Raw genomic sequence first — 117,206 nt, 5'->3', positions numbered from 1 at the left:
AGTATACCATCACATTCGTTGTCTATATGCATGTATATTAACTAATTATGAAACCTATACTCTAGTATATTATCATATCACATTATATCATATCAATATGAAAGTTATTAATAACGTATTAGTAGAGAATGCCGACGAATTTGTTTTACTTTCTAAATTGTTTTTATTTAATCTAGGTTGTTATTATTGATAATGATAAAGAAATGTAATTATTTAAAAAAAACAAAAAAAATGTTGTTGTGATAGCTAAATAAAAAGAGTAAGTTAATATTTTTTATAATACGTGAAGATATATTGCTATGCATTTCCTTTTTTCTACAAATACATGAAAAAAAAAAAAAAGAAAGATCAATTTACTAGGAATTTATATTATTTTTAAAAGTAGAATTTGAGAATGATTACAAATTTGGTGGTTATTTGATGAGTCATCTTTCATTCTTTTGTTTCTCTCGTGAGTAACCCATGTGAAGAATTTGCTTACTTGCCGGCATGAATTTGGCTATATGGACCACATTTTAATTATCCAAACTATGGTAAAAGAATTAATATACTTGTGTGGATATCTTAAACTCTTATGGATAATAGAAGATAAAGTGAAGTGTCTCTAAATATCACAAGTGTTCATATTCTTATATTTTTCTTATTTAGGAACGGCACAAATTTTAGTTGATAACAATACCTAGTAACATGTTAGAAATGCAAATGTAGACGAAACCCAATGTAACACATTTGGTGGTGCACTTGGGGTGTGTGGCATGAGCAACACAAAATATGGCATTGGAGCATTTGGAAAACCCCCCATCACGTTAAAATTGAACTTGTATAGAAGAGGGGGGGGGGGGGGGGGGAGGGGGTAGAAGATTCGTAAGAGAACAACAATAGAAAGCTAGAGACACATTTTTTAAATAATGTAATTCATCCTAAGTTTAATCGTTTGCAAAGATGAACCATAAATGAACATGTGAACTCCACTATATAGCTTAACTGAAAAAAAGAGTTAATTGCAATTATGGTTCCTGTCGTGGAACCCTAAACGCAGGTTGCAACCCCGTGAACCCAACGTTTGATTTTTTGAAAAAAGACTGTTCTACCCTTGCAATTTGCAACCCTGTTGTTTTAAATACATACAATTTGGACCCTTTATCTGTTAACATATTTTCATTTTCCCTCCAATTATTTTAACTAACCAAAAGTTGACTTTTTAGGGTTGACTATATTGACCCGTTTACCTTTAATATAAGCTACTTATTACAGTCTACTAAACATAAGTAACCATAATCTTGACTATCTGAATTGATTCTTTGTATAAAAATAACCAAACTGACATGAAATCAAAGATTTACATAGTTTGACTTTCCTAAGTCAAAGTTTGACTTTACACAAACTATACCAATTGAAACACAAGGTGCGCACATACATAATACATGTATATACATTTAAATCCATACAATACACACTGCACACATTTTGACTTTCCAAGGTCAACTGTTACTTTTCATACATTCAAATCTGTACAGATAGGGGTGAGCATAAAACCGAATTAACCGAACCGAATAAAACTGAACCGAAGCGTTAACCGACGGTTAATTTTTTAGTTTTTCGAAAAACCGATTTTTGGGTTTAGGTTAGGTTATCCATTTTAAGAAAACCGAAAAAAACCGAACTGGACCGATTAATCGAACATATGTTTTCTACGTGTTTTTTTAAGATGTTATGACCAGAAACAAAACATCAAAAAAATCTACCATTAATAGTGATGAAAATCATGAAGATGATCAAGATTGGGTCTAAACTTTGAAGATGAATAAAACAATGAATGAAGATACGAAAAACCTTTAGTTTTTTTATTAAGAACGTTGTTGAATTTTAAACTCTACTACGCAAACAACTTTGTATTTGTTTGGTTTCACATAACACGTGCCTATTTTTGTATTTTGAATTCAATATGTATGAGGTAATTTATTTTTTTGAATTCTATTTTTTTTAATATCTACTCACAATATAAAAGCCGAAAATAACCTAAACGAAACCGAAAATAACCGAAAACCGAATAACCGAATAATCGAATAACCAAAAACCGATTGGTTGGTATTCTAAAATAACCGATAGCTTAGGTTTAGGTTTGGGTTTCACCCAATAACCGAACCGAACCGAACCGTGCTTACCCCTATGTACAGATACACACACACATATATATATATACATATATATATGCACTGATAAGCCAATTCCTCCTATATATATGCATACACATATGCATATATGTATATATCTATGCATATATAGATATATGTATATATACATACATGCATACATACATTGATACATACATACATACATATATACATACATAAAAAGACCGTTATGCCCCTGCATAAATAAACATACACACATTGTAAGCACTTGATTCCTTAACTAATTACACAAGCACAAATGAATACACAGACACACATACTAATGTGAAATGACACTTATGCCCCTGCACAAACTAACTAATTATTCATACAATTTAAATCTAAATATAAACAGTATCTTATACATGCTGTGTGTATGTATAACTAAGTGTTTCATAATACAAAAGGCAAACATATCATTTAGATTGATAACCATTGACCTATACACACACATACATACCACATTGCCATTCAAACCATTGCAGTTATATATACATCATAAAGTAACTTAATATTTATACCAAAAACATATATTTACACAGTTACTAGTTCATAGGTTTTCAAAATACTAGTTAACATAATACAAAACACCTAACTAGTAGTTATTAAGTTTTTATAATACATATATACAAATACCTAGTATTTCATAATACTTTATGCAACTTGAAACTAACTAAAATAAGCTATTCTAACATGTCAAGGCATCATGCAGCAAAGTGGATGGTGTATATCCGGTTTGGGTATGGCTTGATCAACACAACCAAATTCACACTGAATCCGGTTCAGGAGGCGCTAACCCACATCGCCGCTACAAAATGATAAAGGGAACTGATTTAGCTACGATTAATAGTCGGATTATTCAATTAACAACTTCTAATTCAAGAATCGACCAACAATTATCAACTTCTAATTCAAGAATCGACCAACAATTATGAAAATGATAGTCACTTGAGACGTTATACACAAATAACTCGAGTATCCATGCCATTGCGTTACTGATGATGATCGACGGGGGAAGACGAAGAAGGTGGTTACAGCGGATGACAGCGAAGATGGTGGCTAGGGTTGTAAATTGTTAAGTCGGGGGGGGTGTTAAATATCGACGGGGAAGGGACATGGAGCAAATAGACGGATTTGCCCCTCTGCTTAACAGTACAAACTAACGGGGATTTGACGGAAAACCTAAACTGCAACAAAAGTGCCACCACAGGCCCATAACTTCGAAAATGTCACCATGGGGTTGCAACCTGCATTTAGGGTTTCACCACAAGGACTATAGCTGCAATTAACTCTTAGTATAAGTTTTCTAGAAAAATTTAGGTTGCGGCTTGCAACAAATATGGATTAGAGCATTCAACGTATATTTCTCATCTTCATACCTATAACTATACTAAACTGCAACAAAAGTGCCACCACAGGCCCATAACTTCGAAAATGTCACCATGGGGTTGCAACCTGCATTTAGGGTTTCACCACAAGGACTATAACTGCAATTAACTCTTAGTATAAGTTTTCTAGAAAAATTTAGGTTGCAGCTTGCAACATATATGGATTAGAGCATTCAACGTATATTTCTCATCTTCATACCTATAACTATACTAAAAATTGCAACAAATATGGATTAGAGCATTCAACGTATATTGCAACATATATGGATTAGAGCATTCAACGTATATTTTTCATCTTCATACCTATAACTATACTAAAAATTGCTACATTTTTCTCTCATTTTTAATTAAATAATAATGTTTATACTTTTATCATTACATTTTCCTTATTTCTTCACCACTCACAACCACTTTCAAAAATATTAAAAAATTAATAGGAATAAACAGTGTCTTCCTAAATATACATATAAACAATAACATTTTTTCTCTTTTTCTCTCACAACCAAATTTATAAAATATGCATCACCCACTCACAAATATATGGCGAACCTGTTTTAAATGTTCTTAATTTAGTTTTGTAGCCTTATTTTTATCCCTACATTTGGCACTATACTTGCAATGGTTTGTCATGTGGCACCAACTTAATCATGGAGTCACATGTGCTATGAATATGATGTCAACTTACCTTTTTTATATTAGAACCAATTTTTAATATTTTCTCCTATTCTTATACCTATACATCATAAATGTTGTTAGACAATATAATATAGTTTTAAAATTTAAGCGTTATTAAAAAGTAATAATAATCATATGTGTGTAAATTACCGATAAAATATAGTAAATTTGTTTTTAACTTTTAATTATACAAGATATAATATTACACACTAAGTAGAAGAAACAGTATATTTAGGGGCGGACCTGGTATATAACTAGGAGTAGCCTCCGCTACCCCTTAACTTTTCGCCGGTAGTACAAATTTTTATATGTTTTGGTTGGTTTTCGTATTTCGCTACCCATAAAAAAAATCTAACGGTACCTATGTTTGTTTAAAACCCAACCAAATTAAAAGTCAACCAATTAAAGCCCAACCAAATTTAAGCACACACTAAGTAAAACCGTTTGTTTGTTTTACCCTTATGCTTAAACACTTGGTTTAGGCCGAACATCATCATTCAACAAAACAAAGTTACATTCAACCGTGGCTTACACCCCACACTGCCCCGACCCCCTGCTTGCTGCAGCCGGGTAGCCAACGATCAATGCTCCTTCAGTCTCTCACTTCCTCGTCCACAGTTTGAATTCTACTTGTTCAATTTAGGTATATACTTTTACTTAAAATTGTAATTGTTTATTTGTTTATATAAATTGATAATTTGGAATTGTTTATGAGCAACTTAATGATTTTTTTAATAGTTAACTTCTTTTAGTTTTTGTTGTCTATAGGGATTTGAATCCAAGACCTACCCTCTAAACCTAGATGTTTTAAAGGTTTTGTCATTGACAACTGAGCATCACCTCATTGATAGCAATTGAATAATTGATTATGGTTTGTTGGATATTGGGATAATATAAATTGGAAATTATAATTTATTAAGAATTTAAGGTTTATGTGTAAATTGAAATTGATTTAAGTAGTACATAAAGCAAAATCACATTACATAATCAATCAGACCGAAAGCTATACTACTTTTAATCATATAATATAAACAATAATAATAATAATAAAATCCTTTAATGGACGTCCCGCAAGACGCATACGCAATTATTAGCCCCACAATTGGTTCGCACTCCACACAAAAGTTCACGAGAATAAGACTATTCGGGGTTGGTAAGATCCATACCCGTGAATTCAGGTCAAATGCATGAGAAGTCTCAATTTAAAAATCAAGCAATCTGGTGGCTCTAGAGAATGGGGGGAACAACCTGAGAGCGGCACCTAGGATTTCATGGTAAGCAATTATATAGATAGTTAGATATTATATGCATCTGGACTTATGTAAATGTCTTGATAACCGAACACTCCAGTCGAGTTAGTTAGACAGCGGTTTGGCATTTAAACCGGATGTTCTAGGACTGAACCGCGGTCGACTGTCTTTTACTTCTTATTTGGTTTCGACTTTATTAGCTTTTCCCAAGTTCAATAGGGTGTGTTTGACTCGAATCAAATCATAAGGTAGGGATCTTTTTTTAGAGGATTGCGAAGTTTTGAATTGACTGCTTGATTAAAATTGATATGTGACGATGCTAAGAAGCTAAAATATATTACCAACTAACTACAAATGTAAAAATGTAGAACAAAAATGTAACATGTGTAGTGATACATAGTACAAAGGACAATTATTAACCATTGAAAAAGATGAGAACGCAAAAGAAAAGAAAGTTCCGAATACATGTTTGTTTATGTTTCATCTGAATGTTTTGTTGATTACAAAAATTCTTTAATTTTCAGAAATAAAGTTTCATTCATCATAATTCATAAATACCTCAACCAAACCTTTTTTTAATACAAATTAGGGGTGATGCTAAATGTACCATTCTTCCATTCATTTTTACTAAACATACCATACCCCTCAAGTTTTACATTAATACGATTTATACCTTTTTGTTGTTTTTTGTCATTTTGTTATCTTTTATTGTCATTTTTATTTTTATAAAAGCATTTTTTTCTCTATTTTTATTTAAATTTTTTTTCTATTTATATCTTTATGTATATTTAAAAGCCTTTAATAAAAACATTTTTTTTCTTACTTAGAAAAACATTTTTTTCTTATCTAAAAAACGTTGTTTTTCTTATTAAAAAAATTGTTTTTTTCAATACCTGTTTTAATATTTTTGGAGAGCGTTTTTTAAACTAAGATAGATTTTACATTCTTTTATAAAAACTCATATTATTTTTTATAAATAAAAAGGTTAAAAATAACATACAACTTGATAAATAAATTTGGCTCTTTTTTCAGGTAACATTAATCTCATGTATTCAAATATAACAAAAAAAATCAAATTGTTTTGAATACATTTTATAGAAAAATAAAAAAACTAGCTAAGGAAAACATATAAACCTTTTTAATACATGTAAAAAAATAAACAAACTTTTAATAAGATCATAAAGAAATAAAATAATAAAATCAATAACAAAAATATAAAAAAAATGTAAAACAAAAATAAAAACTTAATAATTTTTTTATTTGATATTTTGGGAGACTTATAAAATAAAATAGGAAGACTAACATATCAATTACAAATGTTAAGTAAAAATGAAATTTAAGTGAGATGTATGGTTAGCAAGGGAGGGAATGTATGTTTTGCCTAACCCATAAGTTAGTCTCTGAAATAGTGACCCATACATATCACAGAGACTGAATCATTAAAACGATCTTCTTAATTTTGCTGGTATCTTATAATATGCGGCTAGAGCTTATTGGACTAAAGTTGTTGATGCTGTGTATCTAACCAAACGGGTTTAAAGGCTAACAATTGGAATTAGGGATGAGTTTGGTACAATACTCGTACCCATACCGAAAATTAGTAAAAATGTGTAGCAATACTCGTACCGAATTTTTTGGTATGGTACGGGTACGGGTATTTCGGTACGGTATCCGTTTTTGTACCGCTTTACTTTTTTATTTCCAAATCTCCAACGATCTTGAAACCGGTATTGATATGAGTAACAAACAACTTGAATTAGTTCGGGTACCTTTGCGCGATAGGTACCAAATTAGTACAAGTACCAAGTTGGTCGCGATTTGACAATCAGATAGTATTGAAGAACCATAATCCGGCTGCCAAGTTTAAGTGATATGTTTGTTTGTTCGACTCTTGGATGTTATATCTTATCTTAATCTTAAATATATATAAACAAAACATTTAAAGGCCATCTGGTAGCTCTCTACATTCTCTTAAGCCACCAGATCGCTTTATTTGTAAATTGAGATTTCTCATGCATTTGACCCGAATTCACGGGTATGTACCAGCCAATATTACAAATAAATAATGATAATTTAAATTACAGAAAAGCAGCTACCTTCGACCCTCCATTAATATAGTGATGGTCATATTGTTTATCGAGCAATGTTTCGGTTCGCTTCCTTCTGTAGTCAAACTTGACTCGACTCTGCCATTAAAGAATGCTGGTCTTTTTGGAGCGGGTAACGATACCATGTCATTGAGAAGCATGGAGATCATATTCGAAGTTGTCGGTCTATCTATTGCACTTTCTTGTACACAAAGAAGTGCCACATGAAGAGTCCTCAAGAATTGTTGCACTACACAAGTACTTCGAAGTGTTGGATCCCGCAACTCTAGTTCGTTCCCTTGTTGCCATAGTTCCCATGCCTGAATCATTAGAGTTAATTGAACTAGTATATGGTTATTTCTTTGCTTAACTAGTCAAGGTAATGCCAATAATAGGTATAAACCAATAAATCTTCCAAATCAATGGAGTAAGGCTCTACTGTCCTTTATTTAAGATGCTATAGGATGCAAAGTTGATACAAGAATTATCATATTCATATTTAGACCAACTGGATAAAAGCAAGTGCGCTAGAAAATTGTCAAGCTTAAAACATATATAACTTTCGCTCTACGTGGAGTTAATAAACCATAATTTATGGACAAAAACGTCTCCACGAGCAAAACTCTTGGGCAAATGCCATACGCTATTTGGCCTGGTCCTGGCGCCAAATTTCTTCATCATTTTGGTTTTCAGTAATTTCTAGATTTTCATGGTTTTCAAGCATTTCTAGATTTCCATGGTTGATTGTAAAAATGCTTGAATCGAAATGGCTTTACTTCAAGGTGTCAAAAAATGATTTTAAATAACACTTACATATGAGATAAGATTGTATGTACGACCAAGATGATCGAAACTGCTGTTTCTTCTTCCACTAATAATTTCCATGATTAGGACCCCAAAGCTAAAGATATCCGACTTCACAGAGAATGTCCCTTCCATTGCATACTCCGGAGACATATAGCCACTAATTATGTTTCAAGAAATAAATAAAGTGAAATCTGACAAACAAATAGCCATCTAAATTAAAGGTATTGAAGTGAAATTTTTATGATCCAATTTTTGTTTTATTCTGAATTAACTTACTATGTTCCTACTACCCTGTTAGTGATTGCTTCAGTTTCGTTTTCTTTGAATATTCTTGCCATGCCAAAATCCGAAATCTTTGGGTTCATATTCTCATCTAAGAGAATGTTACTAGCTTTTAGGTCTCTGTGAATAACTCGCATTCTTGAGTACTTATGCAGGTATAACAACCCCTGAGCAATTCCTTCAATTATGTTAAGCCGTCTAGGCCAGTCCAGCTCAGCCCTTTTGCTTTCATCTAAAATAGAAAAGGGACTATTGTTATGAACATCAAGAAATGAAACCTTCATATGCGCTTATGATATGAACATGCATACCAAATAGGAAGAAATCCAGGCTTTTATTAGGCATATACTCGTATATTAACATCTTTTCTTCCTCGTGAATGCAACAACCAAGAACCCGAACAAGATTTGCATGCTGGAGCTTGGCTATGAGTATTAGTTCATTCTTGAATTCCACAAGCCCTTGCCCTGATGTTCTTGAAAGCCTTTTGATTGCAACTTCTCGTCCATCGCTTAGTTTTCCCTGTTATTGAAATTTCATATTAATTTTTTTTCCAGTAAGATTAGAGTGTTTGAATGGAAAAAATTACTTTGTGTGAAAGTAACAACACCTTGTAAACAGGTCCAAAACCACCTTGTCCAAGCTTATTTTCAATAGAGAAATCACCTGTGGCAGCCATTATGGATTCAAAGCTAAATAATAAAACATCCTTTCCATTCCTCGTATCACTTTCAAGTTGATGCACATCATTGAAACTTTCAGAAGCTGTTAGTTCAAGGAAATATGCATCTCTCTTTCGTCTCTGCTTTCCTACAATCGGTACCAAAGACTCGATGACAGAAGCAACTATGATGACCAAACAAAAAGTTAGATTTATTATAGCTCCATACCTTCCCGTGTTCGTTTCGTCTTCTTCCTATACCAAAAAACCCAGATACAGAAAAAAATCAAAGGAATAGAAACACCAATGGTTGTCCATATCGATATCCGTTTTGTATTTCTTCTGGCTTTCTTTCCTGCAAAATGACTAGTTTAGATGCTTATTCCTAAAATAACAATAGCATTGACCTTTGGAATCCAACATTAATTCTTACCTATACTTGAACTAACCAGATTAAGGGAATTAATCACATACTTTGATCTAGAACTTGACCCTGAAGATCTATGCACCAAAAAATTAATGCTTCCACTCCAAAAATCACAGCCAGTACCATTGATGGTATGGCTTTTAAACCCCACACAACTGCAATCATTCCAACATTTAGCAAAACAATCACTAATGCTTAGGCGTAAGTCACTATCTGTAGTACTTTTCGTGCTAGTATCAAACTCTCCATTTTTCTCGTTAAAGCTATCAATCACTTTCCTGCATTTCGGCAAACTGGACACTACACAACCATTACTTGACTCGTATCCATAACAAAATTCGGGACTCCAAAAAACAGAACTTTCATCATCCGTAATTCGCCCTTCTGGTGTCAAAATCCACATGGGAAACTCAAGATAACTACTCTCATAGCTCAAATACCGTCCTTGTGTATTTGCGTTGTAAACTAAAATTAGAGTATAGTAAGGTTGCCTACCTGGATGATATAATGCAAACACATCTTCAAATGTTCTTGAATAAAATAGATATTTACTTCTCCAGTAGGGTTGGCCTCGTCGTCGGATCACTAACCCCTGAACTCCTTCATAAATAGGTTCCACGCTTAAAGTAAACGGTCCAGAACGAGGGAGTTCATTACTCAACCAAGAAGTCAGGGTCCAGTTCTGCCCTGTTGTCTTATCAAATCCAAGCTTCATACCCGGTAAAAGCACATTTGTTGGGTGATCAAAACTCTGCCACAAAACCCTCTTGTCTCTTTCATTAATCAGTCGGAAATTGCCCGTGTCTTCAAGAGTTGCGGTCACATTTGGGTTTGGACCAGCTTGAACATCAATAATATTCATCAAAGTTGTCCCTCCAGAAGTTATGATCAAGTTTCCAGTGTTAGGGTCGATTGAGACGGTGATGAGGCCTGCTGAGGTAGATATGATCGGCTTGTTAGGATTCGCTACCCATACCTTTCGAGCTTTAGCATCCCCGGTGTACCAAATTCCCAAGTAAATACCATCACTGTCGAAGAAGCCCAACGTGAAATTTCCCCGAACAGAGACAAGCTGGTCATAGTAGTTTAGTTGACCGCCAACTTTGATAGTTGAAAATGTGTCAGCAGGGGGACAAAATCTAACAGTGTAATTGGCACTATCACACCAATAAGAAGTATAGAAGAACCCATCACTGTAGGATCTTGGGCAGGCCGAGTTAAACAACCGACTGTATAGCGTCGGCTTACAAGGAAACACTTTACAACAATACTCTGGCTTGTCAAATACGTGGCATGCACTTTGACACCCTTCCCCTACCTCCAACATCAACTCCATCGGGCACCGTTTATTTAAATCGTCAACACAACCTGTCTTCATGCAACCAAGTAAACTGTTAACAGATCCACCAGTAGCCTCCATAGTCATTGGTAAATTATAGCCTTTAATAAGACCAACATCATAATAATAATCTTTTAATTTTGTGGCTTTGAATTCCACTAGCGTAACAGGGGGAGTTGCTGATCTTCCGTTGCACTCCATTTCACCGGTGCCACAATCACCCGTTTTACATGTCAGTTGACCCGACCCATTGAATGTGCAACCAGTCCTACCCCAGATTTGACCCTGCCATACATCTGGAGTGTCTAAGGTGCGCTTATTCCCCTCTGCGAGCTCGAATCCAGTGATATTGATAGCAGGGCTGCCAGAGATCCCAGGCCAAACAGTGAAGCCACAATCGTTGATAACCGAAATAGTAGCCCCTGATGATCCTGCAAATTTGAACAAAAATGCATTTAGAACAAAACAAGTAAAATTTCACGTAGTGTTACAGATTACGAAAGACAATTCTTTACCATCAGAAAAGATGAGAATGAAGTAGAAAAGAAACCACATAAGTATAGGATATATCTTTGATCTGAAATATTACAACCAAACCTTTTATAATGTATCCAAGTCTTTGAAAGAATAAATCATATCACAGTGTTGAATACATGACTTTTATGCTAACTTTTTCCAAGTCAACAGCTAACACTTGTTTACCAAGATATTTCCTCCAAGGACAGTACGACTATTTTACCCTCTTGCATTATTTATTTCTTTTGAACATAATTATCTGAAATTGGTCCCATACAGAACATGAAAGTCAAAGTCAAAACACATGTTTGTTTATGTTTCATTTGAATGGTGGAGGTTACATAAATTATTCTATTTCAGAAATAAAGTTTCATTGATCATAAATACTACTACACCCAAACCTTTTGTTAAACATTCAAGTCTTTGAAATAATGAATCGATCATACATATCACAGTGTCGAATGTATGAGTGTATGACTCTATATGCTCATTTTTTCCAAGTCAACGACTAGCCAACATATTTTCTTCAAAGAGTTAAGGTCGTGCAATGATACTTTTTTAAAGAAATATTTCCATCCATACTTCAAAAAACTGTTACAGTTCTTTCTCCATTATTTACAATCTTGTGCTCGAATTTTCCATGTTTTGAGGATTGCACTTTGGCAACAAAACCATCCCAAATTGGGAAAGAAAACGGTAAATCTTCATAAATTGCACTCATCGATAACATTGCTCACTGGGAATTATCAAGCATGTAAAAATAGACAAGATACACAGCCAAAGTCCAAGCATCTTTTGATAGCCAGAGCAACTTACGTTGAGAAGAACAATGCATCATACCACTTAAAAATACATTGTTTTAAAACATAAGTAATGCCTCATGCCAATAACAACATACTGTCATATTGTAACCTCAAAAAATTTAATATCATGATGCAAAGTTTCTAGGAGCTTCACTAAATGTCTTAATAACACAAAATTGCCAATTTAAACCCATGACTTCCTTGTTAGGTTAAAAAGAAAATCAAACACATTATCAAATCATTTTCCTTAACGCCACCTCAAGTATTCATTGTTCTAATATCTTTTGCAAAGTGTCCGAGCGTCCGACCCAATGTAAGCCATAGGAAATATTGATGTTAAGATACAACTCCATCATTCTATATATAGGTAGCAATTACGCATTGAGACTACAAACAAAACGCAATGGGAATATCCGAATATATGACCAGTTTTGACCCTAAATTTATGTTTCCAAAGATGTATCAACGTGTTGAGGTGGCAATTGTTTCTTTTCTGGCCACAAAATGTTAGAAATCACCGACAATACTTAGAAATCCATAACACATCCCAGAATATATAGTGAACTATTTGTATCAAGGAAGATATTTCCGGTCCTAAACATACCAGGATGGGTTGAATTTACAAATTTATTGTCAATGGTGACTAAAAAGCCTAAACTCAGAACTATGCGGCTGATGGTGTAATAGCATAACTGTTGTGCATACGGTAAGATAACGGAATTGCCAAAATTAAGTTGATTCGACCAACATTGAGTTTAAATTCATGAGAGTACGTCCACTGTCAACCAATGTACACAAATGATGATAAACATAATTATATAAAAGCAGCTACCCCCGACCCTCCAATACAGTGATGGTCATATTGTTTACAGAGCAATGTTTCGGTTCGCTTTGATCCTCTGGGGTTGAATTTGACTCGACTCGTCCATTAAAGAATGCTGGTCTTTTTGGAGCAGGTAACGATATGGTGTCGTTGAGAAGCATGGAGATCATATCTGAAGTTGTTGGTCTATCGATTGCACTTTCTTGTACACACAGAAGTGCCACATGAACTGTCCTAAGGAATTGTTGTACAACATTAGTACTTCCAAGTGTTGGATCCTGCAACTCCAATGCATTCCCTTGTTGCCATAGCTCCCATGCCTGAATTATTAAAGTTAATTGAACTAGTTTATCAAAAGCTAAGTGGTCAAGTTAATGGCATTAATAAGTTTAAACCAACAAATCACATATTCACTAGCAACGTACAGGTAAGTAGGGATGGCAATGAGATGAGTATTGGTTTTTCAATCTCATACCGATTGCAATATTGTGTCCATACCCGACCCAATACCCATCGGTATATGTTGGATTGTTGGGTAATTAGTACTTTACTCGTCTAGTATCGATTATACCCGTTAGTTTGTTAAAAAATAGTACCCGTTGAGATTTCCAAATACATATATTACCATTTTAACCTTTATACACTTTTATGTTTTTAACAATTATATAAAATAAAAAAAAATGATAAATTACATACATATCAATGTCATCATAAAAACTTTGAAATATTTAAAATATATAAATTTCAAAATGATATAAAGCTTGAAAAAAGTTCCTACTTCTACTTCATAGCATAAAAAAATAATATTCTAAAAGTTACAGCTGTAAAAAAGTTCCTTTCTATATGATGAAGCTACTATAATGAAGCATTACTAAACATGAGTCGAGGCAATTGAAAAAAACTTCGGGTATACGGTTTTGAGTAATCAGGCCAAATATCAGCAAATATCATACGTGTACGTGAACCCAAATATTTTTATCAACCCCATACCGCTGAACGTTTCGAGTATTCTCGTCGAGTACCGGTATTTTTATCATCCCTATGGGCTATGGGTATGGAGGGAAATCATTTATTATCAACTACAACAATATCTTTCTTTCCAGATGGAGTAAGGCTCTCTATCGACTTACATCTAAGAAGCTATATGATACAGAGTTAAGACTAGAATTTGCAAGACCTTATTAAAAAGGACCAACTTAAAACAAGTATAACTTTCACTATGAACTTAAAACAAGCACAACTAATCTAAAAGATGCTACAGTATGTGAAACTTGCCTAAAGGTGATTTTATAACACTTACATATCCGATAAGATTTTGTACGTGCGACCAAGATGATCGAAACTGCTATTTCTTCTTCCATTGATAATTTCCAGGATTAGGACTCCAAAGCTAAAGATATCAGATTTCACAGAGAACGTCCCTTCCATTGCATACTCTAGAGACATATAACCACTACGTATAACAAATCGATCTGATGTTGTTATAGGAAACTGAAGGGGTATGCACCCGCCTTAACATCGAGCGGGGCGGGTCAACCCACAAGATATAGACAAGAGGCTTGAAATCAGGATGTCATGAAGACACAAAGCCAAAACCTATGCGCAAGCGCATGAAACATCTGCGCGTGGCGCATATCACATACGCGCAAGCGCATGAAACATCTGTGAGAATAAAGAGAAGACCTTGCGCATCCCCGGGATAGGCGCATAAAGGCCGCGCGTAAGCGACACATAACAAATGAGACAATAGTCTAATCCAAATCAGGATAAGGACAACCATGACTGTACTCATCAGGCAACCTTCCAGAAGGTATCTTTTAAGGAATAAAGAATGTGCTGATGGTGACAGCTGCCAATGAAGGGTGGACAACTCAGCAAAGCCCATGTGCCACCACGTGATGGCACATGGGTCAGGTGAAATACCTTGGTCAGAGAATAATCAATGAAAAAGCACCAGGTGTCCTAAGTACACGTGGCGCGAAGCAATAGGAGGAGGCCAAAAAGGCCCTAATTGGGTCTGAGCCCAATCATTGGAAACCCTAATACTATAAATACCACACCACCTCCATAGTTGGAGGCGGGCAAGAAAATATACTCTAAGTCATTTACTCATTTTCACATCTTGATTATCTTCTCCTACAATACCTGATTCTCACACCGGAGGGTTACCCCAAAGAGGACCCCTCTGTCCCTTTCTGAGGGGTAAGCTCACGATGCTGTTCGTTTTGTAGGTGGAAGAACTCGTATCTCGGAAAACCATCGGTGATATAGCACACTCGTACCCGAGGAACGTTGATCGTATACAAGTAAGTCGATACACGCTTCTTCATTGGCGCCATCACCTGTTACAACGGCAACAAAACTACTATTTCATCAATTTTCTCTTCACCATGGTTTCCGGTGTTCGAAACAATGATCAAGTTCTGGAGGATAATGAGCTTGAGGATGTTAATGAGGGACATCAGGTTCTGAGGGCGCCGCGTGACACTGCGCGCACCACCAGTAACCATCCCTTCAACACAACACCTCATAGTCAAACTGAAACTCCCCCAGACGATCTCACGTTCCAAAATCTGACTGGTGCAAAACAAAAAGGACCAATGGGTCCGGAAGTTGAAACCAATGACCCTAAAGAATGGCTCATAAACGAACAACGGCATTTCATGGACAAATACAATGAGTTGGTAAAACACAAAAAGTTAGCCGATTTAACACAAAGGCTCGCATTTGATAAACACACCATTCAGGGAACAACAAAAAAGACGCGCGCGCTGGAAGACGGTCATTCTGTTCACACCGAACAAGCTGATATTAGTGATGAGGAAGAGGTGCACAGCATGAAGAAGACGCGAGATACTCATGCAGGAGGTTCACAGCTTCGCGCACACATGCACATAGCACCTGGAGCCAAAGCTGATATGGATTTATACACACCATACAACCCACAAGCGAAAGAGCAAGTGGACGTAACCACACCATATAGGCCAGCCATCTTGGTAAAACATTCAAAATTCGCTGAGCGCATTGCGAAGGCTCCCATTCAACACAAAACCAAGATGCCAAGTGGTTTAGGCAAGTACGATGGTACAACAGATCCAGATGATTTCTTACAAGGTTTTTATAACACTGGAAACTTAGAAAGTTGGACGATGCCAACATGGTGTCACATGTTTGCTCGCTGCCTCACGGGCGCAGCGCGTGTCTGGTTCGAAAGCTTGCCGACAGGACAAATCAATGGGTTCGAAGAGCTATTGGAAAAGTTCCAGGCTCACTTTGTACAGCAGCGCAGACACACGCGCGACCCCGATGACATCATGCACTGCGTACGCAGGAATGATGAAACCATTGAAGACTACATAACTCGTTTCAATCAGGAATCTCTTGCAATTGGAGGCATCACTGAACAACTCTTGCGCGTGGCCTTTATACAAGGTGCGCGCAGTGATCAACTCCGCAGAGCTCTCGTGAGCAGAGAAGGCATGCCAACCACTTGGGCTAAGCTTATGGAAGCATCGCGAGTCTTCGCGCGAAATGAAAAACAAATTGCCCAAGACAGAGCAAGAGATAAAGGACATCAAACAGAAGCGCCACGCAACAATGAAAAGAGGCGCAAACAAAACTCCGTATGGTCCAGGTTGCAACAAACCAATTATTCTCCTACAGAAAAGCAAGCGCAACAAAGTTCACCCCAACCCCAAAAAAACATTCTTAATCGCGGAGAAGGTGACAAGAAGGAAGGCGGTAGAGAGCCTAACAGACCTCTACCAAGAATATGGACTCCCATCACCAAAACGCCTTCGCAAGTGTTAAGCACAGAGAATGTCCAGTTTAAAAACCCCAGGCCATTACTCCATAGGGGACCACCGAACAGTGGCAAATATTGTGAGTTTCACAAATCCACAGGGCACAACACTGATGCATGCCATCATTTGAAGGATGCGATCGAAAAAGAAGTGAAATCAGGCAAGTTGGCTCACCTGGTAAAAATCCAAGACCAGAGAACGAACAACCAGACGGAGCCTCAGCCAGTAAAAAATTCAAAAGAATCTGTGTAGCTGAAGGAAGAAGGCAAGGGCAAAGATCGAGGAAGAGAAGCGCGCAAATCCAAGGGGATTGGCGCGAGCAACAAGTAATCTTTCCAAGAATCAGAGGAGGCCCGTCTATCAGCAGCCCTCTAGTCATCACTGCACACATCGCTCATTATGAGGTGTCAAGAGTCATGGTGGACACCGGTAGTGAGTCAGACATCATGTATGAGCAATGTTTCAGGAAGTTGGATCCAGCAGACCAAGCAAGGCTTGAAGTTGTGAGTGCACCAATCTCGGGTGTCTCAAACGAAATTATTCACCCCCTAGGTCAGATACAATTCGAACTAACTATGGGGGATGAGAAGCACAAGCGAGCTGAAATTGTCAACTTCCTGGTCTTGCCCACCACTTCATGCCATAGTATGATCTTGGGCAGAGGAACGATTGCCCAATTCAACGCCATATCGTCACCAGCGCATGGCGCGTTGGGGTTCCCAACACCAACAGGAGTAACATTTATGTACCGAGATCACTTATGCGCAGTAATAAGTATACCTCGAGAGGGGAGAATGAAGCTTCCAGTGGCAAACAACGCGCCAGAGGAATGGATTCTCAACCCAAAATTCCCAGAACAAACAATCACAATCGGAGCTACGATATCAGATGACACAAGAGTGAGAATGAAAAGATTGCTCACAACGTATATGTCAGTCTTCGCGTGGCAACATTCTGACATGACTGGGGTTCCGCGAGACCTGGCGCAGCACTCTCTCAACACATTCAAGTCCGTGGAGCCAATTGCTCAAAAGAAAAGAGTCATGGGAGACGAGAAGACAAAGGCCATGAATAAGCAAGTAGAAGATCTACTGCGCGCGAATATCATTCGCCCAATACGATATCAAACATGGGTAGCCAATCCTGTGATGGTAAAGAAGAGCAATGGGTCATGGAGAATGTGCATTGATTTCAAGGACCTCAACAAGGCGTGTCCAAAAGATTGTTACCCCCTCCCAAACATTGACATGAAGGTGGACTCTGTGGTGCCATTTAAGCTCAAATGTTTCCTGGATGCCTATAAGGGCTATCACCAAATTCAAATGGCACCACAGGATGAAGACAAGACTGCTTTTAGAACTGACAAGGGTGTTTTCTGTTACACAAAAATGCCCTTTGGTTTGAAGAATGCAGGAGCCACTTACCAAAGACTCATGGATGCAATTTTCAACGAGCAGATTGGAAAAAACTTAGAAGTCTACGTGGATGATTTAGTGATTAAAAGCAGGGAGGAAAAACAAATGCTCAAAGACATCGAAGAAACCCTTCGGCGCCTAAAGGAAGTAAACATGAAGCTCAACCCGAGCAAATGCACATTCGGTGTTGAAGAAGGGAAATTTCTCGGCGTAATGGTCACCAAGGATGGTTTCAAGGTGAACCCAGAGAAGGTGGAGGCTATCCTCGGCATGCCCTCACCATCCACCATGAAGGAAGTTCAAAAGTTGAATGGTAGATTGGTATCAATTAACAGGTTCCTAGCAAACCATGCAAGCAAATCTACCCCATTCATTAACACACTGAGAAATTGCTTAAAGAAAAGCCAATTCAAGTGGATGCCTGAGGCCGAGCAAGCTTTCAGTGAGATAAAAGAATGTCTGATAAATCTTCCTGCGCTCACAGCTCCACTACCGGGTGAAACTTTAATGTTGTACCTGTCAGCAGGAGATCGCGCCATTGGCGCAGTATTATTGGTGGATCGCAAGGGAATCCAAACACCAATTTATTATGTAAGTCGGGTGCTGACAGATCCTGAGACGCGCTACACCATCATAGAAAAGTTAGTTTTATCACTAACGCATGCGTCGCGCAAGCTTCACAGATATTTCAATGGTCATCCTCTTGAAGTCCTGACTGATTACAACATCCAGCAAGTCTTGCGACGTCCCGCGCTCTCAGGAAGGCTGACAAAACAGACGCTGGAATTAGGGGAGCACACGATCACCTATAAGCCTCGTCCAGCAATCAAGGGACAAGTCTTAGCTGATTTCATCGCAGAAATCCCTGAAGGAAAAGTCGAAGAGGCTCAGCGCGAAGTAGACCCTCCGCAAGCCAATAATGAAGAAAACGTTTGGAGATTATTCACTTATGGAGCTTCAAAAAACGAAGGGTCCGGCGCAAGCCTCAAATTGGTGGATCCAGAAAATCATGAGTATACTTACGCAATCAGGTTGGATTTCAGGAGCACCAACAATGAAGCTGAGTATGAGGCCCTGCTGGCTGGTTTGCGCATCGCGCACAAGTTCGGAGTTAAAAAGCTAGAGGCTCATGTAGATTCATACCTGGTAGCAGCACAAGTCAATGGCCTTTATGATGCCAAGGAGAACACCATGTCTCTGTATCTAGAGCATGCGAAGAAACTCACCGAACAATTTGACTTTTTCAGAATCATACACATTCCGCGCAGTGAAAATAAGTCTGCCGACGCGCTAAGCAAGATGGCATCAACCAGCTTCGATCATTTTGGCAAAGATGTCAGGGTGGAAGTAATGAGCAACCCGTCGGTGGGAGCGAAGTCTGTTCTTGTAATTCATACAACACCTTCATCATGGATAACTCCAATAATGGAATTCTTGAATGAGGGAAAGTTACCAGACGATCGCGCACAGGCGAGGAAGATAAGACACAAGTCGCAGAACTACGAAATGCTCGATGGTACGTTATATCGACGCTCTTATCTTGGACCACTCATGAAATGCCTAGACGCTGAGGAAGCAAGCTATGTGATCAGAGAGATACACGAAGGAATCTGTGGAATACATGTTGGCCCGCGCATGGTGATCGCCAAGGCAATGAACGCAGGTTATTATTGGCCAGGCATGTACTTGGACGCGTTAAAAGAGATCCAAAAATGCAAAGCGTGTCAGAGCTATTCCCCAAATACCATGCGGCCAAAGAACAACTTGATTCCGGTGACCTCTGCATGGCCTTTCCACAAGTGGGCAATCGATATTGTGGGTCCCTTACCACAAGCGTCAGGGCGAGTAAAGTTTTTGGTAGTGGCAGTAGACTATTTCACAAAATGGGTTGAAGCCAAGCCACTGGCAAAAATTACAGCCGAGGCAATGAAGCAATTTATTTGGAGCCACATCGTATGCCGTTTTGGCCTGCCCATGGAAATCGTGAGCGACAATGGCAAACAATTCACTGACAGGAAGATATCCAGTTGGTTCAAGGAATTGCACATCAATCAGGTCTTCACTTCAGTGTACCACCCTCAAGGGAATGGTCAAGTGGAACGCGCGAACCAAAGATTGCTGAATGGGCTGAAGAAAAGGTTAGAGGGAGAGTCCCATGCATGGGTCGAGGAGTTACCTAATGTCCTGTGGGCGCACAGGACATTAAGCAAACCAGTAATGGCGAGTCCCCGTTCAGCCTAACCTATGGAACGGAGGCTATGATTCCAGCAGAGATTGGATGCCCATCCTATAGAGTGCTCATGATGAGTAAGACGGATAACGAGCAAGAAAGGAGGTTGGATCTCAATTTGCTTGAGGGACGCAGAGAGGCGGCTATCATCAGTGAAGCCAAATACAAGAAAAAGCTAGAAAAATACTACAATCAGCGCGTGAAAGAATGCCACTTCAAGAAGAATGATTTTGTCCTTCGGAACAATGAAGCTAGTCGCGCAATACCCCCGGGAAAGATGTCTCCCAACTGGGAAGGACCTTATCAAGTCTCGGAAGAATTGGGAAAAGGCGCATACGCTTTAAAAGATTTAAATGGAAAGAAGATCCCGCGCACATGGAACGCAGCACAACTTAGAAAATGTTTCATGTAAAAGTTGTCAAGTTTGTAATCAAGGCTTTTTAAGCCATTATGAATAATGATGCGCTCTATATGCGTTCTATTACCTTTTGCATACATGTTTCACACTTCCCTTTATTAATTTTGAGCAATATGACAACATTGTATTGACATCAAACTAAAAATAAAACGAAGTAAAGCATACATGCGCGAGCTTCAAGCTCAGACGCGTTAACGAGTTTTAACTCTAAAACGTCAGGGCCTTAGCCCAATAATATGAGCCTTAGCTCAAATTACTCATAGCATCCATCCTACGTATTGCGCAGCTGGACCATAAAAATACCTAAGCACAACTAAGGCAAAGCACATGCCAAAGCATAGTTGTTAAGGTCTCAGGTCGGGGCCGCGCATAGGATCATAATGGATATAGGCAGAGTAACACATACTGACACGTAAAGGCTAAAAAACTCATTCATAATTCCCTATAATAAATGCACGATAACGTCGCGCGAAAGAGGAATAATGAAATGCCAAGGCACGTGTCAGCATATTCAGAATATCGCAAAATAACTTGAAATATGACAACTGTTAAGGATTAAGTAAAAATAATTTCCTTACAACCTTGTTCAAGTTTCAATGTGTAAGCAAACCTTATATTCAACAAGCACACACATGCAATATAAAGAGATGAATTGGGAATGCGCAAGATGCGAATAAGGGAAAAACAAAATTTCATTCCGAAACATAGAAGTTTACAACTTTACAAATGATGAGGTAGAAACTACAAAAAAAAAAAAGAAGGGCTTTTCAAGTCTCTATGTTAATATCAGCCTCTTCATCCTCCTCATCATTATTTCCTCCCTCAGCATCTGGCGCAACCCGCTTCTCGTCATCTCCAAACTTACCATAATCAAGCTATTCGTCTTGAATATAGTCGTCTTCTGTCATGATAGCGTCAGGAGTAGGTCCTTTGGCCACGCCAGAGCCGCTGGCAGAGGTAGCGTTGCCCGCGCCATCATCATTGCCACCAGTCCCTTCACATTCATCAAGTAATTTCTTTAAAACGCCAAGATCGGGCTGGTCAGCAAACGCGGCTATCTGCAAGTCACAAGGAACAGTATAAGTACCAAAGATTATGAAAATAAGTCAAGTAAACTCATTAAGGTTAAAATACCTGCTCAAGGATGAGAATTGGAGTATTCAAGTACTTCTCCCCCACCTCAGCCATGTCAGCGCAGACATCGTCGAGCTGATAAGGGTAGTCGGATGGATTCTTCTTTAGCAGGCCATATTCATAACCATCCTTAAACCCCTCAGCCCGACCCACCAAGCGCGACGCCGCATTACAGTCCATCACAAGGGTCTGAAACTCGTCTGAGTATTTCATGGCATAAGCGCAACGAGTCACACCCTGTGAAATCAGCCATTGACGGTCCTGCGCGAGGGAAGAAACAGACGTCTCAAGAGCAGGGATTTGAGAGTTTAATAACTTAACAGTTTCCTTGACTTGTTTTAGCTCTTCTTTGTCAGACGTTGCTGCCGCCAAGGCTTCATTCTTTTCCGCTCGCGCAGCATCGAGCTCTTTCTTCAGGCGCGCAACCTCAGTCTCCAATAAAGATTTTTCAGTATTAACCTGCGCAATAGTTTGGTCACGCGCCTCCATTGCTAACTCCAGGTCACGCGCTTGACGCGCGTACTTGGCCGCATCTGCCTCTGCCACTTGCAGTTTCTCCCGCGCAGCTTGCAGCTCAAGCCCGCGCTTCACAAAAGCAGCGTTGGAACTTGCCCGGTTCTCGCTAAGTTCTGCTTGGAGTTTCTCAGCTTTCTCTTGGGCATCAGAAAGATTCCAAGCAGAAATCTTAGCCTCTTGCTTGGCCTCCACAAGGGCATCACGTACCTTTATATAATCATTGTGAAGCTCTTGGGAGGCAGCAAAAAACGCAGACCCAGCAAAAAGGTGGTCATTAAGCAAATCCACGCGAGCGCGGTCCTCTTGAAACCTTCTTTCAGCTGGAGGAACAGAGTGAGCCCAAAAGTCTTCACATACGCCCAAGGATTGGAATGAGCTCTCTTCAGTGATACTCCAGCTCGGGCGGTATATGTGATCGGCTCCCTACAAACACAAAGCAACGCAAAGAAACGTTTTAGTTATTTAAACACTAACTTGGAAGTCTGCACAGCGGAGCAAAATAAACTTATACCTGAGGAGAACTGGCAGAAAGATTAGCGCCAGCTGATGAGCTCCTGCCTGCCCCATGAGAAAAAGGCTGCGCCATGAAATCTCGTGGCGCTATAGGGCTTACGCGGCCACCATCAGAATTTTCAAAATTAACCTCCTCATCATCCTCTATAACAGGTCTCTTCTCCTGCGACTTGGAAGAATCAAAAATAGTCTCACGAGGAGGGCTGCGCGCAGGAGGAGGTGAGGGAGGTCTTGACGCTGTTAGAGCAGCGCGAAAAATAGTCTCCTGCTCCTTAGTGATCCCAATGAGGGGAGATTCAGTACTTGTTGGAGCAGGAGCAGAACTAACGGCGCCAGCGCTAGCAGTGTCACCAGCAGCTTGTGTGCCAGCTATAATTCCTATGAAAAAACCAACAAGGAGAAATGATTCATGACTTGAACTAAAGGAAAAAATCAGACAATCAAAGCGCAATAAATACCTTGGCGCACCGCAGTCCGCGAATTAAGCATCGCCATGAAGTCCATTTTCCCCCTTTTTGAGGGCAAAACAGAGGACTTCAAAACAACCTTCGGCATAGCCTTGGCACCTTGATGCGCCTGAGATTGAGCCACCAACGTTGCCGGCTCTACAAACATTTGAGTGAACAAAGCTTCATTAATAACTCTATCGGAATCACGCTCATAAAACCACAAAATATAAACAAAGTATACCTGTTGGAGAAGATGAAACAGCAGGCACAGCACCGCTTCCCTTGTCCGCCGCGCGCAGAGATGAGGTGGCAGCACCATACCTCGTGTGGACTGGAGGAGTGCCCACACCTTGAGGCAAAGAAGACGAGGAAAACTTGGAAGTAAAACCCTTGGTTTTCTCAAGTCCCTTCACTTGTGTAGGAGGAAGATTTTGGGCAACAGAGGCATCATCTTTTTTCTGTTTTTTACTGGCCCCTGCACCAGTTTTGCCTTTAGCCTTGCGCTTGAGTTTTTGCGCTTCAGCTTCTTCCTCCTCCCTTTCCTCTTCCACAGGCTCCAACCCATAATTAGCGAGCGCATCTACAATACGCGCAACAAAAATGTTAAAACCAAATTTGGTATTCTAAGGGCCTAAACACAAATACAAGGGCTTACCAGGCGCATCGCTGTCAAAGCAAAATTCTAAGTCGACAGGGATGAACATATCATCGAAGCGATCAAGGAAAGCAACTTCCCCAGCGTTCAGGGCGACAGAGCCACCTTCTGTATGCTCGTCATAGGCGGCGTGGATGTATTCCTTGCTTTCTGCGTAAAACAAGACAAGTGATATCAGCAAAACGAATTATACTCGCGCAAAATTAATGCAATGAACAAATAACCCACCTGAGCCATCAACATGGATGACAGGCTCAGTCTCGCTGTCAGTCCACCTCTTGCTCATACCAACCCCCACCAACGCTTCCTCGCAAATATTCTTGGCGGGGGATGGTTCAGCAGTTAATTTTTTAACCCACGCGCCAGATAGATTCTTAAGAACGTCATCATCCGCGGGCGCGGAAGTAATCGCGCGCATGGTCATACGAATGGGAATAACACCAACCTTGATATAAAAGAATTTTTCAGCCCAGTCATGAAGGCTTTTGAAGGTAACAGTGCAGCACTTAACCTTCTGACTGCGCGGTGTGAATGAGAACCAAGAATCTTGGATTTTCGGCTTATAAAAAAATTGAAAGCGCCGAGGGGTGGGCTCCTCGCGCTGAGCTTTGCACATGAACTCAAAATGAGTCATGCACACTAATCCACATGGATGGACTTGAGATATATGAATCCCGTAAAATTGGAGGAGCGCACCTATAAACCTCGTCATCGGAAGACGAAGATTACAGCGGGTGAAAAAGTGAGAATATAAAGAGATATAGCTGGCGGGAGGATCCGCCGCCGTCTGCCCGGCTGCCGGGAGCAGACAACCATACTCAGGAAGAAAACCCTGTGAAGCAATGAGACTATCAAGCTCAGGCTATTTCAACTTGCAGGGGATCTCGTCCCATCTTTTCGCCGTTTTATTCTTTCCCCCCTCCTCCGACGAAGCCTCGGCAACCCGAATACCCTTGCCGGTTTTCTTCAAAGTAGACATAACCACTGATTTTACACGGCCTTTACTAGGGGAAATTGTGGTGTCTGGGTTATCAGACATACAATTGCGAATCGAACAATATGGTTACTTTAAGCACGGAATTCAGGGACGAAGACGAAAGCTCTTAATCGGAATGTAAATGATAAGCAAAAGCTCTGAAAATGACAGTGAAGATGAAGAAAAAACCGTTCAAAAGGTTTGGTTTTATAGGCCCAGGGGAGAGAAAGAGAAACAAGTAATAATCAGATCTACGCTCACGCGCCCCCACTCGCAGGCGTAGGCCAACATAAGCGCGACACGTGTTCCTGACACTGCATGAGGAGACGTGAAAGGCCACTGTAGCACCTCGAGCACACGAAAGGTCTGACACATAACATCTCTATCTCTGATGCATGTCAACACCAACCAACCACGTGCATTGACGATTCGTTTTAACCAAAGGGATGGAATTCCGCGCAACGCGCGTACAAGAAAAGAAAATGAAAAAACAAGCCCTATTGAAAAAGCAAACTATTAAGTCTAATATCTATCTTACCTCGCTCGCGCGAGACAAGACACACATTAGACTGGGGGGGCTTGAAGGGGTATGCACCCGCCTTAACATCGAGCGGGGCGGGTCAACCCACAAGATATAGACAAGAGGCTTGAAATCAGGATGTCATGAAGACAAAAGCCAAAACCTATGCGCAAGCGCATGAAACATCTGCGCGTGGCGCATATCACATACGCGCAAGCGCATGAAACATCTGTGAGAATAAAGAGAAGACCTTACGCATCCCCGGGATAGGCGCATAAAGGCCGCGCGTAAGCGACACACAACAAATGAGACAATAGTCTAATCCAAATCAGGATAAGGACAACCATGACTGTACTCATCAGGCAACCTTACAGAAGGTATCCTTTAAGGAATAAAGAATGTGCTGATGTTGACAGCTGCCAATGAATGGTGGACAACTTAGCAAAGCCCATGTGCCACCACGTGATGGCACATGGGTCAGGTGAAATACCTTGGTCAGAGAATAATCAATGAAAAAGCACCAGGTGTCCTAAGTACACGTGGCGCGAAGCAATAGGAGGAGGCTAAAAAGGCCCTAATTGGGTCTGAGCCCAATCATTGGAAACCCTAATACTATAAATACCACACCACCTCCACAGTTGGAGGTAGGCAAGAAAATATACTCTAAGTCCTTTACTCATTTTCACATCTTGATTATCTTCTCCTACAATACCTGATTCTCACACCGGAGGGTTACCCCAAAGGGGACCCCTCTGTCCCTTTCTGAGGGGTAAGCTCACGGTGCTGTTCGTTTTGTAGGTGGAAGAACTCGTATCTCGGAAAACCATCGGTGATATAGCACACTCGTACCCGAGGAACGTTGATCGTATACAAGTAAGTCGATACACGCTTCTTCAGAAACAAATACAATGAAATCGGATAAACAAAAAAGCATCTAAAATGTATTGAACTGATATTTAGAAGATCCCATTTTTTTGGTCCAAATTTATCATGTTGTAAAAGAAAAGAGCTAACTTACTATGTTCCTACGACCCTGTTAGTCATTGCCTCAGTCTCGTTTTCTTTGAATATTCTTGCCATGCCAAAATCTGAAATCTTCGGGTTCATATTCTCATCTAGCAGAATATTATTAGCTTTTAGGTCTCGATGAATAACTCGCATTCTTGAGTACTTATGCAGGTATAACAACCCTTGAGCAATTCCTTCAATAATGTTAAACCGTCTAGGCCAATCCAGCTCAGCCTTTCTGGTTTCATCTATATAAAAAATAGACTAAAACTTGTGAAAATCAAGAAATGAAACTGTCATATGACCTATGTTAAGAACATGCATGCTTACTAAAGAGGAAGAAGTCTAAGCTTTTATTAGGCATATACTCGTAAATTAACATCTTTTCTTCCTCATGAATGCAACAACCAAGAACTCGAACAAGATTTGTGTGTTGTAGCTTGGCTATGAGAATTAGTTCATTCTTGAATTCCACAAGCCCTTGCCCTGATGTTCTTGAAAGCCTTTTGATTGCAATTTCTCGCCCATCGCTTAGTTTTCCCTGTTATTTTAATTTCACGTTATCCTTTTTTTCGTTAGATTAGAAGGACTAAACAAAAGAAAATATTTTGAGAAAGTAACAACACCTTGTAAATAGGTCCAAAACCACCTTGTCCAAGCTTATTTTCAACAGAGAAATCACTCGTGGCAGCCATGATGGAGGCAAAGCTAAATAATAAAACATCCTTTCCATTCCTCGTATCACTTTCAAGTTGATGCACATCATTGAAACTTTCGGAAGCTGTTAGTTCAAGGAAATATGCATCTCTCTTTCGTCTCTGCTTTTCTACAATCGGTACCAAAGACTTGATGACAGAAGCAACTATGACAACCTAACAAAATGTAGATATATTGTCATGTATAGTTTCATACCTTGTCGTGTTCGCTTTCTCTTCTTTATATACCATAAAAGCGTAAAACACAGTAAAACCGAAGGAGTAGAAATACCAATGGATGTCCATATCCATATGCGTTTCGTATCTCTTTTGGTATGCTTTCCTGTACAATGACTTGTTAAGATGCAAACCAACTAAAATAATCATTGACCATTGAATTCGAATGTTCTTACCTGTACCACCTATTCTAATTAGATTTAATGAACTGATCACATACTTGGATCTGGAGTCTGACCAAGAAGGAACAGATGTATAATCCAAAAAGCTGCTCCTTCCACTCCAAAACAAACAACCGGTTCCATTTATCGTACTAAACCCCACACAGGTGCAATCAATCCAGCATTTGGCAAAACAATCGCTAATGCTTAGGCTTGTGTTGCTATCACTAGCAACCGTGTCAGGATCAAACTTCCCTTTTTTCTCATCAAAGGTATCATCAACGAAAGTCAAATTCATGCACTGGGGCAAACTGAACTCTACACAACCATCACCTGAATAGTACCCGTAACAAAATTCAGGACTCCAAACATAATTATCATCATCCGTAATTCGCCCTTCTGGTGTCAAAATCCACATGGGAAACTCAATATAACTACTCTCATATTTAAAGTACCATCCTTCTGAGTTATTAACCAAAGTTATGGTATAGTAAGGCTGGCTACGTGGGTGATTTGATGATGCAAACAGATCTTCAAATGATATTTGATCATATAGACTTTTCCTCCAGTAGGGTTGGCCTCGTCGACGAATCATTAATGTCCGAACTCCTTCGTAATTAGATTCCACGCTCAAAGTAAAAGCTCCCAAACTAAGGAGTTCATTACTCGACCAAGAAGTCAGGGTCCAGTTTTGCCCTGTTGTCTTATTAAACCCAAGCTTCATACCCGGTAAAAGCACATTCGTTGGGTGATCAAAACTCTGCCACAAAACCCTCTTGTCGATTTCATTGATCAGTCGGAAATTGCCTGTGTCTTCAAGTGCTGCTGTCACGTTTGGGTTTGGGCCAGCTTGAACATCGGTTATATTCATCAGAGTCGTCCCTCCAGAAGTGATGATCAAGTTTCCAGTGTTGGCGTCGATGGAGAGGGCAATGGTAGCTGCTGTTGTGGATATAATAGGCTTGTTAGGATTGGCTACCCATACTTTTCGGACTTCATTATCACTGGTGTACCAAATTCCCAAGTAATTACCATCATCGTTGAAGACCCCTTCACGACCATCAATACTATCATAGAACCCTAACGTGAAGTTTCCCCGGATGGAAAGAAGCTGGTCATAGTAGTTGAGCTGGCTGCCAACTTTGATTGTTGAAAACGTGTCAGCAGGGGGGACAAAATCGGACAGTGTAATTAGCACCACCACAAATATAAGGACTATCTAAAAACCTGGTATGATAGACCCCATGACCGTAGGATCTTGGGCACGCTGATCTAAACAACGGAGTGTATGTTGTCGATTTGCACAGATCTGATGTTGGGAAAGTGCTGTTGCAACAATAATCCTGAGTGCCAAAGGCCTGGCATGTACTCATACATCCTCCTCCACTCTCCAACCGCAGCTCCGTTGGGTAGCGTTGACTCAAATCATCAAAGCAGCCTGTTTTTGAGCAATCATGTAGGTATAAACTTAACCCGTCGCTTGCCTCCACTGTCATTTGTAAGTTATAGCCACTGATGAGACTAACATCATAATAATCTTTGAATTTCCCGAAGTCGAACTGCGAAAGCGTTACAGGTGGGGTTGCTGATCTTCCGTTGCACTCTATCTTACCGGTATCACAATCACCTGTTTTACAATACCCGTGGCCTGACCCATTGAAAGTGCAACCAGTTCTACCCCAAATTTTACCCTGCCATTCTTCTGGAGTGTGTAAGGTGTGCTTACTCCCTTCTGTGAGCTCGAATCCGGTGATATTAAGAGCAGGGTTGCCAGAGATTTCAGGCCAAACTGTGAAACCACAGTCGTTGATAACAGAAACACTAGTCCCTGCGGTTCCTGCAAATGTGAACGAAAAATGTAATCAGAACAAAAGTGATATAGATAACAAAAGACAGTTATTTACCATTGAAAAAGATGAGAAACAGAGGAAAAGAAAACTCAGAATACATGTTTGTTTATGTTTCATTTGAATGTTGTTGGTTACAGAAACTCTTCTATTTCAGAAGTACATTTATATGAAATACTACAACCAAACCTTTTGTAATTGAAATATAGATATAATCTTTGAAATAATATATCATATCACAGTGTGAATGATGACTCTATGCTCCCATTTATGAGTGTGGCAATATAGATATGACTTTGAAATAATGTATCATATCACATCCAAGTCAAGTGCTAGCTGTGCTTTGCCATTTGCCAAGATATTTTATCCAAGGGCTGGACTGTTTTATCCTCGTGCATTAATTATTTACTTTGTCAATGTCTTGCAAATTGCAATGACATTTATTTCAAAAATATCCCCATCCATACTTTACAAAGCTGTTACTATTCTTTCACGCCATTAATAATTATACACTCAAAATTTTCAAGTTTTAAAATGCAAACTGTAAAAGGAACAGAGTCAGAATCAGAATCAGAATCAGAATCAGAATCAGACTCAGACTCAGACATCTCTTTTCACTACAAGTTTTGATGATTTTTTGGCAACAATGATATTTCTCGCCTTCGAGTGTGTAAAAGTAGACAAGATGCACGATCAAAGTCCGAGTATCTTTACGTTGAGAAGCACAATGCAAATCACATAGTTTAAAAAAAAATAATGTCTCATGCCAAAAACATGTTGCCATGTAACCTCCAAATTAATTTAATACCATGACGAGAAGTTAACTAAGACCATCCTTTATAGTGAGGGGCTTTGAAGCCCCTCTCCAGTGCCACGTCAGCGTCACGTGGGCACTGGGGGCTTCAATGACCCACCCCAAAGATGCCCCTCTATGGTGAGGGAGCTTCGAAACCCCTTAATTTTTTTATTTTTTTTATAAATTTATATAAATAACTCTTAACTCCCACCCTTCACTTCACCTCAACCACACACCAACCCACCCGTTGACGAACCACCACTTCCGATCCGACTTACTATGCACAGCATCCACCTCCGATCCGACTTTCATCTCTCACTAACCCCAACCAACACTTCTCGTCCTTAGGTGTCCACCCTATTGTGATTGACTTAGAAGAAGATTGAGATCGGTGCACTCACGGAATCACAGCTAGACGGCGGAGACACGGTGGCTCCGGCGGTGTTTATTGGTGGCGCACGTGTCGAAGGGGAAGGTCTTGTTGGACTCCACCTAATTTAAAGGGAGGGGGCCCACCAATTTTGTTCAACCGCGCCGGCCGTTCAAACGATCGGACCTTCACCGCTTGACCTTCAACGGCACCCCACCGCGGTGTTTCGCGCACTCGTCGCCCAAAAATTCCCCTCCTCGACGCCCGATAGCATATGGTCTAAGAGCTTTACTAAATCGACATATATACCTTCAAATTGGCATAAATATCTTAAAATTGGCAAATTAAATTCATGACTTTCATGTTAGGTTATATGGAAACCCAAACAAAAACAAAATAATCTCCAACAACTAAGTAGTCATTAAAGTTACTAACAATCATAGTTGTAAAAATCACACCTAGGCGCCGATTAATCGCTAGTCGGTACCCCATTGACTAGTCAAAAATAAATGTTATTTCGTCAAAATCAATCAAAATTGATAATTATATATAGACAGAATTACAGAAATTGTCCTTTATGTTTGTACCAAATTTCAGTAGTTGTCCTTTATCTTTAAAAGTAACATAATTTGTACTTTACGTTTCAAAATGTCACACCATTTGTCTTTTTGGCCTAACTCAGTTAGTTTTTCTCGTTAAGTCTAAACATGTGACTTGCACATGAGGGTAAATTGGTCATTTTACCTATTAAATTAAAATCATTTTAATAAATAAAAAAACTTAATATATATATATACACCCACTCTCTCTCTCTCTACTCCCTCTCTATCCCCCTCTCTCCCTCTCACTTACCATCAGCACCTCCGCCCCCATCTACCATCATCACCGCAACCACCACCTGCCACCACCGCGAGCCTCACTGGTTCACCACCACCCACCAACATCATCCCCAAATCTAAACCCTATAGCCACAATCACCACCGTCCAAGCCTAAATCGTCGATGCCGCAACGACCCTCGACAACGACAGCACTCAGATCCAGTTTCCCTCATCGACGCTAACCACAATTTGTTTTCCGGCAAAGCTAATATCAGTGGTCGTTGGTCGCGAATCTAAGGTTACAACACTTGATTTGGTTAGATCGGTGGGCTTATGGTGTGTTCCACCGTGTTTGTGGTTGCAGACGAGTAAAACAGGTGATGCCGAAGAAGAATATCAACATGTGCCAACCTGGGTTAAAAAAACTTATTTTTCCGACGACAGGGCACCAAACTCATTGTTCCAGCGGGTTCAACGTTTAGTGATTGTGGTGGTTGTTTCACGGTGATTATGGGTTTATGGCAGGGGTGGTGTGGGTGGGTGTTTATTATCTTGGCAGATCCGAATGGGAGATAAGCTGGTTTTTTTGGCGGCAGAGAAGCGGCGGCGACGGTGGCTTGCCGGAGAACACGCGGGCAGGGAGGAAGAAGGGGGAGACAGAGTGGGGTGGGTTGGGTTAGGTTAAGTTATTTAATTTGTTTTTTTTATTAAAATGATTTTAATTTAATAAGTAAAATGACCAATTTACCCTCATATGCAAGTCACATGATCAGACTTAACTAGAAAAACTAACTGAGTTAGGCCAAAAGGACAAACGGTGTAACATTTCGAAACGTAAAGTACAAATTATGTTACTTTTAAAGATAAATGACAACTACTGAAATTTGGTACAAACATAAAGGATAATTTCTATATTCTGTCTTATATATATAAATTTTGTTATTTATATTTGAAAAATTACATACAAATTATAATCCTAATTAATCAAGATTAATCGGTAGTTCCTACCCCCACCACCCGTCTAGGTCTGGAGAAATCTACAACACTAATAAAAGTAACATGTAACTCGAGTATTCTATGGTAACACATGAATTAGCCAATTAGGCATGGATAGCTATCAAGAAAACACAACGTGCATACCAACAATACTTAGAAATCGAACATTATGTATCCGTAAATAAGAGTGAGTAAGAAAGACAAATACTCTGATCAATAGAGAAATGGATTCACAACTGTCAATCAACAAATGAGATGAATCCACCGTTATTACTTTCACAATGAGTTAGTCAAGTAGTTCATAAACGTTTTTTTAAAGCTTGATTTAATCGCTATTAAACGAGCCCATCTCGAGTCTGAACTCAAGCTTATATTAAATCTCTTTAAATATTAAATGAGCTCGACTTCCATATATCATGTTTGACTAGACTCATGAGCTTAAACAAATTTACTATTTATAAAAGTTTATATGAGCCTGAACCAATGTGACATCCCACATCGGTTGGGAAGGAGAACTAAGCCTTCTTTATAAAGAGGTGGATACCTTCCCCATCAAAACGCGTTTTGGGCGCTTAATGGTAGTGGATGAGAGGAGAATTCCACAGTTAAGCGTGCTCAGGTGGGAGAAGTATGAGGATGGGTGACCACCTGGGCAACCAAAAGCAAATCCGTGAGGCGATGGTGGTACGTCCCAGCCAAAGCGGACAATATTATGGTGCGATGGTAGCTGGGCTGTTACAAATGGTATCAAAGCCAGGGCCGGACCGGTGGTGCCAGCTAGGACGCTGGATCCCTAAGGGGGGTGGATTGTGACATCCCACATCGGTTGGGAAGGAGAACTAAGCCTTCTTTATAACGAGGTGGATACCTTCCCCATCATAATGCGTTTTGGGCGCTTAATGGTAGTGGATGAGAGGAGAATTCCATAGTTAAGCGTGCTCAGGTGGGAGAAGTATGAGGATGGGTGACCACCTGGGCAACCAAAAGTAAATCCGTGAGGCGATGGTGGTACGTCCCGACCAAAGCGGACAATATTATGGTGCGGTGGTAGCTGGGTTGTTACAACCAAACTCAAGCTATTTTTGAATTAAATGACTCAAGCTTCAGCTTAGTCTATCTCAAATTTGACTGGACTTGTTTACACCCTCACCCACAATTGATATATTTAGTCACAAGAAAAAAAATCTACTTTGATCACCATTCATAGTTGTCAAATGGATAACCTTTGATGCATGGAAACGGCAGTTAGCCGCTATACCCCGTCCCGGAAACTCCCCGGGGACGGAAACGCCTACGTGGACGGCCGAGGACGTTTCTTGACTGTTTCCTAATATCTGGGGACGTTCGTTGACCGTTTCGAAAAGTCAAAGGGTGTTTCCTGAACGAGCCCGTTAAATGGGGACGGTCAACAAACAATTTCGGGACGTATCCGATGAATTCCAGCGTCACATATGGTATTCCGGCGAAGAATTTCGGCGCTGGAAAACCGATGAAGAAGATGGAAGAAGAAGAAGAAGAAGTGGCGGCTGGATATTTTTTAAAGTGTTTAGGTTAAGTTATAAGTTTAAGTTTAAACATTAAACCCCTTGATCTTTCAATTGTTTGCATCTAGTATCTAAACTTTGTTAACATTTACATAAATAGTATTAAATTAGGCTATACATTTTAACATTTAGCCCTCACTATCTAGACTAATTTACATTTGGTCCTCAACTTGTAATTGTATGCATAAAATGTTTAAATGACATTATATATAAATAAAAACTATATAGTTATTTATTTGTTATTAATAATTAATTGCCTATGTAATATATATTTTTATTTTGTTTATAATTTTTTTGTCGTACTCGTTTCTAAATTTTTTTGAGTTTTGTCGTTTCCCGTTCCTGTACCCGTTCCCGTACCAGTTCCCATGCAGCATAGTGGTTAACTCTGATGGGTAAGCTTGTCAATTGTGGGCATGCTTAAGCTTAACAAGTCAACACTATGTATTGGACTAATTTAAGGGGAGTGTTTTTTTTATTTGGCGAAGAATGTTAATTTACCCATACTAATTCCTAAATTATACCATAATCCAGGAACGTGTCAAAAAAAAATAAATTAATCGATCCATAATAAAATTAACTGATGAAACCAAACTGATATAAACGAATCACACCAAAAATCGGTGGGTCGGATTAATGATTTTTTTTGAAAACCAATAATAGTGGGTCGGTTATGGTTGGGTTTTCATACCCGCCCAAAATGAACTGAACCCATTTTCTGTATCTTTGTAATATTATGGATAAATCGTTACTTTTTTTAACTCAATGTATACAAATGTGTAATAACAATTTATTCCATGGTTAAAAATTTTTAAGACCAAACTTTTAAGCCTAAATAAATAAGGCTTCAATTGTATTGTTTTGAGCCATTTTTATCTAGGCAAAAATTCATGGTTAAATGACCAGCTATAACATTCAAAACCACTTAACTGAAACTGTCATATCTTATTGTTTATGATTACCCATTAACCGACATCTCGATTATTGTTATGGCGTTGGATCAAAATCGGCCAATACACACTCCCACCATAATCTAATCCTTGTTGGAATTGACAATAATCAAATCATCAATAAGGTTGTATAGTTGTCACACCCCGACTAGGTAGTTGCTGAAGTGTAATACGGGGATGTAACAGATAATACTGGTATCAACCACATTGCTTGTAAATAAATTCAACAAACTAATTTACATCATATTACATTGGTAGGTACTAAGTTTACAAACTAGATGAAAATCACATAACCGGTTCACGGGCTTCTTATTCATTACTATGTATTTGCGTCTATTCACGGCTATTCAACTTTACTTCTAACACCAAGCACGTAAGCAATTCATTTCAACTTCGGTTCACCTGAAAGGCATGTTAAAAAGGGTCAACTATGTCTAGTTGGTGAGTTTCAAGTTTCACAAGTACGAACAAAAATCAGTATACGAGTTCATAAAGTTCACAGCATGTATGTATGTATGTATGTATGTATGTGTATGATGTTTTTATACTAAGCCACAAGTGAAACCGAAACGAGCTAAAACACATGGCCACCCCTGCCCATGCACTCCCGTTGGCATTTAACAACCACTTTGCCCCAAGTATGTACTATGTCTAACACAACATAGCAGTATATAATAAGTTTAATGACAATGTGCAACTGAGTTAACATGTTCCGGCATACCCCTCTGGCCCTGTCAGTTGGGTTTGTCAAACCGATAGTACTATCCACACGTCACCGGCACGAAGTTAATCACTTGTGTTTGTGGGGACTTTCAAGTGTTAGTAATTAGATAATTCACATCAACACACGTTTTCAAGTATATAGACATGTATATATAAACATGCTTCCACCCCAAAAGTTCGTAAACAGTTTAGAAAGTGGGGTCGTGAAACTCACCTTAATGTTGTTCGAGCCGGTGGTACGTATCGGTAACTAGAATATCTCGATTATAGCTTGAATCCTATAACCGGTATAGTACCGTTAATACCAGTACAATGTTTAAACTAAATCGGGTTGTATAACTAGTCTGGGTATGGCGGTCAGGCCCAGAACATGACCATAGTCTTAGATTGTGACGCGTTGTATACTATGAAATGTTCAAAATCAGACTTGGCTCAGTTTCACCGTTTTCCGAGCCTAGCCAAGTTGATCGTTTATGTGTTTCGGGATTAGGTAAGTTCACACAAACTTAAGTAAATATATTGATTGAATAAATGATTTGATTTATGAAAGAATTTTGAAGTTTCGGTATCTGGATTGATCGCAGGGCTCGTTTCCGTTTTCACACGGGTTTGATTATACAAAATGCGTACAATCCACCCGAATTGTCCTGAATTCTCGTAAAAAGTTCGTTTTTATCAAATTTATCTAAAACTATAATATTTGACCACTTTTGACATTTTGACATACCAGTCAGTTCGTTAAACACAAAACTGCCGGTTTCGTTAAAACAATTATAGTTTAAATCTTTTAATAACCATAACTAATTATGTACTTATATATAAACAATGGAAATTTTTGTAAAAATAAATTAAAATATGGAGAACTTAATAAAAATAATTTCAGAAATTTTATGATTATTTATCTATTTATAAAAATTCATTTAATGTGTTATAATTAAGTAATAGATAGTCCGTTTATAACAAACGACATACTAAAAATCAGATAATTTTTTCAAGTGGTCTCAATATCATCACATAGCCCCTGCCAATTCTCAAGAATCTAACTTATTGGCCAAAATGCCTTTTTGCGCGTTTTTCGGCTGTTAAAACTCGATTAACACACAATTGCACAAAAAAAACTTAGACATCTCCAAATATTCCCAAGTTTTTCCATTGATCTTAAAATAACATCTCTGGGTTACAAACCAAATTTCATAATTTTTCATGAAGTTTATCTATTTTTCCCGAATAAACGCCAATAAACGATAATAAATTCGCCAAATATTCTCCGTTTATCGAAAAATTACCAAATTTGAACAGGGACTCATTTACATTATCCATAATGTCCCTGAAAAGTTTCACAAGATAACAACAAGCACGTCATAACCTAATACTAACAGCCCCTAAACGAGTAATATGGTATTACCTTGTCGGTTTTCGGCGATTTTCGATAGCTTAAACGACTCTTCGGGTCTTGGGTTGCAAACTCAGTGTATCTACATATCATATAACATCAAACCAAGCATAAATCATCCATGGAACATCCTTGTTAACTAGGGTTTTGGTTTTGGTTTCAAACCGAACTTTCGAACCGTAAAAACGTCGTATTCATGTTCTAATCCGTGTTTTTGACCAAAAATCTATATGATTCTGCTTTGTAGACATGTTTAACATCAAAACATGATTTTAATTGATTTTTATGGTTTTTGAATGGTTAAACATGTTTAAAACTAATCAATAACTAATTTTCTATGTTTAAACTTTGTTAAATCAAGTATGAAAATCAAGAAATTAGGAGTTTACCTCTAAGGTTTTGGTCAAGAGATGAAGAAGATCAGCTGAATATTGAGTTTAGATGGTTTTGGTGCAAAATATCTTTACTTATTTAATATATACAACTTGCTAGAAAAGGTGGGGGGGATTTCCCTATTTGCGGCCGGAAGAAGGAAGGGGCCCAATGGGCCTCTTTTTGGCCCATTGGTGCCTTGGTTTTGTGCCACGCGTAATTGTTGGTCCAAAATTTAATTCGGGTCCAGTTTTTCGTAAGAAAATTAATTCGGGTGCGAGAAGCGCGAAAACGATCGTTTTTCGACTCATTTTTATAAAATAAGAAAAACGTACTGACTCGTTGTAAAAATCCAAACTATTTTCATGGATTGCTTAGAACATGTCATATAAGTGTTTTATAAATCTTTTTCGGCTTAACGGATGCTACAATGCTCGTTTTGATGTTAACGATTGCGTTTAAACTCATAACGTATCAATAAACGAAACCTTTTTCGTTTAAATGGTTTTAAACGTACTGGGGCCTAAATATGAATATGTTAGCCTCTATAATATACGTATAACTCATGTATGACCCCTCAGTATATATACGGGCCATAATCAGTATAAGTCGGTTACTCGTTTAAGCACTACGAATTAACCGATTTATCGTTTACTCGCTACGTAGTGAATAAAGTATACCTCGTTTTGTCACGAATGTCACAATAGTACAATACTTACAACGAACTAAATTAAAAAAAAACATTAAAATTGAAACCCTTGACACGTATGTGCTTAAAAATAGGTTATTTTCTTTGTGTGTAACATCTAGAACGGAACACAACTGCAGAGGGAGCGTCAAATCACTTTTTGTTTAAACTTTTTAACTATTAATTTAAAAAAAAAAACTAATCACTTAGAGCCACCTCACCCCACCACCACATTTCTCACTTCTGCGATAAACGTTCATAAGTGTAAAATGTGAAACTCTCACTGCGCACGTGAAGTTTTACTTGGTGTCACTTTCTTTTATTTATTTATATATTTATTTTTCTTTCTCTCACATTTCACACTACCATAAAGATGACCTAACAAAGAAAGTTAACTCTCCATTCAGTTTACTGAATTTTGTACAAAACATGTTACAAAATGTTTAGTTTAGATCAAGAGATGGAATTCTCAAATATGAGAGAAAAAAAAAAAGGAAATTTCTGCACATAACACAAACTTTAAAGTAAATACTTGAAAGAGAGTAGTTTGCCTATGATATAATAATTCGATTTTCACTTATTTATAATATAGGATTGAAAAGGTAGTTTGGCACACTATTTCATTGATTCACATTAGTTATCAATATATAAAATTGGGGAGATTTTTAAATGGTGTGTACGTTAGAATCTGATACCAGCACATCATTACACGGACAATGATTGTAGAAAGGTTGGTTGTTTTCAAAGATGTTTATCAGTTTGATTTTCAAGTTTTTCAATTAATTCAATTGCAATTGAAAAACCAAACCAAACCAAATCGAATTTAGTTTGGTTCACACCAAACCGAATAAAAATTATGTTCGGTTTTCAGGTGATTGAACTGAATTCAACCCACATATTGGTTTATCGAATAACTGAAAATATTAACCGATTAAAAAGGTTTATTCATAACCGAATTCAACATTTGATATCCGGACCGAATATCGATTTGGTCATTCGTTTACATCCTTGAACATGGTTTTAAAAAAGATTCATAATTTGGTTTTAGATAATGTCATTGGTGCCAGGAAGGTAATAGATTTGTAGTTTTTTTGTGTGAACAGAAAAATATGGATTTCATATAGAACAAATACTCGAATTTGTAATTAACTGATTTTAATGATTTAGTGAGTATGCTAGATAGGATTTTAGCATGCAATGGTACATTTTCTATCATGGCTCCCATGAATCCAAAGTGTTAAAAAAAGAAGAAAAAGAAGAAAGCATATGCTACTTTTCTAATCTACACAGTTATTCTATTGTTCTAATATATTTATGTACCTACACTTTATTCATGATTTTATGATAAATAATCGAACAATTGTTTACCCACACACGTGCAATTGCATATGTGACTTAATTTTTACCATGCATTGTGGATTACTTATTCTAATCTACCTACACATTAATTAATTACAACCCGATAACCATTTTACCAGTCTGAATAAATGTGTTACGTGAGTCATGTTTGAAGCCTCATGCCACATGATTTTAAATATGTTCGTATTACAATCATTGTATCAAACATGAAAAATACATGACTCATGTTAACATTCATGAATTTTAACTTGTTAACACTATACATCTATTGGGTTTATGGAGGGTTTGGGCTTCAGTTTGGCCCAATTACTTGAAGATATGCTATTGGGTAATTTAAGATTGAAGACATGAGATGTTAGTGTATGCGTTGTGGGGTGACAAGTTGGTGGTTTTTTGGGCTACAAGGGGCTATAACACCACCCCCGGCGATTTTCGGGCAATAAGTTGTGGTGGTAGTGGCGTGTGTGTGGGGGGGGATATAGATTTGTTGTCCGGATGTGTTATGAAAATAATAATAAAAAATTAGAAAGGGGGCGACAACGGGCGAAAACACCACTACGCCTCTAAATTGTAAATCGCTCATTAGCAGACATGGCGCCACGTGTTGAAAATTCTCCTATTTTGTAGCCCTCCACTACACATAGTCTTATAGACCGACTCTATAACTTTTATTAGGGTCCGTTTATGTTTTTTTTTGTTGACTAAGTTTGTAACTCTAGTTAGTCTCTAATCTCTATATATATACAGATTTTGTATTTGTAATTCTCTCGTCACAAAACAATAATAATATATCCTAATTGCAAGGGCGAAGCTTGAATTGTGACCCGGGATGTCTTCGACCACCCCCGTTTTTTGCTCAATGGTGTAAATTTATTCGTTTTCGTTCGAAACATTTATATGCAGTGTAAATTTATCATTTTTCATTTCGAAAATTTAGAACCACGCCACTTCGATTTATGAATATTTTTTGTACGTATTGAGTCCGGCCATCTCAGTGTCTACATCCAAGCTTCACTATTGTCTAGTTGCAGTCTATGTACATGTCTGTCAGTTTAAACCGAACCCCGTAAATTCTCGTATAATTACTTTTCCTATGTAACAACTAACATCCATATATATAACATACAATATTATATGAAAAATAACATAAAATCATTTCAAATAATAATAGTCTTGTAATCACCAAAACAAACAACACCACCTGCAGAACTATTACCGATTCTCACCGATTACGAGTTTAACAAACACAAAAAAGTCCAAAACAAAAGCAAAAAAAAATAAAAAGCCAACAAAGTGCCAAAAGATACCATGCTCTCTCTCTCCTTTATCCGCATGTCACCATTATTCCGTCACCACCAATCACAACCCTCCACGTACACTCCCCAATTAGTCACCACCCGTCACTTTACCAAACCCCACTCCATCAAGACACAAGCGGTGGCGGTAGAGGAGAGAGAATTACACGGAACTCATCACCTATATAAAAGGAAGAGAGAGAAAGAAACAGTTATTTATATATACATGTATGTGTGTATATATAGAGAGAGAGAGAGAGAGAAAAGGAAAAAGAGTGAGCAGAAAGCAAGACGTGTTACTGTTTCTGCAGTGCATAAGTTGCTGTTGAAATTTGAAACCCTAACTTTGACGCTCGTGACTCGTCTTGTAAGTTTTCGATGAATAATTTGTTCTGTTTTGATGCGGTGTTTTGAATCTGTATTTGTGTGTAGGTTCGATCTGTATGAAGTTGAGGTGATTTTGATTGTGTAGGTGCGTTGTTAGTGTGGTAGTTAGTGTTTGTAGTTATGATATTTGTGTACGGATGTTGTAATTAGAGGACATTAGGTCATTTTGTGCTTATTTTGGAAGTTTTTTGGTTATAATTATGTAGTTAGAGTCTGTTTGTGTGTAGGCTCGATCTGTATGAAGTTGAGATGATTTTGATTGTGAAGGTGCGTTGTTAATGCGATTGTTAGTGTTTGTAGTTATGATATTTGTGTAAGGATGTTATGATTAGAGGACGTAAGGTCATTTTGCGGTTAATGATGCTTATTTTGGAAGTTTTATGGTTATAATTATGTAGTTAGAGTCTGTTTTTGTGTAGGCTCGATCTGTATGAAGTGTGTCTATATATTGTGAGGTTTGTTGTGAATTTGAGGTGATTTTGGTTGTGAAAGTGCGTTGTTAATGCGGTTGTCAGTGTTCGTAGTTATGATATTGTTTTACGATACTATAATTAGAAGACGTTAGGTCATTTTGTGGTTAATCGTGCTTATTTTGGTAGTTGTGAGGTTATAATTATGTAGCCAGTCTGTTTGTGTGTAGGTTCGATCTGTATGAAGGGCGTCTATAAATTGTGAAGTTTGTTGTGAATTTGAGGTGATTTTGATCGTGTAGTTGTGTTGTTAATGCTGTTGTTATTGTTCGTAATTGTGAAATTAGTGTACGGTTGTTATGGTTAGAGGACGTTAGGTCATTTTGTGTTTAATGATGCTTATTTTGGAAGTTGTTAGGTTTTGATTTTTAATTAGAGTCTGCTTATGTGAAGTTTGGTTGTTGTGATTTTGTAGTTAAGTTTTTGAGAGAGGAAGTAATTAGTGTTATTCAGTGTAAGTTTGATCTATATGAAGCGCGTCTAAAGATCGTGAAATTTGTTGTGAATTCGAGGTGATTTTGATTGTGAAGGTGCGATGTTAATGCGGTTGTTTTATGAAATTTCTGTTGTGAAGTAGGTTATTAGATGATACGGATGTGTACGGTTGTTATAATTAGAGGACGTTAGGTCATTTTTGTGGTTAATGATGCTTTTTTTGGAAGTTGTTAGGCTTTAATTTTGTAACTAGAGTTTGTTTATTTGATATTGTAGATTAGTTTTTGCGAAATTGAGTAAACAGGGGAAGTAATTAGTGTTATTCAGTGTAGGTTAGATTTATATGAAGTTTATCTATACGTCGTGAAAGTTGTGAATTTGAGATGATTTTAATTGTTAAGGTGCGCTGTTAAAGCTTTTGTTATTGTTCGTAATTATGAAATTTGTGTTGTGAAGTAGGAGTCTCTGAAGTTGAATTAGGCTGTTAGATGATAAGGATGTGTATGATTATTATACGTGGAGGACATTAGGTCATTTTGTGCTCAATTGGCTTATTTTGGAAATTGTAAGGTTTTAATTTAGTAGCTAGAGTCTGTTTATGTGATGTTTTGTTGTAATAATATTGCAGCTAAGTTTTTGAGAAATTGAGTAAACAGGGGAAGTAACTAGTGTTATTCAGCTATTGTGAGGTTGTACATTCTGCTGATATGATTTGCAGATATTGATTGAATGCATTTGTTGCAGAAATGGTGTACTGAATTTTGAAGACACTGCTCTTATTGATTCTAGATTATAGGGTGTTGGATCTTTTGGAATTTATTCCTTATTTATAAATTTTTGTGTTCATAACTGAATTTTGCGCTGGAGTGGTTGGGGGTACCTGCTGGAGGAGCCATGTCATCCTTAAGCCGGGAACTAGTTTTCCTAATTTTGCAATTTCTTGATGAGGAGAAATTCAAAGAAACCGTTCACAAGTGAGTGTATTTTTTTAATAATATTTGGAGCATGCGTTTTTAATACCATGGATTTAGAAAAGTTTTCTGAGATAACACTTCTCAAATAGCATTGTAATCTGAAAGTATAACTGCCTGATTGATAGTATACGGTACTCATTTTCTCATGTGAACTACATATGTTCAGGTTGGAACAAGAATCTGCTTTTTTCTTCAATATGAAATATTTTGAGGATCAAGTTCAAGCTGGTGAGTGGGATGAAGTTGAACGATATCTATATGGTTTCACAAAAGTTGAAGACAATCGTTACTCAATGAAGATTTTCTTTGAAATAAGGAAACAAAAGTACTTGGAAGCCCTTGATAGGCAAGTCAAATAGTATAGTTATATAACTTAGCTTATACATCCTTGCCTACTTAATTTTCTACACAAGTCTGTTTATTGATATTTAAGTTGCTGATATCAGGAATGACCGAGCAAAAGCTGTTGAAATTCTAAGTAAGGATTTGAAGGTCTTTTCTACTTTCAATGAAGATCTCTTCAAGGAAATCACACAGCTACTAACACTTGACAATTTTAGGTACTTTTATGACTATCTGTACTTATCATAGTATGTTACAACTTAGAAGGTGACCTTATTATTTTCCTTATTTGTAATTAGGCAGAATGAGCAGCTTTCAAAGTATGGGGATACCAAATCAGCTCGAAGCATTATGTTAGTTGAGCTGAAAAAGCTTATAGAAGCAAACCCTTTGTTTAGAGAGAAGCTTGCTTTTCCGGCTTTTAAAGCTTCACGACTGAGAACATTGATAAATCAGAGGTCTTGAAACCAACCTTGCATTCTAACATTCTTAATTAATTAATTATTAGTAGAATTTACAAATTTTAATGGGATCTGATTATATTTTGCAGTCTTAATTGGCAGCATCAACTTTGCAAGAATCCCCGTCCCAATCCTGATATTAAAACTCTTTTTATTGATCATACTTGTAATTCTAACAATGGAGGTCGCGGTCCTCCCCCTACCAACAGTTCCCTTGCTGGACCTGTTCCTAAAGCTGGTGTATTTCCTCCTATTGGAGCACATGGCGTAAGTGTAATTGAATACTTTTGTCGTTATTTAAATATAATTATACACAGTATTACAGTATATTTGAAAATTTTATTCTGTACAGCCATTTCAACCTGTTGTTTCTCCTTCTGCTGGTGCCATTGCTGGGTGGATGGCGACTGCTAATCCTTCCATGCCTCATGGTCCTGTTGCAGCTGGACCTCCTGGCCTTGTGCAGCCTCCAGTAGCAGGTTGGTGTTTCACATTTTGTCATTTCATGTGCAAATTTTGTTAAAAACATTATTGGGCTTTAATTGATGTTTTGCTCTTATGTGTAGCTGCATTTCTAAAGCATCCACGAACACCTCCAGGTGGTCCTGGATTGGAATACCAAATGGCTGATTCAGAGCACTTAATGAAACGTATGCGTGTGGGCCCATCTGATGAGGTATGCAATGCTCTTATTGTTTGATTTTCATTGCTTTTAGGTTATTGTTGTTTCATACTAACATGCTCTGATACGTCAACACAGCTGTCGTTTTCTGGTTCAACTCACCTTCCCATTCTATATTCGCCGGACGATCTTCCGAAAACTGTGGTTCGGACCCTTAACCAGGGTTCCAATGTCGTGTCCATGGACTTCCATCCTCAACAACAAACTATTCTTTTAGGTTAATCTCCAATTCATTGGATTAAATTCTTTGCAATACCTTAATTTAATTTTAAACGCCCTGCTTGCGGTGCGCGCATATAATGTATATATGTGTGAACCCTCGGGTGGGCAAAAGTAAAATTGCACTAATTTTAATGTTATTTTACTAATCTCGTGAAAATAACGTTAAAAGTGGCGGAAGGTTAATCAGGCATCATGTGGTGGCGTTGATAGCCGAAAGACAAGGGCACATGCACCGATCAGCCGGTTTGAGTGCTATGTGCCTTATGTCCAAGGCTTGATGCAAAACTACTATCGAGCCGGGGGTCTCACCGGAAGCAGCCTCTCTATCCCATAGGGATAGAGGTAAGGCTGTCTACATCTTACCCTCCTCAGACCCTACCATAGCATTGCTATTGGTGGGATATACTGAGTACGATGATGATGATGATGATGACCTTAATTTAATTTTACATTTGTGAAAAATGTCCTGCACTCGGAACAAATGTTGGTGACGTAAGCATTTGGGAGGTTGGAAGTCGAGAAAGGATCGTACATAAACCCTTCAAGGTTTGGGATTTATCTGCTTGTTCTATGGCTTTTCAGGTAAAGTTTCTTTTCATATTGACACACTTTTAAGTTTTTAATTTGTGCTCATAATGCATGCCTCTTATGTATAGCGTCCTTACTATAATTATAATTAACTTCATGTCCAGACAACTTTGGTGAAAGATGCAGCGATAGCTGTTAATCGGTGCATATGGGGACCAGATGGAGCAATACTTGGTATAATGAAAAGTCTAAATTATGTCACAAAACTTAGTAGATACTTTGTGATCATCTTTTTTGGGTTCCACTTCCTCCGTTTTTATTTTTTATTTTTTATTTTTTGTCATAGGTGTTGCCTTCTCTAAGCACATTGTTCAGATATATACATACAACCCGTCAGGGGAGTTAAGGCAGCATTTGGAAGTAAACCCTTCTGTCTTTTTATTTTTCATTTCTTTCTTAAAAGCATTGATACTTGAGTTTATGATGGATCTTGCACATTACAGATAGATGCCCATGTTGGTCGTGTAAATGATATTGCTTTTGCTCATCCTAATAAGCAACTGTGCATTGTCACTTGTGGCGATGACAAGACAATTAAGGTACAGCTGTCATTAAAAAACAAAAATTCCTGAATCATTTGTATAACCATTGCTGCATCTTTTGTCATAGGTATGGGACACTGTAGCAGGACGCAGGCAGTACACATTTGAAGGTCATGAGGCTCCTGTATATTCTGTCTGCCCTCACTTTAAAGAAACAATACAGGCAGGCATCGTTTTGTGTCCTTATTCTAAAATATTAGGTGACCTGTGATATTTACATGGAATCATCTGCAGTTTATATTTTCAACATCAATTGATGGGAAAATCAAGGCATGGCTTTATGATTGTTTGGGACCTAGAGTAGATTATGATGCCCCTGGCCATTGGTGCACGACAATGGCATATAGTGCTGATGGAACCAGGTCATGCTCACATACTGATAATATAAATTATAAAATATACTTTTTTTTTGAAAAATAATATGTAAGAGGCAAGTGTTAGTTCTTAACTCTTAAATGTACTATTGTTTCAGACTGTTTTCCTGTGGAACAAGCAAAGAAGGAGACGCCCACTTGGTTGAGTGGAACGAGAGTGAAGAATCAAGAGGGAATATTCTGGTTTTGGAAAGCAGGCCATGGGGGTTGTTCAGTTTGACACAACTAGAAACCGTGTCTTAGCTGCTGGAGATGAGTTTCAAATAAAATTTTGGGACATGAATGATGTTAATGTTCTGACTGTTACTGATGCAGATGAGAGATTACATGTAAGCATGGCATACAAAAATATTTTAATTTCATTAATCAAAAGACTAATAATTATACTAATGTTCATTTGTATTAGGCAAGGCCTAGGTTGCGGTTTAACAAGGAAGGGTCATTACTGGCAGTCACCACAAGTGACAATGGAATTAGAGTATTGGCAAATAATGATGGGCAGCGAATGCTAGCACGAACGGTACAAAATCAAGCTTATGAAGGGTCTCGATTTTCTGATACAGTAAAAGTAATTTGTTTGACCTCATTTGACTGATTTTTATTCTCTTTAAATCATGGAATTATCTAATTACTCTCTTCAAACTTCCTCTGCAGCCTGCAATCCCTGGCTCATTAGGTCCCATCCCTAACGCCTCTTCATCTATGCCATCTGCTACAGAACGTGAAAGAATGCAAACGCCATTATCTATCACCAATCTTGTAAGTTAAAGTCCTTTCACCATTTACCATGTTTTTATCTATGGTCAACTTTTTTTCTTATGTATATTGTGTACAATTGCAGGCTAATGCTAATGCAGAAAGCAGTAAACTTGTGGATATTAAACCTAGAATCACAGATGATGCTGAGAACACTAAAAGCTGGAAGCTCCCTGAAATAGTTGATTCTGCTCACCTTAAAGCCCTAAGGTTGCCTGATCCAGTGGCTTCCAGCAAGGTGTGTTAGTTTGTTTGGCTTTTTACCTTGATAATTTGTTTTGCTTTTTATCAATATTATTAGTTAGTCTAAAATTTTTTTGAGCGGTATGAGTTAATCTATATTAATTATAATCTTCAGATTTTGCGCCTTATCTATACAAATTCTGGTCTTTCTTTACTTGCACTTGCTTCTAGTGCCATTCATAAACTATGGAAATGGCAGCGAAATGATTGGAATCCATCTGGGAAGGTTAGTGGGTCCGTTTTAACATTTTAGAATGACACATCTTTATTGTTGAATTCTGATTGGTCTTTGTACATGTTCAGTCATCTGCATTGATTGTTCCACAATTATGGCAACCTAAAAATGGGGCCCCCCATGTCTAATGATGTAAACGAGAGTAAACCTGCTGAAGAGTCAGCAGCATGCATTGCTTTGTCAAAGAATGATTCATATGTCATGTCTGCCTCTGGTGGGAAAATCTCCTTGTTCAACATGATGACTTTCAAGGTATCTAAAAACTGAAATATTTATTTCATTTTATTTCATCATGCAATTTTGAAATACCAACAATAGTTGAACTGATCTGGTCAAACTTCAGGTCATGACAACCTTCATGCCTCCACCGCCTGCTGCCACCTACTTGGCTTTCCATCCTCAGGACAATAATATTGTTGCCATTGGAATGGAAGATTCTACAATACAAATATACAATGTTAGGGTTGATGAGGTAACTGTTTTTTGCTTTTTAACATAACTTGTTATGTGTTCATCACTTAACTAAGCTTTCAAAATGCTGATTAATGGTCAAAATTGTTTTATTTTAGGTCAAAGCCAAGCTCAAAGGTCACCAGAAACAAATTACAGGGCTTGCCTTTTCAGACTTTAAACTCACTGGTTTCATCGGGAGCTGATGCTCAGGTAAGTGGTAGTAAAATCGTAAAAGTTATGCTGATAAAAAGAACATTAAATTCATGTTGTTTGTTCTTACCAAACCTGTATGTTTTGACTGAATTACAGCTATGTATCTGGAACATTAATGGATGGGAGAAGAAGAAATCAAGAAGCATACAATCGCCACCTGGCCATCCATCCTCATTGGTTGGAGAAACTAAAGTTCAATTCCATAATGATCAACGACATATCCTCGTTGTACATGAAAGTCAAATTGCTATTTATGACCACCAACTGGAATGCTTAAAACTGGTACATTTAGTCGTCATTTGATGCTTTTTTTTATAATAGTCCGACAATATATCACTTAGAATTTATCCTCTTTTAGTGGTCTCCAAGAGAATCTCTTTCTGCTCCTATTTCAAGTGCAATATACTCATGTGACGGCTTGCTATTATTTACTGGATTTTCTGATGGCGCGGTTGGAGTTTTGATGCTGATAATTTAAGGCTTTGATGTCGAATAGCACCTTCTGCCTACATTTCATCATCAATATCCAGGTATGGAAAATATTATTTTGCAATAGAAATCTTAATCAAACAGGTTGAAATGCCACATCTAAGCATGTGATTTGTTTTGTTTTGTTTTGACAGCAGCAACAGCACTGCATATCCCATGGTGATTGCAGCACATCCATCTGATGCTAATCAATTTGCTCTCGGAATGAGTGACGGGTCGGTTCATGTTATCGAGCCAGCTGATGCAGATCCAAAGTGGGGCGGGTCAGCACCACAAGAAAATGGTACCTTAACATCAAATCCATCAAACTCTGCGTTGAATAGCCAACCGTCAGAAACACCGTCCAGATAAAAGGTAGAGAGTATAACCCGTTAAGAGGATGATTATAAGGAAAGCATTAGTGTAGTAATGTAAATTCTAGACTATATTTTTGTTTAAAACTAATAGAGAAAGATGTATGAGGTGTCTAGCTACCTCAAAACTATTTCAACCAGATGCTTTCTATAGTATTTTGGTCTTAATATCATTCTCATCAAGTTACAAAAGCTGATATTTGATACAAACTTACAAGGAAATGTTAGTCGGGCAGGTTCATGTCACAAGTCAGAATGGGTCGATTCAAAACAGGGTTTTTGCTCTGCAACGCACATACGACCACCAGTTAAAATTGCTTTATCTAATATAGGAAAATACGTATACACTGCCAGCCATTTGAGAGCCACCTTTATGTAAAGGCGAGATGGTTTGGCTTCACTGTTGGTTGGCTGGTTTGAAAAAGACCATGCAAAAAGGTGCAATGGTTCATGAAAAAGAACCCGGACCAATGTGATCGCTTGCTAAAGGAGTAAAGGATGTCTCGTTCAAACTAGAAATCAGTCATGGCCCTTCGGGTTGACATTTTTATATGATGCTTGTTCTAATTGGCAACACTCTAGTTCATCACGGTTATCACCTCTGTGTGTAGAGTTGATCAGCAGTACGCACGATTTATAATTGTATCTAGAGGCAATTTACCAACACCCAAGCACGCGAGCTAGAATAGACTCATGGAGGCGAAATTGTTTCAAAGGGTATAAATAAAGTTGAGTCAATAGTATTGAATTGATTGCATTCACTAAGGTTAATGAGTTAATGTTTGTTAAGAATGGCCAATTTTTGACTTCAATAAAGTAGTCACTTGTATGCATTGAAGCATTAAAAAAAGTAACACAAGTTATTTCTACATGTTATTCTTTTCCTCTGGATTAATTACATTAGTAGCAGTTTAGTTATGATGTAAGAGCTAGAACATGCAATGTCTGAAGAGATTCAAAATGTGCATAATAAAAATCCATTTGTTGTTTAAAATGCACACACACATGTATCAAAAACACATTATTGTTTACCATTTACGCATATGCATTGAACTAAAAGTAACATAAAATATAATTTCTTTAAGAGCACCGGAAAATGATGGGTCTAGAATGAGAGGAATGATGTATGCTCTTATTTTGAATACTTTTGTATCTAGAAGCATATCATATTAGGTGTGATTGAAGATTTAATGTATACTTATGTGTGTGTAGCTGCTTGCTAGTCTTCTTTTAAGTTTTAATAAAGGCTTCTTTTCCCGTGAGTCCAAAATTCTTTTTACGTGAATCGGTTTTTTCAATATGAACGTTTTACTTTTCGGTTCGGTTCGGTTCGGTTCACGTCGGGTCAAATAATGATTAAACAATTGGTTAGCTTTACCCTACACCTACCCTCCACGGAAGGCGCACACGTCAGCACAAATCTACCGTTGAAAGCAGCAATTGATGAATCAGCTTTCTATCAGTCACCATCACCTTCAATCAGTTTGAATCAACCTCGCTCGTGAATCAACTTTCTGAATCAACATAACCAATTTGAATGTGATCTATCCACAAATCCTTTAGTTAGGCTTTTTGAGCTTGATCTAGGTTATTATTATTATTATTATTATTATTATTATTATTATTATTATTATTATTGCAATCGCAACCGTTTGATTGATCGGTTCGAGATGATTTTCGGTAGGTTATCACATCTGAAGCTTGTTCTTCATAATTGCGTTTAATGTTTATGTTAACCTAACCTCACTGCAGTTTCAATTAGCTTATTTGATTAATTATAATTTTTTAAAATTTGTACTCGATATTATTGGTAAAAGTTAGTTTTTCCTTAATTTGAATTAGTTATGTTTGTGTGGTGTGTTGTTATCTTCAATTTAGATGAATTGTAGGCTTAATTTGTTGTATCGTGTTTAGGCTATGTGAATTTGTGAAAATCCCCAATTTTTGTGATTTTGGAAGTAGGGGTGTTGCATGGTTCGGTTATTAGCGTCAACCGAAACCGAAGTCATTGGTTAATCTATTTTGTTAACCGGTTGGTGGTTGGTTAATCGGTTCGGTTATTCGGTTAATTTATCCGCTTTCGGTTTATCCGCTTTCGGTTAGGTTAGATTAATAACCAAAACCAAACTTGGGCTAAATTTTATACTTTGAAATACATGAAATGAAGGCGTAAATACTAAAATATATGAAATGAAGGCATAAAAGCTAGAATTATATGAAAATATGAATGGTTCGGTTAGTTTCAGTTAACCGAGGGTACCAAAAAAAACACTGATTTTTTTGTAAATTTCGTTTCGGTTTTGTCGGGTTGGTTTCGGTTAATGGTTCGGTTGTTGCTCACCCCTATTAGGAAGTTTATAGTGTCTTGCTGTATATAAGTCTCTGAGGTATATTTTGAGAACACCAATTCAGTTATGCAAAATAATCTTCATATTTGATGAATGGTATGGTCAATTTGTTAGATCATGTTTAGGTTATGTGAATTTTTGAAAATCTCCAAATTTATGGTTTAGGTTGTTTATAGCGTTGTTACTGTATAGGAGTCTCTATGGTATGTTTTGAGAACACCAATTCATATGTGCAAAATAATCTTTAAATACTGTTTATGAAGAAGAATTTGTAGCTTGTAGAGTTATTTCAATTGCAAGACCTTTATGTTTAACTTTTTTTTATATATAAAATCTACTAATGCATGTGTTTTCAAATCCATTAACAGGATGGTTGTAGGATACTTCAAGTTTTACTCGTTTGAGTAATGGGAAGCAGCGAAAAGGATAAATCCTCCAAGGAGGAAAAAGACAAACCAAAGGAGTCAAAGACATCAAATTCTCAAGTTAATTTCTTTCTCTTTTGTCTGCAGTCAGTTGTTAGAGCTTTAATGGCATGTATTTATATTTTTGTTTTATATAACTACTTTATTCAGGAGCAGACTTCTGGTGCTGCCAAGGGCACAGTCAATCCAGATTGGACTGGATTTCAGGTTCCGTCTCAAAAACATTTGAACTTTCTCAAATTGGTCCTCTTTAAGATTTGAGATGTTTTGCTAATCCTATGTTGTATGTCCATCTTGAACAGCCTTATCCTCATATGCCTCCACATGGGTTTATGGCATCAAGCCCTCAAGCTCACCCCTACATGTGGGGGGTTCAGGTATTATTATGTATAGATCTGCAGCTTATATCTTTGAACTGGTTGACAAGGTTAGGTTACGTATTTAGCTCCTTGAAGTTGGTAATGACGATTGCTATCTGACCATATGATGTGATGTCAATTCTCAATTTCATAAATCTTGAATATGTTGGTCACATGATGTTATTTAGTATCATATATCCACTTCATTTTACAATGGATATATTGTCCATTTTTCTGATATCTATGTGCACTTCCAGCCTATTATGCCACCTTATGGTACTCCTCCTCATCCATATGTTGCCATGTATCCTCCTGGTGGCATTTATGCTCATCCATCTATGCCCCCGGTATTTTTCTTATTAATTTAAATGTGCTATTTTCTAACTTCTTTACTATCTAGAAAAATAAATTTTAAAATTTGTTTCATATTTAACCAGGGATCATATCCATTCAGTCCATATGCAATGCCTTCTCCAAATGGTGTTGCTGAAGCTTCTGTGAGTTGACTGAGTTAGTATAATTTATGGATTTCTGGAGTGTATAGCTTAATATATTTATAATATAAAATGTGAATGTTGGGTAGGGTAATAGTAATACTCCTGGAAATGTGGAGGTTGATGGCAAATCACCGGATGGGAAAGAAAAACTTCCAATTAAGAGGTCAAAAGGAAGCTTGGGCAGTTTAAATATGATTACTGGCAAGAATAATGTACCAAACAAAGCAGGTGCATCTGCTAATGGAGCTTATCCAAAAAGGTATAATTATTGAATTATTGAATTTTAACATGTCTTTTCCGTTAAAAAAAATTACATGTCTTTAATTTTGATTTTGGATTATCAGTGCTGAGAATGGAAGTGAAGGTTCAAGTGAAGGAAGTGAAGGAAATTCTGAAAATGTGAGTATTGTTTATTATTTTAGTTACCTGTTTGATGTTACTCTTTTTTTTTCAATGTTTAGTAAGATTAACTTGACTTTGAGTATTTGCAGGATTCACAAATGAAGTCAGGATCAAGGCAAGATTCTATTGAAGGTTTGGTTTCTATGAGTGTCTAATAGGCTGTTTATTGTTTTTGTGCTTCGTGTTATTGAAGCGGCTATTTTTACAATGATATTATTAGCCACATGTGAAAATGGAAACTCTGCAAATGGAGCACCAAATGGACCTGTTTCTGTGGTCAACCAAACAATGCCTGGTCCCGCCACTAACTTAAATATAGGTATGGAATATTGGAACGGTACAAATCCGTCCCATGTTCCTGCGATGCATGGGAATATAACTGCTGCTCCAGTTGCAGCAGCAGGAATAGTTACTGCTGGATCAAGGGATAACATGCAGTCACAACTCTGGCTACAGGTGCACTTTTTTTATTCTTTCTAGTAAAAGTCTTAATATTTTATTTCTACACAATTGAACACTGAATTGAAACCAAATAACAGTTTAATGCTTACCACAATCCAGTGTAATTTTCCCGTCTGTCAAAGGACCCTTTTATCTTTCACTTTTTCCATCTGTTAAGCAATGTACATCCTGTTTGTTGACTTGTAGCTGTGTTTTTTTTATATCTAAAAGGTATATTTGTTGGATTTTTTGATGAAAAGTGAATGCCCAGTTTATGAATTAAAATTATGATTTGTGGTGAATTGCATATAAGAGCTTATTTGCTCTCTGATTTTATTTGGGAAGGAGGGATTAAATGTTTGGTTGCATTTTTGGCATCAAAAACTTTTAATAGTTCCAAGATTGTTCATTGTGGTGTCCAATTTATTATTACCGACTCCGAAATTCAAATTGGGCTCCTATATTGGAGTGTGGGAAACAAATTCTCAAGTTCCTTATATGGCACCTGTATGCATTTAATAGATTATGTAACTATTTAGGAAACACAAGGAAAAACACTTTGATGGCTTTTTCTTTTTCTTATACTTTGATGCTTTATTTCAGGATGAAAGGGAGCTAAAACGACAGAGAAGGAAGCAATCCAATAGGGAATCTGCTCGTAGATCCAGACTGCGCAAGCAGGTAAATACTTTATTTTTTTAATAAAAAACGAAATTGTTCTCCAAAGATGACAAATGGGCGGGTTGCCGGTTCAAAGTGGATATTTTGGCACGGTCCAGAAAGCCTATTTGTCCAAAACGTATATTGTATAAATGATTTTATGAATAATTAGTGTGTCCATTGTCCAGTATGCTGCAAAGTCATATTCTTTCAGTAAGAATCTAATTTATTAATTATTAATAAAATAATTTAAGAGGCTTTGTGTATCTACAATAGGGAGAAAATCATTAAATAATAATCGGTTTTCAATAATTTTTACTAAAGTCGGTAAGCTTCCTTTTTTTTAGTTTCAAAAAGATATTAGAAGTTTAAAACTGAGTGACATAATTGAAACAGTTATGAAAGTTGGTAACTATTTGGTGACCTTTTTTTTCAATTGTAAAAACAACTGAAGTTTCAATGCTGTCTCATTGTTAAAATATTCATAATTGCTTAAAACGGAGTAACATGAGCGGAACAATTATCAAACTTGGTAAGTATTTGGAGACCTTTTTTTTGCAATATTAGCTTTTACTTTAGATGAAACTTAAAAAGTCACTAAAGGTAACTTAGCTTAACTAACTAATTATGAAACAATATTGAAAGTTGAAACTTGAGTGTTTTTTATACTTGGAAAAAGTTTGACCAATTTCAATGGAACAATGATGAAAATAGTAATTAGGCGACTGGTGACATATTCTCTATAATATACACTTTGGGGGTACTTTCAAAGTATTTGATAAGTTATCTGCTATGATCATTTTTCATTCCCGCTTCTTATATAATTTGAATATTATTATATCTGTATGTGGGGCCAGGCGGAATGTGATGAGCTGGCCCAACGAGCTGAAGTTTTGAAGGATGAAAACTCTTCTCTCAGAGCTGAAGTAGGTCGCCTTAGGAGTGAGTATGAGCAACTTCTTGCTCAAAATGCATCACTTAAGGTAATACACAAATCATGTGTTTTTAAGGCATATAATCTCCTAAAGCATTTCGTTAGAAAAATATTTATTACTGTAATATTATTTAGCCACCCCACCACTGCCACCCCCTCCTCGTCTTTATAGGAACGACTAGGTGAAACTTCAGGACAAGAAGAAATGGCGTCTGCTGGGAATGAAGATCATTAATGAAGTAATGGTTTTCCCATGCTTAACCTAACGACAGTTAGCAAAACAAAAAATGTGTTTGTACATAGTAGTACAAGCATCTAGTGAAGAGTTCATCAAATACTGACCCTGTTGTCTGTCTTAGATGAGCAAAATAACCTATCAAATCATCATCCATTGTTCTCGATCTGCCCGTCTTTTAAGGCCCGGTGAACCTGGATGATATGTAGACTGTAGTGTGAAATTCATGCCATGCCCTTGTATTCCTAATATGGGCGTTGGTCATAATTATTTTAACATTTTGTGTACTAAGTATGTTTGTTGTTTGTTAGATGTTGCATTTGGCTTCATCAATTTATGTTGTAAGGGTGTTTGTAAATTGTTGAAACCGATCGTATCATTCAAACCGAACCAAATCAGTCACTTTTTTTTCCCCCCAATTTTGTATCATTTTTTGGCCTGTTTTGATCATGAGGGTATAGGAATGGCAATAAGTTTGTTTATTGGAGTATGTGAGTATCCTAAAAAATTTTGAAAATAAATATGATGGTGTCCTTATCCTTTTTTTTTGGAAAAAAAAGTTAGGTTGGATTTATAAACGTATTCCTACTTATATAAAACATACATTTCTGGTCAATTTATTGGAAGTGTCACATTACCATCACTCATTTAAGTCATTTTAAAGGCATCCTAAATTTCCAAGGTTGCTTAGGTTTATACATCATTGAGGTTCACTTATTTAATATCTTCTATTGTACTTGATACTACATTAAACCATTCCTTGTTTTCGGATGGAATAAGTTTCAAGGGACTCTTTACATACACTAATACAAGATTTTGACTCAATACATTGGTTTGTAACTTTGTATTTTAATATTAGATTATATCATTGTTTTGGTTTTTTGAATGTCCTAACATTAGTTACCTAGTCAGCTGACCAAAATCTTAACAATATATACTTTAATTGATTTTTGTCAACCAACACATTTCTTGTTCTTGATTTATTGAATTATTATTATTATTGCATGTTCATAAACAATTACTTAATCCTAAACGATATTCAATTTATTAAAAACACATTATTCATAGAAGTTATAATATATAATCGATCATAAGACTTTAATAATAGACACATGATATGCAAGTGAGTAATCTCTTATATTAAATCGTGATAGACAACTTTCTTTTTCCCTTACATATATTAATTACTATACTAACCGAAAGTATACTCTCTAACTCAATTTTCATATAATATAACATCTTTCACTAAACGACCTTCATCATACTTCTTTCTATAGTCTCATTAGGGGCGGATCTAGGGCTTGACTAGGGTGGGCCGGTGCCCACCGTTCCGTCTGCCGGAGTGCCATGCTTGTAGGTACGCATTAGTGTATTATAAGTCAAGAATCAGTCAATGTTCACCGTATGTTACCTTAAGATAGAAGAAGAGAGTGTAAAAGAAAAGATAAGTGAAGCGAGAAGATAATTTTTTTTTTTGATGGAATGTGAAAGTTGTTTGTTTGAGGAAGAAGACTTTATTATATTATATTTCTTGTCTACTTAAAAGTGTACTGACAATTTTTTTATAACAAAGAATAAAGACCAAGTCAATTGTAAGTTATATTACTCTGTATTATATTATTTACTTATTGTCCTAAATGCCTATTCTTATGTTCTATTTACGTTTTCTTTTGTTATTTTATTATTTTATAGATCATATTAATATTAATATTATCATAGAATATAGTACTTTATTTATTAGACTTAAAATTGTTATTACATTTACCTTTCTATAGAGTAGTAAATACTAAACACTAGTAAAAGTAATACTAATAAGTAATTAGTTCAATAAGAAAGGAATTATTAGATGCAATAAAATGCAGTTGGTCTCCTGGTCCTTTGATAATTGTAATGGTTGTTAAAGCTTGGAATCTTACAATTTTAAGTTTGAAACTTAATTCAAGAGGAGTTTTTTTATAGTGGTGGGTTTTCTCTTGATGGTGTTTTTGGGTAAGTCATATATGACGTGTTAAAATTAGGATGAGATGATTTACATCTCATCTCAAGAAGACTCAATAAGGTATTGTGGGTAGTTTCAAACGTTGTTCAAAAACAAAAAGAAGGTGTAGTAAATACCTGAAAGTTCATTTTGCTATGGGCTTTCAGAATGGTTGGCCGATCATGTTCTCTATGACCCAACCTATACTTTTACCCGGTTCATTATGTGCCCATCGTAACAAAAATTTATGGATCCGCCTCTGGTCTCATATTTTCTAAACTGTAACTCTAATAACATACATTTTGTAGAGAAACTTTTTTTTCTATTAAAAAAATTCATACAAATCAAAAGGTTGGCATATTTATAAAATTATTCATCATTCATAAAAATTATAATATTTATTACCATAAGAATTTAGTAATAACACATGTATGATATGTAAGTGAGTAACCTCAAGACCCAGACCCAAAACGCTAGTTATGCTAAATTGTGACAACCAACTTTTTTTTCTTACATATATTACTAACCAAAACTACCATCTCATACTCAATTTTCATAAAATACAAGTTCTTTCAGTATCAAACACCTTGGTCGTATTTCTTTCATTCTATCTTATATTTTATAACTTACTATTTAAATAAAAGGTATCTTTAAAAAGAAAATTAAATCTATTAAAATAAAAGGTTGCTATTGACCTTATAACCTAATGACAATATAAGGGTGATGACTAAGGTTTAAGATCTTAAGTTCGAAACCTGACTTAAGAGAGTTTTTCTATAGCGGTGGCTTCCTCCTTGATGGTAGTATTCTTAGGCGAGTCATATCCGAAACCCGGTTTTTCCAATACCCGATCTATACACGAAAAATATATGAAAACTACAAAAAAAATACCTAAAAAAGTGCAACCCCTTAAAAACCCAATCTATACCCGAATAATATTGTCTGCTTTGGCCGGGACGTACCACCATTGCCTCGCGGATTTGCTTTTGGCTGTCCAAGTGAAAACTTCCTAAGAGTTTACCAATCCTGATACTACTTTCAGCTAGCACAATTTTCTGTTAAATTCTACTATCATCCACTACCATTAAGCGCTCAAAACGCGTTATGATAGTAATATGCATCCACCTCCTTATAAAGAAGTCTTAGTTCTCCCAGAGCCGGCCGCAGGGTATGGCAAGATAGTCGACAGCCACATGCCCGACACCCACTAGACCTAATTATTATTATTATTATTATTATTATTATTATTAAATTACATGTATTTTAATGAAAAAAAATATGTATAATCAATGTTTCAACACAATTACATAACCACTAGCTTGGTCTAGTGGCAAAGGAGTATGACATCTAACTAAAAGATTGTTGGTTTTAGTCTTAATCACATTTTTAAGTTTATTTTTGTACAAAATTTTTTTACACAACTCCAATCATAAGCAAGTAAGTACATTTATAATTAAATTGTTTAAACCCAACAAAATGTTTCTTTTACTTAAGGCACAAAAAAAATTTCGCCTTCCCGGAGCCGGCCCTGAGTTCTCCTATCCAATCGATGCGCATTGGCGTAGCCACACTTTGAGGTGGGGGGTCCTCCGTCCCATGTGAATTTTTTTTACTAGTATATATGTGTTAAAATCCCGACCGACCCCTGTTGTAACATCCCGAAAATTCTAAAGTAATATTTAATGTATTATTTTGTCGGGTGAAATAAACGAGTTAGTGGAACGATAATAATAATAGCATAATATGAAGACTTAGTAGAATAATTAGATGAGATTGGATATGGACCAAAAGGAAATATGGGCCTTCGGTCCATGGGCTTGAGGGAGTATAAATACCCCCTTAAACCCCAATCCTTTCCATTCCATCCATTTATCCATCCTAATCTCTACACACCCCAAAATACACACACAACCCGAATCAAGATCCAAAGGCGAGGACCCGAGCTTGTTGGTGCTAGATCGTCGTGACGAACCAAAGCAACAAGACCAGCTCGTGTTCGTAGTTCGACTCATTTACGGTACGTTTATATCGAGAACTTGTTCGTTTAGGTTTGGATTAGTATAGAAATGATAGATCTGTGTTTGTATGGTAAAAACGAATCCAACAAAGCTAAACTTACTGAAAATGGTTATGATTTGAGGGGTTAATTGATTGATAAAAGAACCCGTAACCTATATGCCTAAATCGCACCCTTTAAACATCGATGTTAGGTCGATTTGATGGTTGGGGTTTGTAGGCGCTGGTCAGACGATTCCGTGGATACCTAAATCGAGTTATTTGGTTAATAAACGAAGGATTTAAGAACGAACAGTAGCTGCAGCCGACAACTTCGCCTGCAAGCTAAGTTCGCCTGATGAACTTCGCCTGCAAAGCTAAGTTCGCCTGATGAACTTCGCCTGCAAAGCTAAGTTCGCCTGATGACAACTTCGCCTAAAGCTAAGTTCGCCTGATGACAACTTCGCCTAAAGCTAAGTTCGCCTGATGACAACTTCGCATAAAGCTAAGTTCGCCTGATGACAACTTCGCCTAAAGCCAAGTTCGCCTAAGGTTTAACTTCGCCTAAAGTCAAGTTCGATTAGAAAATAGATTAAAAACGATAAGTAAAAGTAAGCTAATACTAGGCCACCAGATTAAATCAGGCGAGTATTGATACGTGTAACTTATACAGTCAGCCGAGCTCAGTTAAAGAAGGGATTTACAACTATCGGAGGAAGAAGCAGAGTTCAGGTGAGTTTCTAGCCCCATTCCTTGTTATGTTTTCGGGGCTGTGTGCATACTCGATGTGTTGTTAATACATTTATCCTAAGTGATAAGTGTATGCCATATGTGATATATGTGATGGATATGAATGATTGCTTGTCGGTACGCGAACGATCTTCGGATATTGTGCGTACTGTCAGGTTAAAAATAAAGGTACGAATATTATATATCGAAGATGTATGAATATTACAAATGAATACTTGTCGGGGCGTGAACGATCTTCGGATATTGCACGTATCGACAAGGGGTATGGTTGTTAAATGAAGGATGTAAAGAACGCCTAGAGTGTTCTTATGCTATAATGTAATTATTGTATATGTGAAGTATGTGTATACAGGTACACGAATGGTATGTGAGTTCTACGTTCGACATAGTAAGTTAGGATGGCAAATCCCTCTAGCTTCTGTCGGACATAGACTCGGCTGGTGATGGCGTAGTTAAGGACTGCGGGCCTTATACGTAATGTAGATGATAGATGTAAACGTATATAGGGACGGTGGGCCTTATACGTGTTACAGATAATAGACGACAACGTAGTTAAGGACTGCGGACCTTATACGTATTATAGATAGGCATCAGCATAGGAAAGGACTGTGGAACTTATACGTGCTGTGGTAGCATAGGGGAGGACTGCGGACCTCGTACGTGCTATGAATTAGGTTGCAACATAGGGAATGACTGTGGACCTTGTACGTGTTGTGGATGTAGGATGGTATAGTGAAGGACCGCGGACCTTGCACGTACCATGAATGGTGAACATAGGTAAGGACTGCGGACCTTTTACGTGTTCACGACCTTGAGTACAGGTATAGATGGCGGACTATGAACGTACTCTCGGTAGACTGAGGTTAGTGATTGTAGATATGTATGTATGTATGGTAGTAAGTATGTATGAAGAACAAAAGGGTAACTGGTTAAGTATGGATATGTATCTTCGGATATGTATGTATGTGTATGTATTGTATGGCGTCCGATTAACTAGAACTCAGTCAGCGTAGCTGACTTTTAGTATGCACGCAGGTGAGTAGATTGAGACAGCTAGCTTGAGCGGGCACATGGTGGGCGAATAAGAGACTGGCATCTGAAGACTCAAGATGTTTTAATGTAATTGAAGTTTATTTTGAAAGACAAGAATGTTTAATTAAGGCAAGTTTTGGATTGTTGTAACGTTTCATGAAAGTTTTTATATTCCGCGAAAGTTTTAATGAACTCTGATTTGTAAGAACTGTGTTTATGAGTAAATCCGACGTTAAAGTAGGGCTACCGGGTTCGGGGCCTTACAAGTTGGTATCAGAGCATAAGTTCGAGAGATTTAAGCATCCTACATGCTTAGACTCGAACAGAGAATGAGATTTAAAATGAGAAAGAAAGAAGATGCCAGTTCAAGATAGCCATGTGTCACTCAAGCAAGCTCAGTAAAGGTAAAGTGTATGGTAAATGGTGTATGTTAATGTTGGCTTATTTGCTAAATGAAGAATGAGTGCAGGTTAGGGATAGGATTAATTGATCTTAACTGATTAACTGTTTAAGAGTATAAACAAGTACAAGTGAAATCATGAAGGGAAGTATGTAGAACCTGAGGAGTAACGCAAATAGTTAATTACACTTGATCAACGTCATTAACTACTTACTTTACAAATCATGTGCTAAATAATTCCTAGAGTGATGACGTTTGTGTTTTCCCTTTTAGAATACTAATGGCTGGAGCTGGAGAAATTGTTGGAACTGGAGGTCGCACTGGACGTCGTGGCAGGCCTCGTCTTGTCCGGCAACCCTCGGTAGAAGAAGCTTCCAACACCGGAGACGAAGGAGGCGCAGCTGGAGGAAACTCGAGCAACAACGAAGGACATCAACTTGACCCTGCTATTCTAGCTGCCATTGCCCAAGCTGTGGCAACTGCCATGAAGACTGGGAATCCCGAAGGATCTGCTGGAAGAATTGCTGAAGGATCAGGAGAGAATGGTAGGAAGGATGGTGAGGGAGGGAAGGGTGACTCGAGTGAAGCTGGATCTGTCGAGGTTGGTGATGAAAAGAGAGGTCGAGGTGGGTGTAACTACAAGTCCTTCAAAGGATGCGACCCGCCGAAGCTGACTGGTTTGGGAGACGCAATCGCTACTCTCCAATGGATAACCACTATGGACAAGATTATCCGCATTAGCGAATGCCGTCCCGACCAGGCTGTGGGTTATGCTACTCAGTCATTTGAGGAAGAAGCTATGTATTGGTGGGAAAGTGTGGAGCAGAGAAAGACTAGGGATGAGATCAAGGCGTTGAGATGGGACGATCTGAAAGAGTTGGTGATGAAGAAGTTTTGTGCAGATGCCGAGGTTGAAAGGACGGAGATGAAGTTCCTGAATTTAAAGGCCGGTATGATGACGCATCGTGAGTATACTACCGAATTCAACCGACTATCTAGGTTGGTGCCTGATATGGTTGACACTGAGGTCCAGAGAATCAAATGTTATGTGAGGGGATTGCCACAAAAAGTCCGCATGTTAGTCAGGGCAAATAAACCTGCTACTTTTGACTCTGCTGTTGAACTTGCAGAAGTGGTTTATGCTGACCTGGCTGAGGACGATGTGGTGGTGGAGGAAAATAAGGAGAAGAAATGGGCTACCTCTGCTAAGCGGTCTGGCGAGATGGTGACAACAACTGATGAGAGGAAGGCCAAGGTTGGGAACAAGGATGCATGTAAGACGTGTGGGCAAGTGCACCGGGGAGAATGCAGGACTGTGACAGACAGGTGCTATCGGTGTGGAAAGAGTGGGCATTACTCCCGAGAATGCCCTGATCGTCCAAAGTGCTTCAAATGCGGAAAAGCTGACCACATGGCTAGGGATTGCAAGGAATCAGGGGCGGGAGGTGCGAAAGGATAAAGACTTGGGGAAACTGCAGAGAGGAACACTTGATGAAAGAATAATTGCTCATGCAATGGTTTTATTAAATTACATTTGCTTAAGAACTTGTTTTGTGTTAAGGTTTAAAACTTATGTTTATCAGTGACGTGTAATATATTGAGTTTGGTTATGAATGATTATTATGTTATGATGAAATGTTGTTTTAGACAATAGTGTTAAAAGTACTAATCGAAGCCCTTGGAAGGATGAGATGAGTCTTGGTACATCGAGGGTCTCATGGACAAGCTACCTTAAATAGCTAAAACAAATGACTACCACTCGATGGCTGCAAAGTCGGGAGTAAGAAGGATAACTCAGAAAGCAAAGGTGATTCAATAAAGTGTGCGATTATAAAGAAAAAGGTATTCCTTTTACAAGAAATAAGCTAGGTTTCGAGGACGAAACCTCTTTAAGGAGGGAAGACTTGTAACATCCCGAAAATTCTAAAGTAATATTTAATGTATTATTTTGTCGGGTGAAATAAACGAGTTAGTGGAACGATAATAATAATAGCATAATATGAAGACTTAGTAGGATAATTAGATGGGATTGGATATGGACCAAAAGGAAATATGGGCCTTCGGTCCATGGGCTTGAGGGAGTATAAATACCCCCTTAAACCCCAATCCTTTCCATTCCATCCATTTATCCATCCTAATCTCTACACACCCCAAAATACACACACAACCCGAACCAAGATCCAAATGCGAGGACCCGAGCTTGTTGGTGCTAGATCGTCGTGACGAACCAAAGCAACAAGACCAGCTCGTGTTCGTAGTTCGACTCATTTACGGTACGTTTATATCGAGAACTTGTTCGTTTAGGTTTGGATTAGTATAGAAATGATAGATCAGTGTTTGTATGGTAAAAACGAATCCAACAAAGCTAAACTTACTGAAAATGGTTATGATTTGAGGGGTTAATTGATTGATAAAAGAACCCGTAACCTATATGCCTAAATCGCACCCTTTAAACATCGATATTAGGTCGATTTGATGGTTGGGGTTTGTAGGCGCTGGTCAGACGATTCCGTGGATACCTAAATCGAGTTATTTGGTTAAGAAACGAAGGATTTAAGAACGAACAGTAGCTGCAGCCGACAACTTCGCCTGCAAGCTAAGTTCGCCTGATGAACTTCGCCTGCAAAGCTAAGTTCGCCTGATGACAACTTCGCCTAAAGCTAAGTTCGCCTGATGACAACTTCGCCTAAAGCTAAGTTCGCCTGATGACAACTTCGCCTAAAGCTAAGTTCGCCTGATGACAACTTCGCCTAAAGTCAAGTTCGATTAGAAAATAGATTAAAAACGATAAGTAAAAGTAAGCTAATACTAGGCCACCAGATTAAATCAGGCGAGTATTGATACGTGTAACTTATACAGTCAGCCGAGCTCAGTTAAAGAAGGGATTTACAACTATCGGAGGAAGAAGCAGAGTTCAGGTGAGTTTCTAGCCCCATTCCTTGTTATGTTTTCGGGGCTGTGTGCATACTCGATGTGTTGTTAATACATTTATCCTAAGTGATAAGTGTATGCCATATGTGATATATGTGATGGATATGAATGATTGCTTGTCGGTACGCGAACGATCTTCGGATATTGTGCGTACTGTCAGGTTAAAAATAAAGGTACGAATATTATATATCGAAGATGTATGAATATTACAAATGAATACTTGTCGGGGCGTGAACGATCTTCGGATATTGCACGTATCGACAAGGGGTATGGTTGTTAAATGAAGGATGTAAAGAACGCCTAGAGTGTTCTTATGCTATAATGTAATTATTGTATATGTGAAGTATGTGTATACAGGTACACGAATGGTATGTGAGTTCTACGTTCGACATAGTAAGTTAGGATGGCAAATCCCTCTAGCTTCTGTCGGACATAGACTCGGCTGGTGATGGCGTAGTTAAGGACTGCGGGCCTTATACGTAATGTAGATGATAGATGTAAACGTATATAGGGACGGTGGGCCTTATACGTGTTACAGATAATAGACGACAACGTAGTTAAGGACTGCGGACCTTATACGTATTATAGATAGGCATCAGCATAGGAAAGGACTGTGGACCTTATACGTGCTGTGGTAGCATAGGGGAGGACTGCGGACCTCGTACGTGCTATGAATTAGGTTGCAACATAGGGAATGACTGTGGACCTTGTACGTGTTGTGGATGTAGGATGGTATAGTGAAGGACCGCGGACCTTGCACGTACCATGAATGGTGAACATAGGTAAGGACTGCGGACCTTTTACGTGTTCACGACCTTGAGTACAGGTATAGACGGCGGACTATGAACGTACTCTCGGTAGACTGAGGTTAGTGATTGTAGATATGTATGTATGTATGGTAGTAAGTATGTATGAAGAACAGAAGGGTAACTGGTTAAGTATGGATATGTATCTTCGGATATGTATGTATTGTATGGCGTCCGATTAACTAGAACTCAGTCAGCGTAGCTGACTTTTAGTATGCACGCAGGTGAGTAGATTGAGACAGCTAGCTTGAGCGGGCACATGGTGGGCGAATAGGAGACTGGCATCTGAAGACTCAAGATGTTTTAATGTAATTGAAGTTTATTTTGAAAGACAAGAATGTTTAATTAAGGCAAGTTTTGGATTGCTGTAACGTTTCATGAAAGTTTTTATATTCCGCGAAAGTTTTAATGAACTCTGATTTGTAAGAACTGTGTTTATGAGTAAATCCGACGTTAAAGTAGGGCTACCGGGTTCGGGGCCTTACACCTGTATAATTTTGACCCCGACCCCTGTGTGATTTCGAGGACGGCACAATGCCCTGTTGGGATTTCGAGAATAATCTTATGAAATTTGAGACGGACCCCAATAATTTTTTTTGACATATTTACAGCTTTAATTATATAAATGTATATAAATTATGTACCAACTAAATTTGAGTTTAGTAGGAAATAGTTAAAATACAAGTTTAAGCTCAAATGCTCAATTAATATATACTCAATTTTTAAACACAAGTCTCAAACTCCCAACTTAATATACATTTAATCTAATTAAATAAAAGAAGTATGATGGCGGAAGTAATAGGTCAGGTAAATTTAATGGATTAAGTGTTTTGATCTAAAAAAGTGTTTCGACTATACATTATTTTGCTCACTTACTTCATTTGCATTGGTGTATTGTTTATTCGTTAATTGAAGTTACCTCTCATATCATTATTATTCATTGCAGCCATATGCGTTGAAATTTGCTTTTCGGCGATGGAGTACGTGAAGTCCAATTTGCGTAATCATATGGGTGATGAGAGTTTAAACGATGATTTTATTTATTTCATTAAAAACAACCTGCTTATAAATGTCAAACTAGATGATGTTTTGGTTAGATTTCAGAAAATGAAAGTCCGTATATAACAAAGCTAGATATATTGTTCAATAATTATGCATTTATGATAAACTTTCTCGTACTTTTTTTTGGTTATATATTTCTTTGTTTGATTATCATTTTTTTCTATATGTATGACCGAAGCAATTCGACCCGACCCGATGGTCGAACCGGACCAAAATATTTTTTATATAGCGATGGTTAATTATGTACAGATAAAAAAAATTTTCGACCCATGTGAGAAAATTTCCTGAATCCGCCACAGTGCAGCCCCTTAAAAAACCTAAAGGGTGTTTGGAATTCTTTATTTTACCTTCTCATGACTTAAATAAAGTAATAAGTTATAAACTTGTAACTTACGACTTATACACTCACAAAATATAAATTTCCCAAACACATTATAAGCTATAATATAAGTTATAAGCTATAAGAAGGTACGACCCAGATATTACCAATACTTGATTTTTAAATACCCATTCGTACCCAAACCCGATTCTATACCGGAATTGGGATTAGCAAAACCTTATTTGTGCATCTCTACTTGGTTAAAAAAATAGTAAAATGAAAAAAGTTATGTATATATGACTTTTAATTCACTCCTTGAAGTCACTCACTCACGTTCCTTCCACAAGGATGTATATATAGATACAAGATATATATGGAGAGAGAGAAACTCTGACTTAGGTTTGATCGTTGATCTCATCCGGTTTTACCGGCTCCTCTCTGTCGTATCATTTGGCGGGCTTGGGGGTCGGGTTTTATCCGGTGAATCCCTCAACAGGTGTATCGCTAGGGACTCCGTTCGTCCGGACTAGTGGCCGGCTCGGGCTACCTTTAGCTAATGGAGGCCACATACAAGTTACCGGCGTTACTTTAGATGGCCGTTCAAAAAAAAAAAAGAGAATTATTATTATATAAGAATGAAGAAAAGGCATTAAAGCTGTACGCCTTCCTCCTTGCCATCATAATCGCACATGGATTCCTCTTCCTCTTCAATCCTTAACCACATCAATTCATTTTAGGGTTTCATTTTCCAGATCTGTTTCAAATTCAAACGGTACGCCTTTCAATAATGTTGTTTCTAATTTCATTTCATTACATGAATTGATAACCTGATTATACCCATTCATTTCTATCTGCATTGTTATGTCTCGATTGAGATTGAATTTGTTACGGATGAATTTTTACTCAACCGATTCATCTGCATTTCGATGATAACCAATGAATTTTGGATCTGAATCGTATTTCTATTTCTAGGTGTAATTAGGTTTCCTTTCAGGATATCAAATGTTATTATTATTATTAGTGAATGGTGATTATATTTGATAATGTTACAAGTAGGTTGAATCGGATTTAGGATTTTGGTTATTTGTAGGTATGTATGTTTTGTAGGGATGAACACGGTTCGGTTATTCGTCTAAACTGAAATGGAAGTCAGCGGTTTATATGTTTCATTAACCATTCGGTTTTCGGTTAATTTTCTTTTATCTGGTTATTTTTTTAGATTTCGATTCGGTTAATTTTGGTTAATAACCAAAAGATACCAGGGCTAAAGTTTTTGCTTAGAAATGCATGATATGGAGGTGTAAATACATGAAATGAAGGTATAAAACATGAAATGGAGGTATAAAAGCTAGAAATATATGAAAGTATTAATGGCGCAGTTTGGTTTGGTTAATTCCATTTAACCAAGTGTACAAAAAAACCAATAACCGATTTTTCAGTTTCGGTTCGGTTAGTGCTTGTTGATCTGTGGTGATAACGTTCGTTTTGTTAGGATTTTGAAATTGGGAATAGGGAATGATATTGTTTGGTGTGTTGATTAGCTTATTAAATGTGTTCTGATTGATTGGAATCTGAAAGTTTATTTTGAGAAGTTATTTGGTTCATTTGTAATGTTTTTTAAACTGCTTTTTTGTTTGTTTTGTGGTTAAAGTTTATTTAGAGGAAAGATTTTAAAGTAAAATTGGCTCCCCAACGTCGTTGAATGTGTTTTGATTGATTGGAACCTGAAAGTTTATTTTGAGAAGTTATTTGGTTCATTTGTAATGTTTTTTAAACTGCTTTTTTGTTTCTTTTGTGGTTAAAGTTTATTCAGAGGAAAGATTTTAAAGTAAACTTGGCTCCCCAACGTCGATCGCAGCGCCACATGGGCGGCCAGATGCAGCAGAGAAATACTGGCTCTCTGTATGATCAACCTGCGGATGGTGGGAACCATCAAAATGCAGGTTCTGCTAGTGATGCTGGAGATGCTGTGATGGCAAGATGGCTCCAGTCTGCAGGTCTACAGCATCTGGCCTCACCCGTGGCGGCACCTACTGGTGTTGATCAACGCATTCTGCCAAATCTGCTCATGCAGGTATCTATTAAATTCTATTATAATTTTAACTGAAAACAATGTCTGTATAATAAAGTGCATGTGGTGTACATTTGGAATATGTTTAATGTGTTATCTTATTCTGTTTGCAGGGATATGGAGCACAATCTGCTGAAGAGAAGCAAAGGCTTTTCAAACTAATGAGGAATCTTAATTTTGGTGGTGAATCTGGTTCTGAGCCATTTTCTCCGATAGCCAAAGGTCCGGGAGGTATCGGTGCATCAGATGGTTTTTTATCATCTGAGTTCAGGGGTGATTTTGGAGCAGGGCTATTGGACTTACATGCTATGGATGACACTGAACTTCTTACAGAGGTAAAAATATCATTGTTTAGAATATCTTTTATCCCTTACACAAGTTTCCTATTGTATAAATGAGCACAAGTGGGGCTGATGGTTTCTTTGTATTTGTTTTACTCATAAATAACATTGAGTATTTCATGATTGTTATTGTTCATAAATAAGTAGATGCGAATACACGCCTCTTACATTAGTTTCTTTTGCATTTGGTGACTCATGTGCTTTTTCCGTTTGTCAGAATGTTACTTCAGAACCATTTGAGGATTCACCTTTTATGCCTGCTATGACTAGTGCAGTCGACAACGACTATGATGTCCTGCCAAGCCGGCAGCAAAGAGGACAAACAGATATAGATGCTTCTTATGGATTGCCTACACTTGAAAAAGAAAGCAGTTCAAGGGAAAATAATGTGGCTAAGATTAAAGTTGTGGTATGTAGTTCCTTTCATTTATGATCAGCAGTCTCACTTTAACACATGTGCAATAATTAGTATAACTATATAGTTAGTTATTGATGCCTTATGTGTGCCCAGCATGTTGCTTATGTTTATAATAAGCCACTTATGTTATTTGAATGATTGCAATTTTCTATTCTGGGATAATTCAATATAAAGGAGAAACCAAGACATCTAGTTGGTTAAAATGGTATGTGGGAGTCAATGTGTTAATCAAGTTGTTGCTAATATCAGGTGCGCAAAAGACCACTGAATAAGAAGGAACTTGCTCGCAAGGAGGATGATGTTGTGAGTGTATCTGGAAATGGACTAACCGTCCATGAACCCAAGTTAAAGGTTTGGACATATCTTAACTTGAAGTTATAGTAGTTTTCCGATTCAACAGGTAAATAAAAACTATTTTTTTAAAATTTTTTTATAAAGGTGGACCTGACTGCATATGTGGAGAAACATGAATTCTGTTTTGATGCTGTTCTTGACCAGCAAGTAACCAATGATGAGGTAATATCTCTAAAGTTATCTTCAAGTTGTATCATCTTAACTTCTAAGTAATTACAAGTTACAACCTTTATGCAATGCAACTGATTATGCTGAAATGTTTTATCGTAATTGTGCTTCTTAATTTAACGGTTCACCTAAAACAGGTATACCGTGAAACTGTACAGCCAATCATTCCCATAATATTTCAAAGGACCAAAGCAACTTGTTTTGCTTATGGTCAGACAGGTATCTTAGAATTTCTAATCCATTTTTTGAATATTATTAATTTCTGTTTGCTTTTTCTGGTATTGTATTAAGCTGAAAGTAAGAGAATATTCCTTATATGCAGGAAGTGGTAAGACATATACAATGCAGCCATTACCTCTTAGAGCTGCTGATGATCTTGTTAGATTATTACACCACCCAGCTTACCGTGATCAAAAGTTCAAACTATGGCTTAGTTATTTTGAGATCTATGGTGGAAAGTTATATGATCTTCTGAGTGATAGAAAGTCAGTCCTCTACTTGATAACTGTTTTACACACTTATTTCTTTTAGTTAATGTTTGGTTGATTAAGTTTGAGTTATTTTTTTCTTTTATTTTTGTAGGAAACTTTGCATGAGAGAAGATGGAAGACAGCAAGTTTGCATTGTTGGATTGCAAGAATTTGAAGTTTTAGATGTACAGATTGTTAAAGAATACATTGAGAAAGGGAGTAATGCTAGAAGTACTGGCTCTACTGGTGCTAACGAGGAATCATCAAGATCACACGCAATATTACAGTTGGTTGTTAAAAAACACAAGGAAGTAAAGGAGACTAGAAGGAATTTTGATGTCAATGAATCCAAGAATGGGAAAGTTGTCGGGAAAATCTCGTTCATTGATCTTGCTGGCAGTGAAAGAGGTGCTGATACAACTGATAATGACAGACAAACACGGTACTCTTCTCACACAAGCACTCTTTTTTACCCGTTTGAGTCGAGTTTCCTTATTATAATGTTTAATATGTATTATATGTGACCATTATAGGATGGAAGGTGCGGAAATCAATAAGAGTCTTTTGGCTCTCAAAGAGTGCATTCGTGCACTTGATAATGACCAGATTCATATACCGTTTCGTGGAAGTAAACTAACCGAAGTTCTTCGTGATTCGTTTGTTGGGAATTCAAGGACCGTTATGATATCTTGCATTTCTCCAAATGCTGGTTCTTGTGAACACACTCTCAATACTTTAAGATATGCTGATAGGTATGTTTTTCTTTTTAGTTTTGTTATCATATTTTCTTTTTACAATATATTCTAATATACTGAACTAACAGGGTTAAAAGTCTTTCAAAAAGTGGAAACTCCAAAAAAGATCAAACTGGAAGCTCACAAACAACTAATAAAGAATCTTCATCAGCAAGTATGCTAGTTTCTTCTGATGTAGATGATTATCAAGAGGATAAAGTTCTGGATACAGGTAAACGGATTTCACAAAGATCTTACAACGCCACATCAGATTTTGAGAAACAACCACCTCCAAGTTCTTCGAACTATCCCTTCAATACTAGGGATTATCAAGAGGAAAAACTTGTGGATACAGGTAAACGAGGTCCACAAAGATCTTACAGTGCCACAGCAGACTTTGAGAAACAACCACCTCCAAGCTCTTCAAACTATTCCTTCGGTAGTAGGGATGACAATGACTGGATTAATCAGAAAGTATATTCGATGCCAAATTCATTTGATACAGAAGAACCCGTGCAAAAGGCATCACCACCACAAAGAAAGGGTTACCGAGAAGAAAAAACCGAAAGGGGTAATGAAAAATCTGACAAATTTGGGTGGTTAAAACGAGACGGTTATAGTACCGACATTCCATCTTTTGGTAATAAGCAACAAGGATCAAGTATTCCCAGTTATATGACATCAAAACAGTCAGAATCTGAGCAGCTTCAGGATGAGAACGTCAATGAATTACTAGAGGTATGTGGTCAGTCGATCTATGATTGACTTTGACCATGTTTGACTGTGAACAAGTTTGACCCTGACTCTCAGTTACAGCTTTTAAGAGGATTTATGGTTTTGTAGGAAGAAGAAGCTCTAATTGCAGCACACAGGAAGGAGATCGAAGATACAATGGAGATAGTACGCGAAGTAATATTTTTTATTTAACTGTTGCTATCCCATACTCAGATTCATCTAAAACCGTATAATTAATGGTTTGATTTTTGGTCAACCAGGAAATGAAATTACTGGCAGAAGTTGAGAAACCGGGCAGCCTTATTGACAATTATGTGACCCAATTGAGTTTCGTGCTGTCACGCAAAGCAGCAAGCCTTGTGAGCCTTCAGGCCCGCCTTGCTAGATTCCAGCACCGACTCAAAGCACAGGAAATACTCAGCCGTAAAATAGCACCTCGTTTAAGCACTGGTAATTCAATCATACGGGTCAATATGGGTCTGGTTTTTACTAAATTTTCTAAAAGTAATAATAGTAATTTGCTTTAAAAATTAGACTATTTCACTCATGCATGAAACTTTTTACCCCTTGGACTAGTTAGAAATTAAACATGCTTCATGAGACTACGCTTTATGCTTTGATTGTTTTTTATTTGCTACGGTTTGCAGAAACAGGTGCATAGCGGGTGGATGTGGGTTGTGGATATTTGATTGGGTGAGGTTTGAAAGATTTGTATTGGTTTGAATGGTGTTGTGGGGAGATTTGGATTTTGCAAAAGACTTGTACAAGACAAGAGAGAAGTGGAAAAGAAATAGAAACATAAAAACTAGTGTTGGTGGTGGTTTTTATGTAATATTGAATTACAGCTTCCAACATAAAACTCAAAACTAGTTCTACTCACTACAAGATTATTGTTATTATTTTGTTATATGTATAAATGAAAAATATGTAAGTTTCGTATATCCCAAATCGTTCCATTTTGAATTGCATTGTCATGTATGAGAGGCTTTTTGGCGAGTGTTACAATCATACCATATCCCCCGACACATTGTCATGTAATGAGTCGTTTTTTTGGCTAGGACTACGATCATAACATATCGAAGGTGGTGTACTGATATTTTTTGAGACCTAGTAGATAAAAGTCGAGAGGTGTGCTCGCCTGGCCTGTTTTTTTAACTTGAAAATTGTGCGACGTTCATGGCTTACCATATAGCACGAGCAAAATGGTAGGATTGCTGGTAACACAATCTGCTTGTATTAAACTTTGTCACAATGAAGATCAACATACACCTCCATACCTACAAATGACGTATATTTCAGATGATATCTAACTTATCGACAATGTATCTAACTTATCGACATTGATAATATAATGTCACGATCGATAAAAATATGTTGTGACATTTGTAATCAATAATGTTTATTTGTAATACGTGTCTCATAAATAATCTTTTGTAAAATCAAGTTAAGCATAAACAAGTTCAAGCTTATATGAAGCTCATTTAATGAACGATTCAGAGCTTTGGCATATCATGCTGGCCTCGGCATGTGAAGCTATGTGAGCTTAAACTAGCACATTACTTATATAGTTTCCTTTAATTCTCTAGCTTCTTGCCGGCGTTTCTTTAAATTAAATGACACCGTTCTAAAGAAAAACTTATATATATATAATCTTATCAAAATATAAAGGTAAACACGTAGTTAAGTTACTTTTTTTCTCTTCCAAGTATTCCATTAGTTTATCAGCATACAATTTTTTGGGCCCATTTTATTACATGTGGGGTCTAAACAAGTCAAGTAGCTTGTGAGTTATACTCAATACAAACCAAGTTAAAATCAAGTTAAGCATAAACAAGCTCAAGCTTATATGAAGCGCATTTAATAAACAAGCCAGAGCCTTCGCATATCATGTTGGACTAGGCATGCAAAGCCAGGTGAGCTTAAACTGGCACATTACTTACATAGTTTCCTTTATTCTCTAGCTTCTTGCTAGCGTTATCTTTAAATTGAATGGCACTGTTCTAAAAAGAAAACTTATATATTTTTTATTTAATATATTATATATCAATGTATATATATAATATTATATATATAGAACAATTATAAATGTATATCAATGAAATTATTTAAGAATTATCAAATAATAAACAAGTCAAACCCAAGTTAGAAAAACCACTCACGAGCCAAGCTCAAGCTTAAGTGAACTCAATGTCGGATCGACACCCTATACACCTCTAATTACATGTCTCCATTTATCCCCCAACAATGAACTAACATATATTTGTCACATCTGCATTGTTTCTTTAACTTTGTAAATTCAAAATTTTTGTAATATATAAATGATATATATAACAGTAGTCAATTAAAAAAAAAGCCAACCAAGCCATTAATATAAAATTAATTGGCTTCCTCCCCTCAATTCACCTCTAACCAAAAAAACACAGCAAATTCTGCCATTGTTGCAAATCCCTCTTAATGTTGTATGGACCAACATGTTTCAGGCTTATTTATAGAAACTTTTAGTTGGCTCTCAATTTCAATATTTCCTTGGCTGTCCTCAATCTAAAATATGGCATGTGCTCCTGCAAAATAAAAAAATGTCAACTTTTATTCATATACTTGTTACAGTCTTCTATGAAATTTCAAATAGGGGTGTGGCATGGAATTAATTAAATGGATCCGTAACCGAAATAACCGAACCCAAACAACAACCGACGTTTTGGTTTTATGTTTTGCGTTAAACCCGAAGTTTCGGTCTGAATTCGAGTTTGCATATGATTAAACCGGGAAAACCTAACAAAGACGAATTTACGGAATTTCATTTTTTTATATTGAACGTTAAAGTAATTTATCAGATGTTAATAAATAGTGCAACCCATATATATTAGCCCAGATATATAAAGATCTATTAATCATTAATTAACAAAAAAACTTTAGCCCAAATGGTAAAACCGAAAAGCACACCCCTAAGTTCAACCCATTTATTTCTGGATAGGTCAATTTTGACTATGTTTATCCTATCGGGTCAACGGGTAAGCGAAAAAGAAAACGGTAATATATATTAACACTTGCAACCTTTTAGATCACTTTAATTTTAGAAACATAGTTATTGTTGTAATAAATATACCTACTTTAATCATATTTATCGTACTAATTTTTTTGTAATATATTAGCACTTACAAGTTACAACCGCTTAAATGCTCAGATTTAGTTATTATTGTATTACATAAAGAAAGTTTATTTATTACAATAATATGGTAAATTCGTTAAAGAAGGTTTATCCTACCTGGTTGAAGCATAATCCTATGTCCCTGCTATAGAAGTCTGCGTATTTAATCATGAACATGCCACAATCATACCTGCCCATAAACAGAATAATTAAATTTTCTCCAAACCTAAAATTCCCTTTTTAGTAAAACATTAAAGCATCATTAGACTTTCTCATAAAAAGTTCATAGTATACACACCCGTTCTCTTGATTAGGAAGGTCCGTGACAAACTCTTGATCCCACGAAGTAACATCAATGCTTTTACCACTCTTATCTTTAACTTCATCCGTGATGTACTTGGCCTGAACACATAACACCACATAATAATATTATATCTTAACAGGTCAAAGAGAATGACAAATATAATGTTACGCACAAAAAGACATGTAGGATTGACATACCAACATTCTTAAAACTTTCTTGTCAGCTCCTCCAAGCGAGTCAAGATACTGGAACTTTTCTTCCTTTTTGTTAATAACAGCTAAACACCAATGTATTTCTTTATGGATAGGGACAAATATCTAAATAAAGCTAATATCAGCATACCAACAAAAAAAAATTAATTACAAAAATAGCAAGTAGTTAATAATGTCACCTTGTCACACTCAAATAGACCGTATCCCAACTTCTTTTGGGTAGTCCATCTTCTTACTGAGTTATAATCATATCCATTCTTTCCACTTACCAACTGCCAAATAATAACATATAATTGCAAACATTAGCTTAATGACATATAAATACTGCCAAAATAGCCAAATATATATTTCATTAACCAACCTTCTTGTAGAAAAATGTGTTGAAGAAATGGCATTTCAAAAACTTTTTCGGCTCCCTGTTTTCCCTCTCTTTTAACAACTCAAGATACAAATTGATGACCTGTAATAAGATAATCAACAGCGTAAGCGCACATGCACATACATAATACGTTAATGCATTCAAGTATAGAATTTATAATAAATAATCACCTCATCGTTTAACCATGCATGAGGACTCAAACATTGCAGAAGTTGCCCCGTGATCGTAATATTTGAGTTCTCATGATTGACCAAAACCTTATTCCTACAAATTTGGAAGCACGTTTAATAGAAAAAAAGTCCTATCGCAAAAAGTAAACGTAACACAATAACATCAAAATTTACCGATTAGAATACGATAACGCCTTAGCAACCATATCCTCTTCTTCCTTAGTAAGAGGCCTAAAAGGGTCATTTTCCACATCCTGAAATAACAACCAAACTAATATAACAAACCAACCACTAAACATACAAATTCACAATATTTATACCTCTTTTTTCTTAACCGGACGCGCTTGTTGTCGTAAAGCTAGTTTCGCTTCCAGTAACTTGATATCAAACCTTAACCTCCTCAAACTCGTATCCCGTTTTTCAACCGATTCATCATCTAAATCAATAACACCCTCCTTTTGATCCAACTCCATATACTTCGCCACAATCTCCCGTCTCTCCACCGACACATTATTACTCTGTTCTTCCCTCTCATTCTCCACAATCTCAATTACCTCAACACTCGAAACGCCCGAATCATCCTCCTCATCATCATCATCAACATCAATTACTTCAATACTCGAACAACCCGAATCACTCTTCACATTTTTACACCTTCTAATTGCAGGCTCTCTTAAATTCTTACACTTGGAAAACAGAGCATTACCCAAATCACCAAATAAACCCAATTTTATATCGTAAAGTCTTGACAGTTTCGCAGTGAAGCCACTAATAAACCTACACGGAGCATGAATCTCTCTTAAAACCCATGTTTTGGGATAAATACCGAGTCTTGAAATGTTACTGTGAGATGAAGAAGACTTCAGTTTCTTATTAATATGAAGATTGTGATCAAACCCACCTGGTGAATGTTGAGATGATGCGTCACGTTTGTTTCGATTGCTGATTAATGCGCCCATTTTGATTCAATTTGGGATAAATGTGATTTAGGGTTTTGTGAACCCTGGGATGGATAATTGGGGAATTGGTTGATGTTAACATGCAATAATGAGATGGAATTGAAGATGGTGAACAGTAGAATTAGAATTGCTTGTGAATTTGAATGAGGTTTTTGGTTTACGTAATTAGGGTTTATGTTCGTAATGTGTAGGGGGTAATGAGTCAAATGTGTAACCTAAAGAAATGGTTGCCGGTTACATTTTAAAATTTATTATTATTATTATTATTATTATTATTATTATTATTATTATTATTATTATGTTTTGAAATATTGAAGTTTTAACATTTTGAGAAATGTTAATTAGGGCGAAATTTATTTTTGTACATACCAAGTTTTAAAACCATTATAGTAACGTGAACGTTTAAATAAAAGATATGTTTATTTGTATAAAGTTTTGAGTTGATGTGCATAGATGTACTCATATGATTGTGTGAACACCATTTATATGCATTTCTATTGATTCATACAACTAAAAGAGAACTAAATTACGCGTTACTCTTGTTCGTATCATTTAAATCGTATGTTCTGAGTCCAAAGTTGTTTCGGTTGTGTGATAACTTTATGTCTTATTTTGATAGTAATAACATTAAGTTCATTTTTTCCTTATTCGTCTGATTCACGGTTATAAAACTCTACTTAAAAGGACTCAAATACTATATCAGATAAGTGCGTATATATAATCATTAACCACACTAATCAGGTAATGCTTTCGAAGGAAAGTTTTAATCTAGTGCAATGAACAATTGTTGATTTATCGTATAAAACAATGATAAGACATGTAATTTAAGTCGTCGAAAATACTAGTAACTAATATAGATTAATTATCTTAATATTAGTTCATAATTAAGATTCAACTAGATAGTCGGAATCTAGTTGAACCTTAACTAGTTTGGTTAAATAAGATACAAATTGCAAAATGTACAGGCTTGTAACTAGACTAAGTGCTTTGTTCTACGCCCAAAAGAGTAAGATCTTGGAAGTTGCTATCACCTAAAAAACTTCTGCTGGCTTGGTAAAAGGATAAGGTTCCAAAAGGCTTGGTTGTGGCATCTCCAATTAATCAATGAAACTTTATTTCTGAAGTAGAAAATCTGTAACAGCCATCATCCAGATGAATCATAAACAAACATTTATTCTCTTCGCAGTTCTCATCTTTGTCAATGGCGGTAAAGAACCGTATTTTGTACTATGTATCACTAGCACATATTACCATTTTTGTTCTGAATGCATTTTTTGTTCACATTTGTAGGAGCTTCAGGGGCTACTATTTCTGTTATTAATGATTGTGGTTTCACAGTTTGGCCTGGAATCTCTGGTAGCCCTGCTCTCAATATTGATCACCGGATTTGAGCTCGCAGAGGGGAGTAAGCACACCTTACACACTCCAGAAGTATGGCACGGTAAAATTTGGGGTAGGACCGGCTGCACCTTCAATGGATCCAGCCACGGGTCAAGTAAAATAAGTGATTGTGGCTCCGGTGAGATGGAGTGCAATGGAAGATCTGCAGCCACGCCAGTTACGCTTGCTGAGTTCAAAGCTACAAGATTCAAAGACTATTATTATGATGTCAGTCTTATCGAAGGCTATAATTTACCAATGACTATAGAGGCTACTGGTGGATCAGTTGACAGTTTACTTGGTTGCATGAAGACAGGTTGTGTTGACGATTTTAATAAACGGTGCCCAATGGAGTTGATGTTGGAGGGAGGGGAAGGGTGTCAAAGTGCATGCCACGTATTTGACAAGCCAGAGTATTGTTGTAGAGTGTTTCCTTGTAAGTCGACGTTATACAGTCGGTTGTTTAACTCGGCTTGCCCAAGGTCCTATAGTGATGGGTTCTTCAATACTTCTTATTGGTGTGATAGTGCCAATTACACTGTTAGATTTTGTCCCCCTGCTGACACATTTTCAACTATCAAAGTTGGCAGCCAACTAAACTACTATGGCCAGCTTGTCTCTGTTCGGGGAAATGTCAGTTTAGGGTTCTTCAACAGTACTGATGGTAGTAACTTGGGAATCTGGTACACTAGTGACGATGAAGCCTGAAAAGTATGGGTAGCCAATCCTAACAAGCCAATTATATCCACATCAGCAGCTATCATTGCCCTTTCCATGGACCCCGAAACTGGAAACTTGATCATCACTTCTGGAGGGACGACTCTGATGAATATAACCGATGTTCAAGCTGGTCCAAACCCAAACGTGACAGCAACACTTGAAGACACAGGCAATTTCCGACTGATCAATGAAATCGACCAGAGGGTTTTGTGGCAGAGTTTTGATCACCCAACAAATGTGCTTCTACCGGGTATGAAGCTTGGATTTAATAAGACAACAGGGAAAAACTGGACCCTGACTTCTTGGTTGAGTACTGAACTCCTTAGTTCGGGAGCTTTTACTTTCAGCATGGAAACTCAAAATATAGGCTATTTGACATTAATGATTCGTCGAAGAGGCCAACCCTACTGGACGAGTAGGCTGTATGATCAATATTCATTTGAAGATTTGTTCGCATTGTATCGCCCAGGTCGGCAAGGTTACTATACTCTCACTTCTGTTGATAACACAGAAGGATGGTACTTGAGCTATGAGAGTGCTAGTTATCTTGAGTTTCCCATGTGGATTTTGACACCAGAAGGGCGAATTACCGATGATGATGGTTCTAACTTTTGGACTCACGAATTTTGTTATGGGCATGGTATAAGTAATGGTTGTGTATGGTCCAGTTTGCCCTGATGCAGGGATGACACCGTTAACTTTGAGGAGAAAAATGGAGAGTTCGATTCTGGCACTAAAAGTGCTACTGATAGCAACTCAAGCCTAAGCATCGGTGATTGTTTTGCTAAATGCTGGAACGATTGCAGTTGTGTGGGTTTTAACAACCATACCATCAATGGAACCGGCTGTGATTTTTGGAGTGGAAGCAATAGTTTTTTGGAATATACGCATGAATCTTCAGGGTCAAACTCTAGATCAAAGTATGTGATCAATTCTTTAAATCTGATGATATCAAGTACAGGTACTAACATTGGATTTCAATGGTCAATGCTATTATTTTAGATGTTTTGCATCTAAACAAGTCATTGTGCAGGAAAGAAAACCAAAAGAAATATGAAATGGGTATGGATATGGACGCCCATTGGTATTTTTGTTCCTGTTGTTTTTCTCTGTTTAGCACTTTTTTGGTATATGAAGAAGAGAAAGCGAACACGAGAAGGTATGGAACTATACATAATGACATATTTAGCTTTTGTTTGCTTGTCACTCTTGCTTCTGTAATTGAGTCATTGATACTTATTGTAGAATACCAAAGACGGAAAGGAGATAAATATTCCCTTGAACTAACAGCTCCTGAAAGCTTCAAGGATGTGCACCAACTTGAAAGCAGCACTGGGAATGGAAAGGATGTGTTATTGTTTAGCTTTGTCTCCATCTTGGCCGCCACGGGTGATTTCTCCGTTGAAAATAAGCTTGGACAAGGTGGTTTCGGACCTGTTTATAAGGTGCTGTTGCATTCTCCGGCAACCCAGTTTCATAGAATAGTTTTTATTAAGTCCTCAAATCCAACTGACAAAAGGAAAATACAATAACAGGGAAAGCTAAGCGATGGACGAGAAATTGAATAAAAAGGCTTTCAAAAACATCAGGGCAAGGTGTATCATCGTGAAAATTTCGAGTTCAAAATGTCAACTTTCCAAAGTCAAGGGACTAAAAATGCCGAATTCCAAACCTTAGAGTTTAAAGTGAAAATTCTGATTTCTTGTCCTCTCGCGATACACGACGGGACAAAAGACAAGCCCATCGCGTACCGCGATGGGGCTTGGTCAAACTTCTGGAAGAAGTCAATAGCGATACGCGATCGCTATTGACCTAACGTCATCGCATATCGCGATGACGTGGTCTGACACGTTTTGACACGTGTGCCACGTGGCACACGGTGGCACCACCTGCTGCCACGTGTCACCACGTGGCAACACTGCTGCCACGTGTCGCCTAGTGTCGCCACGTGGCGCAACGTCTGCCACGTGGCAGACCTACTTTGTGACTCATTAGACCTACGTCGCGCTACGCGACGATTGTCAAGGAGCACGCGATGGGATCCAAAATTTTGCCTATAAATAGCAAGGTCGGGATCTTCATTCCACACACCAAAATTTAGTGTTCCTTTCTCTCTCTAGTCTCTCTCTACAATATTATACTCACATACTCGATCCACCTCGATAAACGTGCCATAATTCCTCGATTTGCGTGTCCCGATCCTCGATTTCCGTGTCAACGTTTCCTCGAAGTACGTGCCACCCTCCACCCACATTCGACCAAGGAAGGCGTTGTTCTCGTAAGGCGTACTATTAATTGCCGAAGATTGGTGTTGTCGTTGGCATACCAAAGTTGATTGAGAAGTGAAGCGGCGTTGGAGTCTGCTCGAATCATTAGGGTTTCCACAAGTCTTTAAGGTAAGGCTTAAAACGCCACTGAATATAATAAAGAAATATTATAAAGGCTTAAACCTTAAAGTCGAGATTATACTCGATACCTCGATAAAAAGATATATAAACATAACAAAGATAAGAATAAAAGAATGAATTGTGAATATGTATATATGTGTGTAAGTATATATGTATATTCTTTGTTATGGAATTATTATTTAAGCAATAATGAGTATTCTTAAATAATAAAAGAAAAAGAATACGTTTCTTAGAGAAGAAGAAACGTCGGGTTTTTATATAAACTAAAGGTTTATAATTACTTTTAAACTAAAGGTTTTCAAGTAAATGAGATATATGAACTAAAGGTTCATCGAGGTATAGAACAAGACTAAAGGTCTTAAGCCGGATTGTATATCCGACTAACAAATATTTATACTCGTACTATAGGTGCGAGATAAAAAGGGAAAGACCCTCGGACGGTGAGTGAAGCCGATCCCAAAGCGAAAAGGTGAATCCGCCCCAAACTTTTATAAACTTGTTTTCAAATGAGTCAAACATGTTATGTGAAAATTATTTACAAGGAACTACGTGTTCCTAAAACCATTATAAATGAAAGTATAAACCTAGCCCTCAGGCTGTGGTATACGTATGTCTGGATCCTTACATAGGTGGTACTACGCGATCGGCACATCGCACCACCCTGATCGTAGGACGCTTTCCCGCGGGAAGTACGATCATTGTGTATATTTACGGGTACTTAACTAAGTCGAACGCTGTGGTATTTGCTGAGGTGACCTAGAGTAGAGACTTGAGTTTATAATGTTTTGTTTTAACTTTGTTATTCCTGAGCCACGATGGGTCGAGGTAGGCGTAGTCTTGAGGGGTAATAAAGTAAAAAGGAAATGTTTTAGCGTAAGCGTGTTCACCAGCATTACTTGCTGACGTATTTTATTTACATTTTGCAGGTGAACAAAATTAGCGCTTTGAATGTCGAAGTGCTACTTCTATATCCGATGGCTCGGATTTTTGTTTTGTATAAACTTAAGAAATATATAAATGGTGGTTTTGTAAAACACGTAAACTTAATCGGGAACCTTTTATAATCCCGACTTTTGTATATGTAAATATTTACATCTTTAATCCACAAGTTTTATAAGACTTCCGCTAAATTAACGTAACTCTGATTTATTTACACTTGTGGTAGCAACATAGACATCACACTCCTAGGCCTTGTTTTGGGGTGTGACACAAGGGCTTGTGGAATTCAAGAACGAGCTAATCCTGATAGCGAAGTTCCAACACACAAACCTTGTCAGGGTTCTTGGTTTCTGTATTCACAGGGAAGAAAAGATGTTAATCTACGAATACAAGCCCAATAAAAGCCTAGATTACTTCCTCTTTGGTATATGTGTTCGTAACATATGCGTTATGACTATCATTTCTTGATTTTTTTTAATCACAGTCTCTTTCTTATTCTAGATGAAAGCAGAAAGGCAGAGCTGGATTGGCCTAGACGGTTTAACATCATTGAAGGAATTGGCCAAGGATTGCTATACTTGCATAAGTACTCAAGAATGCGAGTTATTCATAGGGACCTAAAGGCTAATAACATTCTGTTAGATGAGAATATGAACCCGAAGATTTCAGATTTTGGACTGGCAAGAATATTCAAGGAAAACGAGACCGAGGCAATGACTAACAAGGTTGTAGGAACATAGTAAGTTAGCTCTTTCCTTTTACAACATCATAGATTAGGGCATATATGGTTCTTTAAAATATATGTTCAACACCTTTTAGATGACTATATGTTTGTTATATTTCATTGTATTTATTGTTGGAAGTAATTTCGGACTACAAGTCACAAGTCGGTGAACTTGAGGGACTAAGAATGATAAGTCGTCATAGTTGGTTATGTTTCATAATTATAGTATGTTTCCTAATTATATTGTGATTATAATAGGTAATGTCTTGGCTGGCAAGACATGTTAGTCTATATAAACCAATTTATGGTTAGACATTATAGATTGTGTGAGATGTAACCGAGTTAGGGTTCATCTAGATGTAACCTAGTTAGGGTTCATCAAGAGTCAAACCGAGTTAAGGTTTGAGAGTTGTAATCAGTTTTTTAGTTATATTTTTCTGATTAATATAAACGAGAGTTAGTCGTTTATTCGTGTTTGATTATCGATCCGGGACTTGATTTATTTCTTGAAACATAATTACATCGATTTGTTATGCGTAGTGGTTATATGTCTCCTGAGTATGCAATGGAAGGGACATTCTGTGTGAAGTCTGATATCTTTAGCTTTGGAGTCCTAATCCTGGAAATAATCAGTGGAAGAAGAAATAGTAGTTTCATTTATCTTGATCGCACATGCAATCTTATCAGATATGTTAGTGTTACTAAACTCACCTTTTGACACCTTTCACATACCCTAGCATCTTATAAATTAACTCTTGTGATTTAGGCATGGGAGCTATGACAACAAGGGAATGCCTCGCAGTTGGAGGATTCAACCCTTGGAAATACTTGTGTTGTACATGTGGCACTTCTCTGTGTACAAGAAAGTGCGACAGAAAGACCAACAACTGCAGATATGATCTCCATGCTTCTCAACGATGCCATATTGTTACCTGCTCCTAAAAGACCAGCGTTCTTTAATGGCAGGCTCAGGTCAAATTCAACTCCAGAAGAAAGCGAACTGAAACATTATTCTGTGAATAGTATGACCCTCACTGTTATGGAGGGTCGAAGATAGCTGCTTTTTAATAATTAATTGTGTAATATTGGTTGGTGCATACTCTCATGCATGTAAACTCCATTGTGTTTGTTCATCATGAGATTCCTACAATAAGCCTTTTTGTCTTATTGTCATACCCCAAAAATCCCTGGATTGCGTGTTAATTTACATAATTCATCACCTTGAACATCATATCAAATTCTGTGTTCGTGTTCTTGGCCTGATTACCAACATTTAGTTCTTAAATCAGTCAAAATTCTAAATCAAATTTGGTCCACTATGCACACATAATACATTAATATGTAACAGCCATTAATATGAGTAATATGATATACACTATCTCCAACATTTGCCTATAAAATGAGGATTTTGAGCACTTGGGACAAAGGGGTTGATTTTTTCCCATCATCACTGAGTAGCAATCCCAATGCACTGCATGCCCACAGTGCATATCTGTCAATGGCTTAATAGATTCAAATAGATACTCATGACATACTGGGCAGTCTCTTTTAATAGCGTTCTCCGAACAAACATGAAAACCTCGCAGCTCTACATTAAGACAACATCCACAGTTTTGGCAATGATAGTAGTTTCTACGGCCATGGAGTCTGCATACGCCACAATCATGACAATGAAATTGCTGCTTTGATGTATCGTCGTCATACAACTTGCAAATTGCACAAAAGTATTACCCATTTTCACCCCACAATTAGAACAAATATGAGAAACCTGTTGTTCGGTGTTACAGATCAAGCATACAACTTGCTTAACATCTTTCAAGACCATTTTATGTCTTTCATTCGGGTCATTTAACGAGCTCGCGTATTTGTCGTGGCAGTGACGACAGGAAAATAATTGGTTACAGCAAGGGGCACGGAGTTTGCATCGCCTCTTGTAATGCTCACACCCGTGTAGCATTTTCCCAACATTGTAATCTGGAGCTAGCTATATTAGTACATTAAGTGTGATTAATAAGTCATTAATTATAATGTATATTTAAATTGCTATAAGCAAATTAATGTCAGAACAGGTGAATGAACATAAAAGGAATGAGAACCATACCTGGATTTCTAGTGCGACTTCAAGTTCTTTCACGATGTGAGTCATTGTTGGCCGTTCCTCACGATCTCTTTTTAAACATCGATATGCTATTGACGCAAACACTTTCAATGAATCTGGATTTATTTGTTCCTTTATCTGATCAAGAATAATTTCGTTGAGTTTGTTTTGTTCAAAGCTTTGTCGTGCCAGTCCTACAAGGGGCTGATGCTCATCTTTGTAGTTACTAATGCACAACCTCCCACACAAGACTTCAAATAACACAACACCGAAAGAGTAAACATCCGATTCTTTTGTTAAAGCCCCGTCTCTGCGTATAGAGGATCACAATATCCCACAGTGCCCACCGCGTGCGACACAAGAAATGTGTGTTGTTGGTTTGCGGGGCCAAGTTTGGAAAGACCAAAATCTGATATCATAGCTTTCCAGTTTTCGTCCAACAAAATGTTAGAGCTCTTAATATCCCGATGTAAGATTCTATGATGTGTTCCCTTAGGATTATGAAGATACTCTAATCCACGAGCAGCCCCAACACATATATTGAGGCGTTGAATCCATGTGAGATCAGTGCTACTTAGGTGCAAGTCCAAACTTCTATTGGAAGCATACTCGTACACAATTATTTTCTCACCACTCTCATCGCAAAAACCTAAGAGAGGGATAATATTTTCATGTTTGTAAAGGGAAAGCATCATGATCTCCTTCCAAAACTCAAGGTCTCCTTGACCATGCACACGATCTAAGCGTTTTACAGCAACCGTGGTCCGCACCTCAGAATGAACAAGTTCTCCTTTGTACACTTTTCCGAATCCGCCTTTCCCAATGTAGTTTCTATTATCAAAGTTGTTAGTGGTCGATTTTATAGCTCCAAGTCTAATCCTAAGGTGTTTGAATTCTTTTATGACGGACATTATGAATGAACAGAATCGGGAATTAATAAACTGTAATTATCAGGCTGTCAAGGAGCCCGTGATGCACTTAACAGCTGAGATATATCTCTACGATTTGATTTCCCCCTGTCGGGGACTCCCTTGGTTGTGATGAATTGAAATTTAAAACTACAAATTCCATATGTTTTATCTTGTGGCAAGGATCATGCACGTATATTTAGGTTGCTGTCAAGTTACCGTCATCAGAGAATGAGTCAATTTACAGAAATTTGCATAATCAAATCAAAGAAAGATGTGTACGTCTGCGTGTAAAGGATGAATTCAAGAACATGTATTCTAAAGGACCCAACTTTTAATACATGAAAAAAAAAGTGCAGTTGTGAGTGCTAGCTGTTTAATATATGAAAAAAAAAGTGCAGTCGCAAATGACCAAAATGTACATTTTGACCTACACAATCCCCAAAACGTCCATCAAAATCCAACCGGGTTCATCTAGTCCCTTGCAAAACCAACCAGTCCGCCTGGTTATTATACACCAATAAACCGCCGACACGTGTACAATACCTGACAAAAATGTTCCCGGCAGGTCGCCCGCTTTTCCGACCGCTAGACAATAATGTTCCCCACGCCGTCTAGTTATTTCAAAAGCAGGCGTCCTACTACATTTCTCTAAATCCAGGCGGCTACTAGATTATTCTAGGCGGCACCCAATTATTTCAAAAGCATGCGATCCAAACATCTTAGCTACCAGTCTACCACAGAAAAAGACACACACACATACATTTGGGTTAGTTTATATTCTTAATCATCATTCAATTAAAGAGCTTTGAAGTTTTCTTTCATTAAAGAGAAGACAAATGCTAATATATGTATATTAGCATCTTCATTCAAGTACTGCATCTGCAATTGATTTGAATACTTGATTCATTTTACTCTCTTTATATATCATCCAAGCAACAATAATGGAGAATTTCTTTCGAGGAGTTTCAACATTAGAGGGTTGAGTTATTCATGTGAACACATTTTTTGTGTGCAATCACGGAATTCAACTTCATTAATTGTCTTATATTTTTGGAACAGATTCCAGCTTCAAGTCAGTAGGCATTTTTACCAGTTCCTTTCAAGTTCTGCCCATGTGAGATTTCTTAGAAAAATGTTCAAAAATATCTGCATTCAATGTTCTAGGTCAACTAGAGAGACGTCATAACCACTTGCAAGTTCTTAATTAGAGTATAATAGCTGGATTTAAACATTTTTAATATAATCATCAATCATGTGATCTGGACTTCACAGCTAATACTCAGAAAGATGCACATATATGCGTTTGGCTTAGTAGATTATATAATAAATATAATAACATGTAGTTGGCAAGTTTGGTGGTGTAAAATACAGCCATTTCCGAGAATTTAAATATCTCGGCCGAACCGAAATAAAAAAGCTCGTAGGCCCTAACGAGTAACGAATTATATAAGCAAGTTTTTTAAGCTATAACTAACGTTGTAATAATAAATTTAGTTTTGGACCCAATAGATTAAATGGAGTAGGGATAAAAAAAATTATGGCTCTATATATTTAAAATTATTAAGATCATTAAGATCCGTACCTATTTTATAAAATAAATTTTGAAACATATATATTAAAAAAAATGGCCTCCGAAAAGAAAATTACGGGCCTCGGCCGGTTGTCCGGCTCAAATTACCCTAGAGCCGGCCTGGAAAACTCCAACTAAATATTGTGCTTTGAAAAAGCTTATATAAAGGCATTGTTTTCCATTGAACTAGTCTGATCAAATTAAACACATCTTTTGTGTATTGAAATTATTCTTCTCATTCTTAATCATCAATTCACATCCAATTAGAGAACTGTAAATTAGCATCTCAATTGCTTTGAATATATAATTCATTTTTCTCATATATTTTCCGAGCGACAAATATGGAGAATTTCTTGAAGGAATTTCGGCATCTTAAAATCCATCTTGAAGAGATCAAATCAGCCACGGAAAACTTTGATGAAAGCAAAATTATCGGAACTGGTGGTTTCGGGAAGGTGTACAAAGGAGAATTGTCTCACTTTAAGGGGAGAAGCATAGTTGCTTTCAAGCGTCTGGACCGTAGATTTGGGCAAGGTGACTCGGAGTTCTGGAAAGAGATCATGATGCTTTCGTTACACACATGAAAATCTAATTTCTTTAATGGGATATTGTGATGAAGATGGTGAGAAGATCCTTATTTATGAGTGTGCATCTAACGGAAGCCTGGATCGCCATTTAAGATCCACTACTTTAACGTGGATTCAACGTCTCAAGATATGCCTTGATGTCGCAAGAGGACTAAGCTACCTACATGATGATAAGGGAGCTCATCAAAGAATTCTCCACCGTGATATAAAGAGTTACATCCTTCTTGATGATAACTGGAATGCTAAAATTTCTGACATGGGACTGTCCAAAATAGGGCCAGCTAACCAGCAATACACGGCACTTATCACCAATGTTGTAGGCACCCTTGGATACCTAGATCCAATGTATATGGAGTTGGGAATCCTAACAAAAGAGTCGGATGTATACTCTTTTGGTGTTGTCTTATTCGAAGTTTTATGTGGAAGGCTATGCTTTGAGAATAGCAATGGTAAGTCTCCGAGTCTAGTGCGTATGTGGAAACAAAAGTACAAACAAAAAAAGTTGGATGATATTATCTTTCAAGATCTAAACCAAGACATGGATCCGCGGTCTTTGGAAACATTTACAGACATTGCATTTCAGTGTCTGCAGAAATATCATGAAAACCGACCAACAATGTCTCTTGTCGTGGAAAAGCTTGAGGCTGCACTTGAACTTCAGCAGGATGAAACTGACAAGTTTTCTGTGGATAAGCTGAAAGCATTCGATGGCAGCGATCCTCAAAAGCCTCTTCTTGTGGCCATCAAAGGCCAGATTTACGATGTCAGTCAAAGCTGGTATATCTTTATCAATTATGTGTGCTTCATCTTTTGGCGAGTTTAAAATTAGAGCTTTAAACTTGAAACTGTGTAACTTTTGGTGTCTTTTTATATTCTAAATTAACTCTCATGTTCTTACCATATATTGATTCATTGTGAATGCATACACATTAACATGGTAAAGTCGAAAGCTAATTAAATACAGTTTTCATTTGAGCCTTTTGTTTTATTTACTGTGAAATTAAAAGATGCATGACCCCACAATCTATAGGTAATCCATGACGCTGTTGATTCCTGTTCTTTGCTCTGCAATTTTGTTCTAGCTAGATGCTTTTTGCAGTATAGTATTATTAGGTTTAATATAAGTAGTTTTTTATGGCATCACAATTGGTAGTGTTTGTGACTTTGTGGGTGTTATTTCATGCTATTTTCTGAATTATTAAGAATGGTTATGTTGAAATATATGTTTCTTGATCATACACTTTGAACAGATGTTCAGCTAACATGTATTTGGACTGTTGCAATTCTCTTGATTTACCAAGCTTACATAATAAACCTTATGCATTATTTAATATGTTCACTATTTATTTGCATTTTTTACCTCATAAGGTTACTATATTTGTTATCACAACAAAATCACTACCTAATTTTGTTTTAACTTGTCTATTTCAGGATGTTTTACGGGCCAGGTGGACCATATTCAATGTTTGCGGGAAAAGATGCCAGCAGGGCACTTGCTACAATGTCATTTAAAGAAAAAGATATGAATGATGATTTGACTGGTCTTAACGAATTTAAGCTTAATTCATTACAAGATTGGGAAGACAAGTTCCAGAGCAAGTATGTCAAGGTTGGAACCATTAAGAAGCCTAAAGGTACACCCGAAGCGTCAACTGCAAACCAAACCCACTAAATCAACTGCCTAAATATTTTTTGTAATCTAGTAGTTACTAAAAAGATCACTTGTATAAAATTTGTGTAGTGGGAGATGTTGGAATTAAGAAGCCTTAAAATCAGGTTCGATTAAGAATGTGAACAAGAAAGATTTTGAGATGGTATAAACAGTGAGTAAATTGAATCTTTGAATGAATAACACAGGTTTTCTGTATCGAACACAAGGATTGTACAAGAACGAAGTAATTTCATTCATACTTGTTCGACACGTATATACATAAATTATTTGTATTGTGTGTATTTATATAATTATATATGTAAATATGTAAATTTATATTCTAACTTATATCAGGGTCGGGCTCAAAATTTGATGAGGGTCGTTCTTGATATTCTAGAGGGGTCGGAGTCAAAGTTTTATAGGGTTTGGTTGGGAGTTTAACACATATATAACACTATTTTTTTCACAGGGGACGTACAGCCGACCTTCATACCACCATAATGGGTCCGCCATTGGTACCCATGACAATTAATGTATTTATCAAATGATTGGCGTTGTCGATCTTGTGTCCCAACCGTCATCATTTCTGTATTCGTGCATCATATTCATCTCTTTCCTTTATCTTGCAATTATGTATTAAATTCCCTTGAAAACGGTAGTAGCAACAGTTTCGTGTTTTAGTACGTCTTCCTGTATTTCACCATGGTTTTCAAATCATATTCGCATATATGACACTATAAGAAATCTTCTATGACCCAATGGGATCTATAGCGACGACATTTGTTGTCGGGAAAATTCGCCTATCCCGATGACAAGTCACGGCATAGGCAAGGCACGAATCTTAATTTTAGGACAACCTATACCAACGACATGTTGTCGAGATAGTGTTATAGTGGGATCACCAAAGTTTTGGGCACCAACTAAATACCTTTCCCCGACAACGGGATAGGTTGGATTTATTTTTCTTTGAATTTATTTTAAGTTAGCAAGATCACCAAATTTTTGGGTGCCAACTTGAAAACTTTTTCCTGATGACATGCCGTTGGGATAGGTCGTTGGGTCAGATAAAAAATGTTGTTGTGAGTTTTGAAACGACAATTAAAAATCGAAATACGAAATAAAACTTTTAATTAAGGAATCGCGTAATCTTCAAAGCGTTTAGTGTCTACTGCAACTACAGAGACGGATAACCATCTATAATTGTTTAAGCTGTAGCAGTTGGTATTAAGCATATTTTATATGCAATCATGTAAGCACATCATCTAGGCTTACACACTAAAAGAGTTAAATTTTGCCATCACATCTCAACTTTATTTATTTGATTATTTTTGGAACATATGATTGAAGGATGACATCAGCCATTACTGCAGCAGCATCATTCTTTCTTTAATCCTGCATAGAGCGTGATGGTGCATCTCCTTTCCTTAAATTTATTAATATCTATTTTATCTCCAATACCTTTTGCTGGCAGCCTCAACAATCATGGATGTCACTATAATACTCCTTTCATTTTTATATTACTAACTCTAATACTATATTAAATGATAATAATAGTTGTACAGAGGAGAGGGGGTGAAAAGGGTAGGTGTATGCTTCTAGAAGGTTTGAACTGGTCTGATTTCTTGGAGGGCAAAACTGGAAAAAAAATAGTTTTTTTTTAGAAATTCTCTGTGTTGTCAAACTTGGTTGATGTCTTGTGTGAGAAATCTGAAGCTAATTAACTGTCTCAACTCCTTTGTTAGTGTTGGCTGTCCACAATAAAATACCCCTGCCAATAAAAAAAAAAAAACCTTTTTTTAAGAATTTTAGATATTATAATGTATTCATCTCGAGGTTTAAACACCGTATTGTTAAATCCTTTTCTCTCGTGTCTTCACCAATTTTATACGAGGAAATAACCGTCTCCTATGGTGTGTATATATATTTTGTTTAACATTTTTCCATATTGGCATGATGCATGATTCATCTTTGTCAATGTTATTAATATTAGTTAATTAGCACTAAACAGTAGTTAACCGGACCCACCACTATAAACGTTGTAGTTTAGCTTTTTTTTAAGGTTCATTTGGAGCTATTATCATAAACTATTAAAGGTTATAGGAGATTTTTTTTAGACATAATTCTTTGTATGCTCCCTATTAAGATATATTATGAAAAAGGACTGCTGTTCATAAACTATTACTAATTTACTATAATGCGCTTTATGGTTTATATTTATTAGTCAATAAAGAAAGTGTGTCTGTTACTTTATATAACTATTAAATTTTATAACTTAAAAAAATATAAGAATGTGTTGATAGGACTAACCTATTTTGCAACCTGTGTGATTAAGAGCAATTTGCTTGTAAACATTCCGCCAATTCGTTTTAGCAAAATGAGACTTAACACGAGTACCCGAAACGACATCAACACCATTTTTAGCATGATTAAGCGACTGAAGCATAGTAATCAAAGCATACCTCACATCAACTTCCTCATAAACGCTCGTGCAATAATTATGCATCCCTATATGTAGGTCCCTTGACCGGTTCTAACAACACAACAACTATTACTAGTTATCTTGGATCAACAATAGCTAGTTAGGACCAAGATCTCGGATCTTGTTTATGTGTTTATTGCCGTGAAAAAAGAAGAGAGAAGAGAGAGTCTTGTGTGTTAGAAGATAAAGTTTGCAAAGGTTTTTCAAAAGGTTGTTTTGAGCATGAGACACAGACACCTTATACAGTGGGTGTGCTCATGCACATCTATTTCATTGATTTTGGCCCAATGGGCTTAATTACATATAGCCTTGCGCCCAAACATAAAGGGTCCTACAATCTCCCTCTAGTCTTTGGTATTTGTCTTGACAACTTACAACATCAATCTGAATCGGGCTCGTACTCAAAAACATCGTCTTTGTCTTTGAATGATTTCTCTTCAACAAGTAAACGAACTAACTTGTTGAATTTTCCGACGATTTCGTCCGTGTTGTCACGACGGACATCCTCCACATTATATAAAGTATATAGAGGTGACTTCACAAGCTTCTCCAAGTCACTCTGTCTAAGTCCTGCAAGCTCATGCTCATCGAAGAATCGGAGATCATGAGTACGATAATAGTGAATGATGACCTTACCATGATCGTTGTCGAATTCCCAAGCCACAAAGTCAAACAAAAAGTTGTCATCAAAGGGCATGCCGTGAAAAATGGGTTCTCCATAGTCGTCAGGCATCTTGTATCTTCGTCCTTTGATTGGCTTCTTGGAGTATGGATTCACTTTCTTTAACTTGTATTATCTACCCGGATTGAGAGAAAACTTCGGGTAGTCATGTCTCCATTCGTAGCTCAGAAACCGCTTGAACCAGCCTTCCATCGTGCTTTCTTCCTCACCGCGACCCACAGTTTTTCTGAAGTAGTTCATGTCGAGGATCGACAAAGTGTGCATGTCGGCATAGGTGAGATAAGTCAAATCACCATTTGCACGACGGATAGCCCAGCTTTTGCTATCTTTGTGCCACTTTGCGTAGAGGATTGGAGAGTTCATCGTGGTACGGCTTCGACCTCCATATCAAGCTTGCCATGCTGCTCACACTATAGTACTTGATGCATTTGTTTGACTTTCTTTGAGCAGGCTTGGCAGCAGAAGCATTAGCAAGTTCTTCAACAGCAGGTTGCACATTCTCTCTAACCGGAGTATCTGGGTTAGGAGAATAGTTGATTTCGTCATCACTATCTTCTTTATTTTCTTCCACGACTTCTTGAACTTGTGAGTCGGTACCTGCAAAAGAGTAAACGTTAAATAAAAAGGCTATTTCAGCCTCGATTGCAGCATCTGTTTCACGAGTCTTTTCAGCCTCATGTGGCGGATCTTCATCTCCCTCCTTATTTCCACCAGTGGCATCACCACTATCACTATCATCACCATTACCACCATCACTACCATGAGGTTCATCAAAACTGTCATACTCGTGGTCATCATCATCATCTTTCTTCTCATCATCACCTTCTTTATCATCATCGTTGTCACCATCATCGTTTTCATCATCAGACTCATCATCGTCACCATCATCTCCATCACCACCTTGAGCTACTTGTTGTGGTGAAATATATGCAATCAACGCAGTTGTAAACACAACACTGACTTGTTCAACAGTAGGGCGTGCAACAAGTGGTGAACTTGTAGAACTTACCTGCCCAGATCTAGCATCAGTAGTAACTACTTGTTCAGTGCTCACGACAGTTCCAAAAACAGCTATCGGCTCATCAACACTAGCCTTCACACATGAACCTCCAGCATCAACATCTTTCCTTATTTCACCAGTGTATAGGAAGCCATGTAATCTTCCCTGAGCTCTGACCCTCTCGGCATCATTGTCCAAATTGGCAAGAGCTGTTGTCGTCTAGTCCTCTGCTTGGTCCTTGGCTCGTTTACACGGAGAAAACCACGGAAAGTCTCCATTAAATGTGTCCTCAGGTTCTCCACATCATCATCTGTCAACCGCATCACCTCCATAACTGCAAGGTACCGGTTGACAAGTGACTCGTTAACGCGACCTTGTTCATGCGTTGTTCTTCCAGTTCTCCTTCGAGCTGCTCTACTAGATTGCGCATCCCCATACTCTCACCCATCAATCTATCCACATCCCTAGCAGGATTGGATCCACTCTCCAACAATCCAACTCTTGAGCTTAGACGCTCAAAGTCCAACCAAACTTTATCAAGTGTGGAGTCAAGTTCCCTCCTAAAGTTCCTTGCAAAGTAAGAGGAGGAGGGAAGATCCGTCTCCAGCCTGGATACCCTTGATTCAATTCTTTATAGCCCATCATGTTGATCAGCATTTCTCAACGAGTTGCGATTGATCAACTCTTGCTGATTGTTGATTCTATGATGCAACCTTTCAATCCACTCTTTTTGACTTGTAATTCGGGCTTGATCCAAGTCTTGTTGCTCTTTTAGAATGGCCAATTGATCAACCATAGCGTCACGTTGTCGAGTGATTTCTTGATTAATAGCTTGTTGATCCTTGATGAACTTGATCAACATAAGCTCTCGCTTGGTACGGTTTTCATTGGTTTCCTCCAGTGCCTTAATCCTATTGAGGATAGGATCTCGAAACACCGGTGACTTCTTCAATTTATCACCTGATATTAGAGTGGCAACTATGACAGGGCTCTTATGGGTTGAGGGAGGTATGGTTGAAATGGTTGAGAGTGGTGTGGTTGGTATGGGTAGGGTTAGGGACAAGGTTGGAAATGATGTGGTTAAGGCTAAGGGTAGGAAGGTTGGCTCGGTTGTGGTTCCTATGGTTAAGGTGGTGGTTTGGGTTTGTATGGATGTTGTGAATATAGAAGACTAAAAGGTCGTGCTTCTAATTGGTGAGGTGAATAAGCATGTTGGTGAGGTAACGAGTACTGTGGTTCTAGTTGAGATTAAGGTTTCAGCTTGGGTGGTAAAAGGGATGTATTCAAATATGGATGGCATGGGTTCATCTAGAGGGGTTGGTGAGGTTTCGGGGGATGTGATGGGTTCGTCTCCAAGAGAGGGAGTCTTTGACTTGGGCTTGGGTTTGGTTTTTAGGATGATCCTAGGTTTAGTTTTTAATTGAGATTTGGGTGGGTATTTAAGTTTGGTTTTTGATTTGGTTTTGGGTGAGGTTGAGATTTGGGTTTTGGGTAAATTTATTTGTTTGGCTTTGAGGGATTCTATGGTTTTGGCTGATGTAGTGGGTGATCCTATGTGTGAGTCAGGTATTGTGGTGGTCTATGGTGTGGTGGTTTGTGTAGCTAGGGATTCACTCATCATAGCTGAAATCGAAGGAAAGCGTACCTTAATGTGAGGTACTTTGGAAGGCGAAGACTTCTTGGAATCTTTGGCCTTCTTCAAGCATTTTAAGTGGATGCTCTGGCTCGTCTTCTTCTTTTTCCTCCTCCTCAAAAGCAACAGACTTCTTAGAGGGTTCACCAGCGTTCCTCTTGCCTTTATCATGCTTTTTCTTTGACATGTGCGCCATCACAACATCAACCTCCGGCTCAGTCTCAGTCTCTGCAACCGGTTCATCAACATGCTCATCTTGTTCCTCTTCTTCATCACCTCCTTCACCCTGACCATCATCATCATCATGGCCATCACCACTGTCGTCACCATTCTCCTTTACCCCAGTCTCCTCACTATCAGTTTCAGTCTCGGCAAACTGACCAAACTTCACTCTGGGCTCCTCACCTTTATACTTGTGTCTACTCCTCCCAGTAGACTCAAGGATAGCCTTCATAGCAGACTGACGTATCACCTTCGCATGAAATGGCTCATTTGCTTCAACATCATTTCCTTCTTCATCAACTTCATCAGTGTGAATAGGCTTGGGTGTGTCAGGAAGCAAGTAATCCAATATCAACTGGATAAATCTGGGATACATCATCCTACTATTCTTGGAAAGTACATTCAATTGTGTATACTTAAAGAACAGCTTCGAGTAATTGTACTTCCTTTTACGTGTCAAACACAACATCACTCCAACCCAGTCTGCATTTAATTTGTCAAAGCCGCCCTTTTGAGAAGACAAATAGTTTGCCACCATGTGAAATAGAAGCTTCCAGTAGATGGGAAGATGCTTCTTTTCACAAGTAGACCACTTGACATCATACCCTATCTCCTTCAAATACTCGGCAATGTCTTCCTTGGAGAATGTAGTGAATGGGCCATTAGCATTATCTCTGACTTCAAAGCTTGTCTTATAACTTCTTCATTTACTGTTACATTCAGTCCATCTATCTCAGATGTGATTTTAGAACTACCCTTCTTTGTTTTTTCCTTGGTCCAGAACTGCTCTACCCATGAACTGTGAACTTCAGGGTCAGAAGATATGACATAGGATAGTAGACAATCCCGTAAGCCCTTGATCATGGATAAAAATACTTTAACTTTCTCTTTTTGGGATTTCCAAAGAACAAGAGCAGTTATGACCCTATAAGACACAAAAGGAACATTAGTTTGTTGACTGAGTATTAAGTTTACAACTATGTACAAAAAAATAATAATAAATCAAACTTAAAATAAAACTTTATAAATTAACATATAAGTTCTTGGACTTCAAAACAGAAAATTTTCTAAGTATGGAGTATTTGAATCGAATGACCAAGAGGTTATAGTCTTAGTTTTCATATCACAAAATTTCCCAAGTTCCAAGTAATCGAATTGAATGTAAATTTAACTTTAGACATGTGAACATTTGAAAATTTTACAAGTGTAAAATGACCTAATCGAATGTAAAGTTTTAATCTAATCGAATGATGTCTAATCGAATCGAATGGCGATTCGATTAGATAAGAAAATCAATTTGATTTGATTAGAATTTTATATTCGATTATAAAGTCCTTAGAAGTATATCAGTTTACTCAAAACCTTTCTAATCGAATGGGTGTTTGATTAGATTGTCACTAAGAGTTTTCTGAGACTTTCTTGTCTAATCGAATAGACATTCGATTACTTGGTCCTTTACAAATTCTGTAAGCAATAGTGTTCTAATCGAATGACATTCGAATACATGGTCCTTGAATGTTTTCATCACACACATTTCAAATAGAATGGATATTCGATTACAATTAAACCTTGCCAACAACATTCTAATCGAACGGATATTCGATTATATTGAATTTCTTATTTAAGAAGAAACATTAATTTAACTATACTCACGAATATTATATTTCTTAATCATAAAGAAATACTATTTTTAATATATCCCTTTGTATATGAAAGCTTACATTTCTTAATCAAGAAGAAACAACATTTTAACTATAACATTTGCTTAATAAAAGTTATATAATGCTTAATTGTAATCAAGGTTCGGCTTATACCCTCGACTATGGTCTAAGCCATTTATAATAATAAAATAATAACTTAGACAGAACCCCTACCTTACACGGGTATTCGAAGTTAGATATTTAAAACTTATCGAGTAGCACTTCTACTCTATATCGCGTATCGGAGCTTAAACCGTCAAAACTTCGGAGCTTGGCACGCACTTCGAGACTGGTAGGCAAAATGATGTAGAGAGAGTGTGGGAGGTGTGAGTTGAAATGAGCCTTGATCCTTCCATTTATAGGAAGATTCTGCGTCCCATCGCGATACGCAATGGGTTTTTCTATAACCCCGTCGCGTAGCATGACGCCGCAACTCGTAACGCCATGCCACGTGGTGATACGTGGCTTGCCACGTGGTGGACACCCGTCTTTTGTCGTCAGACCTTGTCATCGCTATACGCTATGGACATGCATTACCTTCATTTCCAAAAATTTCATTTTAAGTCCCCGAACTTTCATATCTTGTCATTTTTCGCTTAACTTTCATTTTCCAAAAACAATAAGGCGGCTCTCAAGCCGAAGTGCAAAGTGCGCAATCAAAGCGCCACATTGCGCCCGTCGCCGTCGCCATCGTCCTCGCACGAGCCCATGCGCGTCGAGTGCTCTGCACCCTCCGCTAAGACCACTAGGTGCATGCTTGGCATAAAAGAATATTACTATAGAAACTCTACTACTTATAAAGAGCTTCCAAATATTTCTCACTTTCCATGCGGTATGGGTTTTATTTTCCTTATTTATACCCATGTGGAATGCTTCCACTTTCTTTCATCCTTCCATGTGGGATGGATTTCTCTTTTCCTTATTTCCTTAATATGGGATGACTTACCTTATGAAATCTTTTTATTTCTTATTTTTCTTATATTTCCTTAATTAAATTTTTCCCATTGCTTGTCTTTGATCCTTTAACTTTATTAAATGGTAAAAATTGGATCAAAATTTTGGGGATGTTACATTCTCTCCACCTTGGAATGAATCTAGTCCTCGAGATTCGTTGTCTTAAATGTGAGTGATTCTTACTTGATGATTAGACTCTATCTAATCTGGTTCCTGTTGTTACAATCTAAATGCAGAATGACTGAGGTTTTTGTGTTGTTAACTTATATCCGTAAATGATGTATCCAGTTAATAGTTTAGAATATTGATGTGGTCTAAAATATACATAAATTATATTATATATTTCCTACACTTTTGAGATGTTTTGAGTTGGTTTTTATTGAATATAATTCTATCTGGAGTAAAGTGCTAAAATCGTCCTTGAGGTTTGGTTTTTTTGCGACTTTAGTCCAAATAGTTTTTTTGTGCATCTGGACCTTGAGGTTTACCAATCGTTGCCAATGTCGTCCAAATAGTTAACTCCGTTTAATTTCATCGTTAAGTTAGGGACAATATTGTCTTTTTATGTGTATGTTATTTAAACAAAATAATAAAAAAACTAAAGAAAAATGGTTTATTATTGTTGTTAACTTGTTATATTATTATCACTACTATTTTTTATTGAAATAAAAATTTATAAATCAAACGGCCACCATCTTCTCCGGCCATCTTCACTGCTGCCACCTTCTCCGGGAATCACCACCACCTTGTCCGGCCAACATGGGATGAACCAAGATTTAAAAAAAAGTGATAAAAAGGGTTCATCTTTTCCTTTCAGTTGAACCCTAGATTCAACCTTCATAATTTCAATTTTAAAATTCGAGTACAAAAGTAACAGAGGATGCTCAGAATCACAGGGCTTTGAATCAGTAAATGAAAACGAGCATATCAGTATTACACTTACCTCCAAACGGTGCTGGACTCAATGGCAGACGAGCTTGGCCGGAAAAGTTGCAGCGGCGGACAAAAGCGATAACATGGTAAGAGCGAGGGTTGTCCAGATTCGATATTTATAGGCTCAAACATGCTTTCCTGATTTTTCTTAACTTCCGCTTGATTAATTGTAACAATAATAATACGTTTGAAGGTTCAAATCAGTTTCATCTCGTTTGGTTTCTAGTTTTGAGTCAGTTAGTTGATCAAAATTGTGTCTTGATATGAATGTTTAAGGCTCGCCGGAGTTACGGGATGGTGGCCGGAGTTGATATCGGAAATACAAGGTTGGGCAACAAGAAAGACACAAAACATTCCATCTTACCCCCTTAGCTTTGTAAAACATTTAATATTAACCCCCTAAACTTTGTAAAACATCAAAATGTTCCATATTAAATAAACTGAAAGACACATTTACCCTTGATTTAACGTGAAATTAAACAGAGTTAACTATTTTGACGACATTGGCAACAATTGGTAAACCTCAAGGGTCCATATGCAAAAAAAAACCATTTGGACTAAAGTCGCAAAAACGACCAAACCTCAGGGACGATTTTAGCACTTTACTTTTCTATCTGGCTCATATTTGGATTTTAAAGGTATCGATAAACAACAAGCCAGAATAGAGTAATTTACTAAACTTGAGACCAACGATTGAATGGTGGAATACATTTCATATATTATCATTATTATTATATACTTTTAAATTCAAGATGTATCGTAACACTAATTTGAAGAATGGAATATTAGATTTAATTTTAAGTTACTATAGTGTATTCTAACATTTTGCTTAATTTGTTTTGTGACAGTAGCATCCACTAGGTGCAAAAGACATGGACTTTAGTGGACCAATAAAGTTAATGGGCTAGGCTTGTAAGAAGAGGACACAATGGTTAAAAAGAAAAAAACCTACGAGGCAATTGGAGCTAGGTCACGAAGCAAGGCAGGGGACGGCTGATTGGGGTTTACCCCCTGTTGGTGAGTTTTGGAATTTGGAAGCAACCACACACTTCAAAGTCTCACGACAATTTCAAGAAAGAAAATAAGAAGCATGCAACCAGGCTGGAGAATTAATTTAAGCTACCAGACATACACCTCAATTAATTTAAGCTCGCAGACTAGTAGCTCAACTACATTTATTTCTTTTTCAATGAACCGCACTTTATTTTTTATTCTTATTTCATCGATTATTATGGTTGGCTAAACTGCTATACTGCCTGGGTTTGGATGAATACTTTTTAGACTCGTTTTATTTTTGGTCTTGGATTATTATTGATTGGTTCATGTTTTGGTAAAGTTTTTATTATATTTGGTTGTGATGCATATGCGTATTTGGTATTAATTATTATCAATTTATTGTTCCATATGCGTCTTTGTGAATGTCTTTCATGTATGGATGCATATTAGGTTGCTTACTGTGTGTTTGTAACTAGTTTTTGGTTTATTGTTAACGTATTCCATATGAGCGGTAATTGAGAGTTTAGAGATACCTTATACTCTGCCATTTGAGAGACCAGGAGGTAATTAAGTGTTGTCTGTTTTTTTTTGGGTTTGGGTAGTGATCGCACGGGAGTGAGTTACCATAGATTTCTTTAGATTCTTACAGATCCGAGTTATAACCGAATTAAATAAGAATACCCCTTTACGCCTTAGGGTGTTTTGTGATTAGAGAGACCGGGAGGAAATTTATTCTTTGGGTACCTTAGCATAATTAGGTTAGGTGAGACCGAGAGCTAATCCGAACCATTAAACCGTTGAGCATACATGATATTTAGGGTTCTTAGGTATTGTTGGTGAGACCGGGAGGTGATCTAGCTTACTATAGTTATTCCTTAAAAATCATATTTTTAGAATACGGTACCAATTATAAATCCAATTCCGAGAGTTTATGAGTTGAATAGTAGGATTCCTTACCTAGGTAGTTGCTTCCCCTATTTGAGTTCTAAACCGTTTGTTCATGTCAGTTTAAGTTAAGTATTCTTTAGTTTATATTTAATAATTAAAAAAATACAAAAATCAATTAAATATATTTATTTAAGTTACTAGTCAGAGTCTAGTTTAGATGTCACTAGTGTCCTTTGGGTTCTATATCCGAACTTCAATAGGCTTTACTATAGTCGATAGGTACACTTGCCTTTCTAGTGGTCTAGCATTAGGGTAGTCTAGATTTATAAATTTAAAACTAGAGTGTCTAAATTAGGTTAGGTTTTATTAGACCGCGTTTTGCACATCAAATATCATTAGTAAATATAAATTGATAAACACAATGATCAGTTGTGTTTAACTATTTACCTTACCATTTTGTATTCTAAACATTTACCGGTGTTAAATAAGTTGTATCTTGGATTCAGTTTGTTGTATCTATTCCATCTCTGATTTTAAGTATTGATGTTCTCTGTATTCTGATAGTACCTTTGTACTTTGGATTTAATCACTTTTGCAATACTTAGCAATTGAATTTCTTAAATATTCCCAAACTCTGTTTCTTTGACTTTTTTTATCAACCCTAGTTGGTAGGTAATGTAATATTCCATCAGTTGTATTTCTTGAATGTCTTGTGGTTTATCAGAATTTCCTTTCAATAATATACTGTCCTCGTATATTTAAATATTTTCTAACGTTTGACATATCCTTTCCTTTCTAGTCATCCTTCTATATGATAAGTTATTCCAATGTGTTATTCATTCTAAGTTTCAGAAAAACTTTTCAGTGTTTAAACCTCTGATTATCCTTTAGAGGTAATGAATATAAGCGTTCTTGTGTATTAACACAATATGTATGCTAATATTTCATTTATAACATAGGGAATTAAATACCCTTATTTGGTTTAAAAAACTTCTCGTATGAAAACGAGTTATAACTAATATACAAAAGCTAACTAATCTATCTGACATTTCGTTGATATGATCTTGCTCGTTCTAATCTTTGTTTGTTTTCAGATGTCTCTCCTTTTCTTCTAATGCTTATGTCTTGTCATACATTAGTCTTGACTAGCTTTATTTTCGGGCAGTTAGATTTAAAGTGGCCCGTTTCTCCACATGTAAAACATACTCCTAACTTCTTACGACATTCTTATATTGAGTGCCCTGCTCTCTTGCAGTAGGCACAATTATTTGTGTTTTCTAATCGGCATTTTCCAATATGTTTTCTTCCACAAGTCTTACAAGCTGACTTGGGAATATTTTCTTCTTTTTCTAACTTCTCGAAATCTTTCGGTCTCTTAGTTTCTTTTCTTCTTCTTGATTCCTTATCATATTGTTGATTAAGTATCCGGCCAATTCCATAGCCAAATCAACTGTTTGTGGCATATTAGATCATACCATATCTCTTATTTCTCTTGGTAACTCAAATATATAATGAGTTACTTTATTATATTCTGGAGTTACTAAATGTGGAACCAGTCAACAATATTTTAGGAATTTAGTGTTATATTCCTTAAGATTTGTACCAACAACCTTGTGATTCCATAACTAAGTTTGCAATTCGATCCATTTCATGGACTGGGCATAATTTCTTTAATACGAGACTTTTGAATGTATCCCAACTTAGATTATACATTGTTTCTCGACCTTTGTTTTGAATCAGGGTATTCCACCATTCAAGAGCGTCTCCCTTGAACATTTGTGAAAAATACTGGATAGCTTCTTCACCAGTGCATTTGCTAATGATGATGATTGATTCTTGCTCTTCTAGGTATCTCACAGCGGCTATAGCATTCGTGTCTTCATGAAATTCTTTAGGATTGTAGGCTTTAAAGTTTTTTTAAAGTTACATCCTTTTTGGAGTTTTAATTTCTTTCATCTTTTGTCCATTGAATTGTTACCAGATGTAGAGCTATCATGAGCTTCTTCCTTTCTTGAATGAACATACTTACTTCGACTTCTTTTGTTAGATTTGGTTGACTTTAACTTGTAGAGATGTCCATGATTACATCAATGTGACATCCCACATCGGTTGGGAAGGAGAACTAAGCCTCTTAATAAGGTGGTGGATACCTTCCCTATCATAACGTTTTGGGCGCTTAATGGTAGTGGATAAGAGGAGAATTCACAGTTAAACGTGCTCAGGTGGGAGTAGTATGAGTATGGGTGACCACCTGGGCAACCAACAGCAAATCTGTGAGGCGATGGTGGTACGTCCCGGCCAAAGCAGATAATATTATGGTGCGGTGGTAGCTGGGCTGGTACAGATGGTATCGCTTTCTAGGGCCGGACTCGTGGTGCTAGGTCCCGCGAGGATGCTAGACCCTAAGGGGGGTGGATTGTGACATCCCACATCGGTTAAGAAGGAGAACTAATCCTTCTTTATAAGGTGGTGGATACATTCCTCATCATAACGCGTTTTTGGCGCTTAATGGTAGTGGATGAGAAGAGATTTCCACAGTTAAGCGTGCTCAGGTAGGAGTAGTATGAGGATGAGTGACCACCTGGGCAACCATAAACAAATCCGTGAGGTGATGGTGGTACGTCTCGGCCAAAGAGAACAATATTATGGTGCGGTGGTAGCAGGGCTGTTACAATCAAGCACTGGATTCATGTCTTCTTTAATCATCTTTTGAATTTCATCCAAATATTGGGCGAGTATTCATTAATTTTATTTTCAACGTTTTCTTCATTTCCAGTTTTCTTGGAATGACTGTTTTAAGAGTTTGCACTTTTCTTCTCGTGACATACTACAATAAATTTTAAAATATAAGTCTAATATTCAAGAAATTCAAAACATATCTTTTATTCATCTTATTGTAGTTACAAGAGTGCACATTATTTAATACAACTATACTATTTACAATTACTAAGGTTCTATTTCTTCCAGCGAATGACTAATTTCTTAATCTTGCTGTCTTTCTTAATGTTTTTGCTGGCCTCCTTTTCTTTTTTTTTTTTTCCTTTTCTTCCATCTCCATTTCCTTCTAGAGCATTGTTTATGCTAATTTGGTAATATCGATCTCATAATGAGTTGAGTTATCTTCAATGTGATACATTCCTTCTAAGGAATTGTAATTTGTTTGCAGACATTCATTTTGAGTGTGAGAAAAGTAAGGATCTTAAGCTGCCGGAAAATTAAAATATTCCTTTCCCTAAGGATATTCTTCCGGATAAATCATTACTTCTTTTCCCTTTGACATTAATGGTTTCTTGGATCTACTTGATCCTACTCCATGTTTATTTTGATTTGGAGTGATATGTGCTAATGTGATGTTAGAATCAAATGAATTTGAATCTTCCTCCATTGATGTTTGGTATGAATTTTCATCACTAGATATAGGTATGGGGAGTAAAGTTGTTCCCGACCATGAATCCTTTTCCTTTACCTGATAGAGGCTGAAATGATCTGTGACTAGATTGACGATCGGACATATGCGCGAAGTTAGATTTATGGATAAGAAGACGCTCCTATCTTATCCGTACTTGTTATATCTTATCCGTATTTGTTTTGATTAGAATCTGGATACTTTTCAACTAAGTACCTAATTTGTTTGAATCAGTATATGTATAATAAGTTTTTGAAACTTATCCTTAATCAAAGCCTAGGTATCATTAAATACCTAATTCGCTAAGATTGATGGTTCTGATACCAACCTATCACACCCCGACTTAGGGTCTAGGCGTGTGACCAATAGTTGGTACCTGTTTTGTAAATATATCAACGTTACGGGTTTGTTTTAGCGGAAGTCTTTAATATAAAATATTATTATATTGAAAACTCGGGTTGGGATACTCGTTTGATAATTCAAATACCCGTCTTTTAGAAAACATAATTCTTTATATTATTTTAATATAAAATATATGAGCCATCAGATAACATCTAATGACTAATTATCTAATATTCTATTTTGTCTTGCTTGTCTAAACGACCCACAGGTCGTTTACCGAACGTAGTCAGCCGCTTCAACTCTTCCAACACTTGTCGGATTCTAGCAGATGCGTGTAGCACTGCGGGCAGCCCAAACGATGACTGCTTCTCCAACCCTTTGGCCAGAAGGGCCAGCTCTGGATCCTCCACTTCAGCACCGCTGGCGGTCTTGAGACTATGGACGGTCGCGGTGTCGTCGCGGACGTCCTGAGTAATCTCGATGTAATCGTCGGGTTTCACACCGGTGCTGGGGCTCTCGTCGGGGATGTTAAACCAGGTGCCCTACTTACGTTAAGGGGACCGCTGAAGGAATGCCGGTCCACTCCGACCAACTCTATGTTGGAGTGGTAATCATGCATCCCATATGTACCCATGTTTTGCATTTGCATCGAAATATAATCAAAGAAAATAAAACAATTAATAAGAAATATTTGAAGATATATGTTTAGACGACGAAGACCCTCTGTCTCATATATCTTGATTTTTACGAATCTGCGAAACCTTTAAAATTCAAAATTGTTCAGAAGATCAGACCAGACTCAAACTCTTTCCTTTCTCTCTAAGGGGACAAGCCTTAGAATTGATAGAATCCATTTCTTCTGGTTTCATCACCAACTGGGACCAGATGGTTGAACAGTTTCTTCTCAAATATTTTCTGTCTGACAAAACTGCCAAATATCGAGCCAGCATCGCCGGATTCCGGACCGATGATGATGAGTCGTTACACTCATGCTAGATTATTCTCGGCGGCACCCAGTTATTTCAAAAGCATGCGATCCGAACATATTGGCTACCAGTCTACTACAGAAAAAGACACGCACATACATTTGGGTTAGTTTATATTCTTAATCATCATTCAGTTAAAGTTTCTTTGAAGTTTTCTTTCATTAGAGACAAGACAAAAACTTTTTGTTGGTACTTCTCCAAGACCACCATGGGTGTATATATACATATTAGCATCTTCATTCAAGTACTGCATCTTAATTGCTTTGAATACTTTATTCATTTTTCTCTCTTTATATATCATCCAAGCAATGGAGACTTTCTTTAAGGAGTTTCTAACATTAGAGGGTTGACTTAATCATGTGATCACATTTTTTTGTGTGCAATCATGGAATTCAACTTCATTAATTTGTCTTATATTCCTGGAACAGATTCCAGCTTCAATTCAGTAGGCATTTTTACCATTTCCTTTCAACTTCTGCCCATGTGAGATTGGTTAGAATAATGTTGAAAATTATCTGCATTCAATGTTCTAAGTCAACTAAAGAGACGTCATAACCACTTGCAAGCTCTTTAGAGGGTTGACTTAATGTGATCGCATTTTTTTGTGTGCAATCATGGAATTCAACTTCATCAATTTGTCTTATTTATATGGAACAGATTCAATTTTCTAGCTAGGTCAACTAGAAAGACGTCATAACCACTTGCAAGTTCTTTAGGCTATAATAGCTGGATTTAAGCATTTTTAATATAATCATCAATCATGTGATCTGGACTTCTCAGCTTACTCAGAAAGATGCACATATAAACGTTTGGCTTAGTAGATTATATAAATAAATATATATAATATCATGTAGTTGGCAAGTTTGGTGGTGTAAACTACATGTCATCTTCGAGAATTTAAATATGTTGGCCAAACCGAAATAAAAAGGTTTATAGGCCCTAACAAGTAACGAATTATATAAGCTAATTTTTTAAACTACAATTAGCGTTGTAATATTAAATTTAGTTTTGGATCCAATAGCTTAAATGGAGTAGGGATAAAAAAATTATTTATGGCCCTGATATATTTAAGATGATTAAAATCCATACATATTAATATATAAAATAAAATTTGAAACATATATATAGAAAAAAATTGGCCTCCGAAAAGAAAACTACGGGCCTAGCTCGAACGGTTGTCCGGCTCAAATTACCCTAGAGCCGGCCTGGAAAACTCCAACTAAATATTGTGCTTTGAAAAAGCTTATATAAAGGCATTGTTTTCCATTGAACTAGTCTGATCAAATTAAACACATCTTTTGTGTATTGAAATTATTCTTCTCATTCTTAATCATCAATTCACATCCAATTAGAGAACTGTAAATTAGCATCTCAATTGCTTTGAATATATAATTCATTTTTCTCATATATTTTCCGAGCGACAAATATGGAGACTTTCTTGAAGGAATTTCGGCATCTTAAAATCCATCTTGAAGAGATCAAATCAGCCACGGAAAACTTTGATGAAAGCAAAATTATCGGAACTGGTGGTTTCGGGAAGGTGTACAAAGGAGAATTGTCTCACTTTAAGGGGAGAAGCATAGTTGCTTTCAAGCGTCTGGACCGTAGATTTGGGCAAGGTGACTCGGAGTTCTGGAAAGAGATCATGATGCTTTCTCGTTACACACATGAAAATCTAATCTCTCTAATGGGATATTGTGACGAAGATGGCGAGAAGATCCTTATTTATGAATGTGCATCTAACGGAAGCCTCGATCGCCATTTGAGATCCACTACTTTAACGTGGATTCAACGTCTCAAGATATGCCTTGATGTCGCAAGAGGACTAAGCTACCTACATGATGATAAGGGAACTCAACAAAGAATTCTCCACCGTGATATAAAGAGTTCCAACATCCTTCTCGATGATAACTGGAACGCTAAAATTCTGATCTGGGAGTATCAAAAATAGGGCCAGCTAATCAGCAACACACTGCACTTATCACCAACGTTGTAGGCACCTTTGGGTACCTAGATCCAATGTATATGGAGTTGGGAATTCTAACAAAAGAGTCGGATGTATACTCTTTTGGTGTTGTCTTATTTGAAGTTTTATGTGGAAGGCTATGCTTTGAGAATAGCAATGGTAAGTTTCCGAGTCTAGTGCGTATGTGGAAACAAAAGTACAAGCAAAAAAAGTTGGATGAGATTATCTTTCAAGATCTGAACCAAGACATGGATCTGCGGTCTTTGGAAACATTTACAGACATTGCATTTCAATGTCTGCAGAAATATCGTGAAAACCGACCCACAATGTCTCTTGTCGTGGAAAAGCTTGAGACTGCACTTGAACTTGAACAGGATGAATCTGACGAATCTGACGAGTTTTCTGTGAAGAGGCGGAAAGCATACAATGGCAGTGATCCTCAAAAGCCTCTTCTTGTGGCCGTCCAAGGCAAGATTTACGATGTCAGTCAAAGCAGGTATATTATTATCAATTATGCATGCTTCATCTTTTGGTAAGATTAAAACTAGAGCTTTAAACTTGAAACTGTGTAACTTTTGGTGTCTTTTAATCTTCTAAATTAACTCTCATGTTCTTACCATATATTGATTCAATGTGAATGCATATATACATTAACATGGAAAGTCAAAAGTTAATAAAATTCCGGTTTTCATTAGATCCTTTTGTTTTATTTACTGTGAAATCTAAAGATGCACGACCACACAATCTATATATAATCCATGATGCTGTTGATTCCTGCTCTTTGCTCCGCAATTTTGTTCTAGCTAGATGCTTTTTGCAGTATAGTATTGTTAGGTTTAACATAAGTAGTTTTTTATGGCATCACAATTGGTAGTGTTTGTGACTTTGTGGGTGTTATTTCATGCTAATTTCTGAATTATTAAGAATGGTTATGTTGAAATATATGTTTCTTGATCATACACTTTGAACAGATGTTCAGCTAACATGTATTTGGAGTGTTGCAATTCTCATGATTTACCGAGCTTACATAATAAACCTTATGCATTATTTAATATGTTCACTGTTTATTTTCAATTTTTCCTCATAAGGTTACTTTATTTGTTTTTATCACATCAAAACCACTACCTAATTTTGTTTTAAATTGTCTATTTCAGGATGCTTTACGGGCCAGGTGGAAAGTATTCAGCGTATGCGGGAAAAGATGCCAGCAGGGCAATTGCTAAAAGGTCATTTGATGAAAAAGATATGAATGATGATCTGACTGGTCTTAATTACGAAGAGCTTTATAACTTGATAGATTGGAGAAACGACTTTGAGAGCAAGTACGTCAATGTTGGAACCATTAAGAAGCCTAAAGGTACACCCGAAGCTCAACTGCAAACTGACCCCACTGAAACAACTGCCTGAATATTTTGTGTAATTTAATAGTTACTAAAAAGATCACTTGTATAAAATATTATAGTGCGAGATGCTCGAATCAAGAATACTTAAAAAAAGGTTTGATTAAGAATGTGAACGAGATAGTCTGCTAGTTTCACCTGTTATTCGATCCGCTTTGCAGTTTATTCGTTTTGTTAATAATTGCCTGCAGGTGTATGTTCGACCGTTCGTAGTATTGTTAAGGCCCATAATCAGGACTCGGGTCCATCAACAGCAAAACCGAATCTGGAAAATACAAGAGCCCATCCACAAGGGTAATCAAGCGTCGAGACCGTTATTAAAAGATTTGAATTGATCTTCTTTAATATTATTAAGAATCTGTATTCTTGATCAACAATTTATTTTATTATAATTTATGAATTTGTTTCATAGTTAGATTATGTTTCCTATTTTATCTTTAATTCTTTTTACCTTTAAATATCATTACTTTTCATTAATAACTAGCAAAATTGCCCGCGTGTTGCTGCGGGCTCGCACAAATTATCCCTTCGTATATATTAGTTTGTAGTGCTTGGTGTGTGTGTGGTTGTGTGTAATGACTTATGAGTGCGAGTTCGTTGCCGCATGTGCAACTGGTTTGTTGAATGTTATTTTTTGTGCGAGGGTGCACACTAAAATATAATTGTATGCGCGCGCGCACACACATATGTAGGGTAGAGATCCGATACAATAATGCCTTTACGTACAATAGGTACGCGAATCCATTTTTTCACGAAATCGATCCATGAAATCACATCCAAATATCTCGGAATCGTCAATACATATCCAATTAATCATTAATCATTGGTTCACCGAAAAAAAAGTTTTGGATGGTTAATCGATCATTTTTTCTCTTTTTTCACGAAAACTGCTTTTTGAGCATTTTCTAAGCGTTTTAGGTTTTTGGTTGAGCGTTTTAGTTTTTTGTGATCGCTTTCTTAGAGTTTTAGGTTTTTGCCTTTGTTTTTTTACCTTTGAGCGTCTCGCGTACCTATCGTACGTTATGGCATTAGTGTACAGTAACTGCACCCCACATTTGTGTATATATATACACATATATATACACACACACACACACACATATATATATATATTGGATACATCGTGTTTTGTGAAATATTTGTTAATAAAGTAGGTTTGTGGGTTTGTGGGTTTGTGATTTTTAATCAACACAAAGGATTGGATGTGTGTTAACTTGAGGATTTAGAGTTGAAATTTAGAGTAAAATGCGTTTTTCGTCCCCGTGGTTTGTCCAAATTTGCGGTTTTAGTCTAATAGTTTCAAATTTACGATTTTCGTCTTTGTGGTGTCATTTCACTTGCAATTAAACCCGATCCCACTAAACCCATCAACATGCCCCTCACATGAGGGGCGGTCTTGCCCTTTTTCTCCCCAAATAAAACCCAACCTTAATTCGCAAGCCCCTTTTACGGGAGGGTTTGGGTGTATTTGGAAAAGAAGGACAAAAATACCCCTCAAGTGAGGGCACACTTATGGGGTTTAACGATCAGACTTAACGGCGTTATTTTGGTTGTGTTAATTTCAAGTGAAATGAAACCACGAGGACAGAAATCACAAATTTGAAACTATTAAACTAAAACTGCAGATTTTGACAAACCACAAAGACGAAAATGACAGTTTACTCTAAAATTTAATAAGGCGATGAGAGAAATGCTCAAATTAGAGCCACAAAGTTATCCGTTATGGAATTGTAAAAAAGGAAAAGTTGTGACCATACGTGATTTTCTTGTGTACATGCATATTGGCGAATGCATATATATATATATATATATATATATATATATATATATATATATATTATGTATGTATGTATGTATGTATCAAATAGATGGTGTTATAAAGTTTTTGTTACTTAAGTTGCGAAAACAAAAAAGCATTAAATCCACACTTACACGTGCATGCCTCGATTGCTTCAAATGACATTTTAAGATCTACACACACGTTTAGAATTTGATATAAATTATTAATTATAGCAGAAGTGCCGGCGCACTGCAGCGAGGGGCGCGACGTGCATTTTGATCGGGCTTGATTAGACCCTTGTGCCGTGTAAAGAAAATAAAATAATCAATATAATTGAATAAGCTGAAACGAAAGGATTTTGATCAAAGTCTGATCTAACGATTTAAGTTTGAACAACGCATAACTGTATGGCGTTTTAAATGGGTGAGTTGGATTAGGTGTCACAACTGATGTTGGATTTAATTAGGCTGTGTATTATCAGACAACCCATTTTTAGTTTTAAACATTTTATTCCTCCCATAAAAAATAGCCATTGTAATTGTATTGCACGTACGAGTGTATGTCTAGTACGTTGATTCCATCCATTGTTGGCTCGTAAGTCAATTGTGTGTGATTACTCGGTTTGAAGTTGACGGTTTCATTATATATGCACACGATTTGTGTATATGAAAAGAGAAAAAAAAATCTACAAATAGCGAAAGATGTAATATTAATACGACGTTAATCATGCATAACTGCCAAAAAAAATGTATAGTACGAGTAATAATAACATCTTATCATAAAGAGCTGCTTTTGCATTGTGAAATACACCCAAGTAGAGGTGTAATGGTTGGCTCATCCAACAACATGAAAAGCAATGAAGTTGAATCTAGTGACAAAAACAAGCATCTCATTAGCGCATGTAACATGTAAGATGTAGATATGTATCTGAATATAGGCTTACTTTATTTAATCTAAACCAACTTCAAGTGAGATGTGTAAATGACTCGTTTTTGTGTAGCATTGCCAAAAATGTGACGACCTAGTTAATATGTTTGTTGACATACAAAACCATATGTATATGTGACCATTGTACACATGCATTGTTTTATTTTTTTTGTCAAAAACAACGAAGGTTCAGTAATGACACTATATGATGTTATTTTATGGTGTATAAGTAAGAACTTACGTGACATCTTGCAGGAATAATTCAAACATGCATTGTTGTTTTATAAATTCCTCGACTATTATTTTACCTGCAACATCTATATAAGAAGCACGACATTTTATTTGTTAGATGTATGTGTGTTTATGTAGTGTGCATCTATGATAGCATGTGTTTTAAATTTTATTTATGTCCAGGGGCGGATCTACGGGAGGGTCCCTCCAGCCGGCCAAATTTTTAGTATATCATAATACTCAGCTAAAAGTTTTAAGAGTTTATTTTGTGTAGTTGACCCTCTAGATGTCTTTATAAAGCATTAAAGTTAAAAAATGATGCAGAAAGCTTTTCCGGCCGGCAATGGCGAAAGTGTGGGAACTGTAAATGGAGAGAACAAAGAAGAAGATAAGTCAGAAGGTGATATTTAATAAATTGTTATTGAAGTCAAATATAATGAAATGGTTTAGGGTAAACGAACTTGGCCCACACATGACCCATTTAAAAACCTAGTTTTCATTTAAAGTGTTCTGCAAACTCTGTAGCCTATAGGTGTACATTGTACTGCACAACTGTTCACTACAAGATAAAACTCAAATATATATCTAGTTGGCTAGTGGTAACCTTGAATTTAGAACACAACTTTCGTCCATTGCTATTGCTCAAAATTACCATGGTCTCTTTTCACTTTTTTTAATTTTATTTTTATTAGTTATAATTTGTAATTAATAAATGTGAAGGGAATTATGTTGGAATGCTTATTTCACATTGTTAGCATGTTTAACTACAATACTACGTTATTTCACATTGTTAAGGTAATGTAAGATCTAATTCTTTTTTTGTATTTTAGTCATTAGGTTATTTATTTAAATTAAAAAAACATCTACTTAACCAAGTCAAACGGGTAACGCATAATGTTATGATTTTAAGATCAATTAATGTAATTATTAAATACTTGGTATTGTAATTGAAAAGGGACAAGTGGTGTAGCTTGTTTGTCGTTTGCCTTATATTTCGATGTAAAAGAATATATATTGAATGAAAAATTTATAATACTTTGTATAATTTTTATATTTTACTTGATTTGAGTTACTACTTTCTTTAAAACTTTTCAAAGTCATGGTTCTTGTTCGGATGGAAAAAAAATTACATTGCGAACCCCAGTTGAAAAGTTCTGGTTCCGCCACTGTTTATGTCTGCGTACTGACAATTAGTTTGAGGTTCCTTCTTTCGTGGTTGAGTTCCCTAATTGAATGAACCAACGAATATAGCTTAAACTCCTGTAGCATGTCACATATGAAAGGAACAAGTTTCATTTGTTGACCGATAACAATTTTTAAACCACTGTCAATCATTAGGTTTTGTTCTATTTCTTGGTGTATAAGTAAGAACTTACGTGGCATATTGAAGGAACAATTCAAACTTTCATTGTTGTTTTATAAATTCCTTGGCTATTATTTTTCCTAAAACATCTATATACGAAGCACGACATATTATTTGTTAGATGTATGTGTGTTTATGTAGTATGCATCTATGATAGCATGTGTTTTATATATTTCATTTATGTCTGCGTTCCAACAATTAGTTTGACGTTCCTTCTTTTATGGGTGAGTTCCCTAATAGAATAAATTGACAAATATAGCTTAAACCTCTTTAGCATTTCACATATGAATGAAACAAGTTTAATTTGTTGACCGATAACAATTTTTAAACTACTGTAAATCATTAGGTATTGTTAATTCTTCGAAAAGTCCTCGTATTTGAAACTTTGACATGAATCTGTATAACATAAACAATTTATGGAGGATTGTTTTTTAATGTATACGTGTAGTAATTGTTAGGGGATCATGGCAACGATATTCTGTCTCTGTGACTTAGATCAATTGTTAATGCGAAATTAGATCAAACAAAAAAATGAATAAAGGATAATACACTTACGTATTAATCAATAACAATAACATAAAAAAATCGATGTTGATATTGGCCATAAAGTGTACCCAAAAAATTGTCACAATATATCTTATTTCACACTGTGTTAGAGACGAAAATTTGTCAACCGTGTGGTATGGCTCCATTTTCAGTTTGGCGATGTTGAAATTAAAATAAGATGTTATGGTTCAAATAAATATTGTATACATAATTTCAGCGTTGTAAGGGATCAAAATCCATGTAGCCAACTATATTATTCAGATAAGAAGAAAGTACTGTGTTGAGGCTTTGACCACTCACAAGGTGTTTAATGCAAATTGTTGATGAATTGGATGATAAAGTCATAATTCGAATTTCGGATGGTTAAAATAAAGTGAATGATAAAGCTATAAATTCCAGCTTATAAGTATGATAAAATTCATAAAAATGACAATAGAGTTACAAAGTTTATGTTTTCATGAACTAAATAAAGATGATGATAAAACTACAAATTAAAAGTTTGTACAGAAATAAAATCTTTATGGGGTTACTATAGTCTCGATGTAAACATTGGCTTGTTGTCCTTGATAGTATAACAAAGGATAGTATGATTTGTCACCATTCTTAGTTGTATCTATCTTATTAGTAAATTCATCATATAAGACATCCATAAATTTAATTATCGGTTGAGGTGATGTCGGCCTTCTAATATGTCGGCCTACAACCCCAAAAACAATTTCGCTTTTTTTAATGGATGGAAATTAGGGAAACACGAGTGTTTTATATGTAAAACAAGTTATTGAATACTCATTTTTACGTATAAAAAACTGTTTTTACATAATCATTTTTTTGTTTTTTTACATAAACACATTTGAAACCGTTTCAATAATAAAAAAATAGTTAAAAATTAATTTGTTTTTACAAAAATAAATGTGTTTTTAACTAAATGCCTTCCGCATGAAAATTTTTTTTATTAGTTTTTACATGTAAAAGCAATGCTTAGGTTCCTGTGGTTTTTTAAGCCCTCTCACACCTACAAATCTACAATAAGATTTGAACCCTTATAACTTGATTGTTGACAATCCACCAATGCCATTAACCAAATGCCTATTTGACACAACCCAATTTTTATGGTAGATCTTTTCTTAGGTAGGTCAAGGTCTAAACTGCAAATCAAAATGCCCAATAACCGCAAACCCAAAAAAAATTTCTTAAGATTGTGTAAAGTCCTATATGGCACCACGGTCATCTTTGTTGTTTAAAAAGATTGCTGCAAGACGTTGCCACGTCTCATAAGCCGTTGATTCGGCTTCAAGAACACGTTCAGGATATCGATATGTAGTGTGCCATAGATCCATTGCAGGACTATGGCGTCAATTTTTGACCATGCGGCGAAGGTTGAATCAGTAGCAGCAGGCGGATCGGTTCCATCAATGTGTGACATAACTTTGTACCCCTTGGCGTGGAGTTTAAAAAGTTTGACCCACGAAGAGTAGGTAAACGTTTTTCCTTCGAGGACATGAACTTTGTTTTGAATGTTGGTGACCGTATACACGGGATGAAGAGTAGTTGGTTTTTCTGCAGGTGGTTGATTGGTGCCCATGGTAGTGAACAGGTTGAAGAAATCGGTCGAAACCGATGAAGAAAGTTAGGGCAGAAATCGGTCGGAACCGATGAAGAATGCTAGGGCCGGCTGAAAAAAAACAAGAGAGGCTGTGATACCATGTTAATGTAATTGAATCGAATGAATCTTCTCATTAATCAAAGGACTATAAATAATATTACAAAGGTGCATAAAATAGGAAATAAGATCATCCTAACTATACAAAATATATTCTCAATATATGTCATCTAATACTTTTATTTCAGCGCAAAGTTGAATCAAACTACTTGATGGATTAATGTCAATAGAATGGGGTTTTTCTTAGGTTATCGGCTATCAATTTAAAATGAAAGAAAGCTAGTGGGTCCATTTTATACTTATTTATTTCAAGTTCTATTCTTTTTTGATTGTTAGTAACTAAGATTAAAGTTGTGTCTGGTATTGAGTTTATGTATACTTGTGTTTGTTTGGCGCATTAGGAACACCTACTCTAAAAAATAAACATATATTTTTACAAACGTTGGTGTTTGTTTGCGTATCTGGTTTAAGTTAAACAAAGAAGATAAGGTATTAACCGTTGGGAGCTAGTTTTAAGTTGATTGTTTATTAGAAAATAATTAAATATTTTTATTATAAATAGATCATATTTTATTATCTTGTATGTAAGTTAAAACTACATCACTGGCAGTGTTAGTTCTTGAAAGGTGAAGGAAGAGACCTGACAAACGCTACAAGAAAATTGCTCTGATCAGACCGCCTTTACCGACCACATGTGGTCGGCACAGGTTTTACCGACCACATGTGGTCGGTATAGGGTGGCCAGTAGAAAACG

At 37.0% G+C, this 117,206-nt stretch overlaps 5 protein-coding genes and 5 pseudogenes across 9 annotated transcripts; 5 read left to right on the top strand and 5 right to left on the bottom strand.

Moving 5' to 3' along the window:
• Positions 1–7,579: 7,579 nt before the first annotated feature.
• Positions 7,580–13,001, bottom strand: LOC143635260 (G-type lectin S-receptor-like serine/threonine-protein kinase At1g67520). Its single transcript, XM_077103138.1, has 8 exons — positions 11,606–13,001; positions 9,758–11,521; positions 9,554–9,679; positions 9,274–9,473; positions 8,975–9,185; positions 8,658–8,895; positions 8,388–8,538; positions 7,580–7,894 (listed from the first exon to the last, which is right to left on the bottom strand). The coding sequence occupies exons 1-8, from the start codon at positions 11,643–11,645 to the stop codon at positions 7,580–7,582; spliced, it is 3,045 nt and encodes a 1,014-aa protein (XP_076959253.1). The 5' UTR covers positions 11,646–13,001.
• A 120-nt stretch (positions 13,002–13,121) lies between these two features.
• On the bottom strand, positions 13,122–29,931 carry LOC143635261 (G-type lectin S-receptor-like serine/threonine-protein kinase At1g67520; annotated as a pseudogene). Its single transcript, XR_013154020.1, has 8 exons — positions 29,867–29,931; positions 27,956–29,799; positions 27,782–27,918; positions 27,496–27,695; positions 27,200–27,410; positions 26,880–27,117; positions 14,533–14,685; positions 13,122–13,552 (listed from the first exon to the last, which is right to left on the bottom strand). The product of XR_013154020.1 is annotated as a G-type lectin S-receptor-like serine/threonine-protein kinase At1g67520 (transcript).
• Positions 29,932–41,107: 11,176 nt separating this feature from the next.
• On the top strand, positions 41,108–50,443 carry LOC143635259 (protein TOPLESS-RELATED PROTEIN 2-like; annotated as a pseudogene). Its single transcript, XR_013154019.1, has 26 exons — positions 41,108–41,481; positions 43,151–43,380; positions 43,547–43,726; positions 43,827–43,940; positions 44,022–44,180; positions 44,273–44,450; positions 44,536–44,662; positions 44,750–44,859; positions 44,944–45,082; positions 45,560–45,669; positions 45,780–45,849; positions 45,962–46,035; positions 46,119–46,214; positions 46,285–46,380; positions 46,452–46,579; positions 46,690–46,920; positions 46,998–47,159; positions 47,246–47,350; positions 47,433–47,585; positions 47,706–47,816; positions 47,894–48,077; positions 48,169–48,297; positions 48,395–48,488; positions 48,588–48,773; positions 48,850–49,021; positions 49,115–50,443. The product of XR_013154019.1 is annotated as a protein TOPLESS-RELATED PROTEIN 2-like (transcript).
• Positions 50,444–50,701: 258 nt separating this feature from the next.
• On the top strand, positions 50,702–56,076 carry LOC143635257 (bZIP transcription factor 68-like). 2 transcript variants are annotated; one of them, XM_077103137.1, is made up of 13 exons: positions 50,702–50,872; positions 52,050–52,166; positions 52,257–52,313; positions 52,409–52,483; positions 52,723–52,812; positions 52,903–52,962; positions 53,049–53,221; positions 53,307–53,361; positions 53,454–53,496; positions 53,585–53,820; positions 54,409–54,486; positions 55,323–55,448; positions 55,572–56,076. In XM_077103137.1, the coding sequence occupies exons 2-13, from the start codon at positions 52,089–52,091 to the stop codon at positions 55,632–55,634; spliced, it is 1,134 nt and encodes a 377-aa protein (XP_076959252.1). In that variant the 5' UTR covers positions 50,702–50,872; positions 52,050–52,088; the 3' UTR covers positions 55,635–56,076. The 2 variants fall into 2 exon arrangements, with proteins under 2 accessions (XP_076959252.1, XP_076959251.1); XM_077103136.1 differs by having other exon boundaries at positions 50,702–51,013.
• A 12,607-nt stretch (positions 56,077–68,683) lies between these two features.
• Positions 68,684–72,887, top strand: LOC143635220 (kinesin-like protein KIN-13A). Its single transcript, XM_077103098.1, has 13 exons — positions 68,684–68,981; positions 69,092–69,313; positions 69,537–69,728; positions 69,987–70,088; positions 70,176–70,253; positions 70,397–70,478; positions 70,582–70,744; positions 70,842–71,171; positions 71,263–71,481; positions 71,553–72,201; positions 72,307–72,372; positions 72,459–72,680; positions 72,846–72,887. Exons 1-13 carry the CDS (start codon positions 68,772–68,774, stop codon positions 72,885–72,887), a joined length of 2,577 nt encoding a protein of 858 aa, XP_076959213.1. The 5' UTR covers positions 68,684–68,771.
• Positions 72,888–74,394: 1,507 nt separating this feature from the next.
• On the bottom strand, positions 74,395–77,579 carry LOC143635203 (putative ubiquitin-like-specific protease 1B). Its single transcript, XM_077103087.1, has 9 exons — positions 76,732–77,579; positions 76,586–76,665; positions 76,412–76,505; positions 76,224–76,322; positions 76,042–76,134; positions 75,848–75,967; positions 75,645–75,748; positions 75,464–75,536; positions 74,395–74,759 (listed from the first exon to the last, which is right to left on the bottom strand). The coding sequence occupies exons 1-9, from the start codon at positions 77,368–77,370 to the stop codon at positions 74,697–74,699; spliced, it is 1,365 nt and encodes a 454-aa protein (XP_076959202.1). The 5' UTR covers positions 77,371–77,579; the 3' UTR covers positions 74,395–74,696.
• Positions 77,580–78,777: 1,198 nt separating this feature from the next.
• LOC143635256 (G-type lectin S-receptor-like serine/threonine-protein kinase At1g67520) lies at positions 78,778–84,381 on the top strand (annotated as a pseudogene). The gene is made up of 8 exons (XR_013154018.1): positions 78,778–80,431; positions 80,504–80,629; positions 80,716–80,915; positions 81,006–81,065; positions 83,092–83,241; positions 83,319–83,556; positions 84,082–84,232; positions 84,308–84,381. The product of XR_013154018.1 is annotated as a G-type lectin S-receptor-like serine/threonine-protein kinase At1g67520 (transcript).
• Positions 84,382–84,861: 480 nt separating this feature from the next.
• Positions 84,862–86,698, bottom strand: LOC143635219 (putative serine/threonine-protein kinase PBL23; annotated as a pseudogene).
• A 21,307-nt stretch (positions 86,699–108,005) lies between these two features.
• Positions 108,006–108,530, top strand: LOC143635218 (receptor-like protein kinase HERK 1 pseudogene; annotated as a pseudogene).
• A 7,499-nt stretch (positions 108,531–116,029) lies between these two features.
• Positions 116,030–116,374, bottom strand: LOC143635217 (uncharacterized). Its single transcript, XM_077103097.1, has one exon. The coding sequence runs from the start codon at positions 116,372–116,374 to the stop codon at positions 116,030–116,032; it is 345 nt and encodes a 114-aa protein (XP_076959212.1).
• Positions 116,375–117,206: the final 832 nt, after the last annotated feature.

Source organism: Bidens hawaiensis, unplaced genomic scaffold (assembly GCF_021521415.1).
Source record: "Bidens hawaiensis isolate Kalapana, Puna unplaced genomic scaffold, B.hawaiensis_p1.1 tig00007413_1, whole genome shotgun sequence".
Classification (NCBI taxonomy): domain Eukaryota; kingdom Viridiplantae; phylum Streptophyta; class Magnoliopsida; order Asterales; family Asteraceae; genus Bidens; species Bidens hawaiensis.
This window is presented reverse-complemented; position numbering and strand designations above follow the sequence as displayed.

Excerpts from the sequence above, each read along its gene's own strand:
- LOC143635257 (XM_077103137.1), top strand. The coding sequence starts at position 52,089 with ATGGGAAGCAGCGAAAAGGATAAATCCTCCAAGGAGGAAAAAGACAAA. Across the intron at positions 53,497-53,584 it reads AAGGCAAGATTCTATTGAAG|CCACATGTGAAAATGGAAAC; the intron begins GTTTGGTTTCTA and ends TGATATTATTAG. Across the intron at positions 55,449-55,571 it reads CTCAAAATGCATCACTTAAG|GAACGACTAGGTGAAACTTC; the intron begins GTAATACACAAA and ends TCGTCTTTATAG.
- LOC143635260 (XM_077103138.1), bottom strand. The coding sequence starts at position 11,645 with ATGTGGTTTCTTTTCTACTTCATTCTCATCTTTTCTGATG. Across the intron at positions 9,186-9,273 it reads GTTTTGGACCTGTTTACAAG|GGAAAACTAAGCGATGGACG; the intron begins GTGTTGTTACTT and ends TTTCAATAACAG. Across the intron at positions 8,539-8,657 it reads AACAGGGTAGTAGGAACATA|TGGCTATATGTCTCCGGAGT; the intron begins GTAAGTTAATTC and ends AAACATAATTAG.
- LOC143635217 (XM_077103097.1), bottom strand. The coding sequence starts at position 116,374 with ATGGGCACCAATCAACCACCTGCAGAAAAACCAACTACTCTTCATCCC.
- LOC143635220 (XM_077103098.1), top strand. The coding sequence starts at position 68,772 with ATGGGCGGCCAGATGCAGCAGAGAAATACTGGCTCTCTGTATGATCAA. Across the intron at positions 71,172-71,262 it reads GATAATGACAGACAAACACG|GATGGAAGGTGCGGAAATCA; the intron begins GTACTCTTCTCA and ends TGACCATTATAG. Across the intron at positions 71,482-71,552 it reads ACTTTAAGATATGCTGATAG|GGTTAAAAGTCTTTCAAAAA; the intron begins GTATGTTTTTCT and ends CTGAACTAACAG.
- LOC143635203 (XM_077103087.1), bottom strand. The coding sequence starts at position 77,370 with ATGGGCGCATTAATCAGCAATCGAAACAAACGTGACGCATCATCTCAA. Across the intron at positions 76,666-76,731 it reads GTCCGGTTAAGAAAAAAGAG|GATGTGGAAAATGACCCTTT; the intron begins GTATAAATATTG and ends TTGTTATTTCAG. Across the intron at positions 75,968-76,041 it reads GTCTATTTGAGTGTGACAAG|ATATTTGTCCCTATCCATAA; the intron begins GTGACATTATTA and ends AGCTTTATTTAG.